Below are 137,500 nucleotides of genomic sequence, written 5' to 3'. Positions count from 1 at the left end.
CGCCTTCCCTAAAACCTGAAATCCTAAATAAGCATTTGATGAAAGGAGTACAGGCCAGAGAAGTAAAGATTCTGTACTTGGATAGTTTGAGTTCACAATGATCAGCAAATACGTTCCGAGAAAGGTCTAGACACGGTAAAGCAGTGTCCACGAACATCCAGTGCTGAGACGGAACTCAGAGCACTCCTAGTAAAGAGGAAGCAGGCCTTTCTCTTCCATCGAGCTGCTATTTCAAGGCAAGCAGGAGAATCTGAGATAAGCACAGGTTACCTCCTCACTGCACTGTCCCTTTCCTTTCTGCGCTTATGGTTTGTGCTAAAGTTTTATTGTCACCTCCATGTAACCATGTAACCTGGCAAGAGGGAACATTAACTACGAAATTCCTCAAGTCGGACTGGCCCGTAGCCATGTCTGTGAGAGACTGTCTGGATTGGTGAGTGATGTAGGCAGGCCCAGTCCAACCCTATACAGTTACAGAATGTGATCCTTCTAGGTGGCTGGGCCTGGCAGCTAAGACAGAGCAAGCCAGAGTGAGCTGGCTGGTAAGCCATCCTCCACGGCTTCTGTCTCGGTTCTGGCCTGGGTTCTAACCTTTGTTCCCCGAATGATGACTTGTGTCCTGGAAGCATGAGATAAAAACCCCTTTCCTCTTGTAAGCTTCTGTGGTCACAGTGTTTGACAAAGCACCAGAAAGCAAACTAGAACACTTTCAGAGTGCACACTAGGACAATCCCATCTCTTGAACAGGAGACAAGGCTGGTAAAAGAACATGATAAAACTTTATTTTAGCTCTTTTAGACCAATGCTTATCCTTGTGTTCAGATTACAGAAAATATTTTTTTAATATGCAAAAAAATCAAACATCTCTCTCTCTCTCTCTCTCTCTCTCTCTCTCTCTCTCTCTCTAAATCAAACACCTAAAAATTTGGCTCATTGTCAAACACAAAGTGACATATTTGGCTTTTTAAAAAACAGGACAAATAATGCCAATGAAGTTGTTACGTAAACTGTTTTCTCCTAGTTGCTAATGTTCATGGACAATCTGCTCCTGTGTACACGGCACATACACTGAAATACTGAGACAAGAAAGATGATGCTGTGGTTACATAGATCACCCAAATGGAACCAGTGAGTGCACTTACAAAGAATCATCATGATCATAAGCACTATCCCATTAGTTAAGCAGTGTTCTCATTTGTTCATATCCACAGCCGAGAAATAGCTCAAACCGAGAATGTGGCCAGGTGCCTTGTTAAGTCTGAATGTCTGAAAGAATGATCGGAAATTCAGAATTCTGCTTTCTCTCAGGAAAACTTTCCAGAAGGAGGTGGGGGGCCAAGAAATCCACCAGCCTGCTTGGTGGCAGCTCGTGAAGGGGCAAGGCCAAGAATCTTCTGGATGTTCTGTAAAGAAAGCATAGGAAGACCTGATTTTTAATATAAGCTATAAAAAGTGTTTCACATATTTTCAGCAAAGAGAATGCATATAAACTAAAAGTACGGCTAAGAACTGTACACACATGATAGGACCTGGGCTGCTAATCTAAAGAAGCCAACTTTGTAGAGTGAAAATCTCTCTCTGTCTCTCTCTCTCTGTCTCTCTCTCTCTCTCTCTCTCTCTCTCACACACACACACACACACACACACACACACACACACAGAGGGACAGACACTGCTTCTTATTGAGGTGCATTTTACCAGTGAGCTGTACCCCAGGTAATTAATCAATCTATCTATCTATCTATCTATCTATCTATCTATCTATCTATCTATCTATCTATCTTCCTTTCTTCCTTCCCACCCACCCAGTTCTGGCTTTTTGAGATAGGGTTTCCCTGTGTAGCCCTGGCTGTTCGGGAATTCACTCTGTAGACCAGGCTGGCCCAGAGATCCCCCTGCCTTCTTCCGAGTGCTGGGATTAAAGATGTATATCCCCACCACCCCACTGTAATCTTTTTTTTTTTCTTCTTTTTTTTTTTTCGGAGCTGGGGACCGAACCCAGAGCCTTGCACTTGCTAGGCAAGCGCTCTACCACTGAGCTAAATCCCCAACCCCCCACTGTAATCTTTTAACACAAAGACTGTTAAATACATGGGCTTTCCCTTGAGTATAGATGACTGACTTTAGTCTTTATTGCAAATAGTGAGAGGGGCTGGGACACAGCTCAGAGGAAGAACACTTGTCTAACTTGGAGGTCACAAATCTTTAGATTTTTAAAACTTTGCATCTTTTTCTTTACCTTAATTACATCTAATATAACAATATAGGTGTATTCAGTTTTTTTAAATACTGAAGCAGTTTCTAGAAAAAAATTTTCTTTTAAACATTTCCTTCTTTTATTTATATGAATACTGAGTACACTGTCGCTGTCCTCAGACACACCAGAAGAGGGCATCAGATCTAATTACAGATGGGTGTGAGCCACCCTGTGGTTGCTGGGAATTGAACTCTGGACCTCTGGAAGAGCAGTGAGTGCTCTTTAACTCTGAGCCATCAGTTCAGCTCCAAAAAACCCAATTATTTATGTTCTGATTTCTTTGACTAATATAACATTTCATTTAATTGCATAACTACAATAATAAGTAAAACCAGTATAAACAAGTTTTGGAAAACAATCGACTTTTGGAGCAGACAGGCGTGGGTGCTAACGAGTACTCATGAACAGACAGCTGACTAGAAAATCAACAGGGATGGAGAGGGCAGGTTATACCTCGGCCAACTGTTACAAAGTACACAGCATCTTTGAAGAAAAACTTAGGTATTATTTCACTACTCTTCTTGATTCCTTCATTTGGTATTTGAAACCACTAAACTCTGGAAAGGACTAATGGGTTCTCCAAAATAACGAAGTTAAATTAGCAGCAGGTGTGGTGGTTCATGGCTGTAATTCCAGCACTCAGGAGGTGCAGGCAGGAGGATCAAGAGTTCAAGGCCAGCCTGAGCTGTTTCAAAAAGCTCTAATTTAAACCCCTATGCTTTGATTCTTAGGTCTAGTGGGTGCTTTTCCACTACACTATGTTAAAGTGCTGGTCTCAAGAACAAACGGCATTCAGTATACAGTTTTATACGCCTGAACATATACATCTGCCCTTCAATACTCCATCATCTGTTGGGCTTAAGACACTAGGAGAATGCTCCTATCTTGGCTCCTTTGAAAATACTCACTACTTTAATCCCTTGTCAGGAAATAAGGAAGAAATACAATTTCAAAGACCCCTTTAATTTATCACAAAATATTTAAATATATTTGCATACAATAGCTCATACTTGAATGAGAAATTTTAAAATGAATTAGGAAGATCAATCATTAATAGTTCAGGCTGAAAAAGGAAGACCAAAGTGTGGCTACCTCAGTCCTACTTGGAGTGGGGAACAAAATAATCATGGGAGGTTGAGGGTGGGAGGGACTTGGGAGGAAATAAAGAGGGGGAGAGGAAAAAAGGGGGGACAGCATTAGGTGTGGGAGGAGACAAGCGAGATGTACAGAGGGTCAGGAAATTGAACAGAGGTGTGTAGCAATGGTGGATGGGGAACTGGGGGTAGCCACCAGAAAGCCCCAGATGCCAGAAAAGCAAGAGGCTCCCAGGACCCAACTGGGATGGCATTAGCTGAATACCCCACAACAAAGGGGAGAGAACCTGAGAGACCATATCCAGAGGTTAGGCAAGGTCTTTAGTCGAGGAATGGGGCCACCCACCCCTCATGAAATTTTAACCCAGAATTGCTCCTGTCTATAGGAAATACAGGGACAAAGAGTGGAGCAGAGACTGAAGGAAAGGCCATATAGAGAGCCCCAAAGGGGGAACCATCCCGTATGCAGTCACCAATCCCAGTCACTTCTGCAGATGCCAAGAAGTGCTTGCTGACAGGAGCCTGATATGGATGTCTCCTGAGAGGCTCTGTTAGAGCCTTACTGATACAGATGTGGATGCTTTTAGCCAACCATTGGCCTGAGCACGGGAACCCTAATGGAGTTAGGAGAAGGACTGAAGGAGCTGAAGGGGTTTGTAATTCCATAGGAAGAACAACCATATTAACCAACAAGACCCCTCCAGAACTTCCAGGGACTAAATCACCAACCAGAGAGTACACATGGAGGGATTCATGACTCCAGCTGTGGGAGAGAGGCCCTTGGTCCTGTGAAGGTTTGATGCCCCAGCGTAGGGGAATGATAGGGTGGTGGGGTGGGAGTACATGGGTAGGGGAGCAACCTCGTGGAGGCAGGGGGAGAGGACGTGGAATGTGGGGTTTTCGGAGGGGAAATCGGGAAGGGGGATAACATTTGAAATGTAAATAAACAAAATAACCAATAAAAAAATAGTTCAGGCTGGAAAAATATCTGAGCCTGTATTTCTTTTATAATAAAAATAACTTCACAGGGGCTGGAGAGATGGCTCAGTGGTTAAGAGCACTGACTGCTCTTCCAGAGGTCCTGAGTTCAATTCCCAGCAACAACATGGTGGCTCACAACCATCTGTAAAGAGATCCAATGCCCTCTTCTGGTGTGTCTGAAGACAGCTACAGTGTACTTATATGTAATAAATAAATAAATCTTTAAAAAAATAACTTCACAGATAGCTGTAAAAAAAATTTAAAAAAAAAGCTGCATAAAGTAGTGAGAAAAATAAAAAAATATGCTTACCAACTTCCAGCTTTTAAAATGTGAGCATTAATAGCCAGGTGTGATGGCACAGGCGTGATGGCACACGCCTGAAATTCCCAAACTTGGAAGGCAGAGGCAGGGGGATCAGGAGTTTTAAGGCCAGTTTGGGATACATAAGATTTGTCTCAAGAAAAAAAAAAATTAAAAACAACAAAACTGACCAGTATTTCCTGGGCACCTACAATGTATTTAGCACTAGGCTAAGGATTCTGAGAAATAAGAACAATGTGAAATTATACAATAGAGAACACATGATGATAACATTCATTCAGCCAACAAACACAGAAGTCTAGACAAAACATACAAGGGATCTTGGCCCAGTTATTCTGCAGAGACAGGGGTCAATTATGAGTCCTTGTCATTTTCCAGAATAAGAGCCAGTTTAAAAACACTGATGACCTTTAAATGACAGGGTTACTGCAACGAAGTAGAAAATGGGAAGAAGGTAAAATCTACTTTGGAGAACCAAGACACTGAGTGGACAGACAGAGAGTTTCATGTCCTGTTGAGGACCTTACCCTTTGACTCAGGGCAGTATGGCCAACAAGTCACTCTAGAATTTTGTGCTTCTGTCCACTTTGGCCAGTGCCCAGCGGTTAATACAGAGACCCAAACTAGGTAAAAGGTTGAGAATATGTGACTGAATGGTCAGCTGTATTCAGGCTAGCCATATCAACATCCCAGAAGGAGGAGGATGGGGAGGAGTACTGTAAACGGTCTTCTGGATGAGCTCATGACAGTTATGGTCCCCTACACAAGATCAGTCAAAACTCCAGCGAGGTGCTTGGAGCGGGCCTCCGGGGCCCCACTCCTGGTTTAGGAGCTACTGGCAACTGATGGCTCCTAAGGAAGGGTCACTTTTCTTTGGACAGGTGGTGACTGCTAGGTTGCCCATGCTCCCTCTAGTGGATGACCCATACTTATACAGGTAACACTAACAGGGCTTAGGTTAGGTTAGGTGAGGTTACAAAGGACAGACGTAAAGCCAGGACTCCAGGACGGGACCTGTCAGTGTGGGTGTGGTGAAGTTGAAGGGAGGGGTAGGGGGAGATATACAAAACACATTTGTATACAAACATCAAAGTCCCAGAATAAAACATTGAGATGGGCACAGTGACCCATGTGAGAAGCAGGCAGGTCTCTGTGAGTTGAGTTGCGGTCAGTGAGACTCTGTCTCAAATTAAAAAATAAAATAGGTTGGGGATTTAGCTCAGTGGTAGAGCGCTTGCCTAGCAAGTGCAAGGCCCTGAGTTTGGTCCCCAGCTCTGAAAAAAAAGAAAAGAAAAAAATAAAATATAAAATAAATATATTAAAAAGTTTTGTAAGGGGCTGGGGATTTAGCTCAGTGGTAGAGCGCTTACCTAGGAAGCGCAAGGCCCTGGGTTTGGTCCCCAGCTCCGGAAAAAAAAAAAAAAAAAAAAAAAAAAAGTTTTGTAAGCAGGGAGGTGGTGGCATATACCTTTAACCCCAGTACTTGGGAGGCAGAGGCAGGTGGATCTCTGAGTTCCAGGCTGGCCTGGTCTACAAATGAAGGCCCATGATAGCCAGGTTACACAGAGATACACTGTCTCAGAGAGAGAGAGAGAAAGGGGGGGGGGGAGGGAGAGGGGGAGTATGGGAGCAAAACAGGAGGAAGAGGAGGAGGAGGAAGAGGAGGGGGAAGAGGAGGAAGAGGAGGAGGAGGAAGAGGAGGGGGAAGAGGAGGAGGAAGAGGAAGAGGAGGAGGAAGAGAAAGAAGAGGAGGAGGAAGAGGAAGAGGAGGAGGAGGAAGAGGAGGAAGAGGAGGAGGAGGAGGAGGAGGAGGAGGAGGAGGAGGAAGAGGAGGAGGAGGAGGAGGAAGAGGAGGAGGAGGAGGAGGAGGAGGAACAACCCAAAAAGTCCTGAATCCTGACGAAGCTAGGGATGGAAGAACCGTATCATAACAAAGGTGATGGACAACAAACCCAGCCAACTCTTACTAACTAGGGAAAGCTGGAGACACATCCTTCAAAATCAGGAACAACAGAAAATCACCTACTTCTACTCTTACTAAAGTAGTGCCTGAAGTCTAAGGCAGGCCAGACAGGGAAGAGAAACGAGATGTGAGCGACCATCCTGCCTGCAGTTAAATTCTCCACCAGAGAGCCCTGAGAAGAAACAAGCAAGGGTGTCCCGTGTCACAAGGGCTGTCTCTGTGTACTGCAAAGAAATGACAAACAAATTCAGCAAACTAGAAGGACAAAATGAGCATACGAAAATCAATGGCTTTTCTCTGCACTTTTCTCTAATAACACTGAGAATTGATTTATAATAGCCTCAATACAAATAACTGGAATAAGGTTCAGGAGAACAGCAATCCACCTAGTAATGAACCTCACTAACAACAGCCCTGAAAACAAACAAATGACCAGAAACAGGAAAGGAGGCAGCCACGGCGGCAATGGCAGCAGCGGCAGCGGCAGCAGCTACTGAGCAATCCCATAGGAAACACTGACAGAGCCAGCGTGTACTGTGAGGTACAAATGCCTCACAAAAGGCCATCCTCAGTGTTAGCCTTCATCTCCGACTCAGACTCATTCCTCTCACCAACAACGGACTTACGGTCCCTGCATCCCCACCACACCTCCAAGCTTTCACTCCTGCTGCCTCCTCTGTCAAGAAAAGTGCTAAGTCTGTTCCTCATCCTCCAGGACACAATTCAAATCATCTTTTTATACAAAATCCTAGTTTGTACAGCAATTCCCTGTGGTCACTGTGTCCCTGTAGCAGGTTTCTAACTCCCGTTGCATTTTGCACACACAGAGGTGGGGACAGGCACAAACTACTGCTATTGTCCCTCAGGGTTGGATTTCCACCTAGAATCCGAGCCAATAGTCCAAAAGCTTTTAACTTACTTATTTTTAGTTTCTTTCCTAACATAGTATGAAGCCTAGAATTCACTGTTAACCCTGACAAAAAACTCAAGTTCTTAGTACCTGGACTTAACTGTAAATACCTTAAACTCACTGTATTATTGATATTGTTAGAACACTATCCAAAAATGGACTTTCATGTAGGGACTTGTGAGAAAACCCTAAGAAACAAGACAAGAGTTTTCTGACCTCAAAACTGAGTTGTTCTTGGACTGTGTTTTCATGCTTCTCTCAGGTGAAATGGAGAGGACTGAGCTCAGCTGACGTTATAGCTGGCTATTGTTACTGGCTTACGTTTTTTCCACGTTTGGCTTGTCCTTGTGATTCTGCACTTTACTCATGTGACTCTTCTCAAGCTTGAGAGTAGAAAGTGTCTGATGCTCTGAAGAAAGCTGGCTATTGCATGCATCCGCCTCGTTTTTAGGCTCCATTCTCCCAGGTCCCATCACCTCCAGAGCAGTGAACACTCCTAAACTGACAAAAGGCACCAGTACATGCGAGAACTACTGTTGGGACAACCGAAGTCACTGCACTTAGAGAGATCCAACGAAGAAGGGAATGAGGCTCAAGAATGGGGTGTGGGAGCCATGTTTGGGTACAGCTGCCCTCATCCCTAACGTCAGTCGTCTAGACTTGCAGGCATTTAAGACAGCTGGGAACAATACACGGGAATTCCAAGTGAGTCACTGAGCGAGCTGAGTAGCAGTTTCCAGAGACAAAGCTGCTGTGAGCAGTGACAGAAAGGAGAGCGGTACACAGTGAGGAAGGGTGTGGGTACTCACTTGTCGAATGGACATAGTACAGAGAATATACAGGAAGATGAAGGAGCAGTCTGTGGTGTCATCGCCCAGCAGGTTTCGGTGAGACAGTCCTTGGATGTAAGAGAGAGGAGTGAAGGGGAGCTTTGCCACCACTCTACCATCAAATCTAAAATGAAAAGATAAAAAAAAGCAAAGAACTGCTATTTTTAGAACATCGACAAAGTTATTTTCAGGAAAAAGTCTGGGTACAAATAGGACACACTTTAACTAGGACTGAGGTGCAGTGATTTGCTGAAGGACCCTGGCTAATCCGTGCACTCGGAACAAGTGCCTCTCCGTGCTTTTGGTAGGACACCCAAATTACAGAGGACCAAAAAGACTTCTGTACAGTATAGCTATTAGTATATGGTCTATAAGAAACTGAGATAATTTTTTTTTTAAGTATCCTCTTTGCTGGGCAAGGTGGCATATACCTTTAATCTCAGTACTCAAGATGCAGAGGCAGTTAGATCTGAGTTCAAGGACAGCCAGGGTCTATACATAGCAAATTACAAGCCAATCAAGGCTATAAAGTGAAAACTTCCACTTCACAGAATTGAGTCAAGATATGCTCTCTGGGTCATAGCTGCTTCTCTGGCCTTTCTTGCCTTCTTCTGAGACAGGCTGATGCTGTATTACTTGAATCTGGCCCCAAGTCTGCTGTGTTTGAGGCTGGAATACTCTCTTAAATGCCTACTTTCAGTCTTAACATTTATAGACAGGCAGCAGGTGCTTTAAGAAAAAGACCTGCTAAGTGTGTTAGTACACACCTGTTTGTTTTTTGTTTTGTAAAGATTTATTTATTATATATAAGTACACTGTTGCTATCTTCATGCACACCAGAAGAGGTGGTTGTAAGCCACCATGTGGTTGCTGGGATTTGAACTCAGGACCTCTGGAAGAGCAGTTGGTGCTCTTAACCACTGAGCCATATCTCCAGCCCAGTACATACCTGTTTTAAGTCTAGGATTCTAGAACTTGGAAGGCAGAGAGGGAGAACAATTGCATTTTCAAGGACAGTCTAGACTACACAATGAAATCCTGTCTTTTTTTTTTCTTTTTTCGGAGCTGGGGACCGAACCCAGGGCCTTGCGCTTGCTAGGCAAGCGCTCTACCACTGAGCTAAAGCCCCAACCCCATGAAATCCTGTCTTGATTTTTTAAAAAGCAAGATAATAAAAGCAAGGGAAAAAAAACAATGATAATAATATCACAAAAATTCACAACCTACTTGTGTACTGAAGAATCAAGAGGGGAAAGATAAGATATGTGAAAGGCACTTAGAAAGAAGCTACAAAATGTAAACGGACTGAACAGAAGCACTACTCTGCCATGAGAAACTAAACGTATAAAGTGAGACAGAAGCAGGCAGACCTCAGTGAGTTTGAGGTCAGCCTGGTCTACACAATGAGTTCCAGGGCAACCAGGGCTATGTAGAAAAACCACATCCCAAAAACAAATGAAGAAATACAACATGTCAAACACTCCAGGATTAACTGATCAAAGTTTCTTCTATTATTATGTGTGCATGGGTGGGTGTGAGTGTAGGGGCCAAATGACAATTCTGTAGAAATGGTTCTTTCCTTCCCTCTATGTGGGTTTCAGGGCCCAAACTCCAGTCTCCAGGCTTGCACAGTAAGCCGCTTTACTCACTGAGCTATCTGGCCAGTTCCCTAACAACCCTTTATATGTTTAATATAGTTATAGCGATATAAAGTTACAGGCCATGGAGCAGAGGGAGTGTGACACTTCAATACATTTATAAAATGTGTGACGATCAGAACAACGGTCAGGCTATCAGCTGTCTATATCCCCAAACACGTATCTATCTATCTATCTATCTATCTATCTATCTATCTATCTATCTATCTATCTATCTATCTATCTATGGTATCTATCTATCTATCTATCTATCTATCTATCTATCTATCTATCTATCTATGGTATCTATCTATCTATCTATCTATCTATCTATCTATGGTATCTATCTATCTATCTATCTATCTATCTATCTATCTATGGTATCTATCTATCTATCTATCTATCTATCTATCTATCTATCTATCTATCTATGGTATCTATCTATCTATCTATCTATCTATCCATCCATCCATCCATCCATCCATCCTTCCATCCATCCATCTATCTAGTTATTTATCTTTTGGTGATGGGAACACTCAAGACTCTTGCTCCCATATTTTTTTTTTTTTTCGGAGCTGGGGACCGAACCCAGGGCCTTGCGCTTGCTAGGCAAGCGCTCTACCACTGAGCTAAATCCCCAACCCCATGCTCCCATATTTTTAAGTGTACAGTACATTACTAGCATAGCAGGCTCTCTATAGAAGAGCTGACGTGTCTGAAGCTCACATGGTGTAAGAAGAGCGCCAACTCTTGAAAGCTGTCCCTTAGCATCTACATGCCAGTTGTGGTATGCCCTTCAACATCATACACAAAAATAATAAACGAGGGAACACGGAGTTATAGGATAGAAATCATGGCATTTCTAGATATTCCATGAAGTTATTTAATCTCCCAATGTCTTCCAGCTTTAGAGGCTTATGGTTCCAAGAATGATCAGCTAAGTAGATGGGGTTTGGGGTTCTTTTTAAGATACAGTCTCACGACATAGCTCTAGCTGACTTGAAACTCACTATGGAGGCTTGGCTTCCCTTGAATTCACCGAGATCTGCTGTCTCTGCCTCCCCTCTGCTGTGCTGGGATATTAAAGTCATACGCAATCTTGTCTGGCTAGAAATGTAACATTTTTGTGTTTAGACATTCTCTAAACCCCTCAACTGTATAAAAATATACTCTTTCTTCTTCTTTCCCTAGTATACCTCATACATATTTCTAACACAACACCTGTCAATGTTATCATTTGTTTATATCACTTATCTTCCCGTAAAACTTTGATAGCACTGAGACATAGGGAGTAAGGGTGGATGTTGGAAGGAGACAAAAAAGACAGACAAAAAGGAAGTGTGATGAAAAAGAGGGAGGGAGGGGCTGGGGATTTAGCTCAGTGGTAGAGCGCTTACCTAGGAAGCGCAAGGCCCTGGGTTCGGTCCCCAGCTCCGAAAAAAAGAACCAAAAAAAAAAAAAAAAAAAAAGAAAAAGAGGGAGGGAGGTAAGGACACGGGACAGCCAGAGCAAGTTTACTGACGTGGTATAGTTCCAGTGAATGCTGGATGTCTGCCCAGCTCTGTCAAAGCAGCGCCTCATGATTGCGCCATTCCATCACTCGCTGTTTACACAACAGTACCTGACCTCATCGCTGAACAAGATTATAGTTGTTAGCACTCTATTTTAAGAGTCAAAATGTTTTTATATGAATATGTTCAGTTTGAAGAAGCATATTAGTAAGCAATTTAAAAAACAGAGGAATATACTGATTTATTTTTAAAGACTATATAATGTCTGAGCTTTTACCTGATAAACATTCTCACGGTTAAGTAGATTTAAAAAGTTATTATGAGACAGGCAATGATGGTGCATGCCTTTAATCCCAGCACTCAGGAGTAGAGGCAGGTGGGTCTCTGAGTGTGTGGCCAGCCTGGTCTACAGAGCAAATTCCAGGACATCCATGGCTACACCGAGAAACCCTGTCTCAAAAAACAAACAAACAAACAAACAAAGTTATTATATCAATGCTCTCAACTGTGGTGGTTTAAATGTGCTTGGCCCAGGGAATGGCACTATTAGAAGGTGTGGCCTTGCTGGAGAAAGTGTGTCACTGTGAGGGTGGGTTTTGAGACCCTTCTCCTGGCTGCTCTTGAGATGGTCTTTTCCGGTTTGCCTTCGGAATAAGATGTAGAACTCTTAGCTCCTCTAGAGCCATGTCTGTCTGAATGCTGCCATGATTCCTACCATGATGATACTGGACTAAACCTCTGAACCTGTAAGCCACCCCCAATTAAATGTTGTTTCTCAGAAAAGTTGCCTTGGTCATGATGTCTGTTCTCAGCAGTGGAAATCCTAAGTAAGACATCAATGGTCCTAAGGTTGCCACCCTTTCATACAGTTCCTCATGTGACCACCAAGATTATTTTCATTGCTACGTCATAACTGTAATTTTGCTGTTATGACTAGTAATACAAATATGTTTTCTGATGGCCTTAGTCTACCCTGTGAGAGTTGTTCGACAGCCCTCCTCTGTCCCTGCAAAGGGGAAGGGAGGTTCTGACTGCTGCATTATATGATTGTATTCTTTTAAAATGAAATTCCTGTTTACATAATTATATTGAAGTTATTAAAAAATAGGATGGTGAGATGATGACCTGCGTTCAAATCCCAGGACCTATCTGATGGAAGGAAGGAACAGATTCCTGCGAATTGTCTTCTGACCTCCATGCATGCATGCTGATTTAAAAATAAAAATCCTTGCTGTTTGATTTACCAATGATTCAGGAGCCAGAGCTGGGATGAGAACCTGCTGGCTCAGACAGGCAGAGAAAGCACCCAGCTTGCCTGACCTTCCTACTCTACCGAACTCTCCTTCTCCACCATGCCTTAAACACCTTCTAACTCAAAGGCTCCCCTTTCTGTTCGCTCCCTGCCAGCAGGTTGCTTGCTTGGCCACTTGACCTGTGTTGACTTTCTTTAGCTCTTGGATTAATGCTAGAGCTGAGGCAACCATAAGTACTTGTTTATGATAAACAGAAAGCTCTAGGATCAAAGGCTGGGCCATACCACAACCAAAACCAGGTTTTTATAGTTCACAATCTCAGGGTTCACAATGGGATCAAATGTCCTGCAACATAATGCACTGTCTCTGTCTGTCTGTCTATCTTTCTGCCTCTCTTACACACACACACACACACACACACACACACACACACACACACACACACACACAATGATGTCTTTAGAAAGTCCACACTGACGTAGTGGTGGGTACAGAAGCATGGAGACTACTGCATACTCTCAAATGATTATGAAAGATACATTATGGTGAGGATACACTCAAAGCCCACCATATTCCAGTACTGCACATGCATATAGTGAATATAAGCCAATTTAAAAGGGCAGACAGTATGGGGGAAATTTGCTCAATGTACAGTGTATACTTGTAACACATACAATGAAAAAGTTTTTCTTGATATATGAATAATGTATAAGTTTGAAATTTTGTTTTCTTTCTTCCATTTTTTTGGAGGCGGGGCAAGGGTTCAAGACAGGGTTTCTCTGTGTAGCCTTGGCTGTCCTGGAACTCACTATGTAGAGCAGGCTGGCCCTGGAACTCATAGAGCTCTACGTGCCGAAGCCTCCCAAGTGCTGGCAATAAAGAGCGTGCACAACTGCCTGGCTTTCACTGTTTTTGAGAGGATTTGGCTATGGAGTATAGGTTGGCCTCAAACTCAGAATTACTTTAAAATCCTGACAAATACAATATTACTACAGATCTTATGCTCACATGCATACAAACAGCACATTTATTAGGCAGGAACATATAAAAGGTTACTCACATGGAATTAAACATTCCCATTAAGGCAGTAAAACAAAAGCCAATCGCAAACATGGATTTCATCCGCACCTACAAGGAAAGCAAAAGATGGTCACTTTACACTAAATATATATACAAAAATTGAATGTACTTTTTCTTAAAAAGTTTTCCATAGAACTGGGAGGCAGAGACAGGCTGATGGGACAGGATGAGGTGAGATGTGAGGCTAGGGCTACGTAGTGAGTCTCTGTCTCAAAAACAAACAAACAAAAAGTTCTATTTTGTGAAAAGCTCCTTGTTAATTTAATTCTCCTTCCATCTCCAATTCCTTCTCTCCTTGTTACTTGTAACAAACTGAGACAGCTCTGAGGCCTCACTCTGGCCAACCAGTGTAAGAAACAAGTGTTGACTGGGATCTGTCTTATTTTGGTGGAATTCTTGCGCTCACTCAATCTCTGCCTGTCCTATGAGGAGCTGGATCACAGACGTGCACTACCACAGTATCTGGCTCTGAAAAGCACTTTTTAAAAGGACAAACTTGAATCTTCTTAGGCTTTCTTCAAGGGGTGAGGTGGTGCGACTGGAATAAGAACATAAGGCCTCAGGGAAAGCATTAACCAGTCGAGTGGATTTGGACTGAGGCACAGAGGCTTTGAGGGCATGCTAAGCTATGACACCAGCTTAGGGCTGTCAACCTCTTGACTTCATGAGCAACAGAAAGAAAGCAACATGGCAGGCATTGTGAGTTAAATCTGTTATTTGCAACTAAATTATTATTAAATTCCACATTCCATAAATGCATATATAGATAAAACAAATATAAATGTATAGTTTTCAGATATTATCTCTGGATCACTTGGCAATTTCTACTTTTATAATTTCCAAAGAGTGAACATGATAAACATTGTGCTAAAGATGAGAAAACTCACTTTTAAAAATCTCTTCCTGTTTGCGGTACCACATGCCTTTAATCCCAGCACTAAGGAGGGAGAGACAGGCTAATCATTCAGAGTTTGCACATAGCAAGTTCCAGGCCAGCCAGGGGTACATACTGGGACTGTGTCTCAGAAAAAAAAACATCACCTGTAAATTATAGTCATTCTGGAAAATGATTTTTAGCAAATAAAGAACCATAGTTAAGATCTCCCAGCAAGTGAAGAAACTCATGGAGAGTTGAGATGTCCTATGCTAAATACACAGAACTAGAAAACATAGCCTTGATCCAAATAAGGGACAAATGGGCTAGGAAATCTACTTTTCCTCACATTACCATGACTGCCAACAAAGCTATCTCCAGCCCCTGTCCTGGAATTACACAGACGCCATAAGCTAAGATTCAACATGAACACAGGGAGAAAACTAATTGGTTTTGTTTTAAAATAAAAGGGGGGCTGGAGTCATGGGGGCTCAGTGGCTAAGAGTACTGGCTGCTCCTACTAGATGGCCTGGCTTCAATTCCCAGAACCCAAATAATGACTGACAATCATCTGTAATTCCAATCTTGGCGGATCCACTTCTGGCTTCTACAGGCACCAGGCATGTAGAGACATACATGCTGGCAAAATGTCTATATGCATAAAAATAAATAATAATAGTTTTTTTTTTAAAAAAAAAAAAAAAAGGAAAACTAGGGGCTGGAGAGATGGCTCAGTGGTTAAGAGCACTGACTGCTCTTCCAGAGGTCCTGAGTTCAAATCCCAGCAACCACATGGTGGCTCACAACCATCTGTAATGGGATCCGATGCCCTCTTCTGGGGTGCAGGCATACATGCAGGCAGAGCTCTATACATAATAAATAAGTCTTTAAAAAACAAAACAAAACAAAACAAAACAAAACCTTAAGAAAGCAAGACATTGAGTGTCATTGTAACTACTGTATTATAAGTGATGGAAACAACTGTAAATATTATTCTGGAATGTGTTTTTTTCCCATCAGTTTTTATCTCTAATGTTTATATCCCTTATTGCACATAAAAAAAATGGATATATCAGTATCAAAGAAGAAAAAAAAGCAAGACATTTCTCAAAAAGACAAATTATAACCTCAAAAGCAGCCTTTTAAAACAAACTCCTAAAATGAAGGTTTTTGGCTTTTGGGGGGAGTGTGGGGGTGGGGGGTGGGGTTGTTCATTGGTTTTCTTGAAACGAGGTCTTCCTGGGTAGCCCTGGCTGGCCTGGAAGTCAGATTCCACTTGCTTCTGCTTCTGAGGGCTGGGATTAAAGGCATAAACCACCATGCCAGCTTTAAAATGAAGTTTAAACGTGGCAGCTTATTTTACCATCCAATAATACCTATAATTATTATTTATAGCCCTGATAGGTGATAAATTTTAAGAAAAATGCAATATATTTGGTGCTTTTGGTGCTAATATATTGAACTTTTGTTGAAAAAAATAGCTTATGTGGTTTACCCTCAGTTCTACTCTGGACTCTTACCATTGACAGGTCTCTATTGTTGTTCTTTAGTTTCTCTTCTTGTCGCTCTGAAAAGAATAAACTGGTTAGTTCAAAAATACTGAGCACAGCCTAATTTTTGAATAAACTGTCACGGTCTGGAGATTACAATAGCATTTTGTTTCAATATCACTCAATAAGACGAAGTGAACACATGAGTTGTTGCTTACTCCGTACTAACACAATGTTTAAATATAGAAGGATGCCAAAATATTTCACTTTAAAAAGTGCTATGAGTGGCATGTACAGATTGGCGGGAACCAAGATGTCTAATTGGACCCATGGCCCACTACATAAGAAGGAAATCATGCTTAGAAAGCTAACCAACCTCCTGGAGCTAGTGAGGTCACAGATCTTAGAAAAGGCTACTGGGCGCAGAGAGATGGCTCAGCAGTTAAGAGCGCTGGCTGCTCTTCTAGGGAACACGGATTCAATTCCGAACACCCACATGGAGGCTCACAATTTAAAAGCTTGAAAGAAAGAAGATCTACTACCTCCATTTGGTAGCCACCTAACTCCTTTCTACTCTCTTACTCCACAGATAAGTACAGCTGCCATCCTCATCAAAGAAGCTTCTCTTTGCAACAAATGGAGACCACACACAAACACAAAGCAGAAAACAACGGCCATGCAGAACCAGCCCTAGTGGATACACCTACACCACAGCTCTGGCATCCCTGCTCAGGGAACATCACAAAAGAGGGAGCAAAAGGATTATACAAGCCAAAACACCAGGAAGTCTGATGTTGAAACACTCTCCTAGAAACAGCTGCATAAACAAGACGAGAACAATGGCCAATCAATAGACAATAGCTACGCTAACTGGAAGGGACAAGATTTCACAGGGTCCACCCCCAGATAAAGACCTTTATGAAACTAATGACTGCTGGGAGGGAAAATTAGCTTTGCTCAGGGATGAGCCCTCTTACTGGGCTCTAATACAAAGTGGTCACCTTTCAAACAGTATACACAAAACAACCAAAACAGAAGAACCAGATAGTAGTTACATACTTGTACATGCATGTACATAGATGTATGTAACAGTAATAATCAAAGAATAAGAGGCTATGGATTTAAGCATGGGGGAGGTATGGGAAGGCTGAGGGACAGTACCAGGGAAGGACTGGAGAAAGGAACAGGGTAAAGTGATGTAACTATATTAAAAATATATTTAAAGGGCTGGAGAGATGGCTCAGTGGTTAAGAGCACTGACTATTCTTCTAGAGGTCCTGAGTTCAAATCTCAACAACCACATGGCTCACAACCATCTGTAAGGAGATCTGATGCCCTCTTCTGGTGTGTCTGAAGATAGCTACAGTGTACTTACATATAATAAATAAAGAAATCTTTAAAAAAAAAATATATATATATATAAATAAAGCTAGGTGGTGGTGGTGCATGCCTTTAATCCTAGCACTCAGGAAGCAGGGGCAAGAGGATTTCTGTTAGTTTGAGGCTAGCTTGGTCTATGACAAGTTCCAGAAAAATTGAAACTGCACAGAGAAACACTATCTCAAAAAGCAAAATAAAACACACAGACATACACACACATACATACATATGTGCACACACATATACATACACCAAATATACACACATACACATCACATATATATATACATACACATACATATATACACATATAGACACATACATACAGATACACATGTGCACACACATATATACATACACAGACACGCAGACACACAATATACATATACACACACACACACACACACACACACACACACACACACACCCCAAGTTGTATTTAGGTCACTGTCTCACCTATCTTCTTTTTTTGTTGTCGACCAGCTGACTCTGTTATAGTTTCCTTCTTCTTCTCTACTGTAAACATAAACACATAAAATTGTATATTAAAAGGATGCTCTCTCAGATGAATTACTACAAAGTTACACTGATGGACTTTGGTCATGATAGAGTTAACTAGCAGAAAGAAAAAACTAAGCGTTTGCTTAGCATGTGTAAGGCTTATTTTTTTCCAAAGACGCCGCATAAATAGGACTGCTTTATGGGTATAAGTATTCTCCAGATGACAAGAATTAGATCAGCACAGGAAAACAAATCTATGTCTAATTCTAATTCAAACCTATTTATAAACCTGAAAAAATTTCCATGCCTAGATCCTTGATGAATTCTGAATATAAAGTACCAGGAAAAAATTACATATTGACATTTATGTGTTCAAGTCAGGCACTGTTGTCTATGCCTGTATTTTTAGAACTCCACAGGCCAGAGCCAGAAGATCACAAGCGCAAGGCTAGCCTGAGTGAGCCACATGGCAAGAATTTCAAAGGATCAAAAAGTTTCAAGAGAAAAAAAAAGTTTTAAGGGCTGGAGACGTCTTTGCATGTTCAAGGCATAGAGTTCAATCCTCAGTACCGAAAGAAAGAAAGAAGAAAGAAAGAAAGAAAGAAAGAAAGAAAGAAAGAAAGAAAGAAAGAAAGAAAGAAAGGAAGGAAGGAAGAGAAAGACAGACAGACAGACAGACAACAGCTAGCTTCTTCTTAAGTATGTTCAAAGAGAGAATTTACAATGTTTTTCTTGTAAACATCCTTCATTAGCAGCTGTCCAATTGGTTATAAATTACAGAAGTCAGTGGCCACACCCATTCTTTTTATATTATACCTATCATGGTTAAAACTCTACATACATCAATGACCAAAGATGTCAACTGATAATTCAATTAAAAATATAAATTTACTTCCAAATAACCATTTTAATGAAGTACAGAAAATTATGATTGTAGCATTGCCTAGCAATTCTACTACTAATTAAGATATAAAACAAGGGGCTGGAGAGATGGCTCAGTGGTTAAGAGCACTGACTGCTCTTCCTGAGGTCCTGAGTTCAAATCCCAGCAACCACATGGTGGCTCACAGCCATCTGTAATGGGATCTGATATCTGATGCCCTCTTCTGGTGTGTCTGAAGGCAGCTACAGTGTACTCATATACATAAAATAAAAAAATCTAAAAAAAAAAAAAAGATATAAAACAATATAAAGTTGAAGACTTATTTTTTATTTTATGTGGATGAGTATTTTTGCTTGCATGTATGTATGTGCACCATGTGTGTGCCTGGTGCCCATGAAGAAAAGGATATCAGATCCATCAGATCCCCTTGTATTAGATTATGAAATGATTGTGAGCACCATGTATGTGCTGGAAATTGAACCCAGGTCATGTGCAAGACCTACAAGTATCTTAATCGTTGTGCTCCCTCCAGTCTACTATTTTGGTTTTTGTTTTTTTGAGACAGGGTCTCATTGTTATTGACCTGGAATTCACTATGTAGATCAGGCTGGCCTCAAACTCAGAGACCTGCCTCTGCCTCTCAGCCTCTCTGCGCCTCTCTGTGCCTTTCTCTGCCCCTCTGCCCCTCTGCCCCTCTGCCTTCAGAGTATTGGAATTATGGATGTGCACTACCATGCCCAGTCTGAAGTAAACTTTTCATTTGTTTCCAAATGTAAATAAACTTACTGTAAAAATTGTAGAAACTAATGAAGACTAAAAATAAAAAATTTATGGCTGAGAAATGAGAACACTAATTGAAATAAATATGATACTAAATTATATTTATATATACATATATGTATATATACACACACACATTTATATTTGGATACCAGTACATGCTGACTGGTATGTGATAATAACAAAATTTCTCAGAAAAATGGTATACCACAGAGATACTTTACTCTTGAGTGGATTAAGCACACTTTACAAGTATCTAGGATTGTGCTAAGGGCTAGAGATACTGCTTTGCCTTCACAGACGTTATAATGTAGTTGAGCAAAGAAACAATCCCAATAACCATAGTCCACAGGTAGGAAAGACTGCAACTGTGGCCACCTTTAATCTCAGCACTCGGGAGGCAGAGGCAGTTGAATCTCTGAGTTCGAGGCCAGCCTGGTCTACAGGGCCAGTTCCAGGATAGTCAAGGCTATACAAAGGAAACTCTGTTGAGTGGGAGATGTGGGGGAGTGATCACAACTGTGGCAAGTGCTCCAAGGAGAGGTCTATGGATAAATCAAAAACTACAAAGATCTGATTCCATCTGGTGACTAAATAAACCTGAGTTTACTAAAAAAATACAAAGAGAAAATTTTTATCATGTAAAGGAACAGCAAGTACTAAGGACCAATAGTACGAAAAATCCAGGACTCATTCAGAAGTTAGAAAAGGGCCCTATGAAACCAGGCAAAGAAAACAGGAGACTATGATATAAGATAACTTTTCCTGACGATATTTCTTCAGGAAGGCCAGATGTGGTGGTATACCCTTGTAATGTCATTCTAGCAGAAGCTGAGGCAGGAGGATTGCAACTTTGAAGCAAGCTTGAAGTGTATAGTAAGCCCCTACCTCAAAACCCCACAAAAACAAACAAATACAGCCGAAAAGAAAGGAAGAATCATATTTTCCTGAGCTTGTCTGTATGTTCACCATGTCTGTACAGATGCCCACAGGGCCAAATTAGGGCAATGGATCCCTAGAACTGGATTACAGGCAGCCATGAGCCACATGATGTAGGTACTGAGTCCTATTACAAGAACAGAAAGCATTCTTAATTGCTGCTCCATCTCTTGAGGGCTAAGACCATATCTACCTGCCTGCCTGCCTGCCTGCCTGCCTGCCTGCCTGCCTGCCTGCCTGCCTGCCTCCCTTCCTTTCCACCTGTTCTTATCACTATGTAATCCCTGGCTTTCCTGAACTCACTGTGTGGACCAGGCTGGCCTTAAACTCAGAGATCGACCTGCCCCTACTCCCAAGTGTTGGGATTAACAGTGCATGCCACCACAGCTTGTACCAAGACTGGCCCATTGTTTCTTGAAGTTGGGTTTAGCTATGTAGCTCAGACTAGCCTCGAACCCACGACTCCCTGCTTCAGTGTCCTGAATATTAGAATCACAGACAAGTGCCATTCCACCCAGTTCCTAAAAGCCATATAAAGACACTGAAGTTTTAAGAAGACAAGTAATATACCCAGATTTATGTTCTGAAAAAGTGCTCTACAAAGTAAATCTGAATAACTGAGGGTAGACACATGAGTGGCTGCAATAGATCCAGTGAAACAATGCTTCTTTAAAATAGGTAGATTTGGCAGATATGGGAGATACAGAAAGATCTAAAACCATTCAAGAGGACAACAGTTACAGGCTTTGACAATGAAATACAGGCAGGAAGTAATAAGAATACTTGAACAAAGGAAGTGCGCCTGATACCCAACACCCCTACACTAGAAAGAAGGTCAACTGGGAGGTCAAGGGCAGCCTGGGTTACAGAGCAAGTTCTAAGTCAGCCAAGGCAAGAGTGAGACCTGTCCCCCAAAAACCTAAAACAGAACACAAAAAAACCCAAACCAAAACAGCTTTCCTGTTTACCATGCACCAGTCACTGCTCTAGTCACATAGGGTACAGACGTGAACAGCAAAGAACCAGGCCTAGTAGCATTTTCGTGCTATGAAGTAGAAGCAAGCAACACAGAAAGCAAGTGTTAACGACTTTTAGATTTCCCTGCTAGAAGCATAAAGTCACCAAGGTAAGAAAATGCTGGAAGAAGGTCATGTTTGTGAAGGTAAATATAATGAATTTGGTTTTAAATATGGCGAGCCAACATTATCAACATTGACTAAAGAATGGCGGACTGTAATTTTAAAAGTCTACACTGGAAAACAAAAGTCTGAGTTTAGTCTCCAGTTCTTTGTTTTCTTGTGATGTAAGTCTATCATTAACTTTCTGAGTCTCAATCTCCTGTCCCATAAGGTGGAGACATTTCTGTAACCAACCACAACGGTTTCTATGGGAATTAAATGACATTCATTTTTCACGGCTGAGTGTGGAACTCTAGGCTTTGGGCATACTAGGCACGAACTCTATCACAGTTCTATACTCTCAGCCCTTCAAGTAAGATAATTTAGGGGGGAAGAAGTGCAAGGGAGCTGAGAAATGCAGGCCAACCATACACAAAGCCCTGAGTACAGGGCCCAGCACCCCATAAACTGGACATGGTGATGAACAACTGTGATCCCAGCACTTAGTAAGCAGAAACAGGAGGATCAGAAGTTTAAGGTCAACCTCAGCTAACAGAGTTCAAAGCTAACCTGGCCTACATAAGACCCTGTCTAAATTTAAACAACAACAACAACAAAACCATTCACAAAAGTTACAGAGATATAAGGAGATAAGAAGAAGATAGCAATAAAGCTAGCTATAGAAATTCTTAGGAGCCAAGTTAGGTGTGGTTTTGGGTTCTGAATGGCTGTAGTTCCATCACTTGGAACATAGGACAAAGTCAGGTCAAAGTCATCTTCAGCTAGTGGGTTCAAAGTCAACCAGGGCTAAATGAGACTTACCTCAAAAGACAAAACAAAAAGAATACTGGATACCAATGGTGCCTTTATAGAACCATTCAGAGTCCCAGTAATTGGGGAGCTGAGGGCGAGAAATCATAAATTTGAGGCCTGCCTGGGCTATCTAAGAGCTTATGTATATGATCAATGAGGCCTGCCTGGGCTATCTAAGAGCTTATGTATATGATCAATGAGGCCTGCCTGAGCTATCTAAGGCTTTATTTATATGATCAGTTGTGCCCTGCTAAATTTTAACTTTACTTCAATGGCCACAAGTTTTACCCATTTTAATTATTTTTTTTTCAAACATTTTTCAGTTTTCTCACCCAGCTGAAACTTGACTTGCCTTAACCCCAAAGGGTACCACTCCCATTGACACTAGTCATAATGAGTTATCATTCTCCAAACACATACTAAAATTCCCATGTTTACTAATATGATTTGTCCTTTACCTAGAATTTCCTCTCTCTTAGTTTTTAATCTACATTCTAACTAGCCCACGAGGCATTCAAACCATCTGTATCATGAGGCCTTCCATAACCCCTCACAACAGAACAGGACCTCTTCTTTAGAATGAAGGATGGATAGGTAGACAGACAGACAGACAGCTGCCATGACCTCTTTCCCCTGTAGCTCCTCCCACCCCCTTAGGTGGGGTTTCAATGCGCAGCTCTGGCCTGGAATGCAGTATGTAGACCAGGCCTGCCCCATCTGGAGCTGGCCTTTTAGCGTTCCTTTTAGCGTTTTGATTTCTATTTTTACCAAGTTGGATTATGGTTTTGTTTGTAACACGAATCTCCCTATGTAGCCCACACTAGCTTGGAACTCACAGTCCTGTCTTCATCTTCTGAGTGCTGAGATTTCAATTGCTCCAACAAGGAATATTGACCTCTTCTTGTATTCTTGGTATGCTCCTAAAATAGTTACTGTGAACTTGCACCCAGTGAACTTACTGTGTTGAAACTTCCACCCTGTTACCATACTCACACTTTTTACTTTGTTTTTCCACTTCCGCCTTCAATCTCTTGTATTTGTCTGTCCTGTAAACCAGGACCCAGGTTATGCCTAAAAATATTAAAAGCGACATGCTAATGAGAAATGAATGGAAATCACAACGAATTGTCTTTAATTGTTAGTGTTGGAGACAAAAGGATTTCGACATTTTGCTCTAGACTTATCAGTAATTAACTTTTTTCAAAGTCAGATCAAAACATTTTTTTTTTATTTTTTATTCTTCGGGCCTGGGGATTGAACCCAGGACCTTGCGCTTCCTAGGCAAGCGCTCTACCACTGAGCCAAATCCCCAACCCCAAAACATTTTTTTAAGTGTCTCCACAAATACGTAAAGAAAATCAGGAAGTATGATTCCGCACTTTTTTTTCTCCTGCTTCAAAAAGGGGATGACCCCAGGATTTCTTGAAAGGGACCACTCAAGTCGCAGGAAGTGAGGCTCCCGATCTTTCAAGGGGTGCGAGGGATCCCAGCACCCTTCCACCCTGAGATTATTAATCAAACGTCCAAGAAACAGCCGCCCTCACCCTCGGCGAGCAGCGCGGTGCACACGGAGATAAAAACGATGAGCAGCGTGTCTGCAAACATGGTGCTCATCTCGCTCGTCCGTCCCTGCGCTCCCACCCTTCACGGGGGAAGCACTCAAAAGCCAGAGAGACGGGGAAGAGACTTCGCGGGAGCGACCCTCGAGGAGCACTACAACTTTGACAGCACGGAATCTACACTTCCGCTTCCGGGGCACCGAACCGGAATTGCATCTTTCATTCTCGCCGTGTGGCCACTTGAGTCGGAAGACTGCAGGAACCCGCAAGTCTCGGGGGCTGAAGGCGCGCACCAGACCCAGTCTCGCGAGAGTTGGAAATGTCGTTTCATCGGAGGATGGCGGTGTAGTGGAGGGCTCACCTCCTCGGCGGTGTGTTAACTGCTCTCCGAGCCCGACCGCCTACCTCAACACTAGAACCCTGTCATGCGGGATCTGCACTTCACCTCCAGCCCCACCTCCGTGGCCGAAAAGTTAGGCTAACATGTGCCGAACGCCAGGGTTTGGGTGCTCGCCCCTGGTCGCGGGGCTGGGCGCGCCAAGTTGAGCTAGTCCTCGGTCGCTGGGGAAAATAAGCCTTTATTACGCTGGAGGAGGGAAACGGTTGCACGCTTAGCTGAGGCTGAGGTTTTATTGGAAGGAAAGTCCTGCGGTGGCATAGTTGACGGGAAATAAGTGGAAAGGGTGAATTCGAGAATTAGAAGTGTTTCTGGAAAAAAGCAAAGAACTTTCTAGGCAAAGTGAAAGGCGGAGAGAGGAAAAAGGGTGTTTGAAAAGGTGTAGTATGTAAAAGGTCTTGAGAGAGGGTCATAAACTCAGATGTCCTCTGTGAGGGACTGTAAATTACCTTGTGCAAGCTGGCAAGAAAGTGACTGGAAAGTCCTTGATGAAAGCACTCAATTCCTCCCAAACAACCATTTGTTTAGGTCCTAAACAAAGGGTCCTAATGGGGACAATAAATGCCTGATTTCTCTGATCTGGTTTTGTTTTGCTTTTTCTTCAAAACAACTCAGAAATCTTGACTTGTGTGTTGGTGTTTTCTTTGGGATAGGGTTGCACTGTTTCCTGTCATCGATTCTTCCGAACTCCACTGCACTCAATTTATAAATCTTCCGTTAACATTACCTTTTCAGTTTCTCTTCCCTTTTATTCACCCAGTGTCCCTTTAGTAGACATTACTGAGTTCCTGTATGTCGGGAACAGTACTGGGCCCTGATGGAGTAAGACTCCTTGGTTCCAAAATTCCCCAGGGAAATTGTATGCCATAGAATACATAGTAAGATGTAATAAAGTTAACAGCAAAAGTGTTGATAGCGTAAGACCCATTCTTCCTGGAAGATGTAGGAAGTCTTCCGAAAGGTCAGTCTGAGCTGAATCTTGGTTTGAGTAGTAGTTCAGACAATATGTTTTTGTTTAATCTTCTACATCACCCAAGGTAAATGTTGAGATAGGACAAAGGGTGACCTTTGAGATCTGCTGGCTTTTCAATTCTGGCTCTGCTGCTTAAGTGACAGTCGCTTTTGAATATATAAGTCTTTTAGTCTCAGTTTTCTGTCACCATTAATGACACCAATGGGTAAAACTGTTAAGAAGCTTGGATGAAAAAAGAGTATACACTGTACAGCATTGAAAGCTGTGCTTGACATGAGTTTAACCAGTTAAATATGATAGTGATTGTAAAATACTAAAAGAGTCTAGTTAAACCATACCACACTGTAGCCAGATACGCTGTCTCGAAAGTGTGAAAAGTGAAGTGTTAGAATCAGTGAAATGTGGCTGGAGACACTAAGAGTATCTATTCTTGCAGAAGATCTGAGTTCGGTTCCCCTGCACCCATGTGGAAGCTCATGACCAGCTTTAACTCCAGTTTCAGGTTGGGAGGTAGGCAAATTGCTGAATTCAAGACCAGCCTGGTCTACAGAATGAGTTCCAGGACAGCTAGGGCTACACAAAGAAACCCTGTATTGAAAAACAAAACTAATAAGTAAACTTAAAAAAAAAAAAAAAGGAGTCAGGGTCGTGGCACATGCCTTTGATCCCAGCACTCTGGAGGCAGAGGCAGAGGCAGGTGGATCTCTGTGAGTTCAAAGCCAGCTTGGTCTACAGAGGGAGTCCCAGGACTGCCAGGGCTACACAGAGAAGCCCTGTCACTAAGCACACCTGCTCCTCTAAAGGCTTGGGATTCAGTTCTGAGCACCCCCATAGCTGTAGTCACTGCTGTCTGTAACTCTGGTTCCAGGAGTTCATACACTCTCCTCTGGTAGAGCCACACAGACGGTTCATATAAATTCAGGCAGAGCACGCACACAAGATTTTTTTTTTAATGATTAGTCAATGAAATGGACTGATAAAAAGCCTCTCGGCTGCTCTTGTACAAATGTTTACTGCGTGGACAGCAGCTGCTAAGATACTTACTAGGACAGTGGTCCTGCACGATATTGAAGAACTGTCCTAGTTCAAATACTACTCTCCTTAACAGCATTAACAGTGTTTAGATTGAGAAGCTCTTCTGGAAACCATCCCCCACAGCACATTGCCCTGCTCCAACCTCTAGGACTGCGGCAACCCTTTTGTCTTTTGTCTGTGACTTCCTTTATTCTGTAGTAATATCTAGTATGTTTGGTGGCAGCTAGAATTCTCTTTATATTTGCTTCTTGCTGTTACCACTTCCTGTGGAAGATAAATAGGTGCTAACCTTCAAGTGTTTTCATTTCTAGTAGAATTAGTAGTACTGGTTTTTCTTTAACAGTGCCAGACTAGTCATCATAATTTTAAGAGAATTGTCTGTTTATACTCAAGTATGAAACAATATATGTACTAAGTTTCAGTCTTTGCCATTCTTTAACTGGTTACTTTTAGAAGTTACTGTTACTTAATTTCTCTGAAATTAAATTGAAAAAAAAAATCTGTTCCACGGGAGTAAAACTACTTACATTTAACAGTTACTGTTTGGGGTATGTAGGGTTAAGTGTAAAATTCTGAAGTTGGAAGGACTGCTTTCATTCAGATCTGGTCCACCGACGATATTTAATTTTAAGCAGCGATTCACTGAAGCACTCTTTGATTCAGTGAAAGCAAAATGAGATACTAGTTATGCTAGTGCCTAAATCCAAATGTTTTACTTAGTTTCCTGCAAAAAAAAAAAAATTGCACACTTGGTTATCTCAGCTGAAAAGGGAGAAGGAGAACTGTGAGGAGAAGAAAAAAACGAATTCACTATCCCTGCTGGAGGTTGTGCCACAAGCCCATAATCCCACCAGTGCAGTCAGGAGGCAAAGGCCAGACAGGGCTATGAGGTAAGATGCTGCATTAAAAAAAAAAAAAAAAAAAAAAAAAGGCTTTATTCTGCCTGGTCCATAATACAATTTGGTTATTGCTAATGGTGTTACTGCTTCTATTAAAACACTGAGTATAGGGGTTGGGGATTTAGCTCAGTGGTAGAGCGCAAGGCCCTGGGTTCGGTCCCCAGCTCTGAAAAAAAGAAAAGAAAAAATAAAAAACAAACAAACAAACAAAACAAAACACTGAGTATATAATCCTTGGGCTGACGTTCTATCACTTCATTTAGATTGTCCAAACTGAGCCTGTGTATTTTCCCTCAAATATTCAATAAAATTCTTCAATTCTTTTCTTTGTCCTCCCCCTCCCCTCTCGAGTAAGTGGCTTGCAAACCTGGAATAAAAGCACAGCTCTCAGAAATGTTCTTCGTCTGGTTTGTCCACATACCAAGCTTTGTGGATTTCCAGAGTTCCCTTATCTCCTTAGTCCCCACACATTTCTGTCATCGGTAAGTAATTCACACCAAGTCTGTACTCATGCATAGGATAGTTTTCTGACCAGTCACACTTAACGATATTCTTTCCCCTCACCCAGCCACTCTCCCCATGTAGGCAGTGTGATCCTTAACAGATGCGGAGCAACTAGATATGGAGAACTGGGGAGAAGAAGGAACTGAGGACATTACCCAGGTTTTTTGGTCCCTAGACACTTAGATATATTGACAGCAAAGAACAGAAGAGGTATTGAGCTCTTAGGGAAAGATTCCCTCCTCCCCATTTTTACTAGCGGGATAAATGATAAAACCAACGTCATAAGCCTGAGCACTAAGGAATCGTGAATTCTTCATAAAGTAGAACACTAAAATGTTATTAGGTTTTTTACTATGTTGCCCCTCCCTCCAAAAATAACATCCGGGTCTGTGTATATTTGTCTTAAGTGCAGACTTAATTTGCTTTGGAGTAATCAATACTGTTTTGAGGACAGATTGCTTCTTTTCACTGTTAAATCCTTACCTTTGATGTGGCCTGGGACAGATACTGTATGGGCAATGGTCTCTGAATGAATAAATGATACTTCGGTGAGAGAGGATGGTGCTTTGTAGACATACCTTGAGAGAATCAAATTTGAGGACACGGAAGGAAGGTAGAATTTAATTAAGACAGGGAAAGCTGTGATCAAAAGCTGTGAGTTGGAAATGAGAAGGTGCCAGTCGAGGGCAGATGGATAGCAGACATCTGTGGTGTTGCGAGAGGGGACATAGTTACAGGAACAGGACTGGAGGGTCAGGGAAGTGGCTCAGGGAGGTGCTTGCCTGGCATCCACTGGGCTCTGGGGTTGATTGCCAAGGGTGTGTAAAACCCGGGTGTGATGGTGCACTCTGTAGTTCCAGCACTCAGAGATGGAGTCAATCGGAGGCTCAGGGTCATTTCTGATAACAAATCTAAGACCCTGTCTCCAAAGGAGGGGGAGGAGGCACTTGCTGGAGAGTGAGCTCAGTAGGTAACACGCTCACAAAAGCACAGACCTGGGTTCAGTCCCCAGCATTTACATTAAAAGTGTCAGACATGGTGGCACAGAATTATCACCCCAGTGCTGGGGACACTTGGTGAGTCCCAGGCCAGTGAAAGACCCTATGAATGATGCTGCAAGAACAAAGGACGCAGCAGAGTCATCCTCTGGCTTCTACGCAAGCCGTGTGCTCAGTGAGCATGCAATCTCACACATGCGTGGAAACGCATGTACTGAAAGGACTGTCAGGATAACCATTCAGATGGTTAAGGAGTGCACAGTTGAGCTGGGATCCATGAGTATCCTAGGACAACGTACAACCTTTTATGTACCTTTTTACTAAGCTAAGTATTCATTGTTTTTCTCAAATTCTGAAGAGTTTGTAAGTCTGCCACCTAGGTTTTATGTGTAAGAGGACGATAGAGAAGCCGAAGTGTGTTTTTGGTGTCAATTAGTCCTCAAGTTTCTCCTATTACAGCACTCAGTGGAAGACTCTGTGTGCGCAGGCCTGGTGTTCTCGGAGGCGAGAGAAAGTGTTGGAGGTCCTGGAACTGGAGCTACAACTGGTTGTGAGCCACCATGTAGGTGCTGGGAATTAAATCCAGGTCCTCTGAAAAAGTAGCTAATCCTCTTAATTGCCATTTCTGCAGCCTTTAAGAACCTGAGTTTAATCCCTAGAATACACATTACAAAGTCAGGTGTAGTGTGTGCTTGTAATTTCAGTACTGACAAGTTGAGCCTTGAGCTTGCTGGCCTGCCAGCCTAGCCTAGTCTAATCTGTGAACTGTTGGTCTGTAAGGCACCCTGTCTCAAAATCAGGGTGCACGGTTCCTGTGCCCACTCTTAACCACTGAGCCACATCTGCAGCCAGAAAATCTTCTTAGTAAGACATCGTCTCGAAAGAAAAAAAAAAAAAAAAGAAAAAAGAAAAAAGAAAGAAAAAAGAAAAGAAAAACTCTTAAAAACAACCAAAAATCTAAAAAGTAAATCTAGCACACCCCTAATCGCCACCTCTGTGTGTGTGTGTGTGTGTGTGTGTGTGTGTGTGTGTGTGTGTGTGGTGTGTATGTGTGTTTGTGTATTATACACAGAAAAACATGTAGAATTTTGACTTGTATGTGTGTGTGTAGTGCTGGTAGCTAAACCTAGGGCCTTACACTTGCTAGCCATTGTTATACCCCTCGAGTTACATCTTCTCCCCCAAGAATTTTGACATGAGCTCACTTGTCAATATTCTAAATCCAGCATAAGGCAACAGACAGTCATTATAAGTAAACAGGGTAGGGCCAGTGAGGTGTCTGATCAGGTAAAATCGCCTGCCCTGCAAACTTGATGACCAGAGTCCTATCCCTGGCTCAAGGAGAGAAGTAACTTGGGAAAGTTGGCCTCTAGCTTTGAATGGAGACCATCCCATGTGGGAAGACACATGCCACAGCATACACACACACACACACACACACACACACACACACACACACACACACACACGTGTTTTCTGTATAGCCATGGCTGTCCTGAAACTTGCTCTGTAGGCCAGGTTGGCCTCACACTCTGCCTGCCTCTGCCTCCTGAGTGCTGGGATTAAAGGCATGTGCCACCACCAGCTAGCTAATAAAATAAAAATTTAAACAGAGTCAGTGATGAGAAAGACAAAATAATGGTATTATTACTCAAATTTGTATTAGTTACTCGAGTCCATTTTTTTCAGGTTTTCTTTTTTTTTAAATATTAATCATTTTATTTTTTTCTCCATTCTTATTAAATTGGTTTTTTTTTTTCTTTCCCCTGGAGCTGGGGACCAAACCCAGGGCCAGAAGCGCTCTACCACTGAGCTCAATCCCCAACCCGGGTATTTCTTATTTACATTTCAATTGTTACTACCTTTCCCCATTTCCAGGCAAACATCCCCCTAACCCCTCCCCCTTCCCTTCTACATGGGTGTTCCCCTCCCCATCCTCCCCCCATTACCGCCCTCCTCCCAACAATCACGTTCACTGGGGGTTCAGTCTTAGGAGGACCAATGGCTTCCCCTTCCACTGGTGCCCTTACTACCTATGCAGTTGGAGCCCAGGGTCAGTCCATGTATAGTCTTTGGATAGTGGCTTAGTCCCTGGAAGCTCTGGTTGGTTGACTGTTCATATGGGGTCTCAAGCCCCTCGAGACCATTTCTTTAAAAAGAGCTTTAATCCAACACTTGGGAGGTAGAGGCAAGTGGATCTGTGAGTTCAAGGCCAGCCTGGCAAGACCCTGTCTCAGAGAAAAAAAAAAAGAAAAGAAAGTATTGTGATAAAGCTCAGTGGGTAGAGTATTTGTCTAAGCATGCACAAGCCCTGGGTTCAGATCCCAGAACTAGGTCAAGCAAGAGTGGCTGCACATGCCCATAATCCCAACACTAGAGGATGGAAAATCACAGTCATTGCAGCTGCAGGAGTTTGAAACCAGCATGGGATGCATGAAACCTTGTCTCAAAAAAAGGCAGGAGGGACAGAAGATATAGCAATATTTATTTGACTAGAGCCTTGAAGGTAAGTCTAGCATTAAAAAAAAATTAAGCACTTGTGTATGTGTGGGTGTCTGTGTGGGTGCTGAGACCCAAATTCGGATTCTCTGGGAGAGCAGTACGAACTCTTAACTGCTGAGCCGTGTCTCTAGCCCTGCACTTTTCAAAAGCAAAACCCAAACCCACAATTCTACTGTACATTTATGATAATAGTTATCTCAATGCTTAACAAAAAACTCAACAACAATGAAGTCTTACTCTGCTCAACACATGGCAAACCGCTGTATACGCCAGCCAATTGTGTCTCTGTGCACTGTGTCACAGTGACCTGAGCGGCACTTCATGGGGAACACGGTTGAGGTTTGGTTTTTTGTTTTTTTGTGAACAGTGAATCAGTTATATTGTCTTGGATTCATTTCGCCCCTACAGGGCCCTTAACAACTGCGGAACAAAAGAGGTGACTCTCCCAGCTCTTTCAAAAGATTAAAACATCTGACAGTTATTTCCCTTGGCTCTGAAGTGGGCTCATACATGGAGATATTCGACTGTGCCTACTTATGTTTTTCTATTTAATGTATGTGCCTATCTGTGGTGTGTGGATGTTTGCACACACATATGTGGGGGGGGTATATATGTCCCATGCACACAGAAAATACAGAAAGGCCAGAAAAGGGCATCAAATGCCCTCTGCGATTATCTGCTTTATTCCCTTGAGACAAGGTCTCTCACAGAACCTGGATCTTGCAATGAATTCAGCTAGGTTGACTGAGCAGAAAGCCCCTCCTGCCTCTTCCCAAACCTCCCAGTCATTCCCCACAGCGCTAAGTTACAAACCTGCTAGGCCACGCCAGTAATGTTACTCGGTTGCTGGGGATTTGAACTCATGATTGCACGCACAATATGCACAATCATTCATGGAGTCATCTCCCCAGGAAGGAAAATGAAGGATTTCTTTTTTTTTTTTTTTTTTTTTGTCCTTTTTTCGGAGCTGGGGACGGAACCCAGGGCTTTGCGGTTGCTAGGCAAGCACTCTACCACTGAGCTAAATTCCCGACCCCCCGAAGGATTTCTAAACATTGTTACTTTATTTATTTTCTTTAAATAAAAGAATACGTAAATTGCTTAAAATTTCCAAGTTTTTTTTTAAGATTTATTTATTTATTATATATAAACTCACTGTAGCTGTCTTCAGACACACCAGAAGAGGGCATCAGACCCCATTACAAATGGTTGTGAGCCACCATGTGCTTGCTGGGATTTGAACTCAGGACCTCTGGAAGAACAGTCAGTGCTCTTAACCACTGAGCCATCTCTCCAGCCCAAAATTTCCGAGCCTTAAGTAACCAAGACAAAAGGTTATTTTATAAAATGAAAATAGGCATGGTGCTAATTTAAATCTGTGCCGGGCTAGAGAACAAGATGTCTTAAACACCACCCTCCAGGGCCGGGGAAGATCTTGGAAGAGGGGACTAGAAGAACGAAAGAGCTGGAGGAGGGGGAGGAGCTGGAGGCGGGGAAAGAGCTAGAGGGGAGGAGCTGGAGGCGGGGAAAGAGCTAGAGGGGAGGAGCTGGAGGCGGGGAAAGAGCTAGAGGGGAGGAGCTGGAGGCGGGGAAAGAGCTACAGGGGAGGAGCTGGAGGGGGAGGAGCGCTGTCTTCTGGATGTGACTTGGCCATTGTACTCAGGAACTCAGCAGCCTCCGTACTTACACCAGACCCGGGCAAGAAATGGGTTCATCGGCATTCTGCCAAGGAGAGAGAGGTATCGTGAGGCTCCACCACTGAGGAGCTCTGGGCAGTTCATGGAGGAGGGGAGCATGCTTTTTTCAGAGGTGTAGGCAGGTTACTTGCCTCGGCTTCAGTAAATAACACCAACCCACGCTCATGCAAGCAACCCCGAGTGTGTTAGGGGTTACTGTTGGTTTGATGAAGCACCATGAGCGAAGCAACTCACACTTTCAATATTGCTGATCGTCCTCGAAAGAAGTCAGGGCAGGAACCTGGAGGCAGGAGCTGATCCAGAGGCCATGGAGGGGTGCTGTGTACTGGCTGACTCATGGCTTTCTTATAGAACCCAGGACCATCAGTCCAGGGATGACTCCACCCACAATGAGCTGCCCACTCCCCAACCCCATCAACAACTAATTAAGAAAATGTCTTAGAATCAGAACTTGCGGAGACATTTAATTGATGTTCCCTTTCAGGTAACTCTAGCTTGTGACAAGCAAACCCAGTGGATTACAAAGACGTGGGAAGGGGCTTTTGGGGATGATGATGTTTTGCAGGAGTAACAAGGGATAAGAAAAGGGCAACGGATATGATCAAAGGGCAACAGATATGCATGTGTGAAATTGTCACAGAACAAATGAAAATGTTTAAAAGCACACACACAGGGTTGGGGATTTAGCTCAGTGGTAGAGCGCTTGCCTAGCAAGCGCAAGACCCTGGGTTCGGTCCCCAGCTCCGAAAAAAAGAAAAAAGAAAAAAAAAAAAAAGCACACACACACACACACACACACACACACACACACACACAGTGGCACTGAGGCTTGTGTTTCTGCATGTTCCCAGGGCCTCCCCCAGTTGCAGCTTGTTGTCACTGTACAAATAAAATGCCCATCCTTCTAAACTGTAAGGATAGGACTGTCAATTCATCTTACTGATATATTAGGTTCCAACTTAATGTAAAACCGTATGTGAGCTAGTCAGAGGTGGCACTCGGGAGGCAGAGGCAGGCTGTGATCTCTCCGAGTTCGAGGCCAGCCTGGTCTACAGAGTGAGTTCCAGGACAGCCAGGGCTTCACAGTGAAACCCCATTTCTTTATAAAGTAAAATTGATCATGTGTTCAAGACTTATGATTTTTATTTTTATTACGTTTATTTACATGTGCACGCACATACTTACAAGACGTGGAGATCAGAGGACAACTTTCAGTAATCAGTTTTCTCCTTCCCCCATGTGGATTTTCGGGGATCAAACTTAGCTCATCGGGCTTGATGACAAATTTCCTTACCCACTGAGCCACCCCACCACCAATTCCTTTTTGAGACAGGGTTTTTATATAATCCAGGTTGGACTTGATAAAGTCAAGACTGACCTTGAACTGCCTATCGTCCTGCCTCCATCTACCAAGAGCTGTGATTGCAAATGCACTACCACACCGGCTTAACCCTTGAGATTTTAAGCTGCCAAGTATGTGCTTGACGCTAATCGATTCCTGTTGAATAGAAAGCCGAGCCAGGGATACACTGCTCGGGTTGTCTGCAAGGTATGAGAGTGTGGAGAAGCATGGCCAACACGTGCTAATATAAATCCAGAGCTGGAAAGGAGCTTAAACAGCTCAATGTCATTTTCTTCACTCCACAGGGGAATGAACTGACAGCCATACGAGGTAGCAGCAGACAGCATATAACTAGTTACTGTCGGACCCAGACTGAGGCAGGCTGCAGCCTGCTGGGCTGGTTCTCTTTTGACTAGCTCCAGCACACAGACTAGGAGAGGCAGTACACACTCCGTGCACTGGGTGAGCCAGTCCGGATTTCTTCTTTGGAGGAAAAGATGCTGTGCTCGCTTAGGTAACTTTGGAAGAACAGTGGTTTCAGCAAAGCTAAGCAGGGATCCTCCCTCAGAGTGTTACTCAATGCGTTTGCCGTGCTAACTCCATCCACTGTGACTCTCCAAGATGTTAGAGTGGGAAGGGCGTGCAGGTTTTCTCAAACTTATTTGTCCTCCATGTCTTTTTTCTCCTCAGCCTTACTGTTGCCAGGAGCAGTTGGGAAAATATTCATTTCGGACGTTCTAGGAAGAAGGCTTCGTTCACACTTACCACACAGCCTTTTCCTTTGGTTTCTTTTGGGGGGTTTTTCAAGACAGGGTTTCTCTGTGTAGCCCTGGCTGTCCTGGAGCTAGCTCTGTAGACCAGGCTGGCCTCGACTCAGAGATCTGTCGGTCTCTGCTTTCAAGTGCTGGGATTGAATGGATGTGGCACCACCACTGACCCTGCAACTTTTTTCTTTTTTTTTCTTTTTCTTTTTCTTTTTTTTTTCCGGAGCTGAGGACCGAACCCAGGGCCTTGAGCTTGCTAAGCAAGCGCTCTACCACTGAGCTAAATCCCCAACTCCGACCCTGCACAACTTTTATCTGTATGTAAAGGTGTTCTCTCAACTGTCTGGTTTTTTTTTTAAAGCCAGATATAAATTATTTAAAGTAGATACTTCATATATTAAACTGATCTCATTTTTAAAAAGACAAAGCAAGTGAAATTTGGTTAGAATATATCAGTTTTTTATGTCTTGCTAGATTTATTTATTAAAATTGTGTTTGATGCACTCCAAATGACCAGAACAGGGGTTGGGGATTTAGCTCAGTGGTAGAGCGCTTGCTTAGCAAGCTCAAGGCCCTGGGTTCGGTCCCCAGATCTGAAAAAAAAAAAAAAAAAAAAAAAAAGCCGAATACCAAATGACCAGAACAGACACATTATCTTTATGTCTATCAACTGTTGAATGGAAAAACAAAATGACACACAAAACCACACTGGAAACCTGTTCAGCCATAAAAACAATGAAACTGGCTGGGTGTGTTGCTGCCCGTCAGAAATCCCAGAGTTTAGAAGGTACAGGGAATTATTGAGTTCTGAGACAGTCTGTGCTTCATAGCAGATCCCTGTCTAAAAAATGAGAGAGAGAGAGAGAGAGAGAGAGAGAGAGAGAGAGAGAGAGAAAGAAGAAGGAGAAGAAGAAGAAGAAGAAGGAAGAGGAAGAGGAGGAGGAGGAGGAGGAAGAGGAGGAGGAGGAGGAGGAGGAGGAGGAGGAGGAGCTGAATAGATGAGAAATCACTAGAGGTGCAAGCTTCGCAGCATGAATTCAACTCCTGGAACCAATGGCCCAAGGAGAAAACCAATCCAGAAAATTGACCTCTGACCTCCTGGCGTGTGCTGTGGCAGAGGCTTCTTTACTCGAATACTCACACACGCCTAGTAATAGGTACAATAACAATTAGAAATCAGCAAAGAGAGGGCTCGTTTGTGGGGGCTGGTGAGATGGCTCAGTGAGCGTTTAAGACTCACTGCTCTTCCAGAGGTCCTGAGTTCACTTCCCAGCAACCATAGGGTGGCTCACAACCATCTGTTATGGGATCCGATGCCCTCTTCTGGTGTGTGTGTATGTGAAGACAGCTACAGTGTGCTCATATACAATAAATAATTCTTTTTTAAAAATCTATTTGTCTTTCTGTCTGTCTATTTTTATGGGAATACACTGTCTACACTGCATCCAGTAGCAGGCTGGTCCACACCAAGACCCCAGTGAAGAACTGCAGCACACTCATTAACAGCACACGGCACAGACAGTGGAACAGCCGGATGACGCTCACGATTCGAGGAGGGAGCCAAGCTGTCCCCTGAGAAGGAAGAGATCTTTAAAGAAAAAAAGATACAGAAAATCCTAATGAGATACGATGAAAGGAAGAAGAATCCCCCAAGTCAGCAGGTTTGTGGAGGAGCAGCTCCAGCAGGGCAAGCTTTCTGTCAGCGTGCGTCAAGGCTAGCTGGCTGGAAGGCAAGGGAGTGGAGTTCTGAGGAAATCAAGGCTGGGAGAGACAAGTCATGAAACTCACATAATAAAGGTTTGTGTGTGTGTGTGTGTGTGTGTGTGTGTGTGTGTGTGTTTCTTTAAATAAAGTCCAAGGTTGTCTCTGACCTCCACGCACATGTGCATGTGAGCAGACACACTCAAGAACATGCACACATGAGAACACACACGTTACAACATTCCTGAGATTAGAAAGCATTAAGTGCAGCAGGCCAGACATACAGCGGTGAGGCTGCATGATTTTACTCCCGTGTGGGTTCTAGAAAAGCTGATCTCAGAGAAGCTGAGAGTAGAGTGGTTGTCGCAGCCTGGAGAGAGTGGGGAAGACTGGGTGAAGGTCTACCAACGAGGATTAATGTGGCACACAGGCCTGTAAGCTCAGCCCTCAGGAGATGGAGGCAGGAGGGCCAGAGTTCAAGGCCAGGCTTGGCTATGTAGCAAGTTGAGGGCAAAAATATACAAAAAAATTGTACGTCATCTATAGAGTATCCTGTGATGTTCACAGCTATGTAGACACTATGTGGTGTTTACATTGGATTAAATATAGGGTTAGGGTTAGGGTTAGGGTTAGGGTTAGGGTTAGGGTTAGGGTTAGGGTTAGGGTTAGCTATAACCTTAAGTATCATTTTTAAAAATCACTTTTTTAGGGGTTGGGGATTTAGCTCAGTGGTAGAGTGCTTGCCTAGCAAGCGCAAGGCCCTGGGTTCGGTCCCCAGCTCCGAAAAAAAGAAAAAAGAAAAAAAAAAGAAAAATAAAAATCACTTTTTTTTTGTAGTCAAAACATTCAAAATCCCTTTCTGCTTTTGGAATACATAGTACATTCCTCTTTCCCCATTGCAAGTGTATATTGCATGTGTATGCATGTATGATACATGTGTGTGCACCAGTGTGGATGGCTATAGGTCCATTTGTGCATGTAGAAGAAGCTGATGCCATGGTTCTTCCAGTATCACTGCTCACGTTTTTTTTAAAATTATTTATTTTATGAATATGAGTACACTGTAGCTATCTTCACACACCAGAAGATTCCATGACAGATGGTTGTGAGCCACCATGTGGTTGCTGGGAATTGAACTCAGGACCTCTGGAAGGGTAGTCAATGCTCTTAACCGCTGAGCCATCTCTCCAGCCCCCACTGTTCACGTTTTAAGTGTGAGAGTTTATTTTTAGCTCACAGTCCCTGGTACGTTGTTGTGGGGGAAATCATTATCGCTGGAGCCTGAGACCGGTGATCACATTGTAGAGAGGAGTGAGGGGTGCACACTTGCTGCGTTCAGTTTGCTTCCTCTGCTCCACAATCTGTAGGTGAGACAGAGGGGCAGGGTCACTTTGTGTAGCCCTGGAACTTACTATTTTAAAAACAGGCCCTCAAACTCACAGAGCTAGACCCGCCTGCCTTTGCCTCCTGGTTGAACGTATCTTTTGAGACTGGGTCACTCACTGAAACCGGAGCTCACCTATTGGCTAGTCATCAGGCTCTACCTGTCTCTGCCCACCTACTATTAGTGATGTAGAAATGTGTGACCACACCTGCTTTTCTGCCGGTGCTGGAAATCTCAAGTTCCAGTCCCAGCACTTTACCAACTGTGCCATCTCACCTCTCCCTGCTTTTTAATGGTTTTGAAATAGGGTCTCAAGCTGGTTCAAATTTATCATGTAGCCAAGGATAACCTTGAACTTAACGATACTCCTGACTTCACTTTCCAGATGTGCTGCCAGGTTCAGTTCACCTTTCCTTTCTTTTATTCTTTTTTTTTTTCTTTTTTCTTTTTTTTAGGAGCTGGGGACCGAACCCAGGGCCTTGCACTTCTTGCACTTGCTAGGCAAGCGCTTTACCACTGAGCTAAATCCCAACCCCCCCTTTCTTTTATTCTTTTAAACATTTATTTATTTATGTTATATATGTGAGTACACTGTTGCCCTCTTCAGACACACCAGAAGAGGGCATCAGATCTCAACACAGATGGTTGTGAGCCACCAGGTGGTTGCCAAGAATTGAACTCAGGACCTCTGGGAGAGGAGTCAGAGTCTTAATCACTGAGCCATCTCTCCAGTCCCCTTTCCTTTCTTTTTGCTGGAAGAGACTCTCATGTAGTACAGGCTGGCCTCAAACTTAAAATCACACGGCCTAACTTCTAGGATTTCAGGCACCACTATGTCTTGCATAAAATGAATTACAAAATGTTCCCTTCTCTCTGGGAGAATTGGTGTAATCTTGGCATTAACCCTCTCTTGTAAAAAAAAAAAAAAAAAAAAGAAAAAAGAAAAAAAAGAAAAGAAAGGAAGGAAGAAAGGAAAAAGCAAAACAAGACAAAAACAAAATAAGACAAAACCAGAAAGAGCTTGTGGTCTGCCGACCTATTACCCTACAGGCAGATCTATCATAGATTGCCAGCCTGGATAAGACAGCAAGCGAGATCCTGTTATAGGCTGTCAACAAGAGAAATGGTTTATATTCATGAGCACAAGTCTTTTAAAGCTAAAAGTCGGGAAAGGATACACTATGTAAACAGTTATTACAAGAGTGCTGTTGGGCGGCCGGCAGTGGCACACACCTTTGATCCCAGCGTTCCAGAGGCAGAGGCAGTAGGATCTTTGTGAGTTCAAGACTAGGTTGTTTGCACCACACTCACCCCATACACACACTTGCTGCTTACTATAAAGTCTTATGCATAGACATGTGGGGCTCCCCACCACCAAAGCCATCCTGTGTGACTACACTGCAGGGGCCTGAGCTAGCTGGAATAGAATCAATCCCTGCTGTGAGGTGCATCAGATTGCCCCGTCTGGTTTTTTTTGGGGGGTGGGGTGGGGTGGGGTGGACAGCACCATGACCGCAATGTAATGAATTCTAAACCCACTTGTAGTCTCTTAACGCCCACCCCCATGACTCCTACATAATTTTTTCCTGACTTTATAGATGTTCCTATTCTGATCATTATCTTTAAAAAATAATCTTTTAAAACACATTTAATTATGTGTGCACCTGAGTGTTAGGCTTTGTGTATGTGAGTGCAATGCCCCAGAGCTGGAGAGGTGGCTCAGCGGTTAAGAGCACTGACTGCTTTTTCAGAAGTCCTAAGTTCAATTCCCAGCAACCATATGGTGGCTCATAACCATCTGTAATGGAATCCGATGCCCTCTTCTGGTGTGTCTGAACAGCTACAGTGTATTCATATAAATAAGACTTTAAAAAAAGAAAGGAAAAGAAAACCATATGTGAGTGCCATGTCCCATGAGGCCAGGAAAAGGTGCCAGATCCCCTGGATGTGGAGTTGTGAATCGGTCGTGACAGCATAACTGGGTACTGGGAGCTGAACTCAGGTCCTCTGCAAGGTCGGCAAGAGCTCTTAGACGCTGAGCCAATCACTTAGTCCCAACATTATCTTTTTGTTTTTGTTGTTGCTACTTTGAGACAGGGTCTCTGTTGCCTCTGTAAGCTACAGAATGAGACCCTGTCTCAATGAAATAGTGTTTTTGTTTTGTTTTAGAGTTATTTACTTTATGTATATGGGTACGCTGTAGCCGTCGTCAGACACACCCGAAAAAGGCATCGATCCCATTAAGATGGTTATGAGCCACCGTGTGGAGCTGGGGACCGAACTCAGGAAGAGTCCTCAATGCTCTTAACTGCTGTCTCCCAGCAGTAAATGGTAGTTCTCAACAGATACATAGAACATGAAAAGTTATACATATTAGTGAGATACTATGCAATGTTGCTTGCGCGCACGCGCGTGTGCACACACACACACGTCATTGTATAATGTAAGCATCAGTTTAAACATATGACTCATTTGGAGTCTTTATTATCTGTTCATGTATGTCGGTGTGACACATCCACACTTTAGCATTTCTTTATGAAAGGACAGGATGTCTTGGTTTGTACTAGAAAGAGCCTTTGGGGATTAGGAATACTTCCTTTTGGAACACTTAATCCCTGAATGCTAAACTCTGTATAATCCAGACAGGGATGAGAAAGAGAGGAGGGGAAGGGGTTGTTTTTAACAAGGAATATGTAGTAATTTGCAGTGATTTTCACAACTGTTCTGTCAGATGGTTATCACTTAACAGTGCTGACATTTACAGACTCCGAGTAATTTGCCAAAATTTACTAAGGTAGAAATAGCTTATTTGATGGTGTGCTGTTTGCCCAGCATGGGCAACGCCCTCGGTATGATACCCAGCACTACATGAACAAGGCTCTGTGACGAAATTTCGTAAATCAGGCCAGCCTGAGAGGCTTTGTGAGACCCTGCCTCAAAGTTAGAGGCGAAGCCAGGACATAAACCTTGCTTTTCCCCATAGCCCTTCTTCATTCTCAAGGCGGGTCAGCGGTTCACTAACTTCAGTGAATATAAGCTCTTCTGGGGAGCTGTGAAAGACTGCACGGGGCTCATCCCCTGAATTCCTGATTCATAACTTCTGGGGCGGAGCCCAAGCATTCGCATCTCCAGCCGCACTGTGGAGGACGGCTGCAGCTGCAGCCGCTGCTCCTGCAGGTCTGACACTGCACTGTGCTTTTCTTCTCTCTTTCCCAGGTACTTTCCGCCCGATGGTATCAGAGAGCATGGATGATGAAGGTCACAGGGTAGAGAGGTTGAAATAGCGTTCCTGTCAGAAGGTCTTCTTTTCTGAACAGTTAGACATGGCTTGTCAGAGCAACTGCTGACTGAGAAAAGGTGGAAAGTAGTTAGAAAGGCAACGTAAAGGACCAAAAAAACTGTTTGACCTGTGGTAGCATCTGTTCTTGTGGTGGGGGATGGATAGGCAAAAGGAGAATTGGTCATTGTTCCTGAAGCACCTGCAGGCAGAACAATTCTGTTGGCTCTGGGAAGGAGGGGTGCTGGTGCTTCAGGAGAGGGGGCAGGCAGACAAAGGACTGTCATCGGCAATGTCTCATTTCTCTTTGGCCACAGCTGTAGCTGCATACTCATGCTGACTTCATTCCCAACCCTTCTTCCGGCCAGGGCTTGAGCAGGCTGACTCTGTATAAAGGAAAAAGAATGATCACAGACGACATTTCCTTGGGTGTGTTGGAACTCTTAAGGAATACATATATTAAAAGATACGTGTCATGGGGGCGGGGGAGGCAGAGGGTCAGACTGAAGTCACTTTCATCTGCAGTCATTGCAGAGTAGGCTCGAATGCGATGTGAGCATCCCTGGCTGTGGGATTTGTGACTGGCTCTCAAGAGAGGATGACACAGCACAGGGAGTAGCAGAGGCAGCTTGCTTTGCTCAGTGCGGAGCAAGACACTCAAGTCCTTGTTGAGGTCACCGTGCTGAGAGTCCTCTTAGTACTTTAAACAGAGGGCGACTTCTTCTGTGTGGGCAAGCCAACCAGCCCTAAGGACAGGGAAGGGAAAGCAAAGAGGGACAAGGAAACAGAGCGGGGCCTCTGCAGCTGGCATCCTCTGCTAACCAGGCCTTATCTTTACATAGAAAGCTTTCAACCATTTTCAGAGCATTTCTGTGACTACTAACTCCCATTCTGCTATTAACATTAAGCCAGGTAGAAAGAAATGTATTGAATTAGCTCAGGTACTAAGTGGTCTCAACTAAGAACCTGGCGCACCTGGACTAGCTGTAGAGAGTTACTGTGTAATTCTAAAGAAAGCAGTGGAAAATAGGGAGGCCTCCAAGTCCAGCCCCAGCATCTACCGGCTTCTGGGAGTGGGGGGCGGGGCAGGGACTAATTTTATGCTTCATCATGATATGGAAGGTGGTGTGGCTTGGTCAGGGTGTGGTGACTTGTGCACAGACACTGCAGAAGAGAAATTTGTGAGAGAGGAAGCAAAAGAGAGCTAAGAACCACACTATTGATAACTGAACTACCCTGAGGGAACTACATCAGTCCCACTGTGAGGGGTGAGCCCCATGGGACCTCTTCCTAGCCCTCTTAAGAGGTCTCAATAATTTTTTTATACTGCTACATGGGGAATCAAATCTCTGTATGAATTTTGGGCAGGAACGAGCTACATTGAAAATGTAGCAGTCAGGAAAAAAATATCCATAATATTAGTAGCTGAGTGTGTTGGCAAACTCCTCTAACCTCAGTACTTGGGAGGCAGAGGCAGAGGCAGAAGGATATCTGTGAGTTCAAGGCCTGACTGGTCTACAGGCCAATTTCCAGTGCAGCTCTTTCTTAAAAGTAGTAAGCACACAATCATAGGGACGTTTTCTTTCCTTTTCACTGTTTTAAATAACTTATGTATATTGGTGTTGGCATATATGTCTGGGTGATGGTGTTGGATTCCCTGGAACTGGAGCTATAGGGAGTTGCGAACTGCCATGTGGGTGCTGGGCATTGAACCCTGGTACTCCGGAAGAGTAGACAGCACTCTTAACCACTGAGCCACCTCTCCGACCTCGCTTTTCAGTATAATAAAATGTGTCTTTGTTGGTACCTTTATACCATATCCTCATTTGTTGGTTCACAACCATGCATCAAATGCATCCTACTTGTGTGTCATTCTCCTGGGGCATGGAGTGGGGATGCAGAAATGAAATGTGGTGTCCCAAAGAACATTCACGGAAGCCTTACTATATGCCAGCAACTGTTCTAGGAGTTGGGGGTGTAATAAAAGGGGTGTGTGTGTGTGTGCAAGAAATGTCAGTTCAGAGTAGGCTAAGTAAAACTGACAAACAGATCCTAATACAAGTGTCTTCACGGGTAGGGTGATGGGCACATGACTAATGTATATGATACAGCAGGGTTAGGCGGATGGCACCGGTGGACTCTGGGTGGTAAGTATACTGTTTTGTTTTAGTACTTTTGTTCTTTGGTGGGTTTTTTGTTTGTTTGAGACCGAGGAGTTTTTGTGTAGTCTTGGCAGGCCTAGATCTCACAAGGAAAACCAGGCTGGCAGACTCACAAATCAGCTTGTCTCTGCCTACCAAGGACTGAGATTAACGGTGTTTGCCATTATACCCAGCCTTATATTATTGTAAGATATTTCAAATACATTTGTGTGTGCGCTTGTGTGTCAAAATATGGAAAAATCTAGGGGTGGAGATTTCGGAAAAGTTCATGATGTGGCCTCTTATTTCCCCTTAGCTAGTTAGCTACCGGCTATCTCCACGTTAATCTGTGGATTCATCAAACTCCAACTGCCAACAGGCCTCACACTGGGCCGTAAAATAGAGTTCTGCAAATCTTTGAAGACTGTTTTATTTCCTTTGCAGAGAATAGACTTTTGGGAGAAGTCAACACATCCACACTGCCTCTGCTGGGGGATGGAATGAGCTAGCCAGCCTCTCCCAGATGTTGACTGTGGACACCAGGCAACCACTGGAATCTTGGTTTCCGGGGAATGAGGTTTGCTGTTGATGGCGACATAAAATGTTTTAGGAGAGAACATTCGTAAGCAAGACAAGGTGGTGCAATCCTACCATCTGGGAAGAGACTGTGGGATGAGGAAGGTGGATCTCAGCTCTTTAGGGAGTACAGGGTCAGCCTGGGTTAACTAAGATCCTATCTCAAAAGAATAAAGAGTGCTTGTCTAACCACCCCTCCCCTGCCCCCCACCAAGGTTTCTCTGTGTAGCCTTGACTGTCTTGGAACTCAGAGATTTGCCTGCCTCTGCCTCCTAAGTGTTGGGATTAAAGGAGCCTATCACCAACACTCGGCTAAATCTTTAGTGTTTTTCCATTAAAGAATTGGAAATTTCTAACTTTCTTTTTGTTTTTGAAGTCAGCACGAACAAGGATGCGCTCTACAACGTTGGAATAATTAGCTCGGTGCCCTTTAACAATATTTTCAAAATTAATATTTACAAGAAAATGTGTGACTTAAAATCTGTTTAAACTTAAAAACTGTAGTGCAGCTGTGGTGACACACAGCCCTCTCACAGGAGGCAGAGGCAGGAAAATCTCTGTGAGTTCGAGACCAGGCTGGTTTTATAGAGTTCCAGGACAACCAGGGATACACAGAGAAACCCTGTCTCAGAAAAACCAAAAACCAACCAATCAACCAAAAAATCAAAACGAAACAACGAAAAAACACAAACCAAACCAAACAAAACCAAACAAAAAAACCAAAAAAAAAAAAAAAAACAAAAAACCCAAAAAACAAAAATCCCCAAACAAAACCCAACCTGTTTTATGCATATATGTGTTTTGCCTGCATGTATATCTGTGCATCGAGTGTTCCTGGTGCAAGCAGGGGCGACAAGAGATCCCCTGAAGCAGGAGTTATGAGCTGCCTTGTAAGTGCTGGGAATTGGACCCGCACACCTCTGGATAAACACCAGTGCTCTTAACTGCTGAGTCATCTCTCCAGCCCCTACAGCCCACTCTTAGGGCCCCATCAATAATTCACTGATAAGGTTCAGAGAAGCTGAGATTCTAGTCCTACCTTTCAGGTGTGCCCTGCAAAACTGCCCTTTCTGGTTCCTTTAGGAGTCTTTCCCAGCCCCAGTCGTCTACAGTGATATTCAGACATTGTTCTAAGAACTTTACCTATGATAATTCATTTTAGCCCAACAAAAGTCCTAGCGTATCATTATTTCCATTTAATAGGCGGGAACACTGAGGCACAGTGGACTTGCTGGTGGACCTTGATGTGAATGAAGAAATTTGCCTCCCCTGGTGAAGAGCTCTTTAGTCTCTATTTGGTACTGTCTTCCTAACCAAGTGACAAATTGCTCGCCTCTAATAAATTAGGTCAGTTAAAGTCATCAATGAATGGAAATGGTATATGTCTCTATTTTCATTAACCCTTGCTCCACGGGGATGTCAGTACTGCGGATCTAGGGTGCCATGGTGTGCAAGGACACTAGTTTTTCAGGGAGGGGTAACCGTCCTCGAGTCACCTTTCATTTAGGGAGTCACATGAGGACAAACCTGCTAAGGAAAATGGCACTTGGGGGTTTCCAAGACAGGAAATCTCTAAAGTCGAGCGGCTGACACACTATTTTGGCATACAGGGAATGGGAAGGGAGTCTCTGAAAACACAAGTTTCAGTGAGGATAAAGGGTCCAGGCATTAATTCTCCTCCATCTCCATCTTCCCAGCTTTTTCCAGTTTTGCGTCTCAAACCTGGGGCATTTCCTCCATTCTCTGAACTGCTTGGCAGCCTCTTCTCGCTTTTGATCTCTTGAAATAGGACGCTGAGGGCACATTAAAACGCTGACCTAGCCGGTTTCTCCCTCACTCCCCCACCCCCCCGCTCCGTCCGAGAAAGGGTTAATCGGGCGGGTGGGGAGGGGAGTGGCGCTCACACCTTTCCCAGAGACCTCGGGCGGCGGCGGGGCCCGGGCGGGGCGGAGGCTGGGGCCAGACTCCTGGCGAATAGCAGCGCGCAGCCCGCCCGGATTGGAGCAGCCTCATCACGCTGACCTCTGCCTGGGATGTAAACCCCACGGGCCGCCACGGGCACAGGAGAGCTCTCAGCACCTCCGGGAAAGCCACCTCGGCCTCCTCCGTGCCCGGGCTCCAGCCGCGGCCGGCCCAGCCTCGACCTCAGCAGCGACCAGCGGCGCCTACGAGGAGCTGAGCGAGCCCGGTCGCGGGCGGGGAGCGTGCGTCGGTTCGCACAGGCTGCGAGAGGAGGGGCGGCGCGAGTCATGGCCGGGGACAGCGAGCAGACCCTGCAGAACCACCAGCAGCCCAACGGCGGCGAGCCCTTCCTGATCGGCGTGAGCGGGGGCACGGCCAGCGGGAAGGTAAGAGTCCGCGCGCCCTGCCCGCACTGAGGTCGGCGCATGTGGCCGGCGCCCGCGGGCCGTGTCAGTTGCAGCCTGCCACCGCGTGGCCCGCGCGATCCTCCCTCCGGGCCGCCGCGCTCCGGCGCCGCCAGACCCCGCGCAGACTCGGGGCGCGGCGTTGGGGATCATCGGGGGACCGGGGCGACCGAGGGTCCTTGGTGCGGGTTCCCTTTACACTCCCCCCGCAGGGATGGTGCGCTCTCTCGCCGGTTCCCGGCGGCCGCTGTGACTCGTGGTCAGGGTCTTGTGGGGGAGGGGCGGAAAGCGGATGCTTATTGTTTTGCAAGTCGGTTGTAGGGACCAGGCTTTCGGGGCTTCCCTTGGAGCCTGTGTGCGCTCCTCGCCCGGCCTGGCCCTGGCCGGCCGCCCAAGTCCGTGGGCTGCGAGGGTGGTTGGGATGCGCGAGGTGGCGCGCCGGCTGCCCGGAGCCCACCTGGGGGTTGCAGGGCTTTCAGGGAGAGCCGAAGCTCGATGGGCGCAGTCAAGGATGGGATGACAGCAGGGACTGCTGTCTTTTATGGTCAGAAGAGAAAACGGCATCAGTCTCAGTGAGAAAGTTGTACTGGCTCCGTGCTCTTCGGTGTCCGGGTCGCTTGCTCCTTGGATCCCAGGGAAGGGGCTACCCAGTGTGACTTTCCGAGACGCCTTTTTCCTTTGTATTTTCTTCTGCAAGGCAGCGAGGGGCGTCTTGACCTAACCTCGGGTCTTTCCTGCAGGTGGAGAAGGGTGGAGCCCTCCCAGATGGTTCTTTCTTTACTCCCCCTCGCTCCCTTTTAGGATGCGGCTGCTTGCTCGCCTGCCGTTTAACAGCCGCCAAGTTCAGTGGGCGCTCGGGCTCCATGAGGGGCGCCCGAGGAAGCTGGGCGCCGCGTGCGGCCGCTGGCGAGGCGGGATGGTGAGTCCCAAGGCTGGGCAGCGTGGAGCAGGAAGGCTTGATGGCGCCATGAGACGCGCGCCACGCGCCACGAGCCACGAGGTTTTAGCTTCCAGCCCATTTCTCCTTGGCCCCTCCTCCATTTTGATTTTACGTATTTTCCCTCCAGGTCTGGAGTACTTTTAGCCCAACAGCCCAGACTCAGCGTTGTGTGCTGCAGACTCCAGTATTGATGAAGTTCGCCTCTGTTTTAGCTTCCATGGTTTGGATTCTGCAATGCTGTTTAGGTCTCGGAACTTTGGTCTTTGTTTTTTGTTTTTCTCTTTGCCTTTTAACGCGCTAAGCTTAAAAAATATGTTCTTCACTAGTGCGTCTAGGAATGCCATTCCTATTAGGACCCCTTATCTGCTCTTTTCGGAATCACCTCTGCTACACTGTTCGTTTTCCAGAATTCCTGCCGTAGAGGGCCCTTTTCTAATTCATGGCTGTATTCCCAGAGTAAAGTTTGGGGTAGCATTAGCCTAAAGTCCAGTCCTCTTAGTGAGGAAGAGACCTTAAACTTGCAGGTGAGTGGAACATTTAGAAACAAAATGACCTTGGTAATCACCTAAATAATTTAGTCACCGGGGGCTGAAAAGCGACACACTGAAAAGGTGAAAACATTCTTATTCTGTTATTCAAGTCTTCCCAGTTGATATCAAGGATGTGACAGCTCAGAGAGCTGGTATGGTAGAGCCAGTTAGCCACTGTGGGCGTGGCCAGGTCTCAGCTGACCTGCTGCATATCCAGGAGGAAGAAAAGGGAACTCCCTAGGAAAGAAGGGCCTTGTCTTACAGTTTTCTAAATGTTCATTTTGGGCAGATTGTGGCTTGTTAAAGAATTGTGTGTGTGTGTGTGTGTGTGTGTATAACACAAGTCTCCTGGCTGGCTCGGGATGTCATTATGTAGACAGGCTAGGTTGGCCTGGAGATACCCCTGTTTCTCTAGCCTTGGGATTAAACTTGTGGGCCACCATACCAGACTGTGTGCATGTATGTTTTAAAAAGTCCAGCTGTGTGTGGTATGAGATAGAGTGTGAGGCCAGCCTAGGCAACAGAACCACTGTTTCAGAACAGTGGACTTGTAAAAAATTTCGTACTGTAGTCGGTTTGCAATTATATCACAATGTTATTCCAGTCCATACTGTTTCTCCACTAAAGAACTGCAAGCTTCTTTCCTTTTTGTTTTCCCAGTCAGGGAGAACAAACTGGATCTCGTTTGGGACTCAAAACCTGGTGCAGTGGGGCTGGAAGCATGGCAGGTTGATACCTTACATTCTGGCTATAAAGGTGTTTGGAAAAGGACAGAGGGGTTAAGAAAAATGGCGGTTAACAAGGATTCCAGAGCCCAACAATCTAATTACCCGGTTTAAGATTTATGCTTTTGGGTGGTGGTGTCGGCTGTGTAACCCAGGAGCTTGCATTGTCTTCTCTTGTAGAGAGAAAGGAGGCTGAGCTGATAATGTATGCACATGGCATAGTTAGTGGCTGCGCTGGGACTAGAGAGCTTCAATGCCCAGTCACTGCTGCAGGCTTCTTTAAGACATGATGGGAGATAGCTAGGAAGGAGTGAGTACTGGGGCTCTCCATAGTGGGACAGCTTCACCTAGAACAAATGGAGGGGTCCTACAGTCCTGTACCATAACTCTGATACACTTCTCCCTTTCTGGTCTCCTTCTGAACCACTCGTTGGAGATATATAAGAGGTGTTTTCCTATGGGACTCTCCTTGTCTCAATTTTGTGACTCTTTAGTGTATAAATATTTTATCTCAAGACAAAATTATTTTGGTTGTGAAAGGCAAAAAGGAGTAGCTGTGCACTTTAATCCCAGCACCCAAGAGGCAGAGGCAGAGAGGCAGAGAGGCAGAGAGGCAGATCTCTCTGTTAGTTCAAGACCAGCCTGGTCTGCAGAGTAAATTCCAGGACAGCCAGGGTTCACAGAAGCTGCCTTAAAAACAAAATAAAACCAAAAATATTGATCACAGCTCCACACATTGTATATTTATTTTCTGAGACAGTGCCTTGGTATATGGTTCAGGCTGGCATTGAACTTACTGTAGTCCAGGCTGATGATCTTGCCTCTGCCTTCCGAGCGCCAGGATTACAGAGCATTCTGATTCTCTGCTCTGTTATAGATTGTTAGATCAATTTAAAGTTTCCTATTGGTGGTGGTGGGGGAGCTGGAGAGATGGCTCAGCCATTGAGAGGCACTGACTGCTCTTGCAGAGGAACTGGGGTTTGATCCCTAGCATCCTGGTTCTGGGGGAGGGGTTCTATCTATCAATTTCTGGCCCTGTGCAAGCACCAGATACACATGTGGTACACACATACATACATGCAAAAGGTCTAGACACCTACATTAAGCTGGCTGTGGTGCTAAACACAGGTCAGCCAGGGATACATAAATCCTGTCTCAAAAAAAAAAAAATTGAAAAGTTAGAATGCACCAGGGAGTGTAACTCCATGATAGCGCTCTCACCCAGTACAAATAAAGGTTCTGAGTTTTCTCTCCTCATCTCAGACACGAAGCCAGTCTGTGGCGGGTGAGGAAGTTTTTCTGGCTTAATATCAAAAGCCAGACTTTCCTCCTGAACAATAGGTGCAGGATGATAGCAAGATAACCTTGGAAGGGAGGCGGAAACAACCCAGCAGCCCACCTGTCTGTCTATACCATCTGTCTTTCAGTATTGACCCCAACCGCCCTGTCGATTCTCACTCCTGCCCTTGATGATTAAAAACAGCCCATGGACCGCTCCTTGTCACACCATCCCAGGGGGTCTTGTGTTAGCTCTTGCTGTCCCTTTCCACTTCACACATGTCTGCTCTCCAGGGTCCAGCGTACCGGCCAAAAAAACTCGAGTGGCAGCCCCCTGGGCTGTCAGCTGTGGTCCTGGGCTGAGGACCGCAGCTCACTTTGTGCACGTCTTTAACTAAACTGCCTTCTGGTGCCATTGTTCTTGTCCCTGTCTACAGGTGCCATTGTTCTTGTCGCTGTCTACAGTGGCTTTTGGTGCAATGCTGTTAGCTGCTTCCAGAAGGGCGCTCCTTCCTCCTTCCCTTCATCAGAACCCGTCCGCTCTGTCAGACCTATTGCGTCTTGCCCTGTGCCACGCCTGACTCTGATTGCTGCTTCCTGCAGAGTCTGGTTCCGTAAGAAGTACTGAAATGCCGTCCTTGTTGAGGTATATGGAGGTTTATGGAGAGAGGAGCAAGGTAGTTTCTGTTCCTCAAGACAAGGCTAGTCTGTGTATCTTTGCTCTGTGGACCATGTTGGCCTTGAACTCAAGATCTGGCTGCCTTGCCTCTCTGAGCACTGGGATTAAGGGCGTTTGAATCTAAACTGAAGGATGCTGAGAGACAGTCCCCCTTAGTGTCTGTCTGCATATCCACAGCCCAGTCTGCTTTCTCATCGTGAGGCTTTATCATGAAGGAATCAGATTATCTGACTTTATAGGTGCTTGGACAGTGGACGGGTGCTTTGACCTAGGGACAGAAGTGGGACTCCGGCCCAATTTTTCCGAATCTGTCTCATTCGGGTTTTTCTGTGAGCAGTGACCTCCCCTTGAAGGTATTTTTAGGGAGGCTGGCCTGTGAGTAATGCAGGACAAGTGGTCCCCACCGAGGTGTGGGCTGATACGTCAGCTCAGCTTGACTGTGAGTCAGCACCTGCTTTTGGACTCCCTCAGAATGCTGTGGGGCCCTTGTCATCCTGGCGTCCCCTGCCCTATCCCTGGAACCTCAGCTGCTCCCCTTCTGTCCGTGTGGCTCATCCCGTGCTCTTTCAGTGAGGTGCTTCCAGGGCCCCAGCTGTGGGCTTTGTTCTCCAGGCTGCACTCCTTTGGGGAGGCACTGTGTATTTTCTACCCCTCAGATCCCTGCCGTGGTTTTGTTGGAGGGGTAATACTCTGTCCCTTGGGTCTCTTCCGGCAGTCCCTTTACAGCCTTTACTGGCTCCTTTACAGCCAGTCCCCTAGGTGTGGTGTGCACTTGTCCTTATCCTTCTGAAACCCTTCCATTGAGTTCAGCGCACCACTGCAGTGAGGAGTGGAGCAGCCGCAAGCCTCCAGCACCACTTCTGTTACCTTTTCCCCAGGGTGGGGGGTGGGTGGAAGCTTCCCTTATTCTTAGGATGAGTGTCTTTGAAGTGTCCTTTCTTCTGATGCTCGCCCCCTACAGTCACCTCACTCCCTCTTAGTGAATTGGGCGCTTGTACTGGCTGGCTCTGTGTGTCAGCTTGACACAAGCTGGAGTTGCCACAGAGAAAGGAGCCTCCTCTGAGGAAATGCCTCCACGAGACCCAGCTGTAAGGCATTTTCTCAACCAGCGATCAAGGGTGTGTGGTGCCATCCCTGGGCTGGTAGTCCTGGGTTCTATAAGAAAGTAAGCTGAGCAAGCCAGGGGAAGCAAGCCAGTAGGTAACATCCCTCCATGGCCTCTGCATCAGCTCCTGCTTCCTGACCTGCTTGAGTTCCAGTCCTGACTTCCTTTGGTGATGAACAGCAATGTGGAAGTGTAAGCTGAATAAACCCTTTCCTCCCCAACCTGCGTCTTGGTCATGATGTTTTGTGCAGGAATAGAAACCCTGACTAAGACAGCGGTCTACGGGGTTGGGGATTTAGCTCAGTGGTAGAGCGCTTGCCTAGCATACGCAAGGCCCTGAGTTCGGTCCCCAGCTCTGAAAATAAGGAAAAAAAAAAAAAAGACAGCGGTCTACGGCTTACTGTAATTTTTTTTTTTTTTTGGTAGAATCTCGCTTTACACTTTAAAAGAAAAATTTATTGCATGTCGGTAGCCTGCACATGTTCAGACTTGGAAGGAGACAACTGACTCCCACTACTAGCTCTCCTCAGAGTCCAGATTTTATTAGCTTCTGTGATGCAGACAGCTTGCATTAGGGAATGCCACTGAAAATGTGAGGTAGGACTTTTTGCTGGTGGGTTCTGTGATGGTGAGACTGAGACTTCAAGGTCTTTCAGGATGTCTTCATTCATTCATTCATTCATTCATTCATTTGGCTTTTTGTGACAGGGTTTCTCTGTCTTTTAATCGTCCTGGCTGTCCCAGAACTTGCTCTGTAGATCAGTCTGGCTGAGGAACTCACAGATCTACACCCTGTGAGCTGGGATCAGTGCTGGATCAAAGGCATTCGTCACCATGTCCAGTCCTGAAGATTTATTTTATGTGCATTGGTGTTTTGCCTGCATGAGTGTGTATGAGTGTGTCAGATCCCCTGGTGGAGTTAGTTGTGGACCTCTGCAACACTTGCCTTCTGGAAGAGTGGCCGGTGTTCTTAACCACTGAGCCATCTTACCAGTCCTTACTTTTTTTGCCCATTAGAAACATTTGAGGGTGTACTTACAACATATCATGCTTTCCTTGTCCTTTAAGTCATTTTTGTTAGCTTTGTCATTAGTTCATCTCATTTAGTGTATAAATCATAGGCATATGTAAATCATAAGTATAACCCGTGTTTTTGTAGTAACAATAGGAATTATGAAAGGATAGACCTGGCGAAACATTTAGAAACATTGCTGCAGTGGTGGAGAGCATTTTGGTTTTTATTAAAATATTTCTGATTGAAATATGTCTTTGGCACTGTGAGATGGTTCGGTGGGTCAAGCTTGACAGCCTGAGTGTGGTGGGCTCTAGAGCCCACAGGGTAGAAGAGAACCGACTACTACTGAAAGGGCTCATCCTCTGACCTTCCCATGTATGATGTAGCACATGTGTGCACCCACATACTTTGTGTACACACACACACACGTTTTTAAAAAGCCCTTTAAAAATGTGACAGGTGAAACCGAGCAAGTTATTCTATTCTAAGTTATTCTGCGAATGTGTGCATGGTGAGTGTGTGTATAGCATGGCACGGTGTGTGCACAGAGGTAGAGGATAACACACTCGGGAGTTGGTTCACACCTGCCAGCTGTGATCTGGGGATTGAACTCAAGTGCGAGGCCTTCCAGTAAGGATCTGTACCTGCTGAGCCATCTCCCTGGCTGAGATTCTGATTCTTGGGTGACTTGATGACGTACATTAGTTTAGATCTAAGTGTTTGGATCTATTTAGTCTTTTGAGCATTAATGGCTGCCATATTAACTCTTCAAAAGTCCAAGCAAAAGCAAGCCCCCCTTTTTTGGGGGGGGTGTAGTTCTGGCAGTCCTGAAACTTGTTCTGTAGCCCAGACTGGCTTGGAACTCAGAGATCCGCCTGCCTGCCTCTGTCTCTGGAATGCTGGGATTAAAAACATGCCTCACCATTCCACCTGAAAGAAAACTCCTTTAAAAATATATTTATTACTATTGTATGTGAATGCAGGAGGGTGTGTGCCATGTCAAAAGTGTAGAGGCGGGCTGGAGAGATGGCTCAGTGGTTAAGAGCACCGGCTGCTCTTCCTGAGGTCCTGAGTTCAAATCCCAGCAACCACATGGTGGCTCACAACCACCTGTAATGGGATCTGATGCCCTCTTCTGGTGTGTCTGAAGACAGCTACAGTGTACTCATATATAATAAATAAAAATCTTAAAAAAAAAAAAAAGACATGAGGGTCCATTTAAAAAAAAAAGTGTTGTAGAGGCCAGGACAACTTTTTTCAACTATGGGTCCTGACGTTGAGTTTGGGCCTTGGTAGCAAGTGTTTTGAATCCTGAGGTCAAACTATCTCTGGTTCTTGGAGTTTGTGTTACCAGGCCTGGACTGATTTGAAAACTTTTGAACAGTGGTAGAGGGTGATTGATAGCCCTCAAATCAGCTCATGTTCTTAAAATTTTTCATCAACGATGCTTATTTTTATAGCATAGTTTCTTTTTTCTTTTTCTTTTTTCAATTTATTTAGGCGAGGTTTTTTTAAGCTTGTATTTGGTCATTTTTAATTTTGTGTGTGTGTGTGTGTGTGTGTGTGTGTGTGTGTGTGTGTGTGTGTGTGTGTGTGTGTATGTGTAGGTGCTCTAAGAGGCTAGAGGTGTCAGATACTCCTGGAGCTGGAGTTACAGGCGGTTGGAGGTTGTCTGATATGGGTGCTGGGCATTGAATTCTGGTTCAAGAGCAGTATATACGCTTAATGAGCCATCTCTCCAGCCTCCTGGTTAGAGGGTTTTTAAGTCTTTGTAATTTTTAAAGTTGTGCTGTTTTATATTGGGATATCAACATGAGACACATCATGTGGGTCCTGGGGATTGAACTCAGGACTTCAGGCTTGGGGGAAAAAATCACCTCTACCCACTGAGCCATTATAGCCTTTAACTGGCCCTTAATTTTATTTTTTTATGCTTGCAAATGTTATTATTTTTTAAATGCTTAGGCAACAACAAATTGGGTATATATATTAGACTTTTATTTCATATTATAACTTTTAATTCTTTCAGATTATATGCTTGTTTTTTTTTTTTTTTTTTTCTGATAGGGTCTCGGTCTCTCTCTCTCTCTCTCTCTCTAGCCACTGTGTGGCTGATCTGCAGCTCCGTAGGAGTGCAGTGGTCTGTGTCTGCTTCCTGAGCACTGTGACGAGAAGTTTTTATTTCTTAAAAAAAGTTTTGGGGTTGGGGATATAGCTCAGTGGCCCTGGGTTCGGTCCCCAGCTCCGAAAAAAAGAACCAAAAAAAAAAAAAAGTTTTATCACATTTTTGTTTAGTGTGTGTAACTGTGTAGGCATTTGTGTCACTGTGCATTGCGTGTGTGTAGGTTAGAAGGAAACTTGTGAGTAGGCTCTTTTTTCTCTTCTACCACATTATCCTAAGGGAATTATCATACTTGGTTGGAACTTTCACCCACTGAACCATTGCTGCCTCCTTCTCTGTCTTCTGAGAGGGTATTAGGTATCTCGACCTCAGTTTGCAGTGAGGTTCGTCTTCAAGCCCTGTGTTCCCGCCTCTGACTCCCCAAGTACTGGGATTTGGAGAGATGTCACAGTGCCCAGCTGTGGGAAGGGACCTGTTCTGCTGTAGCATCTGCTACAGTTTTGTAAACTGAGAGGAACTGGTAGGTAGCTAGATAGGGATTAATGGCCACACCGGCCTCTGAAGAATGTACCTTTCCCTCCTGATCCACTGAGAATCTCCCCCTGGTTTCTGTGGTAACACTAAAAAGAAAAACACAATTGCCCCTCTTGATCAAAAGAATGACCTTAGGCCTTGGGTGGAGGCATTCTGATCTGCTCCAGAGAGTAAAACATCACTGTCGTCTTTGTCCATCACCTTGTCTCACCGGAAATCCTGTTCACCTGAAGACATGGCTAAAGCCGTGGGAGGACTGCTCCTTAATGAGATGATATATTGCCTATCCTTCCCAGAAACCCCTTCCTCCTTGAACTCATGTAAAAGTGGGAGGGACTGCCTTTGCCTGCAACCCTAGTGCTTGGGGGTGGAGACTGGCAGATGCTGGGCACTTGGCTTGTTAGCCAACTAGCAAGACAGCCTCAGGTTCTGTGGGAGACATTGTCTTAAAAACGGGTGGAGTGATGGCGGGAAAACACCCTTCATTGACCTCTGGCTTCCACAGACAAGCACATACACATGCATACATACACACACCCCAACACAATTGTTTGTTTTGAGCCGGGCCTTTCTGAATAGTCCTGACTGACCTTGAACTCAGATCCCTCCACCCCTCCCCTCAGACTCCTAGGAGTGCTGCCATTAAAGGCCTTTGCATCCAGCCACACCAAGGGCCTCAAGGGCTGTAAATGGCTCCTCTGTGCTGACTTTCTCCAGGATATATTCTCCTGAGCCAGGAGGAGATAACTGTTATCTCAGTGCTAATTGACTTAGCTGTTGACTCTATTGCAGCTCTCACTTCCTTGACTTCCTGGAGTGTTTGCTCATGGCTTTCACTACCGCTCTGCTCAAAAGTGTATGTGGTAGAGGAGCTCATCTGCTGGGCTAAGGAGTGCATTACTTTCTTTTGCCCATTTACATCTTGTAACTGTGTTTTGTGGTGCTGTGGTTTAATACACGGCACCTCACGCCGAGCGTGTATCCCCTACTGAACTGCCCTTGAGCCCCTAAATACTGTTTGAGTATTTCTACCTGTTTGCCTTGATGACTGCTAGGAGATGTGGGTAGTGCTGTTCATTCTTGAACTTTCTCTTGGGGACAGGGGTGTGGTGAGGAGTTTGGGGGGGCGTGAGAGTTCCCTTCACCTGGTGCTGCTGACATTGTCAGGGAGCTTTGCTTCAGTGCGCTTGCTTGATGGCTGGATGCCAGTCTAATGTTCCATTCAGGAGGATGATAAACTCAGCTGAAGAGAGACTTGAGCATCTCTTGAGAGCCACAGTTATTGTCCATTTTGTTGAGGTGAATGTTTATTGATAGGGACGGCATCATCAGCTTAAGAGATATTTAAGAGATTTTGTGAACCCCTAAAGATCTAGGAAAAGGTCAGTCTGCCTTGCTTGAGAAAACCCACCTACTTTGGTCAGAGGACCTCAACAGGGACTTTGTCAAACAGGGAGTTGGGCGCCACTAATTCACAGTAGGAAAACTGGTAGACTGTCCCCTCCTCCCCTGACAAATCTTTTTAGACTTACTTAGTACTGTGTGTGTGTGTGTGTGTGTGTGTGTGTGTGTGTGTGTGTGTGTATGTATGTGTGTGTGTGTACATACGTGTATATATATCATGTGTGTACGTACCATGTTATCAAGGGGCACAAAGATGTCCAAAGAGGGTGTCAGATTGCCTAGGGATGAATCCCAGGTTGTTTGCAGTAGGCATTCTTAACCACTGAGCCGTCCAGTCCCGCTGTCGCAAATCTAATAGAATGGAAAACATTATACGTTTCACAGTTTACACGGGCTTTGTGCTCTGTTCATCAAAAAAGGGGCATTTAAGTAGCAGTGTTGAGTAGGATCTTATAGAAGCTTATTATACATATAATTATGTATCATTATGATATATAAATATGGTAATCATCCAAAGGAGACCCTACAAAATGACACACAGCTTTATGAAGTGTGTTTTCCAAGTCTCTGATCTAGTGACGGCATGCCTGATTTCCTAGCAACACACCAAACTCAAGAGGCTGAACTGGTACCAGTTTCGGTCTAGCACAGTGGAGCACGCCTTCAATCCCATCATTAAAGAGGCAGAAAGCAGCAGGCAAATCTGAGTGTGGGCCAGCCTGGTCTACCTAAGGAGTTCCAGGACATCCAGGCTACATAATAGATAGATCCAGCCTCAGCAACCTTTCTCCCCAAACAAATAGACTTGTGCTGGTGATGGTAATTCATAGTTCTGACTAGGACTCAGAACTCGGGGCTCAGAACTTGGGGTTGGGGGTAGAGTGGGGCTGCTGCATGTGGTCTGTAGCGTGTGTGTGTGTGTGTGTGTGTGTGTGTGTGTGTGTGTCTCACAGGTCCCCTTCTGCCAGGTGTGTTGGGAGCAGCATAACACAGAAGCAGTGCCACCGTTGTGTCTCAGGAGAGAGCTCATGCTTCTTTTGGGTTATGTACTGGTTCTCTGAGGAAGTCCCGTTTTGGACACTGGTTCTGGAGCCTTGCCATATCTCTCCCGACTTATTGATCTCCGGGGGTCAGGCATGGTGATTTCGTTAGCCACCGGCTGCATTTCCCTACTCCAGCTTTTGTGGGGAAAGCAAACATTTGGGAGCAGGACAATATGGAGCAATAAATACACCCTATTTGAATGAGGGAGGCATGAACACCGTTCAAGGTTCCCTGTCGCGCCCTCCCCAGACACTGCAGCTGGGTTGTCTTTTCACTTCCTGTATGAATGCAGGGGAGCTTGCGTTTCACCCACACCGGGGACTCCACCAGGCCTTCCAGGGAATTGTGTTCACTGGGGCAGTGTGGGATTTGAGGTCTTTCATGGTAATAGAATGGAAGCTTTTATGGCGTCCATCACTGTGTCCAGTCAGGATGGTGGCCCCGCTTATGTGGCATTAATGTGGCAATAATGCTTTCAGGTGAGCGGGGACAGGGGACATAGGCCTTGTATTATGTCAGGCTCCTGTTCCTGGCCTGCCTTGGCCCAGTTTTTAATCTGTTTCTTTTGACCCCATGCCTACATCTGTGAAAAGGAGATAAGGTCCAGCTTGTTAGGAATAAGCGAGGAAACCGGCCCCAGTGTATACACAGCAGTGTCTGAACCAGGAACAGTCGCCCTCCTGTCACACCTGTGTTCACATTCTACCCCGTGTGTGCTGCCAGAACAGCCCCTTTGATTAGTCTATTGTTAAAAAATATTCCTAATATTTAATTGAATACTTTTTTTTTTCTGAGACAGGGTTTCTTTGTATAGCCCTGGCTCAATCCTCTTGCCTTTGGAGTGCTGGGATTAAAGACATGTGCTACCACTGCCAGGCTTAATTGGGGTATATTTTGGAATATATAGCAAGACCCTGATATATACGACAAAAACCATACTGACCCCCTGAACCTTTCACTTGCGATCTGAATGTCGACTGTGTGCTGGGGGTCTCTGAGGTGTCGGTTCGGCTGTGTCTGAGAGAAAGCCCTGACCACGGGGATCATCTCTCCATGTCTGGCTCTAACTCACCCCGGTTAACTTGGCACGTGGGCCACTCAGTAGGTGCTTCGTGAAAACATCACTGAGCTAGACTAAAGTGTACCTCTTAAGTAGTTTCCCGGTCTTGTCATGGTTGACTGAACCTGTGATTTTGAGGTTTGAGAATGTTGGGGTGCAGGTTCATGCCTTGTGTCCTCAGCCTCTTGTATGGAGACAGCTTCAGTGATTGTTGAGGGAGCAATCAGTTTGTCTTCCGTGCCACGTGAGTGGTGGAGTTGCTCTGGGCAGGTCAAGAGGAGTTGGAGAGTTTAATGGCTGGGAAAGCTTTTATTGTGGGATTTGCATGTAATCCCCCCCCCCACCCCCCCAGTCTCTGGATCCTTTGAAGCCTTCGGTTCCCAGGCTCACCTTTCTGCATCACATGACTGTGTTGCTTCCTTGTTCCCTCTAGGGATGTGTCTTCTTTACTGCCGAGGTTCTGAAGCTTCCCGGGGCTGCAAGCCTGTAATACAGTTGTGGTGACTCCCAATCATAAGATTATTCTTGTTGCTCCTGTCACGAGTTGTAGTGTAAATATCTGATATGCAGGATATCTGGTAGGCAGCCCCTGTGAAATAGTTACCCTGCCTCCCCTAAGGGGGTCAAGACTCACAGATGGAGAACCACTAGTCACTGGCTCTCTGTTCCACCGCCTTGCTCTCTGTCTGTCTCGGCCGCCGGCTGCTGCTGGCTTCCTGCCTCTCATTGTTCTCTCAGTTGCTTCTTGTGTTCTTTCTTCTTGGGCACGGGTCCTGCCTCTGAAGGTCCTGGGCGCACTGCTTGTCTCCCTTCTGGAGTCTGTGTTCTCATTTGTCATCGATTGTCTGCTCAGTCCCAAGTCCTCACTCGCCCTTCCGTCCCTTCTTTCTGTCCCTTCTTTCCATTCCCTGTCCCTTCTTTCCATTCCTTCTTTCCATCCCTCTGTCCCCTGCAGTTCAGTGTGAGGCCTGGAATCCCACTAATCCCTACCCCCGTTCCTGCTATCCCACCTGTGACCTTCCCTCCAGCCACTCAGGAGGGACACCTTGCGTCTCCTCTGCCAGCCTGCCGAACTCCACGTCCTACTTCCGTCCAGGCTGCCCGTCCCGTCAGTTCCACTTGTGAATCTCTCTTGGAATCTTAGCCAAGCTTCCATCATTTCCAGACAGCATGACTCTCTAGTGGCTGGTTTCCCAGCCAGCAGCCTGGACCACCTCCAGAACATTCTCCACATTGCTGCCGGAGTGATCTTTAAACAAATACAGCTCTGATCCTGCCCGTCACACGCGGGGCATTCTTTGTGGTCCTGTTTCCGCTCTTGCCCTTGGCATTTCCTCCCGCCGAGCTGTTATTGGCCAGCTTCTTTGCATGTATCACACCTGTTCTTTCCCACCCTAATTGCTAACCACTTCCAGGACCCAGAGCTCGGTTCGCCTCTACCTGTGAGTTCAGAGCGGCCTCTGCTCAGCATTCTGCTTCCGCCTTGTCCATCTGGGCACCGTCATCTCTTAAAGGCCTCTTAAGCTATCCTCTTCCCGTGCGCGAAGGTGTGCGCCCACGTGTGTGAGTGCTCCTGTGTGTGTGTATTCTGAATTGGGATTCCCATCATAGGTGCTTTTTCTTTTATACTGTTTTATCTTTCCAGTAGAAAGCTTAAGGACACTGTTCTTATGCCTCTCCAATGTAGCAGGTGCCCAGGCCCTTGAGAGAGAAGAGTATATTCAAGTTTCCCTCCATGTCGTATGTGGAGTCTGTCTGACCCCCGCCCCCATTCTAACTTTAGAATTTGAGATCTGAGAAGTCATTCTCACATGCCAGTTCTTGGAAAAGCCAGCTTTAAATGGACCCTGCTTCTGCCGCAGAGGCCATAGCTCTCCGGCTGAGCTCTTGGACAGATGTTTGAGTTTCAGGAAGTTGATGGCGCTCAGCAGTTTTGAGGTGTGGCACACCCCTTGACTTTACCAGGAAGAGCAACCTTTCCCTGGCCAAATCCTGTCGGTTTTTTTCCCCCCTTCAATCTATTGAAAACACACGTGCACACATGCCCTCTAGCCAGGCACTGTAGCTGGTGCTCAGGATCCCAGTGCTTAGGAGACAGGAGGGAGGCAGATGGGTGTGAATTCAGTGGCAGCCTGGCTTACACAGGAAGCTCCAGGCCAGCTCAAGGCCTCATAGTAAGACCCTGTCTCAGCAAAACAAGAAAATATCCCCAAACATACCAGTGAAGCCTAAGCAACTTTTATCACATTTATTACACCATTTCTTTCCCTTTTCTCTATAAAACAAACTCATGAGTTTTTAAAACTCCATTTCGTGTTTGGTTTTCGTGCCTGTGTGTGCTTGTGCTTGCCTGAGCATGCCTGCTTGCACACATGCCACAGAATGAATGCTATCAGGGGGTAACCTGGGCAGAAAGTTCTTTCTACCAGAGAACTTTCTACCAGTCCTGGAGACCAAACTCAAGTCAGCCTTGGCAGCAAGGGCCTTTACCCAGCCCACCTTTCTTCTTCTCTAAAGCACCACTTTCATTTGTGAAGCACTGGCTGTGCTCACTTGCTATTGTCATAAACAACGCTACCTAAAATGTTCCTAATGTCCTGTTTATTGTTCCTTTCCTTACTGTCTTCCCAGTTCTTACTGTGCCTGCCTAGGAGTAACATCTCTTAACTGCAGTCCTCAGAGGTGGGTTGCAGTAATGATCCCCCATTTTCCAGTTCAGTAACCACCCTGGAGTCCCATAGCCAGGGAGTGGTGCTGTCCAGCCAACTGGAGGGCCTAGAAAACCTGACTCTGGACTGGGGTGCTTAGCCCAAGTTTGCTAGGGCCAGCGTAGTGAGTGCCCGCAGGGACTGGGAACTGAGCCCCTCATAGGTGACACTAGGTTCAGAATGAACAGCAGACACCACAAGCGAAAAGTAGAAATTGAAGCCTGAAGCACTAAGAATTGGGCATTTAAGAAGGAATCTGTGTTTGGCCAATGCTCAGTTCAGAGCTCCCAAGTCTCTAAGGTGCTGAAAGGTCAGGAAAATCCTCATCGTAGTAATTGGTCTTTGGCAGCAAACAGCCTCCTGTCCCCCATCATGTCACAGAGTCTTGTGTTCATTGGTGTCATCCTGTGACCTTGAACTTGAAGAGAAAAATAACTTGTTGGCCACTGGAGTCTGTTGCAGGGTCTGTGGCAAAGCAAGAGCATCAGCTGAGAGAGAGCTTGGTGTCCAAGCGCTGCACGCTTCATGGTGGCCAGGAAGTAAAGGGAATGATCAAGGTCAAGGTGGGGTCACTGACTCCTTCCTGTGCAGAATCTCATCAGGTTCAGGCCGGCCATGAAATTATCCTCATGCATCAGCTCCCCAGTTTATGTGGGGCTTGGGGTGGTTTGATATGGCCTAGGACTGAAGGAAGACCTGGGTTTTCTTACTTTGAGGGCTGGGTATGCGCCTCTAATGCTCAGTTATAGACGGGTACCGTCCATCATGCCACCGTTTGTGGGATGTCCAAGATGGAACCAGAGCTTGGTGTATCTATATCCACCAGCCGTACCTTCTGTATTTTCTACGGTCCCAGCGCAGTATCAAATGTGACCCCATTAAAGAATTAATCTGGGCTAGGTGTGGTGGCACAGGCCTTTAATCCCAGCAGAGGTAGACAGATCTTTGTGAGTTCCTAGTCCAGCCAGGTCTGCATATTCTCAACTTTCCTAAAGTGACCCTTTAATACAGTTCCTGTCGTGTGCCCCACAGCGACAGAATTGTCTTCGTTACTGTTTCCTAACTGCAGTTTTGCTACTGACGCACAGCTGGTCGGGTGGTAGAAATTCTCAAACATTTTGGTGAGCAAAGAGGAAATCTTCTGTGGGGAGTGCAAAGCGGGAACTAAGGCAGTGTGGATAAGAAAGAGTTCCCTGAGGCTTCCCTCATCGGGTCTTTTAATTTCAGCCGCAGACACACACTTCTGCACAGACAGACACAGTACTTAAGTTCGTTTAGATAAGTCCCACTATGTAGTTGGAAGTTCCTTCACCTCGAGTGATAGGATCACAGGTTCGAACCGCCACACACCCCTATGCTGCTAGGATCAAACCCATGGTTTCATGCATGCTAGGCAAGCACTCTGCACACTGAGCTACAGTTTTAGTCTTTGTGTGTGTGTGTGTGCGTGTATGTGTGTGTGTATGTGTGTGTGCATGTGTGTGTTTGAGTGTGTGTATGTGTGTGAGTGCGTGTGTGTGCGTGTATGTGTGTGTGCATGTATGTGTATGAGTGTGTGCGCACATGCGCGTGTGAGTGTGAGTGCGTGTGTGTGCATGTATGTGTGTGAGTGTGCGCGCGCGCACGTGAGTGTGTATGTGTGTGTGAGTGCATGTGTGTGCGTGTATGTATGTGTATGTGTGTGTGCATGTGTGCGTGTTTGAGTGTGTGTGTATTTGTGTGTATGTATGTGTGTGTATGTGTATGTGTATATGTGTGTGTGTGTGTGTGTGTGTGTGTGTGTGTATGTAAAAGTAAGTGGTCTTGAACTCCTGCTTCAGCCTTCTGAGTGTTGGGAGAACAGGCCTGTACCAGCCTGCTTAGGTAGCTATAATACATCTGTAGAAAAAAAAATTATTCTCCTTGGGAAATGCATTTCTTCTTTTTTTAACCTGACTCTCTGGGGAATCTTGTCTCTTGAGATATTATATGATCTTGACTATGCAGCAATCAGCTGGATAGCTGCTTGCTTTACATGAACTGTCTGTCAGCTTCCTTGACTTTTGGGGAGCTTTGGTTTTGTCAGCCGTATCCTGGCACTCGAGCACTGCTTGCAAGTGTCTGCTCCCGTCCGTGTTCTGTCGACGCTGACAAAGTGGCATGCCTGCGAAGAGTTCATATCCAGGCTATCCCTTTTGGAAAACGGAGCATCCGTGTTACTGACTGCGTTGGCCTGTTTCCTATTGCCAGAACAAAATACCCAAGGCTAGGGCATGTATAAAGAAAGGGGGCTTTTTTACCTTGGGACTTTGAGGCTGTAAGTTCAAGGTTGAGTCACCTGTAAGGGCTACATGGCTAATGGTACCATGGTGGACACCTGTGTGGGAGACAGGAAACCAGAGAACAGGGAAGATGCCAGACTTGCCCTAAAATAACCACACATTTTCACAGGCACTAGCCAAGTTCGTGAGAACTACCTTTAGTCTCTTCTGAGAACAGTTACACCTCTAGCAACCGTGGGTCTCACCCCTGGGGAGGCCCCACCGCTTCCCAACTGCGGTGCTCCAGTCCCACCTGCTGACAAACACCTGGGAGCACTGGCCTTGCACTTCCCAGTAGTCCCTCTGTAGGGCAGATTAGTTAGTGGGGGAGGGTGTCCATGGCTGAGCTTCAGAGAGAGCCACTTATGTCTCAAGCTGCTTGTGGAATTTTGTTGAGCTAACAGCCCACCCCCCTAGTGACACTTTGCAATAAGGCCACACCTGCTCTGACCAGGCCACGCTTTCTAGTCCCTGTCGAGTAATGCCAAGGATTCAAAGCTATGAGTCTGTGGGGTCATTCCATTTTGGGGGTGGGTGGGTGGAGACAGGGTTTCTCTGTAGACCTGGCTGTGCCAGGAACTCACTGTAAACCAGGCTGGCCTTGAACTCAGAGATCTGCTTGCCTCTGCCTCCTGGGTGTGTGAAATAAAAAGGAGTGTACTATCCCATTGGGTAACCTTTGTCTGCCCTTACTAGGCATAGACCTTGTAAGGCCACAGCAACACAGGAAGTAAATGTAGATTGTTGGTGTCACACCTTTAATCCCATACCCTGGAGGCAAAGGCAGTTGGATCTCTGAGGTCAATTTCAGTTGGTCTATGTACAGAGCAGTGTACTGGGAAGGCAATTGAAAGGTCGTTTGGAGCTCAGTAACAGCAGCATTCTTTGATGATGGCGATGGTGATAGTGGTGGTGGTGATGGTGATGATGATGGTGATGGAGATAATGATGGTGGTGGTGATGGTAATGGTGATAGTGGTGATGGTAATAGTGGTGGTGATGGTGGTGGTGGTGATAGTGATGGCGATGATGATGGTGATGATGACAGTGACAGTGACCGGTAGCCAATGTGGTTCTGGTGATTGATGGTCATGACGCTGACAGCTACCGTTCTTGTAAGCGCTGTAGCAATCAACAGTCCTTGTACTAGGGCATCCTGTTTCCCAGAGAACTACTTTACCCCTTCTGGTTGTTTCTCCTTTTATTTACCTTAGCACTTCAAAATGAAGAACTGAGGACAACTGTACCGTCACTTCTCCGAGTCTGCTTCTGGGATCTCCATTACACGGTTTTATTGACTACTGTACCGAAAATCTGTTCACTGTCCCTTTACCGACACTTGTCCTTTTTCCATGTGTAATTCTGTTGGGATTTGGTTAAATTGACACTTAATATTTACATTCTCATGAATATTTTAACTGTTAAATCAGGTTGGGAAAAAAAGAAAAAAAACAACCACAGGGCTAGAGAGACCTTTTTACACTTCCTCCAAACAATGCGTGTCCTCCACGGGTCTTGCTCAGCACTGAATCTGTCTCAGCTGACATCACTTTGCCAATCAGCCAGAGTCCCAGGAAGCGGCAAGAAACTGCAGCAAAACATCAGACTTTTTTTGTTGCATTTCTCTCCTGGAGTCCCAACAAATGCAGCTCAACTACACAATGTAAGGCGGACTGGTACGTGTGTGGGTAGCAAAGAATCCATCACGTGTCCTTTCGAAGATCATCCCTCTCTTGTGTGTCCTTCAGCCCAAGGTTCCTTCACAAGTCTGCCTTAGCTTTTCACTTCAGCCAAACACCATTTAACTGACTTTCCAAAGACCCCTCAAGTTTCAGGGTGGTTGGTGGTACATGCCTCTAATCCCCTCACTTGCGAGCCAGAGGCGGGGGATCGCTGAGTTGTAGTACAGGGCTAAACAGAGAAACCCAATTTCTACACTGGAGTACATAGGCAGGGTCTAAAGGACGACAGGGTGGGGCAGGGGACAATACAGGAAAAGGGAACAAAAAGCTGTTACAAAGCAACAGACCAGTAGAGTATTGACAGACCTGAGGGCAAGGGCAGGCTGCCACTGGCTGTGGCTGCTGAGGCCTGTCTGTCTGTCCTGTCTGTCTGTCTGGCTGCCTGCCTGCCTGGCAGCTTGTTCGCTCAGATGTTCTTCTGTGCCTCCGTGCTTTATCTGGACTTTGAATAATTGGGAGATTTTTTTTTTTTAAATAAAAAAATGGGTCTCTTCACGTAGCCCTCCTATCTCAGCCCTCTGAGTGGTTAGGATTACAGACATTTGCCACCGTGCCTGGTGAGGTTAAACTTGAAGAAATATCATTCTTCATGGAAGTGTTTGAGGTAGAAAAGGGAGTCCAGCACGTCTGTGCCACTGTTTGTCCAGCTGCCTTTCCTAACTTTGTCTTTAAGCTGAGCTCGTCCACGGCTAGGAAGCCTTCACGTCTTTCAGAAAATGCTGTGAGATCATGGAAAGCATGCGTGGGACTGACCCGTCATTGGCTGTGGTCCAGGAGGAGCCTGAAGTGGAAAAGGCAGGTGGGCAGGGCTGGGGAAAGTAAATCCAGAAAGTAAATCTGGGAAGGGAAGAGAAGTGGTTTCTGAAGCTTGTGCTTAGGCGACTTCTCCTAGTGAGAACACCAGTATTGAGTCACTCAGCAGTTTACCCACAGTAGGGGAAGGGAGGGTCAGGAGCAGCCCACAACGGTGGCTTTCTTGAGCTAAACCTTTTGCCAACAAACCAGATGGGAGAGGTCAGGTGGCTGAGAGCCTTGGTCCGTATTCTGAACTAGAGGCCAGAACGCTATCATTACAGCATGGGGTTGAATTGTGGGTTCCTGGTCTGCAAAGAGGGTTGGTTGCGGGTCTTGGGGGTTGGAGCATGAGGAAAACCGTTATGTAATTCAGTCTTGAAGGGACTGCTGTCTACGGGATCTGCTGTCTGAAGGGACCTCACTGCCCTGGAGTGAGATGTGGGGTTAGAGCAGGGCAGGACAGGGCAGTGGGGCAGTGGAGCTGAGGAGAAGGCCAAGCTGGATTCTTCTGAGGGAGCCATGCCCAACACTAATAATAGCTTGACCCTAAGTGACCAGATCCATCAGGGGTAGGGGAGCAAGGAACTCCTATCTGCGGAAACAGTTCTTTGCCCTTAAATGTTGGAGTGAGGAAACTGAGAAACCAGAAAAACTGGACAAGTTGCTTTTATTAAAACAATTTTTTTATTACATTTATTAGTGTATGTGTCAGTGTGAGCACGCACTGGCTCGCCCTTTGGGGTCAGGTCTTTCCACCATGTGGGTTCCAGGGATCAGATTGTCAAGCTTGGCACCAGGCACCTTTGCCCATGGAGCCATCTCACGAGCCTCAAGCGTTGCCTTTGGATGGGAAGACCAGGCTCGTGGGTGGACAGCACAGCGCGTGGCTCAGTGTGTGAAGTTCTCATCCAGCCTCAACCAAGTTTTGCTAGGAGCTCCTGTCAAGGCCTTGCCTCTGGAACTTGGTCATCTTCCAGGTAAAGTAGGTGTAGTCAGTGACATCACACATGGTCACAGAGCAGTATGACGGTTTGCTAATGTCTGTCCTAATGCACTCTGGCTGGGAGAGGCTGGGCATCTAGGCAAAGGCGAAGAGTATTGATGTATCTGCCGGCCAACTGGTGACCTTCCTCAGCTCTAATAGGCTCGCATCTCTCAAGCATCAGCATCCTCCTCTTAAAGGTCATTGCCAAGGTTGCCCCTCTGCTGGTGTCCTGGCTCCTGCTTCTTTTCCACGTTGCCCTTTATTGTGAGCTAATTGTATGGATACCAGGCTCACGATCCTGCGTCTATGTGAATCCCAAGCACAGAACCACATAGGTCAGTGGGAGCAGCTTTGAATCCGAGGTGGTGTCAGGCTATAGGACACGACACCATGAGACCACAGCTTTCTCCAGGGTCTGACTAGAAACGGGAGGGAGCAGTTCCCCAATTTATCTGGTCGTTGGTTTTCAGTCTCAAAGCTCTTCTTTATAGGTCCCCAGCACTCATGAATCCTTTAAGGGGTTTGTGGAGATGGCTCAGTGGCCGCTCTTCCAGAGGACCTGTGTTTGCTTCCCAGCATCAAGATGATGGCAAATGGCCACCCATGGCTCTTGTATTCCAGATGTCAAGCCCAGAGTCTCACCTGTGCTAGGCAGGTACTCCACTACTGTACCACACGGCCGTACGCTGACTGCCAGCATATTTTGTTTGTTTTCAGGACAAGGTTTTACCGTGTAACCCTGACTGGCCTTGCACTTACTGTGTTGAGCAGGCTGGCCTCATACAGAGCAGGCTGGCCTCATACAGAGTAGGCGGGCTTCATGTAAACCAGTCTAGCCTCATATAAACTGACAGATCAGTGCTGGGATTAAAGATGTGGGCTACCACACACCCAGCCCCAATTCCCTGTTTTACACAAAAGGGATATCAATGAGAAAGACATTGTTTGCTCCGGGATGACGGACGATCCTGATTAGACAGGGTCCACCTGCCTGGCTCTGTTCAGAAGTTCTTAGCAGCAGCAGGCCTCGATGTGGAGGGCTTTTGCAAGGTGTCAGGGTTTCTGAATTCAGTCCACAAAACTCCATTCCCAGTCCCTGTCTGGATTGCCTGTTACTTTACAGGAAAGACGGCCCAAAATAAGACTTTTATAAATAGCGCAGATCCTGTTTCCTCACGTCTTGCTGCAGAGCGGCACCCACAGTTGAAACACATTTCAACACTGACAGACCCCAGCATGGCAGGAAGTAAAACTGTCTCACATACATATTCAGTCCCTTTTTTCTCTCACAGCCTCCTGTCCTGCCTAGCCCACATATCGTCTGCGAGCTAAGCTGCACATTCCAGGGTTTCTGTGGGTGTCTGAACACATGCAGGACTGTGGCGTATGTGCAGTGGGGACATCTCTTCCTTATTGCCAGAATGGAAAATGGGGAAGAGGTTCAGAGACGTGGAGTTAGTCTGCTTAGCTTCTGCACGCCTCGGTGCAAGATGATTAGCTAGCTCCTTTGGGGTGTGTCCGCGTGCTCACTTGTATGCGCGTGCATGCAGTGGTTGGGGCACTGCTGGGGATTAAACCCAGGAGCCTGAGTATGTTAGACAGTGCTCTACCGCCAAGCTCTACTGAAGCGGAAACCTAAGGGTTCTTTGGAAAGTGTCGGATGGTGTTTTGTTGGGGCAAACGTGTGAGGGAACGTTTAGTTGAAGTGGACACCGGTGAAAGAATAAGGCAATCTTAGGAAGGAATGTTTAGCTGAAGCAGACACAGGAGACAGGATGTTCTGCTAAATCAAGCACATGAACGGACAGTTGAAAGATCCTTTGCTAACAACACCCATGTATTGGTCTGTCTTACATTGTGTAATTGAGCTGCATATGCTGAGACTCCATCACACCCTCCCCTCCCCCTGAAGGGAAGGAAAAAAGAAAACTTCTGGTGGTGTGCTGCAGTTTCCTGAGGTGTCTGAGGATTCGGGCTCATAGGCAAAGTGAGGCAAGACCAGGGGAGGACAGGTGATGTTTGGAGGGAGTATAAATAGAACTCGAGGCTGAGGCTGGGCCCTGGCTGACTCTGCTAAGTCATGCCACCGCTGTCTAATCGTTATTTGCTGTGGCGACTCTACCAAACTGGGCTGCTGGTGTTTCTGTGAAGTGTTTGAGAGTAGATTGAGCTGCCGCTGCCTGCTGACCTGTGAACTGAACTTCTACACGACACAGACAGGAGTTGCTCCAAAGAACCTTTCTAAACAGGTCTATAACTCCCTCCCTCCCCAGCCCCATTCATTCTTTTTCACCACCTCTGGTGGGTGGTGGGCTAGCAGGGAGGTTAAAACGTTTGAGAATCATCATTAAAAATAGTTGTTTTTTTTTTTTTTAACTAAAGAACTTTGCTAAAATTAAAAAAAATTATCTTTGAAATGGATGAGCATCCTATGGCATTCTGCTGTTAGGAGTGAGCATTAACTGGGAATGATGTGACAAACATCCTCCAATAAAACCACACCTCCTAGTCCTTCCCAAACAGGGCCAACTGCAGACTAAGCATTCCAATATATGAGCCTCTGGGGACCATTCTCATTCAAACCACCACACACAGTTTATATAACATGGGCTACTCTTATATTTGAGATCTTCCTACCTCAGCCTTCTGAGTAACAGACTGTAGCTGAGGACCCCACGCCATTGGCTCTTAGTCTGTTACGGGATTTGGGGTAAAAGTCAGGACCTATTCGGTGTTGGGTGCTGTACTGCAAGGCTACTAAGTGATAAATCCCTAGTTGATGTTCCCGCATGTACTTATGCCGCAATCTGCAGGGGAGTATCTTGTAAAGGAAAAGAGACCTTAGATGATTTTAGTCAATATTTTAGGTCTGTGACACATGATCATGACAAATTGCGTATGATTCTTTGGCCAGGAGTGAGTTCACTGGTAGCCTTCCCATCTCTCCAGCTCTGGGCTTACTCAGTTGAAGCTTGAAAGCTTTAGTCAATAATTAACTTGGAAGACACTCCCCGAGTGGCTGGCTTTCATCTGACAGCTGTGCACGTTAACTGGGACAAGTGTCCAGAGTCAGAAAATTAAGGGCATGTGTTAACCAGGGGCCCTTGACAGCTTTTTGCGAGCACACTGACTGGGGATGGCGGTGTCATGTGCTCCAACCTCACCACCTGCAGAGATGATTTAAGGGTCTCTGGAAAGCATTCCGGCCCAGAGCACCCATAATTCAGTTACTCAAATCCTTACACCTGCTTCCTCAGCTAATCCGGGGTCAGCCGAGCCGTAAGCGAGGAAATGGGGACTATTCATGCCTCCTTCTAATATGAGCGGGGACGCAGCTCAGTCTGGAGTTTGGTGGTTTTGCTGATGCATTAAGATTTGTTCCTCTAAGTACTTGTACTGAACGTCCAAGAAATGAACTTTACAATTTTTAAATTTATTTATGTCTTTAAGATTTAGTGGGAAAGAGTTTATATAGCAGGGGCCAATCTTAAACTCAAGGCCCTCCTGCCTCAGTCTTGCAGGCCCATTCATGTTTGCCTAGGATGTGGAAAGGCATGGTTTGGGTCTCTAGCACCACATAAACTGTGGTAGTACACACCTATAACCCCAGCAGAATCAGAGCTGTAAGGTGATCTCTGTTTATATAATAAAGTAGAGGCTAGCCTGAGCTACGCATGCTTGCACCAGATCCATTTATGGTAAAACTAAGGCTGAGCAGACATGGCTTCCTAAGGAACCACATGTAGCTGTACTTGACCTGTTTTTGGCTCAGCCAGGAATTCATCAGTGTTCTCTAAAGGAACAGAACTGATAGGTATAGTGTTATATTTATGTTATATTATTATCTTACTATAGCGGGTTATTAGAGTGGCTTGCAGGCTGGGGTCCTAGTAGTCCAACAATGGCTGTCTCCTGATAAAAAGGCCAAGGGCCGCACAGCTGTTCAGTCCACACGGTCTCAGTCCCGGGGGAGTCATAGCGAGCTGCCAGTTCAGCCTATGATGGAATCCTAAAGGAAGTAGGTTCTAACACCAGTGATGTGGGTGACCAGGGAACAGGAGAGATGAACTTGCCAGTAAGAGTGAGGGCAGACAGGCAAAGCAGCCGCGGCTGCTAATGTTGTTCCACTCTGAAAACCTTGAGTTGGGCCTCCATAGTTCACAGGGCCCTTAGCGCCACTGCCCTACAAGCTCCTTCCTAGCCATCCACATTCTTTCACAGAACATCATGGTCAGGCCAGTACCGACCTCTGTCTTAGTTCCTGTTCACTCTTCTATCGCTGAGAAGAGACATCACAGAAGAAGACATTTAATGAATGGAATGGGTGGTTACACTTTCAGAGGGTGAGTCTGGCCATCATGGTGGGGAGACTGGCAGCAGGTAGGAAGACGTGGCACTGGAGCGCGAGCGCGCGCGTGAGAGAGAGAGAGAGAGAGAGAGAGAGACAGAGAGAGAGAGAGAGAGAGAGAGAGAGGCACACTTCAGCTTAATATTTACTCCGTAGTGTGGTTAACTCTTCCATAAATCCTCCATGGTCAAGAGCAAGCAGGGCAGAAAGAAATACAAAATGTACCGTGTGAGGAGAGAAGAACACCGGGGAATGTAATGTTGGCGTGAAGGTTTGTGCTGAGAGATGAGAAATGGAATAAAAGGGAGTGGAGCCCTCAGGGCGAGACCCCACCCAGCTAATTCTGTAACTGGTGATGAGGAGAAATTTAAGACCGGCATCTTGAGGTGTAAGGATACCTGACTCATTTCCTGGCAACCGAAGGTGATCCGGGGTGATCTGCCGAAGGATACTCCATCTCAGGGCGAAGTAACAGGGAGACACCCGGCTGGGAGCGGATGTGCAGGGTGAGGTGGTAGAGGGGCAGATGGTGATGACTGAGCAGGATGAGGAGGGTGGGTCAGGCAGAGGTGGGTGACATTGAAACAGCAGCTGGCTGGCTGGGACGGCAGTGAGTACGCACCCAGAACACTGCAGGAATTGGAGACAGGTACAGCAGCGTTTGGGGCCAGACTGACAGCCAGGCCAGACTGACAGCCATTGGCCAATAAACAGCACAATGTGTGGACGGTGTGCTATTACCATTGTTAAGTTTCTGGGACCAGGTATCTAGAACTGGCCATCTGAGAAGGTTGGCAGTGAGCGTGGAAGTCGAACTGGGAAATACCTGATCCCCCTTCAAAAACTATTTAGAGTACATTAGGCTCGTTCGTGTGGCGATTTGAAGAACCGTTAGCACCGATGGAATGTTCTAGCCACTACATGTAGAACATAGTGGACAGCCTGTGCGTGCTCTGTCCTGAGGTGTGAGGCTCTGGCTAGTTTTCTGCTGTTGGGGAAAGCGGTTCTGAGACGCTGAAGTTCCCCAGGGTTGCTTGGATAAGAGAGGTTTCATATGTGGGCCCTTCCTGCTCAGCTCTTCCTCTGAGCCCCAGGCCTCTGTGAAGGTTAGTGCCCAGAGTGTCCTGCAGAGTGGCTGTGATTCCCTATCTGCCCCTGTGGCAATTCTGTTTGCCTTAGTTCAGTTTGCTGACAGGTGAGCAAACAGCCTGCTGTTCTGCTTGGCCCGGGAACTTGTCCCCAGAGAGAGAGTGGCCACGTCCAGGCTTTGCGGTGGAAACATCTGGACACATCAGCAAATCTGCCTCGCGACAGCTCCTGCTTCACAGCCCATCCTGTAGGTCTCTTTCTCTGAGTCCTGCCTATTGGTCACCTCAGCCCAGGAGAGGCCCAGCTGGAGGAGGCGGCGGGAGCATCGCCTTCCGCACCTGTACCGCAGGAACTTTGCCTTGTCTTCCAAGGAGATGCTCGCGTGAGGCCTTCTGGCTCAACGCAGAGCAGCGCTGATTCCTGAGGGAGCTGGCACTGTTTTATATATTACTCATGCCGAATCTGTCAGAGACTAAGATTAAGTCATACTGGGGCAGAATAAATCATAAATTCATTAGATCACAGCTTCTTTTAGAAAAAACGGAATGTGTGTGGTTGTGTGTCACACTTGTTTGGTGGTGAGGAGACGACGTGGAGGAGTCCAGTTCTTCTACCGTGCGGCTCCTTGGGATTGAACTTAGGTCCTCAGGCTTGGCAGTGGGCACCTTTATCCACTGAGCCGCTAGGAAGTTCCTACCTTACAATTTTTCTTGAATTGTGGATTGTGACCTGTCGGGCTATGTGACTCAATGTAGGGGCTACAAAATAAATATGTGGCAACAGAGTACAAGTTAATTCAGAGTTGAATGCCTGAGGGATCATGGGTGGCTCTGTCAGCTACTTCAGCAGCCTTGGTCTTAGACACACAACAGGAGCACTTTACATGGGAAGCCAATCGGCCCCGATCGGAGGCTGTTAGCCCTTACAGATTGCAGTGTGGTGTTTTTACTGAACATACAGGGTTCTCTAGTCTTCTAGAAACTCAGTGGGTTATGAGCAGCAAAGACCTCGGCTATTATCTTCCCACTGTCCCTCAACACGTAGATGTCAGATTAGTACATCTTGGATTGTCTAGTGTGGAAATGCTTAATTTTAAAAGAGTTTGAAAGCATTTGGCTTGCTGACTTGGGTTTCTTAATCGTCTTATGACTTTTGCTTAGAATTAGAGAGTTCACCACAGTTTCGGAAACGTTACTGAACAGGTATTTGCCATTGTGTACTATGTAATTATGGGAGTGTTTTTAGAAGTGTCCACTATAGAATAAAGATATCGATTAATTCTAAAACATGCTTGAGGCGATCTGTGTCCTCTGCTATCAAATCTTAAATCAAGGTTTATTCAAAAAATGTTGTAAAGATTTATTTCATACATGTTTTGCCTACATGTATGTCTGTGTATCACATCGTGTGCCTGGTGCCCTCAAAAGAGCTTTTGGTTGTGAGTCACCAGGTGGGTGCTGGGAACTGGATCCGTGTCCTCCGCAAGAGCTACAAGTGCTCTTGAGTCAGCTCTAAAACACCCGGTATTTATTTATCCATCCAGATAGGGCCACACTATGTGGTCCTTGATAGCCTAGAACTTGTATGAAGACCAGGCTGGCCTCCCACTCAGAGATCGATTTGTCTTTGCCTCCCAAGTGCTGGGACTAAAGGCATGCACCCAGCTAAGGTTTTAAGTTCTTACAAAAGGAATCTAAAACTACTTATTGACCATTTTTCAGTTTACAGATAGGTAAGTGGCAGATGGGTAGATAACATTCTGGTACAAGATTATTTTCCCATAGATAGTAAAGGCTTAATTCTTAATGTACAAACAAGCAATCATAACTATTTCATGCTTTTATCTTTAATGAATGGCAAAATTACATATTAACCAGAGGCTTGTTTTAAAGTAAATCTCATTATTGAATAGTAAATATTTGAGTCGTATCTGGGGTCATGTAAACATTTCTCATGTAAAAGGGTGAAATAAGTTGAAGACAGCACGCCCCGTCCAGTGGCACCTGCTGGGCGCTTCCCCTGGACGCTACGGTGCTATGCTGTATTTACTAGCTCTGTGTTTTGAACAGGGATGGAGGATTGTCTTAAAGGGACCACCCTTTCTATGCTTGCGGTCAGCTTTTGGGGGCAGGTGTTCCAAGGGCATTGCTGGTCTTTAACTCTCTCACCTCTTCTGTGGAGGAGGCTAGCTGCACTCTGGTTACAGAGGTGATGTACCAGTGGCTGTCCTAGATTTTCTGGATATCTGGAGAAGGAACCCCTTTGCTTTGTTCCAGCCCTCATCTCCTTCCTGTCAGAGGCTTGTTTTTTGTCGTCTGACTCGGTTAGCTCTGACTGAACCTCTCTGGTCTCCTGCGTATTCTTACATGTTCCAGCTCTCAGTGAAGTGACTTTCTGTCCCTTTGGGCTCGCATCTTTGGATACACAGAACAGTGTCTGCAGTATCAATGGGTTCAAGAGTGAAAGTCCCTTCCCATCTCCCATCACAGCTGTCTTATCCATCACAGCTGGCCTTCTGCGTCCACCGCAGCAGCTGGCCCCAAGTTTCTGCTCCCTGTGTGTACTCAGCTCTCACTCTTTGTCGTGCTTAGAGTCAGTGTTCATTGTTCAGCCTTGATGCAGGCTCAGTTCCCTGTCATGTCCCTGGGGTCCAGACCCTAGGAAGAAAGTGTAGCCAATCCTGTAAGGACTCCAGTACTCTTCCTTGTGTGCAGGATAGAATCTATAGGTGTGAACCTATACAGGGAAGGTTCTTAATGTTAGCCGAGACCTGCTCGGAACTTTTCACTCTCTGGCTTCTGTTAAGCCTTTTAGACCTGTGATGAAGATAGGGACCAGACTTTAAAATGCTTAGTGTTTTACCCTAGGTCGGGTAATTTATACACAGAGGCATGCTCATGGTTATGGGACTGGCAGACTCTGTCTGGTGAGGGCCGATCCCTGCATTGAAGACAGTACCCCATGTGTACTCACTGGAAAGGCAGGAGGGCACCAATGGAATCCAGGAGAACAGAGTCCTTGTGACCTAACTACGTCCAAAGCCCTTCATTTTATTCCCATTGCTTTGAGGATTGGGTCTCAACAAGTGGGGGTGAGAGGATGAGGTGGGGAGTAGACAATGGACTGGAACGTAGCAGAAACATGTCAAACAAGAGACAGTTGGCTCTGGCTTATGTTACAAGCCTGAGCAAGAGTAACATCCCGGTCCCCGACCCGGTTGTCTCGCAGACAGAGAGAATTGTTGCAGAGTCGGTGAGCCACTGTCTCCAAACTCGGAAGGCAGATTTAGGATTAAACATGGGCTTGTGTAAGTCAGGCCCAGTGCGTTGCCATGGTGGTTTTGTTTTCTCACGGTACTGTCCAATCTCCAGCAAAACCTTCTATCTATCTTTTCATAACTTCAACCCATTATCTCATCACATTTGACAAGACGGATGATAATTAGTAGACACTCCTTGAGATCAAAGGGGCTCTGTGGAGGTCCTCAACATTTTTATCCTTTTCTGACTCCCACTTGAATAAACAGCTTTTTGAAAGGTGAGTCCCACTTGTGGAAACCCTCCACAAATGCTTGACTGAAAACATTACCCACCTGGTTTAGCTTGGAGCAGTCTCTTTGTTCATGTCTTTTCTCATGAGGTTTGATCCTTTGAGGTGGGGTCTTGCTATGTTAGCCTAGCCCGGCTTTTAGTACAACACGGCCCCCCAACTGCTGGGATTTCAGGTGTCTGACACTACACCCAGCTGCATAGTCTCTTAATTTCTTCTTTCTCTTTCTTTTGATTATCTAGTCTCAGGCAATGAAACTCTGGATGCTAATCCTGCTTCTGGGCAGGCATCTGGACCGGGACACTGTTGCATGCAGACAACACCCATTGGGCTTGGCTGACTCAGTCTTAATGATAACATAGGAGGTCAGGAGAGCCCTGGAGGGAGGCCTTGTTGTAAAACACACACACACACACACACACACACACACACACACACACACACACACACACAGAGAGAGAGAGAGAGAGAGAGAGAGAGAGAGACAGACAGAGAGATAGAGAGAGACAGAGACACAGAGACACAGAGAGAGACCAAGAACGAGATCCAGCCAAGGCCAAACTGGCACGGTTCCCTTTGTTCAGATAAGGTCTTTAGTTGGCCTACAGCCTGTTAGTCTCACTATGCTAGCTGAGCTGCAGGGATTCTCCTGTTTCTGCCTGCCCACCACTGGGATTATAAAGTCACCATGCTTGGCTTCGTAGATGGGTTCTGGACATCCAGTGCAGGTCTAGTTTCTATGTAACAAGTGCTTCACCACCCCAGCTGTCTCCCCAGGCCTCAGGTAGTCCTTAAGGGTCAACACTCACACAGAAATGACAGAAGTCTTACCTGGTACCCTCCCTCCCTCCCTCCCTCCCTCCCTCCCTCCCTCCCTCCCTTCCTTCCTTCCTTCCTTCCTTCCTTCCAAGGTTTTTGTGTGTGTTGTCCTGGCTGTCCTGGCACTCTGTAGACCAGGCTGGCCATGAACTCACAGATCTGCCTGCCTCTGCATCTACGAGTGCTGGAAGATGTGAGCCACCATACCTGGCACACCCCACATCTTGTTTTTTGTTTTTTTTTTTTTTAAAGATTTATTTACTTCATGTATGTGAGTACACTGTCGCTGTCCTCAGACACACCAGAAGAGGCCACCGGATCTCATTACAGATAGTTGTGAGCCACCATATGGTTGCTGGGAATTGAACTCAGGACCTTTGGAAGAGCAGTCAGCGCTCTTAACCATTGAGCTGTCTCTCCAGCCCCACATCTTGCTTTCTTAAGGACAGTTAGTGAATGGAATGCAGCAGCCAACCCGGCCAGCATCTATGCCTTCCTTAGCCACACAGGTAGGTTGCTGTTTCTGATGCCTGTCAGGTAGCTGGGACTCTGAACTCCCGAGCCACTGATGGCTCTGGTTTCAGTTTGCTAGTCTTTGTCCACACTGAATGACCTAGATAGGACACTTAAACCCTCACTATTTCTTGTGCTGGACACGGAGACACCAGTGAATGCATGGCTTCTTTCTCAAAGCCTGTGGAATCTGGAAAAGAGGTTATTAGATTTGTATGTGGAAATAAAGAACAAAGATTGCAATTTTCCCGTGTAGAAAAGTGGATCCGGCATTTGGCTCTGCAGAGGTCATTTTTACTGCCTGACCCTACGCTGTCCCCATCCTGTAGGGGAACATAGGCAATGTGGGCCTGCCGGTGCGAGAGAAGTTGCTGGATAGCCATTACCATGTCCTTGAAGAGCTCTGGCATCCTTAGACTTAGCTTAGGTAGGGACATTATTATTATTTCATGGCTCATCTCTCAGCGCCCGCTCACAGAAGGGTAGTCGGGGAGCTGGGAGTGACAGGCTGTGTTGTTTTGGAAAACAAGCAGGGCCGGTCCTTTGCTGTGAGTGCATGAGTGTAAGGTGGGGACTGCAGAGTATTTCATAAAGAAGGGAACATTCTTTTCAATCCAAGGGCTTCTGTCCAGTAAGTACAGATGTCATTGGAACCAGATGCTAAGCCTGCTTGTGTGCCCAGCTCTGAGGTTACAGGCACATGACACCATACTCAGTTTTTAAAAATGTGTTGGTGATCAACTTTAGGTCCCTGTGCTTGCATGATAAACTACCAAATGAGCATCTTCTCCAGCTCCTGCCCCTGAATTTATGTGTGTAGGTAAGATACTCATGTGCCTGTGAAACTGATTTCTTCTGCTTTCAGACAACATCGAGGTTTTTATGTATGGTTGTCCTTCAGTATCCAGAAATGGCTGACCTCAAGAGCTCTCCTCTTCGATGCAGAATTCTGAGGATGTTCAAATAAAGAAGTTCAGGGTGGGGCTGGAGAGATGACTCAGTGGTCAAGAGCACTGACCGCTCTTCCAGAGGTCCTGAGTTCAATTCCTTAGCATTCCTAGATGGTGGCTCACAACCATCTTAATGGGGTCTGGCCCTCTTCTGGTGTTTCCTAAGCTGCCCCCTGTCCTGGAGGATGTGGAAATGTGGGGCTGCCTGTGCAAGAAAAGTCGTTGAATCACAGAATATGTATGTATATATGTGTATGATGTATGTGCCTCATACCTGTGAGCCTGAAGAGGGTGTCAGAGCCCCAGGAACTGAGGTTAAATTAGAGATGGTTGTGAGACACCATGTGGGTGCTGGGTGCTGGGAACCAAAGCCAATCCTCTGCAAGAGCAGCAAGTGGAGACGGGATTTCTTGGTCAAAAAGACGAACTGTTTATGTGCTAGCCTAGCTGCTGGGCAGACTTCGTGGTGCCAGCTGCTGGTAGCATTTGAGGATACGGTCCCAGGTGCACTGTTGCTGGGGCGGCTGTGCTGTAAGCTCCCTATTCTGCAGCTATGGTGAGCACAGCAGCGAGAGACTGGGTTGCTCTCAACATCCACTCTTCCAAGGAGGATGGGAACACATCTGCTTTCATCACTCTGAGTCTGCTCCCACCCTCCCCTAAGCCCCCATGCAAAAGGACAGAGTCTTGCACTACTTCTGCCGTAGCAAACCCGTCTATCACAGGACGCCCTCCTCTTTGAACCGGAATGAAGTGGGGAGGAGAGCGGAAGTCGGAAGTGCTCCTAGGAAGCAGTCGTTTATATCTTCTTAGAAAAGGGGACTCATTGGCACACGGGAGCCTGTGCTGGGCTTTCAGCCCCTGCCAAGCACCTTGGAAGGCCCACTTCAACACAGGGATTGGTCACACATACACTGACGAGCTAACCGGTTCTAAAGAGAGGGAAAGATTACAGGGTGATCTCCCTCAGTCCTTCAGGGTGGGTCCACAGCTGCGTCCCAGCTTTTGCTATAGGACAGAATAGACTGTAACCACAAGTTCAGTTCTGGGTTCCACACCACCACGAGCGTGGTCCTGCTTGTGTCCCACATATGGGACTAGAATGGGGGTTCATTTTTGCTTGCCTTTTGATCTCTGTAGTCCTTTATGCCAGCCTCAAACTCAGTCAGGCACATGGCTGGCAGACATTCATGACCCTACCAGGCCTTTTCTGAAACAAATCACTAATTGGAAGAATGAGCCAATTTAAATCTGACCTCTGAAGGATGGGTGGTAGTGTAACCACAAAATTCCACTTCTGGTTTCTTCATGGTCACATACCACAGCAGATTTCCTAGAATAGGGGCCTCCTCCTAATAAACACAATAAACAACTATAAAAATGTCGCACAATGTCTGTCTGTTCCAACTGCCTGGCCCATTTCCAGGGCTGGCCTTCTGCACCGAGATCATCAATCCTGGTATATTTCTCCCCAACTCCTGGTCCTCTTTCTTTTCACTGTGAGAAGCTTCCAGGAGCCTCAGGTGAAGCTGGTAAAAAGGACAGAAGTGGTGGCCTGGCTGAGGTGGTGCACACATGTCATCCTGTACTGACTCGGAAAGCAGAGGCAGGTGGATCTCTGAGTTCGAGACCAGCCTGGTCTACAGAGTTAGTTCCAGGACAGCCAGGGATACACAGAGAAATCCTGTATCAGAAAAATAACAACAACAAAAAAGGATGGAAATTGTGTAGACTAGTTAGCAACTGCCTTTTCGATGGCCTTATTTTGCGTAGCACAAGTTATCACAAGGCTGCATTCCATTATAAATTTAGTCCACGTTTGGCTTATCTGGGAATTGAGGGATGGTGGTTGCATGAACAGTGCCACTGTGAACATAAGCCATGCACATGTATTTTAACCTCTGCCTTCAGTTCTTTGGGGGCACCTGTCCAAATGTGGAATAAATATACCATGTGGTAATTTTATGGTTAATACTTTTAGGCGTTACCATACCATTGTCCACAGTGACCACAGCATTCTATACCCATCATTTACACAAAACTTCCCCTTCCCCCATGTCTTTCTGACTTCTTTCCCTTGAAAGTAACTGCCATTCTGACGTGTGTGGAAGGCTGTTTCCTTGTGGTTTTGGTTTGCATTTCCAGCGGGTATCAGTGTTGAGCCCCCTTTGTCTGTTTGTGTCTTGACTTTGCCCATTTTATAGCCAGCATTTTGGTTACTGTAGTAGAAATTCTGTATGCATTTAGGACACCGCTCACCAACCAAACCGTGAATGCAAATACTTTCTCCCACCCCACAGATTCCTTTTTATCCTGTGGTTAGTACTTTTTGCACAAAACTTTTCCAGTTCTCATAAAGTCCAGCTTCCTGATTTTTCTTTGTTTTTCTCTGCTTTGGGAATCATATCCCATGCTGCTCCAAACCCCAGGTTACCCTGTTTTGCCTCCAGTGTTTTCCAAGTGTCGTATAATTCAGCTTTTCAGGGCTTTCGTTGGCTGTATAATGTAAGCAAAGTTTGGGCCTTGTTTTGGGAGGGAATGGCTGAGCCTTTGGTATAATTTTCTTACAAGAAAGGAGATAGCTGCTATTTAGGTTGTTACCGAGCTGCATGCTGTGCCTGCCAAGGTTGGTTTTTCTCCCCTAAATGATGCAGGTGAGCTTTAAGCTTCTCACTGTATGGTGGACTGACAGTGCCCTCACTTCAGGAAGCTTTCCTGAAGGAGTGAGATAAAACATGCAGTAGATCTGGGTGGAAGTAGGAGGTTGTCGCTATTGTTTTTTAATTTTTCTTCTCTAGTTACATATGTGACATTATTTCATCAAGCTTCCCTCAACAGAGCACCTGGCCTGAAGTGAGAACTGGCACTTGTGTTTAAGGAAAAAGCTAGGCAGAAGACCTTTGTCTCTCAGGTTTGCCACGGGTCCTGCTCCGTTAGTGAGGCTCAAAGCCTAGGCCTTTCTAGCGTGTGCAGCTGTGGGCCAGTGGACTGGCAGCAGAGCCTGGCTCTCTGCTGTGGTGGATTCCAGGGCACACAGCTGCAGGCCTGTCTGGCACTCTTGAGCGATCACCGGAAGCTCCTTACCACTCTCTCAGGTCTCTGTACTAGACATGGGTCTGGCCTGTTTTCAGGGTCCAGAGCTGCAGAATTGGTGCCCTCTTGTGGTCTTCTTCTGACCTCTTTGATACCTTGGGGCAAAAAGGATGAAATAGTAGAAAGGACATGAAATGGAGAAAAGATTAGGGAACTGAAAGAAAATCTGTGGCTGAGGAGGGACTTTTTTTTAAATGTTAAGGTGAATGTAATCACATCAATAACAATTTCTTCAGTTTTATTGTTGAGTGTCCTCTGTTTTTCAAGACAGGGTCTCTCATTGACTGGCCAGTAAGCCTTTTCCTGCTTTTTGGCCTCTGTTGCTCATCCAAGGACTAATTATTTGGCCCATCTCTTCTGCACGGCTTAAGGAGAGCCCACCTTCCTAGGGATGGACTCTGAGCCAACGTGATTTGAAACAGCCCAACTGGGATGTTGGGTCTCCACAGGCCACAAATCCCATTCTCTTGTCCCAGAGTTTTTCTAGTCCACAACAAAGCTTCTGTGAACATTTGTGTGCCTGCTTCTGTGAGCATTTGTGTGCCTGCTTCTCTGTGAACATTTGTGTGCCTGCTTCTCTGTGAGCATTTGTGTGCCTGCTTCTCTGAACATTTGTGTGCCTGCTTCTTTGTGAACATTTGTGTGCCTGCTTCTGTGAGCATTTGTGTGCCTGCTTCTGTGAACATTTGTGTGCCTGCTTCTTTGTGAGCATTTGTGTGCCTGCTTCTGTGAACATTTGTGTGCCTGCTTCTTTGTGAACATTTGTGTGCCTGCTTCTTTGTGAACATTTGTGTGCCTGCTTCTTTGTGAGCATTTGTGTGCCTGCTTCTTTGTGAGCATTTGTGTGCCTGCTTCTTTGTGAGCATTTGTGTGCCTGCTTCTCTGTGAGCATGTTTTCATTTCACCGGCGCACAGTTGCAGGAACATTACAGGAGATTGCCCTTTACTTCCCCCACAGGTACCACTGGTATCGGAGTGCTACACTCATTGCTTTGTGAACCCTTAGTGGTCCAACGTAACCACTGATCGTCCACATCGGGGTTCTCTCTCGGTGCCGTGTGCTGAGTGGCGTTGGACGTGCTCACTGTTTCCGTGGGGGGGGGACTTGCCTGCCTGAGCGTCTCGTCTATCCATCTATTCCTCCTCCCTCACGCCTAGCTCCTAACAACTTCCGGTCTCTGTAAAGCAGGAGTTAGTTTTATAATAAATACAGTGAAGTTCTAGATGTTTGTGGAACCTGGAGGTAGTGATGAATGGCAGATCCAGCAACATTGGTAAGGAGGCGAGCATCCTAGGGAACCAACGGGAAAGCAGGTCACGTCTTTTTCAGAAGTCATGAAGAGCGAACAGTCAGTTGTTCTCAAAGATAGTAAGAAAGACTCCAAACAGAAGAGATGGAGGAGGGAGGTGCTTGGCACACAGTGCTATTCCCACAGCACAAGAGAAGAAATTGAAAGTAATGTTCATGGGCAGGTCTCTGGGCTTCCAGTGTTTGCAGTACGTCTGTGTACACCAACTGCTTGTCCATGTGGCCCTTCACCCTGGAAGATTCTTCAGAGGATCCACGGACACACTGCTCTGCCTTTCATAAGTCCGTATGGGTTGTCCAGAATGATGGGCTTCGTGGATTTTCATTGGTGCATATTTTGTACTTTGGTCATTTACCCCTGCTCCACCAGTGATTCGTTGCTGTGTGAACAGGGGAGGCAGTCCCTGTCTTCTCATTCCTCAGTGCATCACTTCTGTAACAGGCGTCTTCCCTCTGTAGACTCCAGTTTGTCTCTTAATCCCCAGCTGTGGGGGGAAGGAAATGGACCAGCCCCACTTGTGTTCTGAAGTGAGGGATTAATGACCCTCCAGTGTGATCTCTGCCCTCTGCCACGAGCTTCAGAAAGGACTTCATCTAGCAGAGTCCCAGAAGCTGGGAGCAGCCCAGGCAGGCCCCTTCCCTATTTGTGCACGGCTACCGGTTCCTACCGGTTCCGTACTCAGGTGGAGGGCGAGCAAGCGGAGGCTGAAAGAGTTCATCTCTCTATACAGAATGACTGAAGTCATTTGTGCAGAGTGAATGTTTAAAACCACCCTTACCTCATGTGAGGGTAGCCTGACTGCCCAGGCCCTAGCACACTGCCCTGTGAGAGTTCACCTCTGTGCATAGCTGGTGACCAGACAGGACGACCCTAGACCTCTCTATGTGTGTTCCGATGTAGAGCCCCACAGTGTATATCGCTAAGCAGTTTGCCTTTCGTGTTTCCCCTCTCTTGACTAGCTCATGACTAACGCAGGACTGGATAAGAGGGTAGGAGTGCTGCCGTTCTTAGCCTGGTTCTTCTTCGGAATGGGGCTGATCAGTTCGCAGCAGGAGTGGAGCACTTGGTGTGCTCCGCTTTTCTGTGTTGCTCCTTTCCCTGTAACACAAGAGGGGCTCACCTGCTTTCTAGAGTAGCAATCTGTGCCTCCTTAAGCATGTACTCAGACACCTTTTAACGGAAAGAACTAATTGTCGACAGTCACAAGTGGCTTGCTTACCTTTCCCTCCACCGTAGTGAAGTATTCATCAGAACAATTAACTTCCCAAGAGGCCCGGCAAGCACGCGCTTTGCTTTGCAACAGAGGTTGCAGAGTCTTACCAATGATGCTGGCTTTAAACACATTGGCACTGCACCCCCGTTTGAAGAGTCCTGGGGCTTTCCACCCCATCGGAAGTGTGGCGGGTCTGGCAGTGTGTGCAGTAGTTCTGAACACCCACCCAACTCGGCTCAGCCCGTCTGAGCTTGGAGCCCAGCACAGCTGCTTTTGCAGTGTGTGGTCATAGGCAGAATCACTTACTCTGCTTCTCTGTGACTCAGTTTCCTGTTAGGAAAGAGAGGATAGTGTCACTCACTACTAGTGTGTGTCATGGGTTGGTTTGAGGGTTAAGGTGGCCCTAGCCACAGGTTCTGTGTCATAACCAGGGTTACTGTTGCTGTGATGAAACACTGTGGCCAAAAGCACTCGGAGGAGGGAAGGGTTGTTTGGTGTTTGTCTCACGTTTGCATATCATTCTCATCACCACAGGCGGTCAGAGTGGGAGCTCAGAGCAGGAACTGGGAGGCAGGAGCTGATGCAGCGGCCATGGAGGGGTGCTGCTTACTGGCCTGCTCCTGTGGCTTACTCAGCCTGCTTTCTTACAGCACCCAGGACCACTGGCCCAGGGATCAGTAATCAGGAAAATGCCCTACAGGCTTGTCTATAGCCTAATCTTAGGGAGGCATTTATTTTCCTTCTTCCCTCCCTCCCTCCCTCCCTCCCTCCCTCCCTCCCTTCCTTCCTTCCTTCCTTCCTCCTTTTTTTGGAGGCATTTAAAAGGTTTCCTTTTCTCAGATGACTGTAGCTTTTGTCAACTGTGTCAACTGAACTTGGACGGAAGGTGTGTGTGTGTGTGTGTGTGTGTGTGTGTGTGTGTGTGTGTGTGTAAATCACACTATCCTTAGTGTGTCCAGACCATAGCAGGACAGCTGCTTGTGTAGCTTCTACATACATAGCATTAGGTATCAGGCTATCTAGAGATGATTTTTAAAGTCCACAGGAGGTTACATGCAGATCCATCTATCATCTGTCTACCTCCCTACCTATTTATATGAGGTTTTTTTTTATCACAGCGATAGAAACGAAAGTAGACTGCCTCTCCGTGCCCTCACCTTCTGATATTGTCAAATTTCCAGACACTTCCGGCCTGATTTTGGAGGACATATTCTGAACTTCTCGCGCTCTTACTCTTTTATCTGACTCTTTTACCCGACTCTCGGACTTACTTGGTTAAGCCACTGTCCACCTTTAAGTTGCTTCAGGCTGGCTGTTTAGGCTCCACCCACAAAGTCTTCACTAGGAGGAGCAAAAAGAAGGGGTGCTTAATTATTTAAGGAGCTTCCTGGAACCTTTCGCCTAAGACCTCTACATATTTAAGTGACCAGAATTTTTTACATGATGACGCAGTGCAAGGAAGGGTAGAAAATGTCAGTGCCCAGCTAATGTTCGGGGTGGAAGATTCAGAACACACAACCTGCCATCTCTACTAACTAAGTCCTTACTCCAGGAGGAGCACAGTCTACATCGTGGCTGATACTAAAAAGGAGCTGTGTACGCTTTACAGGCGCCAGGTTTAAAGAGAAGGCCCTCTGCTGAACTGAGACCCCATCCCCAGCCCCTCTGCGCTGCAGCATGGCCAGTCCCTAGGGCTAACAGACAGCTGACCACAGCCGGTCCCTGGGACTGTGGCCTCCAGGGCATTGGGGAACCTTGCGCATTTGCAACGAGTTTCTCTTGAGATTGTGTCTGTGCCTTGAGCACAGTCGCTGCGCTTCTTTTTTTTTTTTTTTAAGATTTATTCATTTATTATATGTAAGTACATTGTAGCTGTCTTCAGACACACCAGAAGCAGGCATCAGATCTCATTACAGATGGTTGTGAGCCACCATGTGGTTGCTGGGAATTGAACTCAGGACCTCTGGAAGAATAGTCAGTGCTCTTAACCACTGAGCTACCTCTCCAGCCCCTAGTCGCTGCGCTTCTTAGTTTGCCTGCTTAGCCTTGCATGGTTGGGCTACCCGCTCTCAGACCTATAGGTGGCTTCCAGCTACTCCAGGGACGCATTTGAGGGACACCTCTCCACTGCGGCCACGTGGTTGGTTTGCTCCTGTTAGAATCAACAGATTTGAACTTTGTTCTCAGTTGTGGCCAGAGCAAATTTTGGGTGTTTTGATGTTCTCATGCCTATAAATTAGAGCCTGTGTGTGTGCAGGGAACAACCCTGAGCCCAGAATAGTGATGTAATGTCTCGGGGGGCATGATGTTTTTTTTTTCCCCCTTGAAATGGAGCTTGGTCATGATAGTCACAGGGAGAGACTGGAGTAATTGGTGTGACTTACAGTACCAGAGCGAAGGGGCCAGATGGCCGGGCATGCTTGGCCTTTTCCCACCACCAGCTGATGAGGTCAGTTGAGTTCAGGGCAAGTGTTAACTGAGGGGAAGGAAACGAGGCCCGGCTGACTGACGTCTGAGCTTCCCTCCCCCTGATTCTGAAGTAGCCCCGACAGAACATGACAGGCCACTTGATGGGTTTGTGGCGTGCTGGGCAGAGTGGCCCCTTGGCCCAGGGTGTCTCTGAGGCTGCAGGGAAAAACCCCCAGCCTTCCGCCCTTCTAAGGGTGGGAGCCCTCAGAGCCCTCCATCCCTGGCCTTGTCCATCCACAGCATGTACATCCTGGGGCTGCAGGGCAAATGACAGAGGCTGAGCAGTCAGTCCCCAGTGTTCCACCCCCTCATCATCAGTATTGGCACTGGCCGGGATCCTCATAAGGGGGTTAGGTCCAGGAAGACAGACTGCTAGAAATAGAATAGCCAGATGGTGTCTGGGCTTCGAGAGCTGACTCTTGTGTAAGGATGATTTTTAGAGGGAAAAAAAAAACCCTTTCCTTAGGCCAGAATGGGCAGCAGGCTCAGCATCTGCCCTTTTAGGAACTGCCAGCAGAGGGTTCTGGTGACTGTCCGACACTCTGGGGCTTCCCAAAGGCCAGCGAGAGTGTCTCTGAGAAAGGAAGCCATTGTTCTACACATCTGGAGCACTCAGCCTATCGATACTGGCTCCCAACAACTGGGACTTTGTGTATGCACTGGGAACTTTCTTTTGGTAGACAGGCCATGGCCCTGCCTTTAGTTATATATGACATTTAACACGGTGAGGTAAGGATGCAGCGCGGTGCGGCCGGACACTGCTCAGAAATCTGTGGAGGAACTTGGAGTTGACGCCAACGCCCTTAAGTTCTGAAGAGATGAAAGAGGTCAGGAGTGTCAGATAGCCTGGAAGTAAAATGTTCTGAACCACCATGTGGGATTTTTCTCTGCCAGAGGAGCGAGCACCCCCACCCCCACCCCCAGGTTTCCGTGTAGTTCTGGTTGTCCTGGAACTTGCAGGCTTGCCTCAGACCACCACCCAGTTTAAGAGCAGCAACTCTTAGCTCTGAGTCACCTCTCTAGTCCCCTCTCCTCCTGCCTTCAGTTGTGTGGGGAGTGACAAGAGCCTAATTGTTCTGGTGACGCTGTATGGAGCAGTGCCAGGTGGTCACTTGCCTTAGTACCTGCACTTGGTGGGCAGAGGCACTCAGATCTCTGAGCCAGGCCAGCCTGGTCTATGAGGAGTTCCAGAATAGCCAGGACTTCATGGAGAAACCCTGTCTAGAAAAAGCAAGATGATTTGCAAAACTAGGCTGCACTCGAGCTCCCTCAGGCTGTGTTGATACCTGTGAGCTTTCCAGCCCTGGATTGGGAGTCCTGACCCCATTACCGTGTTGTGCCTGTCCTCCCACCCCCACCCTGCCCCATTAGCATTGACTGTCCCTTGAGCTCCTGTACTAGTGGTTTCCATCATGTAAGGTTAGGCTCACAGAAGAGCCCTGTCCCAGTCTCTCTCAGGAGTTATGAAGAGCACCGAAGCCCTCGAATTGCACTCGACCGTGGACTTTTAGCCTATTCATAAGAGCTGCCAATCAGATTTTTTTTTCCAGGGTTGTGGCTGGGTCAAGGGAAATGAATCGTTTCTTGTAGCGGCAGTGTGGTATTATGATGGATTTACTAGACTTGGACTCAATTGTTCTAACAATGTATAGCTAATGTACACATGACTCTTTCCCCGAGTCCCAGAAAAGGTTGGCAGCACAATTTGTTCTCACCACTTTGATTGTAGGAATCAGGTGTTGGTTAGGAAAAGGAAATTCCAGGTCTACAAATACATCAACCCTTTGCCATGACTTGCATGCTGGGGTGTTTTCCAGTTTTGAATTAGAGACATTCAAGCTCTACCTTGCTGGGGGTGGGGGTGGGGGTGGGGGCATCTCAGGGAGCAAATCTCCACTATGTAAGTGTCACAAGAGGGGAAATCACTTTGGAATAATAAACTGCCGTAAACTATTGTTCCTCCCCGACTCCTTATTGGGTTGCATGATTGCCGTGCCGTGCTGTGCCGTGCTGTGCCGAACAGGCTGATAGATACAGACTAGTGCAATGAGTGGCTGCTGTTCTCAGGCTACAGTAAACCAAACAACTTTTATAAAAGTTGTAACTTTATGCTTTGGTATGTGTGTTTTGCTGTTAAAAATCAGGCGGCAAAGTTTGTAAAACAGGTTCAAGAACAAAACTGAGCCCGGTGTGCACTTGACTGAAATGTCAGTTCTGAGTTGTCAGGCTGTTGCTTCTGGAGCTTTCCTGGCTCTGTAAACCAGGGTGGCCTCAAACTCAGGGACTGGTCTGCCTCCCCTGGAATCAAAGGCATTCACTTTTTTATTTTGTTACTACATTTGCATTTAGTGTATGCATGTGTGCATACGTCCATGGAGGTCAGAGGGCAGCTTGTCCAAGTTCACTTTTCTTTCTGTCTCACGGGTCCACCAGATTACAGGCTCAGTGACCAGTGCCTTACCCACCGGGCCATCTTGCCAGTCTGCTTCTGGAGCGCTTTGTGTTTTAAGGTTTTATTATCTATTTATATCTACCTGCACGCATCTGCGTGTCTATAAGCTGTTGGCTTACCTGGAGGTTACAGGTGATTGTGAGCCACCCGTCCTGGGTGCTGGGGTAGAACCCGTGTCCTCCATAGGAGCAGCAAAGCCGGTTAGCCACCGAGCCATCATTTCCGCCCCTACAAGAGCTATGTGATTTGGCGATGGGCTGGGATGACATCACATAGCCCTCGCTCTGGCTCTCGCTTGCACTGATGAAGCTGTGTAGGGGCTGAGCGCTCTGTGTTTACGTAGTCACTTTTTGGTCTGTCAGCGTAGCTTAGCTCTGCTTTCTGCATGAAGATGGAGGATACTTAGCATTCCGTTTTCACTCACCAGCTTTCAGAGAGGAGGTAGGCCGCTGCCTCCACACCCTACAGCCCGGAGCCCTCAGAGTTGGCAGGGACCAAGGAGAAGGAAAGAACGATGGGGTCCTGAGACCTGCCTTTCAGGTCTAGTCTTGGAGGGTTTTGGGTTTTTTTTTTTTTTTTTTTTTGGTTCTTTTTTTCGGAGCTGGGGACCGAACCCAGGGCCTTGTGCTTCCTAGGCAAGCACTCTACCACTGAGCAAAATCCCCAACCCCCTTTTTTTTTTCTTAAGCTTCTAAATGCTGCCCTAAACCACCCACACTGTCTTATCATTTTAATTGGCTGTATATTATCACAGCTGCTGGCTTCTTCCCTCAGCTTCTTTTCAGGGAGGCGCCAGCCTAGAGATGTGCACTTCCTTTGCCCCAGCGCACTCCTCCCCACCTTCTCTTATTCCCGGCTGTCGTCTTCTCTCCTCACAGTCTTCCGTGTGTGCTAAGATCGTCCAGCTTCTGGGGCAGAATGAGGTGGATTACCACCAGAAGCAGGTGGTCATCCTGAGCCAGGATAGCTTCTACCGAGTCCTCACTTCAGAGCAGAAGGCCAAAGCCCTGAAGGGCCAATTCAACTTCGATCACCCGGGTGAGTTGCGAGTTGAGAGATGTGTGTGTTGAAGGTGGATCGGGTGGTGGCTGTGTTCATGAGGCTTAGCTTTTGCCACCTATCTGTATCTCCTGGCCACACCATAGGGGTCCACCTTGCAGGGTTATCATATGCCTAGAGGAAGGAATGGGTTTTGGAATACTTTGCAGAAAGCTGATTGAATCGAATGAAGGTCAACCATGTAAGCTTGGGTAGAGATGGGTCAGCCCCAGGCGCAAACACACAACCGTTCCTTTTGCCTTCTGATGTGCACCTGCATCTGATGTGCAATGCGCACCTGCATCTGATGATGTGCACCTGCATCTGATGTGCACCTGCATCTGATGTGCACCTGCATCTGATGTGTACCTGCATCTGATGTGCACCTGCATCTGATGTGTACCTGCATCTGATGTGCACCTGCATCTGATGTGCACCTGCATCTGATGATGTGCACCTGCATCTGATGATGTGCACCTGCATCTGATGTGCACCTGCATCTGATGTGCACCTGCATCTGATGATGTGCACCTGCATCTGATGATGTGCACCTGCATCTGATGTGCACCTGCATCTGATGATGTGCATCTGCATCTGATGATGTGCAGCCTGTACCACCTCCACCCACCCCTCAACCCCTACCCTGCCCCGTGTGTTCTGCTTGGTGACCAGCAAGAAGGGAAATGTGGTGTCTTGGTGTGGACTCCTATATGAGCTTTACTGCTAGCCTACATCAGCACATTGCTCCTTCAGATCGTCTGGGTTCTCGTTGTTGGGAGTCAGCCCTGCTTGGCGTGGACTCATGGTTCTTCCTAGTCACAGCACACTTTCCACATAGCATGAGCCAAACCCAGGGCGCCCAGCTGACCTTTGAGGAGAGATGGGAGGGGCCATGTTAACACCACGTATAGGATGTCAGCAGAAGACAAACTACAGATCAGTTTCCCAGAACTCATTCACACACCCTGTTTTAAGATCTGGGGAGTGTTTATATTTTACCACGGGCGGCGGACATTGGCTTTAGGGTGTGACGTTTGCTCTGATTTTAGGACAGGTCAGTTTAAAACCCAGAGCTGTGTTAATTAATAATTTGATTTCCTTCAGATGCCTTTGACAACGAACTGATCTTCAAAACACTCAAAGAAATCACCGAAGGAAAAACAGTTCAGATCCCTGTGTATGACTTCGTCTCCCACTCACGGTGAGTGAGCCGGGCTGGCCAGAGTTTGTCAGCTGCTGTGGCTTAGAGCATCCCAGGTGTGCACCCTGGCTCCTTCCGCATCTTTTATGAGGATGTTTCGTAGAGTAGTTGGGCCTTTTCCTTTCTCTCAGAAGGATGGGTCTGAACTTTGGGCGCGTGTTTGTTGTGTTGTGCGTCTTTGAATCTTTGCTCTTTGAAGAGGTTATCATGAGCAGGACCAGAGGCAGAACAGGGAAGGAGCAAAACAGCACCTCTGCTCTCAGGCTATACCTGCAGTTCCGGAGTTGGGGGTGGGGAGGTTGACGCCATCAGGAACAAACCATACCCCGAAGCTATTCCCCACACTGCAGACAGCACCTAGATATCTAGATCAAGACAGACCATCTCTATTGAAGCCCCTCCTGTGGGCATCCATCTAGAGCGTAATTAGAATTTGAGCTCACTCTCTTTGCCCTAATCTGAGGATAAGTTTGGGGATATCTACCCATGAGTACACTGTAGCTGTCATCAGGCACACCAGAAGAGGGTGTCACATCCCGTTACAGATGGTTGTGAGCCACCAGTGGTTGCTGGGATTTGAACTCAGAACCTCTGGAAGAGCAGTCAGTGCTCTTAACCACTGAGCCATCTCTTCAGCCTGAGCTAGCCTTCTTAAGACCTTGTCTGCATGGTGGTGGCCTGAAGCCTCTAGGGCTAGGAGCCAAGCCCCTCTCCTATTGCAGGTCTGTAGTGGGCGAGAACCCAGAATCACAGCCCAGTAGATGCTCCAATCTTGCTGTCACTCTCCAGACATTCTGTCCTATCACTGCTCTCTGTCTTTGCAGGAAAGAGGAGACAGTCACCATCTACCCCGCAGATGTGGTGCTCTTTGAAGGGATCCTAGCCTTCTATTCCCAGGAGGTCCGAGACCTGTTCCAGATGAAGCTTTTCGTGGACACCGATGCAGATACCCGTCTGTCTCGCAGAGGTGCGTTCTGTAAGCTTCAGTTGGCCTGCTTGGTGGCCACTGTGGGAGCAGATAGATGGGAACCCAGGAGAGGCATGAGCCTTCCCTGGATCTGAAGTGAAGCCTGGACCTCTCCTGATGCAGCTGTGTGGCCCTGTGACCCAGCCCAGTTATATCAGCTCAGCCCCAGGATATCCTGCTACCCAGTGTTTGGTGATATTAGGAAGGGATTAGTCACTATACTGTTTAGATAAAGAAAGGCTTGTTCAGTCACGAAGTAAGTCTAGCTTCACTGGGAATCGTCTAGCTTAAATGTTTGCTTATGGCTTTTTTTTTCCCATAAGGCATCAACAAAAGATACCTTGGTCTTGGAAGTTACTAAGTTTGGGGTGTCTGGGGACAGGACCCCCTGTGCCTGCAGTGCCCAGAGCCTTTTCCCACCATCTGCTTCTTTATACACCCCCCCCCCCCCCAGCCAGCCCTGGATCATATTCTCTAGCGGGCCTTCCTGAGGTGGACCTGTGTTTGTGTTGTCTGTGCATTCTCAGAAACCACAGAACTGGGTGAGGAGCTGAGCTCCTCAGGATACTGAGCTCCACTCGATTCCACTGGGAGGGTTTTCAGGAGGAGGATGAGGAGGAAGGGGAGGAGGAGGGTTAGGTCATAGGGATGAGGTGCGGTGTCGGTAATTAGGGGAAATGCTCCTTACCTATATAGACACACAGTGGCCTGCTCTGAGAATAGCGTGTGGATGGAGTGTACTAGGAAATAGATCGGAAGTAGCTTGGGTTAGGGATGTAGCCCGGCACGGTGGATAGAGCACTTACCCAGCATCTATTAGGTCTGAGTTCTATCCTCAGCACCATGTGAACCCCATGCATCTGGGGAGGCAGAGGAAGGAGGGTCAGCAATTAAAGGTCACCCTTAGGTAGTTCAAGGCCAGTTTAGACCCTGATATGTGAGTTAGGCAGGTAGGTAGACATGTGAGTTATTGGACATTCTCGTTAAGTGGGTTGATAATACATATAGTGTTCAGCCAGAGCTGTCAGTGGGAGCAGTAGAACCCAGAGAAACTAGTCTGAGGGATTTCCCTGCTAAGGAGTGATGGGATGCAGGCTCACGTGGAGCCACACGAACTCTTAAACGGGAGCAACAAAAGTACCCCTATTTGATGGGGGGGAGACTGGTAGGAGACCTTAGTGCCAGCAGGCAGGTCCCTCTTCCAGCTAGTCATGGTGGTGGCTCTAGGGATACCTGGTCTCCTGTTACTTTATGGACCCTCCCTACCTCAGGGCATCTGATCCAGTGACCTGGCTTGTCACCTTACCTACAAGCGCAGCTCTTTCCCTCGCCTTATGGTTGCCAAGCTAAAGAGGCAACATGGTATATTAAAAAAATAAAATAAATTCAAAGCCAGGTGAAATGCGCCAAGCCTCAGGCTTCATTACCTATCACACGTGGGGCCTTGGGCAAACTGTGTTTGAACCTTATTTTTTTCTATCACGCAGTCATCTGGGGATTAGTCCTCCAAAGACGGGTTAGAGATGATACAGGGAGAGCGCCCAGAGGTGGAGGAGTTGATAGTTGCTGCCTGTGAGGTCAGACTTCTGAGAGGAAGGGGATGGTGCCCTCTCTGCAGTCTAGTTGGGCCTCGGGAGAGTTTGACTAACTGGCTCACTAGTCTAGCAGGTGGTACTCAATCCTAGAGAGATCTCAAAGGAGACTAAACTTCTAGGAAATTAGAACCAGATTTGGAGTAGTTGTAAAGTCTTTGGAAATAGTCTTGGCTTCTGACTAAAATCAGGTCATCATGGTCCAGGTTGACCAAAACATTATTCTCTTTCCCTTTCGTGGCCCAGGATGGGGAGAATGTCTTTATGAATGTGGGAAGTCCTTGAAGTGATGAGGAATCTGGGAGATCTGCCTGCCTCTGCCTCCAGGGGTTGAGATTTGAAGGCCTGTGTACCCAGCTCTCCGTGGGATTCTCTTTGGCCAGTGACTGTTTGCCTCTTGCTGTCTCCTCGTTTCTGATGTGTCTTTACAACTCCCCCTCTGCCAGGCCCTTCCTGGCGGATTTGAGGAGTTTTCTTACATTGCTTTCCAGGTGCGACACAGCACGATTGGCATATACTTGGGGCGCAGAGAGCTGCAGGGCCAGGGGACAGTGAGTATTTAACGGTAGCATACAGGACTGGAGAGCGTTCTGAGAGAGTTGAGTGCCCTGCTTACACCCGTTGATAACCTAGGCTCTCTGTATGCTAGGTGTCCAACTAGGACAAGGGAGGAGGGGGTGCCGTGGAGGTGCAGGATCCCCTTACTCTCTGCCCCTTCCTTCTGGTGGCTCCTAAGTACTAGGGCAGAAAAGCCAGACATGGGCATTTAGAGCTGAAAGAGCACCTCCAGGCCCTTCCAGGCTAGACACAGAGCTGGCAAACGTGTAGCTTCCTGCACATTACTTTGTTCCAGCACAAGTGTGGGGCTCAGGCTGGGCTGCAGTAGGGTGGTGTGGGAGTGTTGGTTTTCTGGAGTTTCCGGTTTAGCCAAGGTCTTGTTCTGACTCAGCCCTTGGTCTGGCTCTGTTTCTTGGCAGTGCCCAAGGAGCAGGGCATTTCAAATACAGTGTGCTGGCTGGCCCTGGCACGCCCTTGGTCATGGAGCCATCCTTGTCTGTTTAAGGCGACAACTTCCTTGAAGGCTCTTAGGGAGTTGGGTGACAGTGCCTTTTCTGTTATTGCATGTCCTTAAATATCTGGGAGCTGTTTCTTTGTGAGTCTTCTTTTCTGCCTGTCCCTTTTAAATATCCACCATATGTGTTTGTGTCCTACTGGCCTCTCCTGGACGTTGTCTCACTTGTCCAGGGCTCTGCAGGGTTCCTGTGCACCCCCACTCCCCTCACTGACTGGTCTTATGGTGAGGAGCCCCCTCCAGGTTGATTACTGATTATTGAGTACTGCAGTTGTCACAGGAGGGTAAGCTCATTGAACCTACTGTGTGCCAGCGGCCATGCTGGAGATTTTCTCTACCTTCCTGCCATCTTAACTAACAGCTTTATCAGAGCTGTAGACTGCTTGCCTAGCGTGCACAAAAGCCTGGCTTCTTTCCCCAGAACCGCATAAAAACTGAGCACAGTGGCCCACACCCGGGACCCCAGTGTTTAGGTGGGTGTGCGAGTTAATTGAGGGTCATCCTCTGCTACACATCAAGACCAGCCTAGGCTATATGGATTCCTCCCTCCCCGCCAGTTATAAGTAAGATGCTCCCTGTCTACTTTCTGTTTAAGGAAACAAGCACTCAAAAGTGTTTAAGTCACTTATTTTAAGGTCACAAGAGCAGGAGTCTCTGGGGACAGGACTCACATCTAGGACACGTTCCTCCAGATCCTTACTCATTAAATAGAGCCATGCTGTATGACCTCCCTGTCCCCTGGAGCTGACTGTATGTATGACCTACTGGCTTCTCTTAGAAGATGAAGTTACCAGATCTGGTCTGCAGGCAGCAGCAGGTCTGTGTGGGTGTGTCCATACATGTGTGGGTGTGATCATGTACACATGTGTGCATGCATGTGTGCACATACATAACTACTTGGCGGCCTGGCTCTGATCTGGTAACCCCTGGGAATACAGGTTAATAATCAGCTCTAAAGTGGCGGGCTGTGCAGAGGGCTGTGCAGAGGGCTGTGCAGAGGGCTGTGCAGAGGGCTGTGCAGAGGGCTGTGCTGGTTGACAGACTCTCCTTCCTAGCTCACATCGCTAAGGGAAACTGAGGCTTGGGGGAAGTCAGCACAATGGCAGAACCAAGATCAAGATGGTCTGGCCCTTAAAACTAGGTTTTAAAAAGTGTTTGTTGCAGGTCCCAGTCCAGAGGAACTGAGGGGAGAGCATAGATATAGAAGGTGGTGAATTTGGGTCCGTCTGGGCTTCCTTCCAACCAGTTTACTGTTGCCTGTAATGTGCCTCTCTCACTGGGGACATTTCTATTTGCAAACTTCTGGGCCTGAGGTGAGCATTAAGGGCTTCCCAACTACCGGTCTTCACACTCAAGAGAGTTTGGTGGTGGCAGGGGGTGGGAGGGGTGGGGAGTGGCGGGTGGCGGTGGTGACGAGCTGATCCCACAACAGGGGTTGCTGTGGACTTGAACACTGGTGAGCATTCTAAAGCCATTCCACCTGCTCCCTGTTGTCACAGCTCGGGGATGCCCTGCTCTTTTCTGGTTCCTGTAGAAATTCTGTTTGCTTGAAACAAGAAAGCCGCTAGTCTTGGTCAGGCAGCCTTTTATGTTAGAGAATTCTGTAGTAGAATTTGATGGTAGTAAGACTTAATGTAACTTGTTTTTACTAAATCTGTCGTTGATCTGTCCTAGGTGAAGGATCCAAAGCCCCAGTGTGCTCCCTCATGAACCACTTTCTTGATTTTTTTTTTCTTCTCTTACAGTTTTGAGGGACATCAGTGAAAGAGGGAGGGACCTTGAGCAGATTTTATCTCAGTACATTACATTCGTGAAACCTGCCTTCGAGGAGTTCTGCTTGCCAGTGAGTCCTTCTCTTCGATTTCAGCTCCTTTAAGGGTTATTTATTATGATTTTATGTGTATGGGTGTTTTTGCCTGTTTATGTCTGTGCACCACATGCATGGAGTGCTCAGAGGAGGGCATGGGATCCCCTGGAACTGAGATACAGATGGTCATTAGCTGCCAGTTGTATGCTGGGTCCTATCCTGGCACAGCAGGGAGAAGTTGGAGCTTAGACCAGTTCTTTTGGGAAGATCTTTTGGGAAGGGTGGTGCTGGGGGACAGTCTTCAGAGTAAGTGGGTTTATCCTCTCATGCTAATTAATGCCTTCTGCTTTTTCTCCTCAGTACATCTGCTTTAAGTCAGTTAGGCCTTCACCTTACACCAGGCCTGGTTTTGTTTTAAGTCAGGACTGCTGGACTTTCTGAGTAAACCAGAGTAAGCTTCAGCCTGAAGGTTAGGTTATAAGATCAGGTTCTGGGAAAAGGGCTCGCAGGGCTGGGGGGCTGTGAAAGTCTTCTCATCTCTTTACCTGAGAACCTTCCCACTTTTTTTTTTTTTTTTTTGGACTTACTGAAAACCCTAAAGCATTTCACCATTGGGATCCAACCACCCCAACCACCGACACTGTTCTGCCGTTTAGCTCAGCTATAGGCCGGCTGAATTCTGCCCAAGTGTTTTCTGGGATGTCTGTGCTCGTTCCCATGGTCCAACTGCTCTTTGCTCATGGAAGACCAGTTCATTTCCCACAGCTGGGGCCCGAGAAAGGTCTGAGGTCTGAGGCTGACATAGGCCAGCAGTTGCCAGGAATGAGGGTATTCAGGCATACGGAGGGTGGGGTGGGGGGTTGGGGGTGGGTGGGAGGATGGGTGCTCATGGCCTGTGTGAAAAGCCAGGGGCATGTTTTAGGACGCACTTACTGCCAATATGGCTCATGGAATCTCAGTAAACAAAATATACAACACAGAAGGAGCATGGTTTCACTTTTTAAAATGTTCTTTATAAAATATTGTAATGATAAAGAGAAGTGAAGCTGGCCACCAGCAGGGTGTTCCCTTCCCTGGCTTTATCTGAGGGTTAGGTGTGAATCGTGTCACCTCTCAGGTTACCTAAAAACCCAAGGTAAATGGATCCCCTTTAAATACAGCTATTGTTGCTTTGTTTTGTGAATGCAGGGTGTTTGTGTGTGTGTGTGTGTGTGTGTGTGTGTGTGTGTGTGTGTGTCTGTGTGTCTGTGTGTCTGTGTGTGTCTGTGTGTGTTTGTGTCTGTGTGGAATCTAGTGTCTTACTCATACTAGGCAAAAGCTCTACCATTGAGCTATATCGAGCCCGTTAAGTTTGGGTTTTTCTAATTAATGCTATTCCTAGTGCTGGAGATATTTGACATGTCCTTTCTCCCTTTCACTCACATTTCAGCCATGAATGTACTTCCTTAAACCTCTCCTTCCCCAGCATTGTAATCAAAGCCTCAGGCTTCTGCCAGGGCTAGCTAGTCCTTCCCACGTGCCCTTGGAGAGGGACTCAGGCATGTCCCTGAACGCCCTGGTTAATATGATGTAAATATCTCTTTCCACAGACAAAGAAATATGCTGATGTGATCATTCCTAGAGGTGCAGACAATCTCGGTGAGTACCAGTGGGGTGTCCTCCCGTGTGCCCAGTAACCTGCTCACACCGCTCTTATAGGGACACAATTGTGATGACTGCACAGGGTCCTTTAGTCTTGGGAACAGATGTGTGTAGACACACATACTCAGGGAATCTAACAGAAGGGGCCGCAGACTCCCTTCAGCTACCACCTGAGTAATGAAACGTGGCCACCTGGTATTCAAGACCACCTTTGTCAACTAAAACACACCAAGTCCCAGAATCCTGGGCATGGCTGGGTCTGTGCCTGTAACCCTAGTATATGCTGTCTGGACTGGAAACAGCGCAGTTGCTGGGGCATGTTGTCTGCCAGCCTAACTTGTGGCCCCAGTTTAGTGAGAGACTGTTTGAAGGGAATAAGGTAGAGGGTGATAGAGAAGGACACACCTGACGTCTTCCTCTGACCTTCCTATACACTAAATATATACCCCACTGTCAGTCAGTCTCTCTCTCTCTCTCTCTCTCTCTCTCTCTCTCTCTCTCTCTCTCTCTCTCACACACACACACACACACACACACACACACACACACACACCCTCTTACCCTTGTTGGTGCTGTTAGCAGTGGTCAGTTGGCTGAGGGAAGAAGAGCCTTCTGTTACTATTGATATTGTTGCAGTTTTGGGTCATACATTTGCGGATCCTTAGTAAACTGGTGCTGTTAAAGACCATCTCCAGCCGGGTGGCAGCAGGGGCGCGTGCCTTTAATACCAGCACTCACAAGACACATGCAGGAGTTTGAAGCCAGCCCGCGTCTACAGAGTTTTAGGACAGCCAAGCTACTCAGAAAAACCCTGTCTCTAACCCTAGTCCCCTATCCTACATAAACAACAACAAAAACAGAAAACAAACCACCTCCAATCGTGTCTACACAATTTTGGGGTTGCTTGCTTCATCTGGCGGGAATTCTGACCGATTCCTAGTCGCTGTCCATTCACTGGAGATCACTCCCTATCTTTTTAGAATATTTTGCTGGAGGCTCTGGAGAAGGTCAGGTGACTTGCTTTGGTGGAGGGTCAGGGCCACTCTCCTGGAAATCTCTGCGTCTGCTTCTTGCGTGCCCCAGACTGTCCTCCCAGCCCTTGCCTTCCCCTGCCCTCTAACACTGCCTAACGCTGCTGGTCTCTGCCCCACAGTGGCCATCAACCTCATCGTGCAGCATATACAGGACATCCTGAACGGCGGGCTCTCCAAGCGGCAGACGAACGGCTATCTCAACGGCTATACCCCTTCCCGCAAGAGGCAGGCGTCAGAGTCCAGCAGCCGGCCACATTGACCCCCCCGTGCCCTGACTCCATACCCCAGCCCCCAGCTCCAAGACGCAGGAGGGGTCGAGAGGCTTTGGTCACCTGTACATATGCCTCCTCTGAAATTACTGTATTTAAGAAAACACCACGGAGATGAAATGCCTTGATTTTCCTTTCTGCCCTTTTGTACTTTGGAACAGCAAATCTTGACCGAACTTGACCCTGAGCTTAAGTGACAAACTGTGCCAACTAGTACTGGTGATGCCTAATTATGAATCCAACGTGTAACCAGTTATAAATACACACATACATACATATATATAAAAAGAAAGGATCTATTTTTGTGTAAATGTACAAACACTGTAGAGCTGTTTGCCGTAAGTGTTCTGTAGGAACCTGTGCGTGGGTTGGGCCTGGAGCCCCGCGCAAGAGTTCTGTGCTCTGGCCTCGCTCGGGAGCCATGGGAGTTGGGTGGTTGATTGGTTGATGTCCTTTGTTCTCAGCACCCTGGGCCTCAGTGGGGATGGGACTCAACCCTCAAGGGCTCCCCTGTCAGATGCCACCTCCTTGAAACTGGAGCCGAGGGAGATACTTTTATCTTTTTTTTTTTTTTTTTTTTTTTTTTTTTGAGTTGGAATTAAGTGTGATCTCAACTCAATCTCAGGGAAGAGGCCCACTGAGGAAGATCAATCTGTCTGCGTTCTTTCTTGCCTCACTCTGGCTCTGGCTGCCTGGGTACCTCCATGACTCCTTCCCTCCTGTGCTGTCTCTGTTTCCCAAGACGCCAGAGCTGTCTCCAGTTTCCAGATTTGATAGGGTCTCATCCTGTGTGAAAAAGAGGGAAGGGGCTGGGAGAGGACTCTGTCGCCTGGACAGTTTAAGGACCATACCTCCTAGGGACGTAGCTGGTGAATTGGCCTGGACACATTACTGGACAAGGAGTGGCTCCTTGCAGTCACCTTTGGTTAACGACATCTGGTATTGACCACTGACAGTTCCACCCATGGAGCTGGCAATAGCTTTTGTCCCCTCTGAGCTGGGGCTTTACTGTGAGGTGGCAGCCAATGCCTCCCACCAGACTCTCTGAAGAGCAGAACATCAGGATGATTTCCTGAACTACACCGTCACCATGTTAATGAGGTGACTGCCTAGCAGGAAGGGGCCAGGAGGAGAGAAGTCTTCTTAGAAGACACCGAGGAAGGGTATTTAAATCACAGGTACCCAAGCTGGGGTTTTAGATTGAAGACGTCCAAGGTAGAGATTTTCAGCTTTTCTGAGCACTCCTTTTTGGTGGGAACGCCTGCCCAGAGGAAATTGATGATGTCATGCTGAGAAGGCAGCTGGAGGGACCAAGCAAGAAGGCAGAGGTGTGAGGTAGAGGCCTTAGTCTGTGCCTAGCTGCAGAAGAACCGTGGATTGTCATGAGCCACACGCTTAGTCCCTCAACTTAGAGCCTCATGTCTGGGTGGCACTCGGAGCCCACCGAGGCTCATTCCGTTAGCTTCACAACCACACCGAGGTTCCCTCGCACCGTCTAGTCCCCCAATCAGGATTCAAATTTGCCTTCAATTGCGTTTTTCTATTTAAGTGTCATTGACTTAGTCCTCGGTAGAGCTTTGCCGCTTTTCTGAGGCATCAGAAGGCCGCGGTGCAGGCCCTGCAGCAAGTTCACGACGGCAGCCTTTGCAGCAGGGAGCCCTCAGCTCAGGCGCCTGCGGTTAGGCGCCCACTCACCAAGGCAGATACATCTAGAGTATCCGGGGAGCAGTCTTTATCACATCAACTTTGTGCAATTCTGAGATAAAAAGGTAGGTTAGGACCCGGCCTCAGATCCCAAGAACAAGGACCCTGGCCTTGCTGTAGTGTTGCACGTGCTCATGGGAAGCCTTGTGTAGGAGAGCCTCGGCCGCTCAGTGGATAGCACTCTCAACTTTACTTGAAGCTTCCAGGTGCCAAACCACTTAGTGCCTTGGCTGTCTATCCCACTGCCGTGGAAAATGGATTCTTCTCATCTCTGAGCCTTTACTTAGCTGGTCCCTCATCTACCTATGGTGTTGGGACCAAGCCTCCAAAACCTCTGAGCAGCCCACTTGTAGCTTGGACACAGCTGTAGGACCACCCTACCCCTACCTCCTTGGGAAGTGGTTACCAGTTCAGCGAGAAGCGGTATTTGCTGGGTACAGGGAAGGAATGGAGGTTGTACTGTTCTCGGGCTGCCCAGTTTGTGGTCAGTTGTGCATTTCGAACTTTCTATAGGAAACATTGTGGTCTGAGTCGTGAGGTTTTGGATCTGCAATTTCCTTTGGAGAGTTGGAGGTAAATGGATCTGGAAACCATGGCATTTGTCACCTGGGGACGTTTTAGCTGTTCTTAGAGGAAGGAAGCTGAGCTGGGCAGGTCTGCACATCGATCACAGGTGCACAAATCCTTCGGCTTCAGAGCCACCCAATGGTGCTTGCTTCTCCCGCCCCACTCACATCTATCGTCTTTGGCTTGGGTGTTTAGGAAACAAAAGTTCTGAGCCTTGCCTCACAGGAAGGTCCAGACTTATACCTCATCATGCTGATGCAACCCCTCTGACTTCTCTTTGGGTACCTGGAGGCTGATAGGAATCTGATCTGGCCTGGGTCGAGTAGGCCCTGGGGAAGGGAGTGGGGCAGGTTCAGGCTTTGGGGGAGAGGGGAGTGGCCAAGTCACCTGCCTCAGAACTAATATTTATGTTGGTGGCTACTCAGAGATCATGGGGGAAGTTGGCTCCAGTTTGCTCTATCCAGGGTGAGCCTCTTGGGAGGCTACTGGGTCAGGTGTGCCCCTGAGTAGCGAGACTGATCGACCTTGACCTCGAAGTCCCGCAGTTGCAGAGGAATGCAGTCTCTTGCAGGGAAATGTTTTTCACTGCCCTTGGAACCCACCCATGTTTGTGTCCAAGAATCTCCAAAGAATGGGCTGATTTTCGTGAGGCTAGGGTCAATCCCTGGTACATGCAGACCCATGCTTTCTGGGAAGGACCAGCTGGCCGCCTGTGTCTCCCGTGAGGTTTATTCTTTCCTCCAGGCAATTGCTGTATGCTTTCTGTCAGAACAAGGAAGAGAGCAGGTTGGGAAAGGCACAATTGAATGCGTCTGGCGTACGCAAGTCTTTAAGATTCGGCTCTGGGCCTGCTCTGTTCTCACGGTGCCAGGCACAGGTGACGTGTTTCAGCGGCTTCCTGTTTCTCTCAGGCAGTGAGTTCCCACCCAGGCCTGCCTCAGGAGCTAGGTTGAGTGGCTAGAGACCTAGGCTGTTCTTTTCCCTAGAAGATGCTGCCTCTTCCCCTTTGCTTTTTACTGCCCTACCTTTGTTAGTGCTATGAAATGACCACACCCTATGTACTTTGCTGTAAATAAAGACAAATAAAAAACAAAGTGAACTCAACTCTTAACTCCTTTGTGGTGCCTGGTTAGAAGCAGCCTCAGCAGCCTACTGCAAGAATTCGGGGGCGTGGGGAGGGGTGGGGGTGGAGGGAGGGCTGGACCTTGCATTTCTGCAGGAAGTAGGGTTGCCTAGCCTGCCGTGTTCAGGCCTCCTGGTCCAGGGATTTGTGTGGGGCAGACTCCCGAGCCCAAGCTGGGCTCCAGCTCTCCCAGTGATAGTTTCCTTGCACTTCCTATCCCAGGAACCACTGGGGCATAGTTTCTGGGAGGCTGAGGCTCTAAGAATGCTGGTTCTCACTGATGTCATTTGTGTAGTCTCTGCCTCTGTTGCCTTCCAGACCTACCCGCATCTCTATATTGAAAAGGAGAACAACACCTGGATGGCGTGAACTGGGGGGCCGTGTGGTGGAAGGAGACTTACATTAATTATAGCTCGCTCTGATGTGAATGAAGGTATATGTGTTTATATGTTTAAAACATACATGAACATGAATGTCTGTCTGCATGTATGTATGTGTACTATATGCATGCGATGCCCAAGGTGTTGGAGTGAGCCACCATGTGGGTCCTGGGACCCAAAGCTGGATCCTCTGAAAGAGCAGCAAGTGCTCTGAACTACTGAGCCATCGCTCCAGCCTATCTATTCTTGCTCGCTCTGTCTGTCTGTCTGTCTCTCTGTCTATCAGTCTATCTCTAACTACCTACCTATCCATCTATCTATCATCTATTATCTATCTATCTATCTATCTGTCTGTCTGTCTGTCTGTCTGTCTGTCTGTCTGTCTACCTACCTACCTACCTACCTACCTACCTACCTACCTATTGATTTATTTACGTATTTGTCGTTGGTTCTTTTAGATCAGAGTTTTGCTATAACAGCCCTGGCTGGCCTGAAACTTGCCATGTTGACCAGGCCCGACTCTGAACTCAGATGCACCTGCCTCAGCCTCTCAAATGCTGGGATTAAAGGTGCGTTCCATCACAGCCAGCTTAGTCCTGTATGTAGAAGACCTACCTCCAGGGGCTTCCACACAATTGGCTCGTGCTCTTTGCAGCTAGCTCCTGACAGTTCCCATGTTTTAGCTTTCCTTCTCTACCTCTGCTCATCCTGTCTTTCCAGCTGCTTGTTTTTGCTAACCCAGGCCATCCCTGCAATTTGGCAGGTCTCTCAATGGGAGTCTCAGCCGAGTCCCCTCTTTTTGGGTGGTGGTGGGGGCAGGGCAGTGATGCTGCTCTTAATTCTTTTTGTGTGTTTATGTGTGTGGCTGTTTTGCCTTCATGATATATCGGTACCACTTGAGTTCTGGGCTCAGCCCCCAATATTGCAAAACCAAAACTATGCGCTAGACGTCAGTCTAGTCTTGTGTGTATACTTACATACACTTTAAATTAACCATGAACTAAAATAAAATATGAGGACCCATTAGAGACAGGACTAAGACCTGGTACATACATCTCAGGAACATAAGACTGCTCTCTGTGTAAACCAGCTGTCATTCACCACGTCCACACTGGGCATTGTCTTTATTTGGATTCAGTGGTTCCAGGGACTTGAGTGTGTGTTGAGTTCTGATTGTCCTGGCTGGGGGCAAACCAGCATGTTGGATGCTCATCGAGCCTGTGCCTTTCACAGGAGTCTGCCCAGTGCCGTCTGCTTCCTCTGCAGGACCCAGCCTCTGTTGTAAATTCACATTAGATTTTTCCTGTGTTTGCTATGTGTTCACTCATCCCAAAAAAGAACAAAACAAAACAAAAAAACCCCAAAACAAAAACCCAAAAACCAGACCTGTGAAGTATGCTAGGAATGTGCTGGTTCTCTAGGACCACTGGAAAACTGAATCCAGCTGCTCCAATGTCTACCCTAAACGGCAGTAAGTCTGGTATGTGTCTGCCATCTAGTGGTAGGGATTCAGATGGCAGCAGGAGGGGGGTGGCTTTGGTCCCTGGACTATCATTTGATTGGCTATGGTATACCTGAGTGTCTCTAAAAGTATTAACTACTAATATGACTTTTTCCCCCTCTGATCCCTTTTCGGAAAATATGTAATCCTCCACTAGAGCACACAGAAGCGAACTCCCTGAATTTCTCCATGGCTACAATCGTGGGTGGATTGGGATGGGGGAGGAAGTGTGGATGGATGTGTGCATGGCTGTGTAGGTGTGAGTGTGTGTCTGTGTGGAGGCCAGAAGTTGTCAAGCGTCTTCCTCAATCACTATTGTTGTTGTTATTATTATTATTATCATCATCATCACCATCACTACTACTACTACTACTACTACTACTACTACTACCACCACTACTACTATTACTACTACTATATGAAATAGTATCTCATTGTGTAGATCAGGCTGGTTTCAAACACAGAGATCTGCCTCCTGCCTTCTGGGTGCTGGGATTAAAGGTGTGTATCATCACATCTGCATCCACCTTGTTTATTTTCATTTACTTATTGATCGATTGATTGATTTTAGAGAGGGTCTCTCACAGGGCTTAGAGCTCCCAGGTTCTGTAAGGTTGCATGTCCTCTGCCCACATGACGTGGATGTGTGCTGTAGCACCCGGTGCATTCTGGGAGTCTGAACTCAGGCCCTCGTGCTTGTATGGCCGTCTCCCCAGCTCCAAGGCTGCGATTGTTTACGCTACAGTCGTTTTACAAGCCACTATAATCAGCTGTGAATGTGCGGTGTGTGCATGTGTGTAGTTATTATTATTATTCTTATTATTATTTTTTAAACACCAGATCATCTATAACAAGTTGTAGAACACCAGGACCTTGTATATTTTTAGCACGTGAACCCTCACAAGCCCTGGTGTTCCTAGCACTAGTAACACTGCCTTTCCCAGACAGATGCAGATGGATTCTGGGAAGGTAAAAATCATTGCAACCCAAGGAAGAGAGAAGGAGCCACTGGAGTCCTTTAATTCTTTCAGTTAAAAGCAGGCAGTGGGGAGACACCACTTGCCTACATAGATGCTGTCCCACACCAGGTCTGTTTTACACAGCAGTTCCGTGAGAGCAGGGAGTGTGTCTGCTTCCCTGAGTATCCAACATGGCCTAACATAGTTCCCACCCCAGAGCACTTAGAGACCTATTGGAACAAGGTACTAAACGGAGAATTGTGGTTGTCTTACACGACGAGAGCTGCTTCTGGCCATAACCTCCCTTAGGTTTTGGGACTGGATGGACTGCTGGCAGGTCACCAGCTTCTTTCAATTGCTGAGAAGAGTGTAGCCTACCAATGTATAAGATTGTTGTGGTTTGACCTGGAGCTGTTTGTATTTTGATGATAATTCTGCTTCCCCAAGAAGGGCTGCCCAGTCACGTACTCAGGTGACTTCATCAGAACCTTCTCCCCATTTTAACTTGTAAAATAAAGGCAGAGAACTGGTGATTGGGCAGGGAAAGGGAAGGTGGAGCTCAAGAGTGGGGAAGAGAAGAGAAAGAGGAGGAAGAGGTGGAAGGAAGACGGAGCTGAAGCACATGGCCTGGAGAAACCTCAAGTTATAAGGGATCTTATACCTGGGGAATAGAGTGGTGTAGTGGTGGATCTGCCCGATCTAGGCACACAGCTTGTATTCATATTAATTGAGTTGTGTTTTCTTTGCACCGGCTTATTTGGGTTGGAGAATTTCCTGCAGCATAAGATGACAAACACCATTTGAATTAGGAACAATAAAAGGATAATGCTCCAGAGTGTGGTATTTGGCTCAGTTCAATATGCTGCGAGCTTTGGTGGATTGAGTGTTGCTGAGACCAAAGTATTACTCATTTTCTTTCCCTGTTACTGTGCTAAGAATACCCTGGCAAAAGAAACTTAAAGGAAACACAGGCTTACTTCAGCTCACGGTCAAAGGGCAAAGTCTATCGTGGGGAAGTCAAGGTTGTAGGGGCATCCACAACCAGGAAGGTGAGGGTAACAGATGCAGGCAATTGCTCAGCCTTCTCTACTTAAACAATCCATGACCTAAACCAGGGAATGGTGCCGCCCACAGTGGACAAGGGTCTTCCCACTAAAGTTAACATACTCAAGCTAATCCTCCACAGGCATGCCCAGAGGTCCATTTCTCCCAGGTGATGTTAGAGTCTGTCAGGTTGATGATTGGTGCTAACCCTCACAGGCGGATCAGTCAGAGAGAGGAGGGACTCAAGCCAAGCTTGAATCAGCAAGTGGCACAAGGACTACTACAGGTTAGATTGTCACCTTGTCATCAGACCTAATGTCTTAGCGGTGAGGCCACTGTACCAAGCAGCCATGAAGGTGTATGTCAACGAGGGATCATTGGGTTGAGGAAAAAAGTACACATCTTTCTAGGTCTAGCCTTGCAGTTGACTAATTTCCCAGTCCTGGATTAAAAGCTCACTCTCCATCTCTTCATCCAGTCCTTGCTTCCTTACAGGGTTGCACCAGACTTGAGCACAGTGACTAACATTAAAATGCCTGGAAGGGCCAGGCAGGGGTGGTACAGGCCTTTAATCCCAACACTTGAGGGTAGGGGTGGGGTAGGTAGAGGCCTGGGGCCAGCCAGGTCTATACTGTTTCAGAAAAACAAACAAACAAACAAACAAACAAACAAACAAACAAACACAAAATCAAAAAAGATCTTGGAAGGTTCCCGAGTTCATACATGTAGCATTAAAATAACTAACATCCTTGAAATGCCTTCAAAGCCTATGAAGGTTGGTCCACAGTGGACACCTCAGTCGATGAGAGCACACCTCCTCCCAGAGGAGGAGTCACATCTGGTTACTGCATGACAGGCTGGTTCAGACAAACCTCAGAGCGGAGACAGTGGAAGGGCCATAAGGTGTCCAGCTGAATACCACGTTCTGACCCACTCCAGGGCTGTTTGAGCCTGGCATCCGATAAGCATGGTTGGCTCCACGGGGAAACTCTGCTTTCTCTTGTGAAGAGGGGCCCCTCAAGAGGCGCAGAGAGAGTCAGGCTATACGGGTGGAAGTGCCGTAACCTACCTTCTGAGACAAGCCATGCTTTTTTTTTTCCTTTTTTTTTTTTTTTTTCCGGAGGTGGGGACCGACCGAACCCAGGGCCTTGCGCTTGCTAGGCAAGCGCTCTACCACTGAGCTAAATCCCCAACCCAAGCCATGCTTTTCTTGAAAGCTTGTCTCAGAAGGTAGGGTGGTGGCATTTCAGGACCAAGTGGATAAAATGGTGCAATGGCTGCTGGGTGCGGGGGCTCTCCCAGCCCACTCACTGCTGAGGCGGGTTCATGGAAGACGCAGGGCACCGATCTGGGATCCCTGGGGAGAGAGGAAAGGATGCAGTCTGGGACGCCACTTTGCTTACCCTCCTGTGAAAGAACGTCCCAGCAGGACCCTTGGGCGTCCCTTCCTTCACGGTCTATTTATTTAATTTGACTTTTGGTTTATTCCTTAATTCTTATATTTATGTATGTGTTTGTACGTGTACATGTGGGTACACATGTGTGGAGATAACCTCCGGTGTTGGTCCTCCCTCCCACCTTGTTTTAGGCAGTGTCTTGTGTACATTGCTGGGTTTAAAGCTCTGGGCCTTCTGCCTCTGCCTCCCTCTCACCTTAAGAGCATTGGGAATACAGGCAGAGGCCCCTGTGTCTAGCTTTACTTGGTGTGCCAGCTGTCTTTTATGTCAACTTGATAGAGGCTAAAGTCATTGGAGAGGAGGGAGCCCCAGTTGAGAAAATGCCTTTATAACATCTGGCTGTATGTAAGCCTGTAGGGCATTTTCTTAGTGATGATGGAGGAGAGCCAGGTCTGTGGTGGGTGGGGCCATCCCTGGGCTGGTGGTCATGGGTTGTATAAGAAAGCAGACTGAGCAGCCCCTTAGCTTCGGGGAGCAGGTCAGTAAGTAACCACAGCCTCTGCATCAGCTCCTGCCTCTGGGTTCCTGCCCTGTTTGAGTTCCTGTCTTGGCTTCCTTGAGTAATTCACTGCACCAGAAAAACCTTTTCCTCCCCAAGTTGTTTTGATCATGATGTTTCATCCCAGCAATGATAACCCTGACTAAGCCTCATTTAGCTTCTGAAGATCCAGGCAAGAACTTCACCCAGTCCCCAACCACCTCCCTGGGTTAATGACATAGGAGCTCTCTATGTAGCTCTGGCTGCCTTGGAACTCTCACGTCTCTGCTTTCTGAATGATAAAATTACAGGTCTGCACACAATGTCATGCCTGCCCTATCTATCTATCTATCTATCTATCTATCTATCTATCTATCTATTTGTAACAGTTTTATCTCTGAGACAAGGTCTGTGCTGGAACTGTAGGTGTGGTGACCACAGTTTTTATTTTTTATTTATTTATTTTTATTTACATGAGTACATTGTAGCTGTTTTTCAGACACACCAGAAGAGGGCATTACAGACCCCATTACAGATGGTTGTGAGCCACCATGTGGTTGCTGGGAATTGAACTCAGGACCTCTGGAAGAGTAGTCAGTTTTCCCAACCTCTGAGCCATCTCTCCAGCCTGAGTTTTTATGGTTTTAACTTATTTTTATTCTAATTTGTGAGTGTTTCACCTGTGTGTATGTATGTGCACAGCATGTATGTCTGTTACGTATGGAGGCCCGAAGAGAGCGTTGTATCTCCTAGAGCTAGAGTTAAGGACAGTTATGAGCTGCCATATAGGTGCTGGGAACCGAACCCAGGTTGTCCTCAAGACAGTAAGTGCTCTAACCACTGAGCCAGCCCCGAGAGTCAATTTAAACAAGAGTGTATATCAATTTGATCACACGTTATGTTTTAAAAACTTCAGTTGAGGTGAGATTCTGTTGTAGGGGTGTGTGTGTGTGTGTGTGTGTGTGTGTGTGTGTGTGTGTGTGTACAGGGCTGATGAGTGGGAATAGGAACCAAGAAGAAGGCTATTCTAAAGAGCAGTTTCCCTGGCGGCTGGTGAATGTTAGAGATTTATTTGTCCCTGCAAGGATCTCACAGCATCCCCACCTTCAGGGTGAATGTTCTCTAATGGACGCTTAGATATGGCTTCTATACACACTCAACCTTGGGGGTTTTTCTCCTGGTTGCATGCGTGTGAGTTCACAGAAGTGAGGACTGATAGTCGGACCCTTCTGCTTTGTGGCAGCCAGAAGGATCCAGCAAAGATGGCCCGTGTGTCTGTTGGCTGTGACATCTTTAACGCTTCTTTCAGTCTCCAATGTGCTAGGCTTGAACTTTCCACCAGGGGGCAGACTTGCAATTTCTCTAACGCTATTGATCGCCCAATTTATATAGCTAACTCTTACTGTATGCCCAGCACAGCATTGTTTTGTTTTAAGGCTCATTTGAATTCTGTGAGGTATATTATATTACTTCTCTTTTCTAAAACGGGAATTGTGGCTTAGGAGAGGTTAAGTAAATTGCGCTGAGTCGGCAATACATGGGGCCGCTGCAGTTTGAACCTGTGTTTTTCTGATTGAAAAGCTTGAACCCTATACCTCTTTTATGTCAAGCTATCTTGAAGATAGAATTCTGCCCTACCTACACATGCATACAGTGCCAGCTTTTCAGTAGGTTACACTCTGGCAATTACAGATTACCTTGGCTTCTTGTCTGAGCCCTGAGCACCCTTACACATAACCCATTGTGGGTTTTGTCATTTGTATCTCGTGTTTTTTTTTTTTTCCCTTTCCTCCTCCTCCTCCTTCCCCTCCCTTCCTTCTCTGTTTGAGACAGCATCTCTCTATGTAGACTTGGCTGCTTGGCTGTCCTGGAACTTACTATGTAGACCAGCCTAGCCTTGAACTCACAGAGACCCTCCTGCCAATGAGTCCTGAATATTGGGATAAAGGTTTGCACCATCACACCTGGCTGTTTGTATTTTTATATAAAGTTCCTTCTTTAGCTAGAAGAGCACCCCCATCTGTGGCTTGGTGTCCCTTGAGGTGGCTACTTGCTTAGCTCATGCTAGCTTAAGGAAAGGTACTGGTTTAGAGGACTGGGACATTTATTTCTGGTAATTCTCTCATCAGAACTGATGAGGCAAGAAGTGAGGAGTTGTGGTAGAGGGAGGGTTAATTTTGTCCTGATCTACAGACTAGTTCAGACTGGAGGGGTCCTGTCCACCCATATCCAGGCCCACTGAAAATCTTGCTCTTGAGATTGGATGCTCTTCCATAAATGAGACATTGATATTGCCTTCCCTAAGGTCCAGGGAACATTATAACTGGGGTGGGAGGGGAAGGGAGAAAGAAGGTAAGAGCTGGACACAGTAGGGCAATGCTATGGAACTCTGACTTCAGGGCAGGGCATGGATGCCGTGTTCTTGAGCTCACAGCAGCTCTGAGTTCCCATAAAACCCTAAGCTGATCAGCACACAGTTGGTGGAGTGAGGAGTTCGTAAGGATCCATCCTTCCCTGAGGATCTGTACGCAATTAATGCTTTCTCGGGGAAGGAGAGACATTTTCTTTGGTGGTGTAGCCCACACTAAGGTGCACGTGCACCTGTAAATAACCCTTAACCCAGGCTACTCTAAGCAACCCTTAAAGAACTTCATAGGGCCATAAAAAGAAGACGGGGAAAGTCTATGGCGATGAGATTGGGAAGGGGGTGGGACCAGAGAGAGTAACAGGGGAGCGAGAGTATGAAAGTAGGTAAATGTGCTAAAAATACATTAGGTGCATGATTGAAGACGTCATGATGGAGTCCGTTGTGTGTACTTAACATCTACCAGTAAAAATAAAAGACAAAAGGTTTTCCCGGGCTCAGGGTACTGATAGATCGAGTGGGTCAGTCTCATCTCTGTAAGTAACCTGTTACTTATAATCAAGATAGGGAAGTCAAAATAGGGATTTCCCTGGAAGAGGAATGAGAGGGCTTTAGAGTGATGGGGCTCCGGCTGTGCACCCAGATGACAGTTCCTGTGGTAGTCATGGCAGCCTCGCAGTACTAAGAAGGTACCTCTAAGCTTCTAATGCCTCTAAGCTTCTAAACTGTGTTTTCTGCTGCACTCCTGTTGCTTTGGCTACACTGTACTGCCTCTTGTGGGGGCCACCATTTGTGTCCATTGCTTTCCACACACCAGGCCACGGCTCGGCCGTCTCTTACTAGTCTCCCTCTGCCCCACCGCCCCTGCATTCGAGTCAGGGCACACACCAGGGACTGCTGTACTCACCCCGGTCATCCTCTCCTCCTGCGTATCACAGCCTGTGGTGAGGGATCTCCTGACTCTCCCGTCTGTACCTCTCTCTCCACCAGCACGCCATAGTTCATGGCAATCCAGAAAGCACCTGACAAGCCTATGCTGAGGAAGACTATGGAAGATGAGCCACCATCCTCTTTGTGGGATGTACGGCGTGGCTCCCCTATTGGGAGCCATCTGACGCCTTCCCATGAGCCGTTCCTTTGTTCTATCATCTTGCATTAAAGTGGCATGCTGTGTTTTGCCTGCTGGGGAAATGTCATTTGAAAAATACAGTACATGGTAGATGGCACGGCTGGCCTGCCATCTTGCTAGGAGAAGGGTGAGAAACCTGGGATGGTGCCGTGGCTGGTGTTGGGGCTCAGCTGGACATTTTGGGTTATGCCCCATACACGCAGTGCAATGACCCCTGACTCCACTCTCAATAACTAGATATTATACTTGTGGCACATTCATGCTCCCTTTCTGGTCCTGAGTTCTGGGGTTTCTGTCATGTTTCTGGGGTGACACTCAGAGGACGCCAGCTCCCTTTCCAACAGCTCAACCACTCCCAGCATCTTCAATGCTTGCCCTCCTGTCCACGCTACTATGGCCTGTGAGACTCAGGGCTGTGTACCCTCATGGCTAGCCTGAGATTCTTTTCTTCCATTCTCGCCCTCAGTTAAAATTTAAAATGCAAATCCAACCGGGTCACCTACCTTATTCTACATTCTCTGGCCCTCAGCGCACTGGAGAACAAAACCCAAAGTTGTCGTTGTGACCGACGAAGCTCCACATTTATCCCCCTCACTGCTGCTAAGATCTCAACTCCTACTGTTGTCTTTTTGCGGTTTTTCTGCCATCACTTATTCTTTATGGTGTGTGGGCAGCACGTGAGGACCAGTTTCTTTGGACTGTTGCATCGCCTGGTCCATTTGCTTGGAGTGTTCTTTCCCTTGACAGGTTCATATTCTCTTCTGGGTGTGTAATTCGAGGCCACCCTTGACATCTCTCACGTCCCTCTGTCCTGATATAATCGTTCTCATGGAGATCGCCTATGTCTGTCTGTCTATGTCGATGTCTGTCTAGTCTGTCAGTATTGATGTCTATGTTAATGTCTGTGTCTGTCTATGTCCTATCTTTGTATCTGTATCTATGTCTATCTCTCTGTCTATGTCTGTGCCTTTGTCTGTCTTTGTGTATTTACCCTTTGCTGCTGTTTTGGCGAATATCCTCTCATTAGTATGTGAGTGTCTACGAGTAGGGACTTTGGTTGTCTCTTACTGCATTCTTAGGATTTCAAAGACAGATTAGAACACAGGGATGCTCAGTAAATATTGGTTGAAAGAACAACAAGCTGCAATGAGATAATGACTGTAAAATTCCTTGAAAAATGCGAACATTGCTTCTCAGCGGGGAACGTTGTGCAGTGCCTGGGCCTCCACTTGCTGTAAAGTCAGTTGCCTGTTTGCTGGGCCCTCGCTTCATCCAAGCGAGTGCAGAGAGCCTGGGTTTCAAAATGAATTTAGCTTAGATACCAACTGTGCAGGCTGTTAACGTGAGGTTGGATAAACTTTTTCATCCCTTTGGCCCTGGTACTCTCTTTTGTAGCAAGTACTGGGCATCCCTACTCCAAGGATAGTGTGTGTTTATCTGAGACCAAACACCTCTTAGCTCCTCAAAAATATTCCGTCTTTCCCTGTAATTTCAGTACTTGGGAGGCTGAGGCAGGAGTGTCTTTAGACTAAGGTCTGGGCTACTTAGAGACGTGCAAAAAAAAAAAAAAAAAAAAAAAAAAAAAAAAAAAAAAAGCAAAGCAATGAAAATACCCCCCCCCCCCCTCACACACACCAAATAATCAAATTCTCTCTACCCTTCAGATCTACATCATGGAGGGACGTGTTCCTTGCCAAAAATCGAATCCTTCTTTTCCAGGTACCAATAGAACAGATTTAAAAAAGATGTTTCATTTTTGTCTTCTTTGCTCTCCGTTAGTTCTGCAGACAGGAGCATCATACACTGGGCCCTACCACCCCTCTTATTCTGCACCTCTGAGGTGGGCAGAAGCCACTTGCACCTTGTATCCTAGGTGTAGGAGCTGAGTAAGGCTACACAGAGAACAGTTGCCAGAACTGGGAGCTACCCATAATCCTCTAGGTCTGAAGCCAGATGGTTTTCAATTTACCATAGGTGCGTGTGTGTGTGTGTGTGTGTGTGTGTGTGTGTGTGTGTGTGTGTCTGTCTGTCTGTCTCTCTCACTCTCTCTGTCTACACACACACACACACACACACACACACACACACACACAGAGAGAGAGAGAGAGAGAGAGAGAGAGAGAGAGAGAGAGAGAATGACATCACGGTGGTCACATGGGCAGCGGAGTGGCCCAGTGGCAGACAGGATGATCAAAGGCTCAGCAGTTGGCCGGGATGCAGGAGTGGATCAGAGACAGAGATACCCTGCAGGCTTGGGGAGGTGTGGGGCTCTCTTGGAGCTTTGAAAGGCAGTGCCATGGGGAGGCAGCAGAAAGGGCAGCAGAGATCCGCCTCCTAGACCAGGTAGTGGGACTGGAGGAGGACTCAGGAAACCTGTTGTCTGCAGTCCTTGCCTAATGAGCCTCAGCTGAGGCTAAGCTATCTTGTCAGAAAAGACCCAGGCAGGGGGCCCTGCAAGGCAGCAGCCCGTGCCACTGTGATAGAAAAGCAGTAAGGAACAGCCTTGGTGGGAAAGCTCAAGTATGAATTAAAAAAAAATACCCACGCAGGGAACCAAAACCTCCTCTGGCTTTAATAAAGATCTGGCTTCTCTCAAGCACATCTCCCTCCCCTTCCCCCTCCTTCTCCTGATGGTGGTGATGTGAGGCTGGTGGTTAAAATGCAAACTGGACCCAGGAGGGCTGACATTTAAGATACCTGGTTGTGAGGCAGAATATATTTTAGTTGGCCAGCTTAGCTACTACCATGGCTTCCCCTATTCCCAGGCAGGAGGAAAGAAAGACCCCTGAGGGCCAGCTGCCCCAAACTCCCGCAGGCTGGGCTGATCTTCCCAGCATGCAAGAAACACGCGAGCCATTTTGTTCCACTCATGCCGAGCTGGTTCAACTGCTGCTTCTTTCTGTGATCGCTATACTCTGAAGGGCTTTGGGGTGCTAGGAAGGAAGTGAGAGGGTATGTGTGTTCGAGACAGGTTTTAGGAGATGCCCCAGTTCTCCAAGTTCCTCAAGTCCATATATTGTCAGGAGGCCAGGCACTGAGCCATCCCTCCAAATATTTTTCTTTATAAGAGTTGTCGTGGGCTGGAGAGATGACTCAGAGGTTAAGAGCACTGACTGCTCTTCCAGAGGTTCTGAGTTCAATTCCCAGCAACCACATGGTGGCTCATAACCATCTGTAATGGGATCTGATGCCCTCTTCTGGTGTGTCTGAAGACAGCTACAGTGTACTCATATAGATGAAATAAATCTTTAAAAAATAATTTAATTGGGGCTGGCTTGTGTTCGGAGGTTTAGTCCATTATCATCATGGCAGCATGCAGGCAGACACAGTGCTGGAGAGGTAGTTGAGAGTTCTACATCAGGATCAGCAGGCAGCAGGAAGAGTCACTGAGCCTGGCTTGAGCCTCTGGGACCTCAAAGCTCACCCCCCTGTGACACACTTCCTCTAACAGGCCACACCTCCAACAATGCCACTCCCTATGATTCTATGGGGGCCATTTTAATACAAACTATCACAGGACATCTTGGCCAGGCTTTGTTATGTGACTTAAGGAAGTTCCTTAAAATCCATTAGCCACCAGTGTGGCCATCACGCCATGGTGAGGTGAGACCTGGGTACCACTCAAATGAGCTGATGGAGAGAAGGGAGAATGGGGTGTAAATGAGAAGAGAGAAGCTGAATGGGGTGTAAACAATGAAGAGAGGTAGAAATGGAAACTCCAGGGTAGTAAGGAACAGCCTGATGTGAGTGGCCTGTGCTATCACCTGAGACCAGGTTGAGGTCCTGGACCATGCTGCCTCAGAGGATGATGTCTAGGACCATGGCCCTGCAATAGTATGAGAGAGTGAGAGCTGGCTCCATCCCTTGCTGGCTTCAGCACTCAGGGGAGAGTTGGCCCTTCACCATGATGGGAAGCATAGTAGAGCTGGCCCTGGTGGCAGGGAGAGTAGGTGAGCCAGCCTGAGGGTGTGAGCATAGAAGGGCTGGCCCCACACCTGGAGGGCCAGGTAGTAGTCCAGGCAAGGAAGAGATGATCTTGCCTCTCGCCAACGACAGCATTTGGGAGAGTGGGCCCCCCCCCCCTTCTGGGGCAGTGCTGGAGAATTGATCTTGATAGCACGGGTGTAGGAGAGCTGGTGGGAGAGCTGGTGGGTTGACCAACTCAGTTACCATCAGGCCCAGATCCAGGGCTTTGAGTTAGCACTATTTTGAGAACACTGGGGAGAGGCCAAGCAAATCTCCCAAGGAGCTGTGCTATGGGATTGAAGTCTACTAAGGGAAGCATTAATTCTCAGCAGACAGCTCACTGACTTCAGTGGGCCTGAAGAGACTCTGGCCAGTCACTGTGTTGACCAACCCGGATTTTTCAGCCCTTATCTAGGTAAAGCAGAGATGCTCTTTTGGTCTTAACATCCTGGGGTAGGGGTTGGTGGTTGCCTCCAGTGCTGACTCAGAACTCAGAATTGTGCTGGCTGTGTCCCCAGCATAGTGTCTGGTACAAAGAGACCCTGTTCCACATGTCTCCCCTTCCAGACATTCTCATTTGACTGAGGTTTGCCAGAGGTACCCAGGTTCTCTGCACAGCAGGACCTGGTTTCTGAGTCCAGCAAGCCTCACTTCCTGCCTTGGTCAGTCACCCTGGGTAACTGTATTGCCACTGTGCTGCTCAGAGCTACAGAATAGTCAGGATGAAACTCTTAATATTTAAAGCTCGAAGAGCTGTAACCTTATTACTATATTGAGCGGAAAATAATTCTTTCTAGAGAAGTCCTTACTGGGCTCCGTTTTTCCTGATGCAGCTGGCTTGCCTGTTGGAGCTTGTCTTTGTGAAGGCAGCAGGAGCTGTGTTTGACAGATTTCTTAGGGAGAGGTGCCCCATTAGTTTTGCTTGAGTAAATTTAATGTAAAAATGTTGAGTGTCCAGCAAGAGTGAATGGGACAGGGATTTTAGTGTTTCGCTGTTGTACGGTGGCTGTTTATAATGGCACCAGCACACAGTAGGGGCTTCAGTAGCATACGTTGCTGCTCAAATGAGTCCTCCATATGGACCTGTGGGATTTGGATGATTTTAACCTACAGATTAAATGACTATTTGATGTGTGCAAGGTCACACAAAAGTGAAGGGTACAGCTTTCTAAGAGTTATTATTTTTTAATTTTTTTATATGTATGAGTGTTTTGCCTGTGTGTATGTATGTGCATCACATGTGTGCCTTATACCTGAAGAGGTCAGAAGAAGGTATCACATTCTTTAGAACTGGTGTTACAGATAATTGTGAACTACCATGTGGGTGCTGGGATTTGAACTCTGGTCCTCTTCAAGAACAAGTACTCTTAACTACTTTGCCATCTCTTCAGACCCACTAGAACAGCTTTTAAAAAGTTTAAATAAAAAATTATTTTTGCTTTGATTTGTGTGTATGCACATGTATGCAGGTGCCCATGGAGGCCAGAAGAAGGCATTAGATTTCCTGTAGCTGGAGTTACAGGCAGCTGTGAACTACTTGACATGGGTGCTGGAAAACTGACTGCAGTCCCCTGCAAGTGCTCTGGACTGCCAAGCCAGCTCTCAGCTCCAGGCTAAGCAAAGATCATTTGTTATAACATCATCATCATGATCACCTATGTCACACCATCACCCTCATCCTCATCCTCATCATCTTATCGTGTGTGTGTGTGTGTGTGTGTGTGTGTGTGTGTGTGTATGGGGGGGTCATGTGTGCCATAGCACTCATGTGGAGGACAGGAGATAACTTTGTAGAGTCAGGCCCTCAGGCCCTCTCCTTTCACCCTTACATGGGATCTGGGGATCCAACCAGGTTTTCAAGTATATGAAGGAAGTGTGCTTACCCTCTGAGACACCTTGCTGTCTCAGCAAGGGTAGTTTTTCTGTGCTGTTTCACAGGAGAACAGAGGGATTGAGGTGATCACTCATAATGTGTACTATCTCATGATACTGTGTACCATCTCATGATACTGTGTACCATCTCATGATACTGTGTACCATCTCACGATACTGTGTACCATCTCATGATACTACTCTGTACATCTCATGATACTGTGTATCATCACATGATACTGTGTACCATCTCATGATACTGTGTACCATCTCATGAACTGTGTACCATCTCATGATACTGTGTACCATCTCATGAACTGTGTACCATCTCATGATACTACTCTGTACATCTCATGATACGGTGTATCATCACATGGTACTGTGTACCATCTCATGAACTGTGTACCATCTCATGATACTGTGTACCATTTCATGATACTACTCTGTACATCTCATGATACTGTGTATCATCACATGATACTGTGTACCATCTCATGATACTGTGTACCATCTCATGAACTGTGTACCATCTCATGATACTGTGTACCATCTCATGATACTACTCTGTACATCTCATGAACTGTGTACCATCTCATGATACTGTGTACCATCTCATGAACTGTGTACCATCTCATGATACTACTCTGTACATCTCATGATACTGTGTATCATCACATGATACTGTGTACCATCTCATGAACTGTGTACCATCTCATGATACTGTGTACCATCTCATGATACTGTGTACCATCTCATGAACTGTGTACCATCTCATGATACTACTCTGTACATCTCATGATACTGTGTATCATCACATGATACTGTGTACCATCTCATGAACTGTGTACCATCTCATGATACTGTGTACCATCTCATGATACTGTGTACCATCTCATGATACTACTCTGTACATCTCATGATACTGTGTATCATCACATGATACTGTGTACCATCTCATGAACTGTGTACCATCTCATGATACTGTGTACCATCTCATGAACTGTGTACCATCTCATGATACTGTGTACCATCTCATGATACTACTCTGTACATCTCATGATACGGTGTATCATCACATGGTACTGTGTACCATCTCATGATACTGTGTACCATCTCATGATACTACTGTGTACCATCACATGATACTGTTTACCATCTCAGGGCCCCTCTGGAGTTGTGATGGAAAACAGATGATTTTGTTTGGTAGTTTTGACACCGAGTGGCTCTATAGGCAACAGAATATGGAGGCAGTAGTCAACAATGTTATGTCGTCAACATGAGGGAAGGACTGCTCGTCACATTTAGATGTGAATCTATGAGGATAGAGATGAGCTCTGGGGATAAATACCACACCAGGCATGGTATTACATACTTCAGTCTCACCATTTAAGAGTAGTCTCCCAACCTTCCTAATGCTGCAACCCTTTAGTACAGTTCTTCATATTATGGTGGCCTCCAACCATAAAGTTATTTTTGTTGCTACTTCATAACTGTAGGTTTGCTATGAATTGTAAATATCTTATATGCAGGATATCTGATATGCACCACCCCCAAAAGGGTTGAAACCCACAGCTTGAGAAACATGACTTGGGTGGAAGAAGCAGGAAGATCATAGGTCAGGCTCGTTCTTGAGTACCAAATGAGTCTGTGGCCAGCCTGGGTATCTGAAACAAGCAAACAAACAAGCAAGACACAAAACCAAACCAGCAAACAAAAGTGGTTCCATCTCAACATGGGACCAAGGTTCCAGGAGGGAGCAATCTGCAGGTTGCAGTTAGTCCTCTCTCCCTGAATTCTGCCATCTCTCCAGGGATCAAACATCACAGGGTAGCCATGACAGTTGTTACCTGGAACTCAACGACTCCATGTTGGGTGTTTCAGACTGAGGAGTCCTAGCCTTGCACTCAGCAGCAGAAGCAGTAGGGTGAAGCTTCCGGGGTCTTGATCTTCATCACTAGTATAGTGGTTCTCAAAGTATGCCAGGGATCAGGAGCAGACTTGTCACCCACTCACATTCAACAGCTGCAGACTCCGGCTTCTCATCAGAGTCTCTGCATCAGAACCTGCTGGGTGAGGGCCCTGAGTTTGAGCTTTGAATCCTCCAGGTAAGGCTGGGGAGTGGGAACCACTGATCGACAGGAGGTTTCTCACCCTCAGTGCTACTGACACTTCGGATTTGGATGAGTCTTGATTCTGAGCAGCCATCCTGTGCACCATTGACTGTTTAACAGCATCTCAGGCCTCCCTCCAACAGCTGTCAGCAGTGTCTTCCTTCCATCTGAGACAGCCATCCAATCATTGCCAAATATCCTCTGTGGAACAAAAATTGTCCGTTTCAGAACTATTAGTCTAGGCACCACTTCCTTCTAAAACAGTCTACTATGGTCTAGTAGGGGCAGGGAGCTTTGGAATGACTCTTGGGGCCTGGCCCAAATTTAATGAGTTCCAAAACTGCACCTTTAGCAAGGTCCTTTTGGTGATTCCAAAATTAGATTCAAAAGGCTGGGATGTAAACCAAGTTCTGCCTGGGAAGGAGGCAGGGACTTGCCCAGGCTCCTATCTCCTCATTTTTGAGCCATGCAGGTGCAAATCTTGGTGTTTATTGGTGGTTATTTTGGGAACAAAAGGTTGCTTGTCTAGATCGTAGGTTGGAGAATTTTGGGATCCCTTTGAGGTAAGAGATCAGGGAGAAGGTGCAGAAGTCAGAGTTCTCACACTCCATGGGAAAGTGTGTGGTGTTTGGAGGAGAGCTGCTGAGTTACTTTGTAGACATTTCCTCTTTTATTTGAAGTTTTTCTCTCCCCTCTCAATCACATACAACTATGTATGTATGTATGTATGTATGTATGTATGTATGTATGAATGTATGTATGTATGAATGTATGTATTGGTGTGTGTGTGTGTGTGTGTGTGTGTGTGTGTGTGTGTGTGTGTGTGTGGCATTTGTAGAGAGTAGAAGACAACTCCCAGGAGTCAGTTCTCTCCTTCCACCATGTGAGTCCTGGAAATTGAACTCAGGCCCTCAGGCTTGCCAGCAGGCACCTTTACCCACCAAGTCACCTTCCTGTTCCTCAAGTGCTGTACTCTTGAATAAGGTGGGATTTGAGCTTTTGAAAAGATGCTCATGAAGAGTTCATAGCTCTCTACTCACAGCAGAGACTGATCTTCATGTTTGCCTCCCAGGAAATGGTTACTTTTTTTTTTTTTTTTTTTTTTTTGAAAACAGAATGCTCAGCGAGCCCGCCCTTGTTGGGACAGGCAGCAGAGCGATTCAGCTTTGCTTTGTGGAACACAGAGTGAATCTTGCCCAGTGAAGTACATTTGAACTGTCCCAGTGCCTTCTGTTCAGTCTCCCATGCCCGATCCACACCAACCGGGCACTATTAGAGCCGAGATTTATGCAAAGCCCACTTCCCTTTACTAATGGGAATGACAGGTAGAGCCCTTCTCTAATGGGCAGCTGACCGCTCAGCACTTTTCCTTTTACGGTTCCCATTTCTGATCATTACACCACCCTAATTAGTCAGCTTGACAGCAGGCTCCTGGAGAACAAAGACTGCAGCCGTAGGTGCCAGGGTAAAGGCAACAAGAAAGAGGTGGAACCTGGAAGGAGAGGAACTCAGCATGGTCTATTTTGACCGAGGACTCTTTAGATGCCTTGTCAGAATGTTAACCTGGGCCAGACATCATCTGCCTGGGACATTCTTTAGAGCAGTTGTTATTATGGATGGACCCCTAATTATTCCTATAATGGTTAGCTTATATAAATAACTGCTTCTCAAAACACCCTGCATGACAGGCGGACAAACTCCTCCTATCTGCCTGCCAGTCCTCACCACTTCTTTGTTTGAACAAATGCCACTGAGTTAGGTAGCAAAGATGTGGGTGAAGTGCGAATGCTGTATATGGTGGTCTTTGTTATCCACTGCTACTGTAATAAATTGCCCCCAAACTTAGTAGCTGAAGGTCATGGGGATTTATGAGCTTATGGACTGGAGGTCAGGAGTCTGGAATGGGGCTTATATTCATCACCGCTGTGGTAAGAATACCAGTCAAGAAGCAACTTAAAGGAGAAAGGGCTTAGCGCAGCCTGCAGTGCAAGAGGATACAGCTCGCGATGGGGCAGGAGCAGGAGGTAACCGGTCCCATTGCGTCTGCCATCAGGGAGCAGGGAGAAATGAATGCTGGGATGTGTGTTTCCCTTTTATTCAGTGTGGGACCCCAGCCTATTAAATGATGGACTCTGGTCATCCCACCTAAATGAACCTAATCTAGACGGTCCCTCACAGATACGCCTAGAGGTTTACTTTCTAGGGCAAGTTGACAGCATTGCAATCACAGGGCCTAAGAAGCTGAAACCAAGATGTTGACAGGGCTGCGTTTCTTCTGAAGGATTCAGGAAGAATTAGTTTCCCACTTTCTCTTGCGTCCAGAGGCTGCCAGCATCCCTTGGCCCCTGCTCCCTTCTTCCATATTTAGGGTGCATGACTCTTTCTAACCTCTGCTACCGTCAAACCTCTCTCTTTTCCATTTGCTCCCCCCTCCGTCACCCTTCCTCCTCATGCATTCCTCTTCCTCCTTCTGTCTCCTATTCTTTTCCCTTCCTCCCCCTCTGTTCTGAGACAGAGTCTTGCTGTGTTTCTTAGACTGGGCTAGAACTTACTATGTAGACCAGGCTATCCCACACTTTCTGTTATCCTCCTGGCTTAGCTTTCTATGTGTTGGGATTACAAACTACTACCACAGCGGTTCATAACACCCTGTGACTTTGGTGTGTCTGCCTGCTTTTTCATACTCCTCTGTGATCATATTGTTCTAAGCAGTGAATCCAGAACAGTCGCCCATCTCAGGATCTCTAATCACATTGGCAAAGCCCCTTCATGCACAGTTTAACCTATGGAACTTAATACACCCCAAGCCTTAGGATGTGGGCATATTTTGGAGGGAAGGTCACTGGCTTACCACATTTAATTTACTCTTTGGATAAATGCAAATAACAGCAACACCTACTTAAGTGCTAATTCTGAGTACTAAATTAGATGCCATATATCCCTTGTGCTGTACCCAGCCCTCAGTACCTTGTCACAATTGATATGTTCAGTTACTCTATTATGGCCACTCTGGTGTTAGCTTCCTCAGCCAGCCATTTGGGATGGGGAGAGATCAGAATTAGCCCTGGTTTGTGCTGACTTTTGGGAAGAGAGACTGGGATGGTTGAGAATAAGAGAGCTGGACCAGACAGATACAACAAAGTTCAGCCTATCAGGTTTAGGGTGACATCAGCAGAGAAAATGAATGTGCAGAGGGAAGTGGCATCTAGAGACAGCATCGGGGAGGTGGCCATGAAGGGCATCGTTTATTTAACTATAGCCTTTAACGCTTCCCCTGAAGGCTCCGTAGTCCCGATCCTACATGTAGTGATGGCTCGTCTCAGATGCCTCTGCAGGTGTCACCTCTCTTGACTGCCTTTGCTTCTCTTGCCCATAGCTGTTCCTTCAAGGGGCAGCTTCACAGCCACTTCCCAGGGTGACTGCACCCACTATTTGGTGACGTTTGGTGACTGACATCTCCTCACCTCCAGCATCACTGCAGCAGCCCTGCAGCCCCCGGTCTGGTTCTTCCACTAGCTCACGAAACTCTCCACTCTTTTCTTTGCCAATGCTAGGGATGAAACTAAAGCCTTGCTGAGCGATGTGTCTGGCCCTGCTCATTTGCTGTTCTGTTTCCACAGGGGGCTTCCCTCTGCTCATGTCTGTAACACCCAGGATGTCCTGTTCCCATTCCTAACGCATAGATGAGTCAACAGTTAACCTTGGTTTCAGATCTGCTAATTCATCTGTAACAAGTCTTGGTGCTTTGTGCTAATAAAAATATAAGAAAATGATGTGAGTGTTGAGGCAGGGTCGATCCCATTTCTACCCTCAAGGAGCCCATGACCTTGGAAGTACCTCAACTCTTCGCACTTTATTTCCTTTACTTTCATTTCCCCATATTGTTGGTTATTCATGGAGAGGGCTGGGTAGCCACAGAGATTTGTCTGAGCCCTTTCGGCCTTCTTATCCTTGTGTTAACCTACTAGTATCCAGGCTTCCATTCTCAGGCCAGTGCACTGTCCTCAATCCTGTGGTTTAGACATCGAAGTGGAACGGACATCATATGTGAGTCCTGGCACTCACCAGAGAGCAATTTGCTCAGGAGACATTGAGGACAATTAGCAGGACAAGCTGTGGGTCTGCAGTGGCATTTGTCCAATTCCCTGGGCATTGATCAGTCAGTCCCAAGAGCACGATACAGACTGTCTGGGTCTTAGACCAGGAGGCAAGCTCAGGGCTTCATGGGAAACTCACAAAAGACAGAGTAGATTCGGGTTTCCTCGGGTGCTGTCTGATGTGCAAGAGGCGAAGAGCGTGCTCTTTGGTTCTTTCTCTTTAAAAAAATTTTCGAGACAAGGTTTCACTGTCTCTTTTTGTTTTTTTTCTGTTCTTTTCTTTCTTTTTTTGAAGCATCATTCATTCAGGGGACTGTTTATGAGTGCCTAACGTACAAGATGCTGCCAGCAACAAAGTGGCTTATTCCGCCTCTCTCCTCTCAAGAAACTTTTCACACAGCCAAGAAGACAAAAAACAAAACCGATCAGTAGGTGTTCCATGAAGGAAGACGTGAAGTTTCAGTGAGGCATCCTAAAAGTGCAGGGGTGGGGGTGTGTGCAGAGGAAGGCATGGTGTGATTAACATTACAAAAGGGGGACAGTCAGAGGCTGGCTCACAAAGTAGATAATGCCTGATTTTGCCTAGATGATAACACCCTGTGCAGTACACGATAGAATTCAAAACCGAGTCAGGTGAGCTCGTTTGAGACTTGAAGAGGTGCTGAGTTCACTTAGCTGCTGGGAAGGAGAAATTTGTGGTTTTCTGTGGTTTTCTTTTTTTTGCCATGAGACCGGCATGCTGTATCTATCTGTACATTAACAAAATATTATCAGACAAGAAGGAGTGTATTTTCACCTCATGTTGAGATGAAACCAAGAGGGCGTATCATAGGAAAGAAAGGGCTACAGGGTCTCATCCCTCACTTTGTGAGGGAAAAGGAAGCCTCCCCCGCCCCCAAGCTTCCTTATCTCTGTTTCTCAGTCTTCACGGAGTCCCTAGGCTGGTGGAGTGCAGAGGTGTGTGACAAAGCGCTGTTTCCCCAAGTCGCTCAGCTGCCAGGTGCACCTGGCTCAGGAAAAACAACCACATGGAGAAGTTTGTTACTCACAGTACCTGCTAGGTAGGGTAGCCAGCAGTACATAGGTGTGTGTATGGGAGACACACAGAGACAGAGAGACAGAGACAGAGATCCAGAGATATGCCCATTGAGACAGAGAGAGAGATTGAGATTAAAAAGTACCCAGTTGCTTAGTGGTGTGTCTGTCTGGAATATAACCTGGAAATATGTTCAGGAAGAGAAGACTTTAATCCTTAATCTTTTTTGATCACAGTTGATAAGGACGTGGTGGAGACTCTGGGAAGCCAGAGTAAGTGATGGGCTGGTTAGAATAAAAACAAAACAGACAGGAACCCAATCGTGCTTCACAATGAGCAACCCCTGAGATGGTAACCGTGCTTAGGTACTCACAGCATCTGCATTTTCTTCTTCACATGCTGCTTGTCATGAGAGAAAACGAAGCCAAGACTGAGAAGGAATGGAGTAGCGGTGGCGATGCTTCGAACTGGGAAGAAGAAAGCTAACACCCATCAACCGTTAGGTCCCAAGGGTCTCTGGGACATGCTTCATACTTTCTGGTTTTCCCAGGAGCTGAACGTGATTTCCCCAAACTGGTCAACACTGGTTGTGACAGAGAGTGCTTAGAAACTTAGGAGACACTGATGAAGTATAACCAGACTTCCCTTAGACATGGAGCCTGAGGTAAAATTGATAAGTTTATGCTCTCTTGGAATGCAACGGTGGAACCCCAGGACTATGGGTATTTGGAGAGAAAGAACTGAGGCAGGGGTCAGAGAGCAAACACCGGAGGCCTTGGACCCATCTCTCTTCTTCCTGAGTGCAGATGAAATGTGAGTAGCTACCTCATGTTCCTGCCTCAATGCCTCTCTTACCTCTTACTCTCAATTCTGCGTCAAAAGGAATCTTTTCTTCAGTAAACCCCATCAACATATTAGATACATGTGTTGTGTTACTGTAGTGTAAGGGAAAAAATAGCTATTTTCCCCAAATGTGGGGCATCTCTAAGAGGCTTTGCAGAAATGCTATCTGGTAACAGTGCTCAGAAGAGGAAGGAGGGTGATTGCTGCTTCCTTACCTTCCTCTGTTGGTCAGTGAGAGTTCTCACCCATGGGGCTCTAACTCCCTTGTGCTTCTAGCTTGTGTTACCTGGCTACTCTAGGCAGCTGCTTGTGAAGGCAGGCCGTATGTCATACCATAGGTGATGGAATAAGCTTTGCTAGCCTGCAACAGAGGCTTGGTGGGCTAACCAGTGTGTGTGTGTGTGTGTGTGTGCTCCTTCGAGTTTGTGTCTTTGTGTGTTTGCACACGAGTTTGAAGAGTATAATGGGTCCTCCATAATGGAAGGTGTGAAGTAGGACATCTCACCAGTGACCTATGAGTTCCTCTGCCATCCTGTGACTGGGGACACTGGAAGCAGCTGCAGCAACAGGTCCAGCTAGATGTGCAATTCAAGTGCTACAATGATGTGGTCCTTGCCACACCAATTCCAAAGCTCAATGACTCTTCCCCACTGCCCCCCATCCAGCACCAGGCCTCGTTCCTTATCCCCACAAATTCAGGAGTGCCAGCAGTAGCATCAAACAGCACCCCAGGACCAAGTTCACTGTGGAGTGCATACAAACTGGGTTTTGTATAAACTGATGACATGACTACTCCATGGTATGGTTTGGGGGAAGGTTTTTTCTGTAGGTATGAGGGAGAGAACAGACAGAGGCCTCTGAAAGAGTCCAGAGCAGAAAGAGTAAATAGACTGGACGTGGCTATTTCTGGAGAGAGGCATGAGTGGAAGAGAGGGGGCAGAGGAGGAGGAGGAGGAAGATGAGGAGGAGGAGGAAGAGAGAGAGAGAGAGAGAGAGAGAGAGAGAGAGAGAGAGAGAGAACGAACATGGCTGAACTAGGGTTATAAGGAAACTTAAGTATCTGGGGGAGTGAAGCCCACGAGCTGGGGATGTTTAGAGTGGGAGAGAAGGTCAGAGGAGCCATGGACTCTGGAATGTGTAACAGGCACATGTGATCCTGAGGGAGCCTGGGCTCCAGTGTGCGCTTTGGTGTGCTAATAGGCAGATAACCATGTGTTCTCTCTGCAAGTAGGAAGGGAAGTGGTTCTGTTGGTAGAGAAGAACCAGCTTCCCAAGTTCCTGAGCTATGCTGGCTTTTGTCTAACTGCCTGAATTCAGGGACCTGGAGTGTTCTTTGGATACAAGAACCATGATTTCCCAGAACCAGGAAGAAAAAAGGAAAAACTGGATTGAACGTGCAGATCTGTGGTAGGGCACTCGTCTTGCTCAGTTCCCGGTACTGCACAATGTATGCACACTCCTCACTCAGACTTTTCCTCCTCACTCAAGAAGCTTTTCCCATTTTGTCTTAGAGACAGAGTCTTATGTATCCCAGGCTGGCCCCAAACTTCCTATACAGCCGAGGACGGACTTGAACTTCTGACCCTTCTGCTTCCTCATCCCAAGTGCTAGGACTACAGGCTTGTGCCACCTGGCTTGGTCTATGCGTGGTGAGTACTGAGCCTAGATCCTCACACATGTTAGGTGGGTACTCTACCAACCAACCTACATAGCCAACCCTGCCAAAATGTGAGCTTAGGACCATGGTGTTAGGAAGACCAGAGTCCTCAGAAAGCAAAGCCTGTTGGGGCTGGCTCTCTGTCTCTTGCTTATGGATTATGAACTCCTTGAAGGCTGGTATCATTTCAGGCTTGACCCTGAATTCAGCATCTAGTTCAGAGGGTCCTTTAGAAAAGATTCCTCCCTATCCTCGAAGGCAAACATTTCTGTGTAGAGACCAGCCATGTCTCTAAGTAGTGACTGGAGGGTGGTACCAGTGCCTGGCCTGCTTGTGCTGGGTTGTGATTTACGGGATTTTATAGCCCCGTTTTCAGATGTTCACTGTTTACTGCTCTATTGCTAATAAACACCTTGTCATAAATGATAAACGGGGCAAGTTGTGGGGGATGCGGGAGCCATGTGGAAAGAGCTTTGCTGTTTTGTAGAACACCCACTCCTGACTGTGCATTAGATGGCCCCAAATTTTGTTTTAAAAAACCAGTGTTTATTGTCAGAATGGCTGAAATCTAGGAGAGGCAGATTGCAGAGAATGAGTGTGGGAAATCTCCACTTGGGCTGCAAGGGCTGCTGTCCGAGGTCCTGACCACCCTTCCCCGGTGCTTGGCAAACAGTAAGCAGGAAACGGAGGTCTTTGTGAGGCCAGACTTCCTAAGGTACCAAACAACGGGATGCCTCATTCCCTGGTGGGTAGATTTGTGCCTGGAATGTAAGTTGAAACAAATAGGGAAAGTTTGGCCATTGTGGTGCCACAAAAGTGATTCAGGCATCAGGAGAGGGACTGCCCGGGATACCCATCCAGTGAGGTTCAGTCTCTTGCAACATTCTTTTGGTTCCTCAAGTGTTCCTCCTTTTCCTTCCTCCTTCAAATCTCTCCATCTTTGATTTGAGCTCCCAACGTTTCCCCCTTCTCCTGTCCCATATCCAACCTTCATACCTAATCTGAAGTGGAGGACTGAGTCCGGGGCAGGGCCACAAAGGCTGCTTCCCAGGAAAGTGAGACGCTTCAAAGTGACTGACAACTGGGGAGAGGCCAGCTTGAGCTTGCTAGCTTTGGAGCCACTAGATGCAAGGCAGCTGGGGAGTTGCTTGTTGCCCAAGATGCTGTCATCTCAAGAGTAATGAGGAAAATGGAGAGAGATGTCAGTCGACTCAGTTCCTTGAATTCGGGGTTTCATCTGAAAGCGGGAGAAGATGTATTTATTCTGACGCTACTGTCCAAAAGGAGAGGAGAAAGTTCATGGTCTCTTTGCTTCAAGTATCAGGAGAGTGCAGTGCTCCTGAGTGTCCATCGGGTTGTAAAGTCAAGCTTGAGGGCCCAGATTATTATTATTATTTTTTAATTCTTTCTACCTCAGGAAAACAGCAATAACTTCCAGTTAGGGTCAGCCCACTTCTGGGGGGCATGTAACAGTGTTCTAGTTTTCTTCTAGCTTAGAGGGAATTGTGACATGTGGTAGAAGGTTAGAGGGCAAGGGAATCTAAAAAACAAAAGCCATTATTCCCACTGTTAAAATATTGTTCCCACGGCTCTAATTATTGTAGGTTCTACTGGGTCAAACGTTTTCTTATTTTGGAATTTAAGCATTTCCTGGAAGAGCTAAGGCCCACACTTAAGTACAGGGTTCTTAGCATGTTTTCAGGAGAGCCTCTGAGCCTCTGAGGCCCCTTCCCAGTGGTGGTGGTGGTAGTGGTGGTGGTGGGGGAGGTGGCAGCAGCCTACAGCCTCCCCTCCCTCTAGCACCAAGACTACTGAGATGCTAATGAGCCCTAGGTCCTGCCTACATCCCAGTTGTGGTCTGGAATTTCCACTGCTCTGAGACAAAACTTGGGCCACACAGTGGTGACAAAGCATCAGGAGGGAGAGGTAGGTGGATCTCTGTGAGATTGAGGTCTGCCTGGTCTACAGAGTGAGTTTCAGGACAGCTAGGGCTACACAGACAAACCAAACCAAACCAACCAACCACCCAACCAGCCAGCCAGCCAGCCAGCCAACCAACCAACCAACCAACCAACCAACCAACCAACCAAACAAACAAACAAACAAACAAAAAGACAGTTACAAGGTGGCAGTGGCTCCTTGACTTCATCTCTTTGTACTTTGGTAGCATTACATAAGAACATAGACTTTAGTTCTCTCCTCCAGTTGCAAAAGATGCCCAAAGGAAATAAGGCCAAGTTGGCCCTACCTCCACCATCATGAAGAAACAGGAAGCCAGAAAGGTGGTCAATCCTTTCTTTAAGAAAATGCCCAAGAACATCTGCATCAGACAGGACATCCAGCCCAAAAGAGACCTCACACATTTCGTCAAACGGCCCTGCTACATCAGGCTGCAGCAGCAAAGAGACATCCTCTATAAGCGGCTCACAGTACCTCCTGCCATCAACCAGTTCCCCCAGGCCCTGGACAGGCAAACAGCGACTCAGCTGCTTAAGCTTGCCCACAAGTACAGGCCAGAGACAAAGCAGGAGAAGAAGCAAAGGCTGCTGGCCCGTGCGCTGAGAAGAAAGCTGCTGGCAAAGGGGACGTCCCAACTAAGAGACCGCCTGTCCTCTGAGCAGGGGTCAATACAGTCACCACCTTGGTGGAGAACAAGAAGGCTCAGCTGGTGGTGATTGCCCATGATGTAGACCTCATTGAGCTGGTGGCTTTCCTGTCTGCCCTGTGTCGAAAGATGGGGGTGCCCTTCTGCATCACCAAGGGAAAGGCCAGGCTGGGGCGCCTGGTCCACAGGAAGACGTGCACCACTGTTGCCTTCACACAGGTTAACTCGGAAGACAAGGGTGCTCTGGCTAAGCTGGTGAAGCTATAAGGACCAATTACAATGATAGATAAATGAGATTTGCCACCACTGGGGAGTCAATGTCCTGGGTCCTAAGCCTGTGGCTCTCATTACCAAGTGGAAAAGGCAAAGGCTAAAGAACTCACCACTAAACTGGGTTAAATGTTTACTGTTAAGTTTTCTGTACATAAATATGACAAGATTGAAGAAAAGAACATAGACTTTATAAGTATGAACTCGCCCCCATCTCATCTTCCCAGCTTAAGAGCTAGGAAAGTTAGTGTCTTCGGAAAGGTGTCTTTCTACCGTGCTTTGAGACCTGCCCAGCGGTGAGCAGGGGCCATGCCATACAGCCAAGCCTGGTGTCAAGGGTTAGATTCTCAGGAAAAGTAATCTGGCTCATTACCAGAGAGGACAATCTTCTTTCCAGACTGATACTTCTTATTTATGTTTCTTGTCCTATTGAATTGTCTAGAACATCATAAACAAAGCCATAAAACATAATGGAAATGGCAGGCATCTTTCCTTTAGGCCTCTAACCCTTGACAGCCAAAAATAATATCGGTGGGAAACACGATCTCTTTATCATGTTGAGAAGCAAGCTGTCTATTTTCACATTTAAAAATGTTGTTTACTTGGAATGCATTTGAATTTTATTAAATGCCTATACTTCCCTACTGAGATAACCATGTGCTTTTGTCATTTCAAAATTGTGATAAGATATATCCATGAATTTCTTAGTGTTGGCTTAGTCTTATATTTATGGGGTAAACCTTGCTTCATCTCCTAAGATTAATTTTTTTTTTTTGATTCTTTTTTTCGGAGCTGGGGACCGAACCCAGGGCCTTGCGCTTCCTAGGTAAGCGCTCTACCACTGAGCTAAATCCCCAGCCCCCTAAGATTAATTTTTAATGTACCGAGTCCCATTCATAATATTTTAACGTACCCTCCTGTTTTCACTCTTCCCATCTGAACTCTACATAACAGCTAGGATCACCCTTCTAAAACACAAATCAGGTTATGTCACCCCTCTGCTTAATTCATGTCCAATGCTGTGGGGAGCAGAGATGGACAGGTTCCAGAGGCTCCCTGGCCAGCCCAACTTGCTGAAGCAGTGACTTTCAGGTTCAGGGAGAGACCTTGTCTGAAAACGGTGGTGGGGATGGAGGAAGGTAATGGACATCTCCCTCCGTTCTCCACAAGCACACACAGGTAAGTGCTCCTGCACACACATGTGCACACACTCACATGGCCTCTACACACACTCAGGACTTACCAACACCTAGGGTTAACTTAATGCATCCTTTTGTTTTTGTATGTATATGTGTATACGGTGTGCATGTATGTGTTTGTTCTCATGTGTGTGTGTGTGTGTGTGTACATGTGTGTGTGTGTGTGTGTGTGTGTGTGTGTGTAGGCCATAGGTGAATATCAGTATTTTATTTTTTATTATATTCCACCTTATATATCAAGACAGGGTCTCTCACTTTGAGCTCAAAGCTTGCCAGCTTGTTCTAATGAACCCATGCCTCCATGTCCTGAGTGTTGGGGTAATAGGCAGGCCATCTTGTCCACATGGCATTTATGTGGATGCTGAGGACAGAACTTAGACTTTTCTGATACAGACTTTATCACTGGGGCATCTCTCTGGTCTATCTTATTACATTTCTCTGTGTGCTGATTTTTTCCCCCTCTTCCTATAATGTAGATGCCTCTTGGTCATCTTCTCACGGTTTTTTTTTTTTTTTTTTTTTTTTGTCTCTGGCACTAGCTCACACAGCTTGGCCTCTCACAGTAAAAGGGGGACCTTAGAGAGTAGTGTGAAACCTGTCCCTACCTAGGGAATACACTGCAGAGCCTTCTGAGAGCTGGTGTGACTGTGGAGTGGTTCTTTCCAGTCTTTGCCTATGACCTCATCTTTACTGTTCTGGAAGGATGATCATGGCCATGGGAGGTCCAGCGACGGTTGGGACAAGAGGGAGAAGACATTCGGTAAGCTGCAAAGTCTCCTGACACATAAGAGGGGCAGATGTCTGACTCCATCTCTGTGCTATGGAAGGAAGTTCTGGACATTGGTAGCTAAACTCCCCAGAGTGACAAGGTCCATATTGTATGCTCTTAGCTCAGAGTGGAGATTCCTGTTCTGACATGCAGATGTGCCTTGGCGTCCATCTGCAAGGGAATATAGCTCCAGGATTTTCCACCGATACTCAAGCCCACAGATGCTTAAGTCCCTCCCATAAAAGGGCATCGTATTTGGATAGAATCTATGCATATCCCTTTATATACTCAAAGCATCTCTAGATTACTTAGAATACCCAAGATAATATAAATATGCTATAATAATAAATTACACGGTATTGCTTAGGCAGTGAAAAGTCCATACATATGTAATGGAGAAACGGTTCCTTCTCCCTACTTTCTGTCAGTGGCTGGCTGGATTCAGAGACACAGAACCTGGGTATGTGGAGAGTTGACATTTCCTTGTCTCTCCTGTGTGCCACAGTTTCTAGTCCTGTTGGTGTAATAGTAAACCCTGGCAGAATGACTCAGTGAAGGAAGCTCACCATTCAAGGTACAGTCCACCATGTCAGGGAAGTCAAGACAGCATGAGCTTAAAGAAAGTAGCCGTACCATACCCATAATTAAGACGCAGGGAGGAATGAATACCTCTTCCTTTAGTTACTTTTCTGTTGCTGTGGCAAAATACCACAACCAAGGCAACTTATGAAAGAAAGCATTTAACTGGGTTTAAAGCTTTCCAGGGTTAGAGTATATTTAATGGTAGAAGCTATGGATGCAGGAACGGGTGAGAGCTTATATCTTGATCCACAAGTAGAAAGCAGAGAAAGAGAGAATGGAAATGGTGTGAATCTTTGAAACCTCAAAGCCTGCCCCCGGTGACACACCTTCTCCAACAAGGCCACACCCTCTCTACAAGGCCACACCTTCTCCAACAAGGCCACACCCCAACAAAGGCCACACCTTCTCCAACAAGGCCACACCTTCTCTAACAAGGCCACACCTTCTCCAACAAGGCCACACCTCCAACAAGGCCATATCTCCTCTAACAAGGCCACACCTCCAACAAAGGCCACACCTTCTCCAACAAGGCCACGCCTCCTAATCCTTCCCAACTGTTGACCAAGTATGCAAACATTTGAGCTGGTGGGAGCCACTCTTATTCAAAACACCACTCCCATGTTCAGCCCATTTTCTCCTTTTTCTAGAGCTCAGGATGATCAAGATAACCCCCAACAGGGATTCCCAGAGTCCCACATCCCAGGTGGCTCCGGATCTCATGCAATTGACAATTGAGTTTTAACATAGTATTTATTATGCCCCAACTCTGTCCACACTGTTTCACTCTCTATGACCTTTTAGGGGCTTAGGAGCAATGAGATGAAGGCAGCAACACCAGCAGCCCAAATCATCCGGGTGACCACCTCTCTGTCAAAGGGTTGCTATTTAATGGCATTGATATATATTCTTATTTTCCGCTTAGATTGTGAGTCTTGTGTTTCACATTTTCTAAACCTTAGGTTTTTCTTCTTATTTTTAAATGTAGAATAGAGATCATAAAACACACACATAGACTTATGGGAGGGTTAACGCAAATGACTGATCAAAGGGCTCCCCTTAGTAGGTGTCCTGTGGCCAGCAGTCACTAGTATTAATCTTTTATCTACTCCCGGATCTCCATGCAGGGCTCCGTTTATTTATCCTGGATAATTACCATTGGCAAGGGGGCCTCCCTACCTCCTCATCTGGCATAATTACCCCAGTGAAGCCATCCACAGGGAGTGGAGCTGCCATCTGCTCTGAGGCCTCCTGTGCTGGGCCTCCCTTCCCCCTTCCAGAGCCCAAGAGCCCAAGAGCAGATGTGGGAGGCTGAACAGGCAAACCTTCCTTCCCTTGCTGCTGTGGGCTGAATGTCTGGCATCCCTGCTAGCAACCGGAATCAGAAACCTAGGCTTCTGCATCCTTGGCCTACCAGGGTTTTAAACACATAGGGGAAACCTTTTTATTCTTTCTCTTCCTTACAAAAGAGACATTGCTGGTATTTTCCATTGGTGTCAGTGATAAAGGAAAGGGGGATTGCTGTGTGGATCCATGGTGAGTAAGGTCAGGGAACAGCTGGCAGGAAGGGAGCTGCAGAGCAGGCTCGGTTGAACACAATTCCTGGGCTGGGCAGTGCTGGTGCACCCCTTTAATCCCGGCACTCAGGAGGCAGAGGCAGAGGAATCTTGGAGACCCCTCCCATCTACAGAGGGAGTTCCAGACAGGCAGGGCTACACAGAGAAATCCTGTCTTGAAAAACCAAACCAAACCAAATCAAAAACCCTAAAAACAAAATAAAAAAAAAAAAACCCAAACCAAATCAAACTAATCCCCTGCTCCCCCAAACCTAAACATCTCTTGAAAACAGAATTGTTAGGTCCTTAAGATCATTCATCCTCATGTGTACTATGTTAGGGAACATGTGTGATCATGTGTGACCTGATTGGCTGTATGGTGACCATTTACTGAGTGCCTGTTGTATACCAGGGATTACTTGGGCCAGTGTCTAAGTCTCACAGGAACCCTGTAAGGTGGGAGCAATGGTGTTTATTACTTACAACTCCAGCTGTTCTTAACATGGAGGTGAATAGTAATCTATGGGGTTGTAGAGGCTGCCTTGTGTCTTGGTAGTGTGTGTGTGTGTGTGTGTGTGTGTGTGTGTGTGTGTGTGTGTGTGTGTGTGTGCACTAAGCAGAAGAGAGCCCCTGGGGTGGGGAAAGAGGCTTGCTGACTGCTTACACTTTAACCCTTCACGCAATGCTCACAGTTTAGTGTCTGGGTGACAAGTGGCTTCTGAGAGAAAGCCAACAGCTAGCACTGAGGATGTGTATGAAAAGAGAATGAAGCGGATTCATAAAGCGAGGCAGAAATAGAAAGCCGAGATGAAAACTGGAGGTTGAATTTAGCAGTGGTTCAGTTTCCATGATGTTAGAGAGAACTCATCATAATTTTTATAAAGGAATCAGACAAACTCTCATGGAGCGAGAGTGCTTTCAGGAGTACTGGCCAATGAGACTGATAGCCCTCGACTATTGTATTGAATATGGGACCCAAAGGCCACAGAACCCTACAAACCAGCTATAGCTTTGGTAGGAACAGGGACAAATAAATGGCCAGATATCCAGGTCATTCTTTAAGAATGTTGTCTTAGTTAGGGTTTTACTGCTGGGGACAGACACTGTGACCAAGGCAACTCTTATAAGGACAGCACTTAATTGGGGCTGGCTTACAGGTTCAGAGGTTCAGTCCATTATCATCAAGGCAGGAACATGGCAGCATCCAGGCAGGCATGGTGCAGGAGGAGCTGTGAGCCTACATCTGAAGGCTGCTTGCAGATACTGATTTCCAGGCAGCTAGGGTGAGGCCCATGCCCACAGTGACACACCTACTCCAGTAGAGCCACACCTTCCCTCCCTGGGGCGAGCATACTCAAACCACCACGCATGTCTTCAGCTGGGATACATGTAAGCCTGCTGCACTCAGAGGTGGGACTCAGTTCTGGGCTGACCTTTGTAAGGCTGGCAGATCTGGATGGGAGGAAGGCACTGTGGGCAAAGGCACCAGCTTGCGGGAAGGTTTCCCTGTCAGAGAATGCTGGCTGTTATCCTGCTAGAGAATATTATTTATGTTAACACTATAAAAGAAAAGCCATGATGGTTAGGTGCTCTGGTTTATGAGAGGGTCCTGAGCCCCAGCCTAAGGAATCTGGATGAGCATGCATGCTGTAAACCCCATGTGTCTGAAGTCATAGGAGACAAAAGCAGCACAGATGGGTCGTCCGTTGTGTCAGGGCAGCTGGGCATTTCCCATCAGTCTCCTCACTCTGTGCTCAAAGTAACAGAGTCCTCACTGCCTAGAACACCGTAATATGCTATGGCCAGAGAGAGGCTTTGATACTTAGAGATTTTCATTTAAAGACACCTTGCTACTTCAGTCCCACCTTACCTAAGTCAGGGTTAGTTGTATGGTCATAGGCAGGGGAAGGGAACATTGTTCCCATCACAGGCCTGGAGGGAAAGAGCTGGAATATTGGTGAGGACCATGGACTGCCACAGTAGGGAGACATAGGTGTACTCAGGAGCTTTTGTACGGCACAGTGACATGCTCCTCTGAGACTCTTATTGTATACACCACTATTTCTCACACTAGGCTGAAATGGTCCATTCTGTGTTGGTCTCCCAGGGA

The 137,500-nt window shown here is 46.6% G+C and overlaps 2 protein-coding genes, 1 long non-coding RNA gene and 1 pseudogene across 4 annotated transcripts; 2 read left to right on the top strand and 2 right to left on the bottom strand.

Annotated features, from left to right (window-relative positions):
* Positions 1-760: 760 nt before the first annotated feature.
* Tmco1 (transmembrane and coiled-coil domains 1) lies at positions 761-24,279 on the bottom strand. The gene is given in 7 exon segments (NM_001009631.1): positions 761-1,403; positions 8,337-8,481; positions 13,819-13,886; positions 16,233-16,279; positions 18,039-18,098; positions 23,610-23,687; positions 24,161-24,279. Coding segments are annotated over 7 exon segments (567 nt in total). The 5' UTR covers positions 24,231-24,279; the 3' UTR covers positions 761-1,304.
* A 19,924-nt stretch (positions 24,280-44,203) lies between these two features.
* On the bottom strand, positions 44,204-46,177 carry LOC148001745 (uncharacterized). The gene is made up of 2 exons (XR_015635595.1): positions 46,088-46,177; positions 44,204-44,371 (listed from the first exon to the last, which is right to left on the bottom strand). It is a non-coding gene; the product is annotated as an uncharacterized LOC148001745 (long non-coding RNA).
* A 223-nt stretch (positions 46,178-46,400) lies between these two features.
* On the top strand, positions 46,401-103,498 carry Uck2 (uridine-cytidine kinase 2). Of its 2 annotated transcripts, none has more exon segments than NM_001415746.1 (7): positions 46,401-46,713; positions 90,381-90,540; positions 91,645-91,741; positions 92,566-92,708; positions 97,118-97,215; positions 98,769-98,817; positions 99,974-100,411. In NM_001415746.1, coding segments are annotated over 7 exon segments (786 nt in total). In that variant the 5' UTR covers positions 46,401-46,614; the 3' UTR covers positions 100,114-100,411.
* Positions 103,499-119,944: 16,446 nt separating this feature from the next.
* Positions 119,945-131,416, top strand: LOC148001744 (large ribosomal subunit protein eL8 pseudogene; annotated as a pseudogene).
* The last annotated feature ends 6,084 nt before the right edge of the window (positions 131,417-137,500 follow it).

This window comes from Rattus norvegicus, chromosome 13 (genome assembly GCF_021556685.1).
Source record: "Rattus norvegicus strain SHRSP/BbbUtx chromosome 13, alternate assembly SHRSP_T2T, whole genome shotgun sequence".
Taxonomy (NCBI): Eukaryota; Metazoa; Chordata; class Mammalia; order Rodentia; family Muridae; genus Rattus; species Rattus norvegicus.
The sequence above is the reverse complement of the archived record's forward strand: the minus strand, read 5'-3'. Positions and strand labels throughout refer to the sequence as shown.

Coding starts and splice junctions, on each gene's coding strand:
- Uck2 (XM_087580973.1), top strand. CDS start 92,660: ATGAAGCTTTTCGTGGACACCGATGCAGATACCCGTCTGTCTCGCAGA. Junction 97,216..98,768: donor TCGAGGAGTTCTGCTTGCCA/GTGAGTCCTTCT, acceptor CTCTTTCCACAG/ACAAAGAAATATGCTGATGT. Junction 98,818..99,973: donor TAGAGGTGCAGACAATCTCG/GTGAGTACCAGT, acceptor TCTGCCCCACAG/TGGCCATCAACCTCATCGTG.